The sequence below is a fragment of the Bufo bufo genome, chromosome 6 (genome assembly GCF_905171765.1).
Source record: "Bufo bufo chromosome 6, aBufBuf1.1, whole genome shotgun sequence".
NCBI classification, from domain to species: Eukaryota; Metazoa; Chordata; class Amphibia; order Anura; family Bufonidae; genus Bufo; species Bufo bufo.
In genome coordinates, this window is record NC_053394.1 from 337,365,654 (window position 1) to 337,509,832 (window position 144,179).

At 45.0% G+C, this 144,179-nt stretch overlaps 1 protein-coding gene across 2 annotated transcripts; it reads right to left on the reverse strand.

Moving 5' to 3' along the window:
• Positions 1–19,762: 19,762 nt before the first annotated feature.
• PLCG1 (phospholipase C gamma 1) lies at positions 19,763–110,783 on the reverse strand. Of its 2 annotated transcripts, none has more exons than XM_040434824.1 (32): positions 110,406–110,783; positions 51,458–51,610; positions 51,153–51,246; positions 47,517–47,564; positions 43,564–43,648; positions 41,216–41,299; positions 40,711–40,733; positions 37,276–37,345; positions 36,764–36,865; positions 36,566–36,684; positions 36,312–36,397; positions 35,886–36,006; positions 35,261–35,429; positions 34,615–34,737; positions 34,427–34,528; positions 32,154–32,341; positions 31,734–31,934; positions 29,815–29,934; positions 29,541–29,721; positions 29,377–29,454; positions 29,149–29,252; positions 27,987–28,083; positions 27,718–27,787; positions 27,464–27,621; positions 26,532–26,628; positions 26,190–26,414; positions 25,700–25,848; positions 25,451–25,565; positions 25,065–25,226; positions 24,890–24,978; positions 21,876–22,039; positions 19,763–19,875 (listed from the first exon to the last, which is right to left on the reverse strand). In XM_040434824.1, exons 1-32 carry the CDS (start codon positions 110,617–110,619, stop codon positions 19,833–19,835), a joined length of 3,834 nt encoding a protein of 1,277 aa, XP_040290758.1. In that variant the 5' UTR covers positions 110,620–110,783; the 3' UTR covers positions 19,763–19,832. The 2 variants fall into 2 exon arrangements, with proteins under 2 accessions (XP_040290758.1, XP_040290757.1); XM_040434823.1 differs by having other exon boundaries at positions 37,276–37,348.
• Positions 110,784–144,179: the final 33,396 nt, after the last annotated feature.

The window sequence follows — 144,179 nt, forward strand, 5'->3', positions numbered from 1 at the left end:
GAGCAAGGGTGGAGCATATGACCCATATAAATAGAGCACTAACCCTGATTGAGGATCAGGAAAACAGAAACCAGGAGGTGCAATATTTGCATCAAAGGGCTAGCGGAATCATTGTCAGCGTACTCACTGGAGAAAATCGCCCTTGAAGTTTTCGAGGGTCTAATTGGAGAAACTGCGGCCCAAGGAGTAACCATTGAAAGAATCCACAGATCCCTGAAACCCAAGCCACTTTTGACCGAACCCCCCAGGGATGTGATCTGCGGCCTCCTCTCATATGTAGACAGAGCCAGGATCCTAGCAGCAGCAAGAGAAAAGGCCCCTGTAATGTATGCTGGCACAGAACTCGCATTCTACCAAGATGTAGCTCCCTCCATATTAGCCAAACAGAGAATCCTCAGACCTCTCCTTGAGAAGTTACGCCAGAAAAACATTGTTTATTCCTGGCTATATCCTTTTGGTCTCTCCATTGCGCATAATGGTCGAAGGATACGAATTCACGCACCAGAAGACCTTACAAAGTTGTGGCCACTGCTGGGTATAGAGCAGATTGAGATCCCATCCTGGATGCCAGCGGAGATGAACATCACCATGCCTGCGCTACCGATATAGGAACCATGGCAGCAGGCCTCCAAGAACAAGCGCCAACACCCAGCACAGCGCGCATCTCAGAACACTCTCGAACCAGCTTGAATGGGTCTGTTTGTCATACCAAAGGTATCATATGGCAACCATGATGTGATTGCAGTTTGGAGGGGTTACACCAACCCTTGAGATTACTATGTTATAGCTAACTGTTTTATATAAATGGACGAACAGACTGAGATCATTCATATAGATCACAGGTTATACTACGGTTACACTCGTCAGCCTGGTTGAGAAACAAGGTGACTTATCTCATGTACCTGCATTTCCACGTATGACTAGTTAGATCTCTCTGTTTGATCACTATGTCCCTCCCTTTTTTTTCGTTCTGTTTAACGAAAAAACAGGCCCCACTTCAGAGGGATGTTGAGATGTATGCTGGTGGGTCTCTGCCATCCAAGTTAAGGGTGGGAAGGGTTTTTCAGGAGGGCTTATGTAATTCTGTGGGACCTTCAGCACACCTTTTGCACCATACCATATATCCCAAAATAGCCCAGAGCCTAGTGACTGGCCAGGTAGAGTGGCTCTTTAGATTGGTCACTTTGTGATATATTATTTTTCTTCTGTACTTGGAGATGTGAGGCGTATGGGCGACATTTTTAAATATACCCTCCATAGCTCTCATGTTATACTGTGTTTATCTGGTCTTTTTCCCTTATCTTTAAATGTTATATGTTAAGATATGTTGTTTGCTTCTTAGAAGGCAATGCTTGTACACTGTTGGTCAGGACAGTTATTGTCTTTGCTTGCTCTTCAACCCCCACCCCATTGTGAAGTTAATCCAATTTCACACACACCCGCATCAAAGCAGGGTCCGTCCAGTTGTTCTTATCAACTTATCACTCCGTTACTACCTGCATCTTTTCTTACATTAACCCCATAACAGTACATTACTTTTTCCTATTACTTACTCCCTACCTCCCGGCCTAGATGGACTGCAAAATAACCACTCTTAATGTGAAAGGTCTCAATTCTCCCAATAAATGAAGCCACATTTTATTACTACTTAGAAAAATGAAAGCCCATGTTATCTTCCTACAAGAAACTTATTTTAAGATAAACCGCGTACCCAAACTCCTTAGATCATCCTTTACACTGTGGTTTTACAGTAATAGTACCGCCCCTGCCTCCAGAAGGGTGGCAGTTGCTATTCACCACTCCATCCCCTTTATACTAAAACAACAATACAATGATGCGGAGGGGAGACTGTTATTGGTAAAAGGGGAAATAAGATCACAAATATACACGCTAGCAAATTTTTATATTCCCAACTCAGGACAGGTTGCATGGCTAATCAAAGCTCTAGACGCTCTACAGCTGTTTGCTGAGGGCAAGGTAATCCTAGGAACAGACTTGAATATTACTCTAGACCCACATATGGACTCCTCCACGTCCAAATCTCATATTCCCGCCAGAGTACGTAGCAAACTACAAGACAAACTTCATGAGCTGCGCCTGACAGATATATTGAGGTCCTGCAACCCATCCACGAGAGATTATACGTTCCACTCCATTCCTCATAACTCCTTCCAACGTCTGGACTATATATTTGTTTCAGCACATGCGCTCTCTTTTCTCCTCAGCTCACATAGGTACAATCACGATTTCAGACCACGCACCATGTAGCACCACATGTCACCTATCCCAAATCCCTGTGGAGAGTGGATTTTGCGACTCAACGAATCATTACTTAGTTCAGAAACCAACCAGACACATATTAGACAACATCTCAGCTCATTTTTTGAGAACAATTCATCTCCACAAATCTCACCCTCATTGTTGTGGGAATCTCATAAGGCCTATATAAGGGGGGTATTGGTTGAAGTAGGGCTCTCGGGTCAAAAAAAGAGAGACAAAAGAACAGACTCATTATTAGATCAAATAGCTAAAAAGAACAGCTTAATAAATCCTCCTATTCACAAATGAGGCAAGAAGAACTTATGGCCCTTAGACAGCAACTTAAACTCGTACTAGATTTTCGTCATGCGAAGCAGCACCTCTACTTTAAACACAAACTATATACACATGGAGACAAAGGAGGGAAATTTATGTCCTCCTTAATCAAGAAAACGAGACAAAAAAACCTATATCCAATAAAGGACAGTCAGGCATCACTACACACTCAGACAGCTGACATAGCCAAAGCCTTCCACTCTTATTCAGGGCTCTACAACCTCCAAACTAATCTAGGGCCCTCACTTACAACACGCATCCAACATTTTTTAGATACCCTAAAACTCCACACTGTCTCGCCGGATGAAGCCTCCAAACTTCAGAGGAACTGAGAGCTATATTGCGTAGTTTCCCCCCCAAGAAAAAGTCCTGGCCCAGATGGCCTTCCCCTTCTCTACTACAAGAAATTAGAAGATGTGTTAATTCCCCACCTAACATCCCTCTGCAACCATCTGCTCAGAGGTGGCACATTATATCCACAATCACAAGAGGCACACATTACACTGATCCACAAGACCGAAAAAAAAGTTCCTCAGTCATGTGGGAATTACCGCCCCATCTCGGTGCTAAATCTGGATCTAAAAATATGGGCTAAGTTAATATCTATACATATCAGCCCCTACTTACACGACTAATCGGGAAGGAACAGGCAGCTTTTGTCAAAGGCAGAGAAGGGAGAGACAACTCCTGCAAAATACTGCACATCATACACTTAGCACACAAGCGTAAACTATCTCTAGCACTAATGGGAGTAGACGCCGAAAAGGCCTTTGGTAGGATTAACTGGGCCTTTATGGAAGCTACTCTACGTAAATTCAACTTTCCCTCTGAGCTAATAACAGCGTATATTACACTTTATGCACAACCTTCCACCCGCATAAAAATAAATGGCACCCTATCACCTTCTTTTAAAATCACCAATGGAACGAGGCTGGGTTGCCCTCGCTCACCTTCCCTATTTATTCTAGTGGTTGAGACCCTTCTTCAGAGTATTAGACAAAATCCCTCTATTGTAGGCTTCAAACCGAGCCACATGCAACTTAAATGTGTTGTCTTTGCAGATTACCTGCTTTTTCTACTCTTAGACCCAGTATCTGACTTGCCACTTCTCAGCAACCTACTGAATGACTTTGGCCTTCTGTCAAACTTTAAAGTAAACGTGTCAAAATCGGAAGTACTTAACATTTCTCTCCCCACTTGGGAGGTCTCTCTAGCAAAGAAACACTCCCCTTACCCATGGGTAGCTACCTTATTAAAATACCTGGGTATCCAACTACCAAATCAGCTCTCCAAATTGTATGGTCTAAATTTCCTTCCCCTCTTAACTGAGATTAAAAATCTCCTGCAGGACTATGACTTTCCCTTCATCTCGTGGATGGGGCGCAGCCGCGCAGGAACCTTCTTAAGACATACATTGTGCCGAAAATATTATATACCCTCTTGATGATACCAGCTCATTTATCAGCCAAGTTCTTTAGCTCTATTCGATCCATGTTCTCCAAATTTATTTGGAAAGGACGTAGACCCAGACTGCCCTACACTTTGCTTCTGAAAAAGCGAGATTATGGAGGATTAGGCTTACCTGACATAGCATCATACTATAAAGCTATCCATCTCAATAGGTGGTTGGAGTTACTTAAGCCCAGCAAACAGCTAGACCTAGAGGTTTTAGCGCAGCACTCTTTGGGCTCCTCGTTACAGAAAGCCCTATGGTGGTCGACAGCAGGGGCTCTTAGGAGACCTGACCTCGATCCGTTACTGAAAGGCACCTGCCAGGTCTGGCTATCCATGAAAGATGCCCTAGCACCCTCTCCGTCCCCATTGCTCCCCTTGAGTTTACTTCCCCTAGCTATCACTAACATTGATTCACCCTATGCTGACTTCTGGGAGCGGTTTAGAGATATCCCTGTTGCTGATCTCTTCCTTTCTAGCAAGATACCATCACAAGAAACATTACAAAATATACTACAATATACACCTATCAACCCACTCCATTTAGCACATTTTAAGAGATTAGCAGAGAGATTCTTACAGGCCTTCTCCTTCAAAAGGCAACTTACCTAATTTGAAACCATTTTGTCTATGGGTCTTCCAGCACAGAGGAAGGTGGGAAAACTCTATTCCTTACTCATCACCCCACAAGTTTTTTCCAAACCCACATTAATTTCCTCTTGGGAAAAGGGCGCTGAACATAACTCTAAAGGAAGAAGAGGTACAGGCTATTTCTCGCTCGTATCATTGGGGGACACAGGACCGTGGGTATAGCAGCTGCTGCTGCCACTAGGAGGCGACACTAGGCTGAAAAGTGTAAGCTCCTCCTCTATCTGCTATACCCCCTCCAGCCTGGAGAGAGCATATGAGTTTTTAATCTTAGTGTCGTAGGAGGCAGACCTCCCTGCTTGCAGGGCGGCTTCCTTTTGTTATTTTTATTTTTTCCCTTTTAGGTAGGGGAAACAGAGGCGCCTAGCCCCTCGGTCTACCCCAGGAGCAAAGCCGGTGTCTGATTCCCTCACCGCCCGACCTCCCCCAAGAAGAAAAGGTGGACCAGGGCAGTACTCAGGATTAGGAGAGTATTATCTGCACCCTCCACCCCCCCCCCCCCTAATTCCATTCCCTCCTCCCCCTCCCCTTCCCTCTCCTTTTCGGCCACCGAGTTAGGATGGAAGCCTTCCATCCTTTTATTTTCACAGGGGGCACTGGGAAACATTCCTGGGGGGGCTCACTCTCTTCCTGGGCCCTATCTTACCTTCCGGCCGGCAGTGCCCCGCCCCCCCCCCCGGGCCCCCGCATTCGGGTGGCGTACCTCTCGGGCCTTTCCGGATTTTGGGTTCCAGCCCGGTCTGGATTCTGGGCACCAGCGGCCGGTATGTGCAAGCAAGTGCCTCCCGCACACCACTCTGGGTCCCTCCATTCCTCTCGGTCGGCCGCGCGCCACAACTTTAGGCCCCGGCTTCATTTCGGCCTACCCGCGATTCGGGTGGCGCCTGCTCCAGGCTTGTTCCTCGGGCCGCCGGGGCTCTCTGTGGCCGTTCCCAACAAGCAGGCAGACGCCCGCACCGCTCCAGGTCCTTTCGTTCCCCAGCCGACCGGAAGTGCATCGCGGTCGGCCGCGGATGGCAAATTTAGGCCGCGGCTTCACAAGAAATGTAGGCAAGTCGCCACCTACCTCTAGGATGCAGGGGGAGGGGCTAGGCTTCCCGCCACGGCTCGGGGGAGGACCCTTTACATTCCCCACGCTGATTCAGGCTGCCTCACTCAGCTCAAGCTTCTACTTGGAATGCAGGACCTGCAATCTCCTGCAAGCTGGTAGGACGGTTACTAGCGACCCTCGCCACTAGCGACCCTCGCCACCAGGACCTGGGATCTCCTGGAAGCTGGTTGGACGGTTACTATCCCTCTCCAGCCCGGCGACCAGTATTAGGTTCGGTTAAGCAGCCATGTCCGAACCAACGAGCAACCCCTGCATACACCATCTGCCACTTATTATGCATGTACTAAATGCAAGATTAAGTTCCCTCGTGGCCAGCCGGACTCTGTATGCTCCGCATGCTGTGCGCCCAGACGGGTTCTGCCTCCCCAGCTACGCAGCCGCATGGTCGCCTTGACACTGTGGAACCGGACTGGGCCTGGGCCCTATCCAGGGCAGTGGAGGACCTATCCAAAGTATCCCAATCCACCCTCATGGGTCGTTTGGTTGAAAAATTCCCCACCTACACAGTTCGCACCTTCCCAGGGCGAGCAACTTAGGGGGCAGACCTTTGCAAAGGCGGCCCAGAGCAGGACATCATTCCTCCTCTGACGCCTCAGCATCTCCACCCCCCTCCCCTCCCCGGGCCACACTCAGACGCATACTCCCTTCCAGGAGAAGTTCTGTCCGACGGGAGGATTAGGGACGCTCCAGGCAAACTCATAGGCCTTTCCCTTACATGACGTCTTTTCGGTTGTCATTGCAAAGGCGTGGAACCATCCAGATCGTCGCTTTACCAAGCAACTTGATCTACTCTATCTCCTTTCGGTGGACTGGGGTAGATAAATGGTCCTCTCCTCCTAAGGTGGATCCTCCGGTCGCACGCCTCACCAAACATTCCGCCATTCCTGTGGCCGATGGCTCATCCCTCCAGGACCCTGTGGATCGGGAGAGCACGCTGAGCATGTGCAGTGGGGCCTCGTTCTGGAGATAGGAGCATCTCCCAGGGGTGGGACCTGTACATGTCTGACATTGTTGTTGTTGCTTCCTAGCAATCGTCAATGTCCTAGGTGGGCCAACCCTTTAGCTGTATGGAGTCCTTTTCCAAGTCCGTTTTTGCGGCAAGTGGCTCAGCACTTCTTCATTTTTGCCTCCGCCTGGGTGGCTAAGGCGGTCTCGGAATAGGCGCTCCGATTAAATCAGGACTTGGCGGTGGAACTCCCTCTAGCGGAGCTCAAGTCTTTGGCCTTGCAAATCTCACAGGCAGGGAAGTATCTCTGTGATGCTTCCTTGGATGAAGGTGCACTGATTGCCCGCTCATCGGCTCTCGCTGTAACCTTACGGCGCAAACTGTGGCTTAAGGTTTGGGCAGCGGATTCATCTCCAAAGCGCCCTTACAGGCCTTCCTTTTTTATGGCTCCCGATTATGCGGGGCCCGGTTAGATGAAATCATCTCTGAGGCGACGGGTGGTAAAAGTACGCTCCTCCCACAGGGCAGATCCAAGCACACTTTTACGCTAAGCCTTCAAATGTCTAGGCCCATTCCTTTCGCCGCCTCCCTGGTACACGACCGGCAGCAGGAGCCCCTCCCAGGGCGTCCACGCAAGACCAGAGGAAGAAGCCATTCTTTAGGCCTCAACCAGCCTGGCGCCCGCGAGCACAGCCCGCTAGTCCCTCAGCCAACAAGCAGTCCTCTGCATGAAGAAGCGCCCCCACCCTCTTGGGTGGGGGGGTCGTCTCCTCCTTTTTCAGGAAAGTTTGGCGGGCCCACATCAGACGTGTTGGCGCTCGAAATCGTAACCTCTGGTTGCAAGATCGAGTTTGCTTCTCCTCCTCCGGATCGATTCTTTCTGTCCCAGCCCCCGAGGGGTTCAGGTCGGGCCGTCGCCTTTTGCCACTCGATTCGGTTTCTCCTCGCTTGAAGTGTGATCTCCCCGGTTCCCCTGGCGGAACAATTCGCAGGTTTTTATTCAAACCTATTTGTGGTTCCCAAGAACGAAGGATCTGTTCGCCTGGTTCTGGACCTCAAGTTGCTGAACTGGTTCCTCCGGATTCAACACTTCAGAATGGAGTCCCTTCGCTCCGTCGTTGCTTCACTGGAGCGAGGCAAATTCCTTTCTTAGATCGACATTCAGGGAGCGTGCCTTCACGTCCCCATTGCCCCGGCGCATCAGCGCTTCCTGCGCTTTGCAGTGGGGCCCCCATCACTACCAGTTCGTCACCCTTCCCTTTGGATTGGCAATGGCACCGTCAGTCTTCACAAAAGTGCTCGCTCCTCTCCTTGCCATTCTTTGTACCAGGGGCATCACCCGGGTTCCCTATCTGGACGACACCCTAGTCAAAGCAGCAACTTTCAGTCAGAACGAGGACAGCCTACATATCACTCTGGATAGCCTGACACGCTTTGGCTTCTTCCAGAAGTCTTCCCTACGTCCCACCAGGCGGATCACTTCCTTGGCATCTCCTCCCGCGCAGGTACCCGTCAACTCCGGGCCATTCGTCTAACCCTTCTCTATTGGGCCCCTCTCCTGAGGGGCCGGCCGATCCGGATCCAGTCAGACAATGCCACGGCGGTGGCTTATATCAATCACCAAGGGGGAACCCGCAGTCAAGCGGTGATGGAGGAGTTGGCCAAAATGGTGGGCGGAGACACATGTACCAGCTCTATCGGTGGTCTACGTTCCGGGAGTGGAGAGTTGGACGGCACATTCCCTCAGTTGGACGACCATGGACCCGGGAGAGTGGGCTCTGCACCCGGAGGTGTTTGACTATCTGTCTCCGTTGGGGACAACCGGAGGTGGACTTGTTGGCATCCAGACTCATCCACAAACTCCCCGCCTTCTTCTCTCGAGCAAGAGATCCCAGGGCGTGCGTCGTAGACGCACTGGTGGCTCCATGGGACGTGTTCTCTCTATTGTACGTTTTCCCTCCTCTTCCTCTCCTGCCCAGAGTCCTGCGCAGGATCAGGATGGAGGGCATCCAGACAATTTTCATTGCCTCGGATTGGCCCTGTTGCGCGTGGTACACCGACATCATGCTCCTTCTAGGAAACACGCCGTGGCCTCTTCTGCTCAGAGTCAATCTTCTCTCTCAGGGTCCTCTCTTCCACCAGCGTTTAGAGTTGCTAAGTTTGACGGCGTGGCTGTTGAAACTGCCATTCTGAAGCAGCGAGGTTTCCCTGACAAGGTCATCCAAACTATGATTAAGGCCAGGAAACCAGTGTCTTCCAAAATTTATTATAGGCCTTGGAGGTCTTTTCTGCGCTTCTGTGGGGAACGTAGCCTCCCTCCACTGCGCTTCTCACCATCCTTTCCTTTCTGCTATCGGGTCTGGATTTGGGTCTGGCTCTTAGTTCTTTAGGGACAAGTGTCGGCGCTGTAAAAAAAAATTCCCAGCGCCTGTTAGCAGGACAGGCCCCGGTTAAGACCTTCTACAAGGGGTGGCTTGCACTGTCCCTCCGTATAGCCCCCCTTTGCCCTCTTGGAACTTGAACCTTGTCCTCAGTTCCCTCAAATCTGCTCCTTTGGAGCCTCTAGACACTGTTTCCCTCCGTATTCTCCTGGAAGGTTGCATTCCTGGGGGCAATCAAATCCATCTAGCACGTTTTGGAATTGGCAGCGCTTTCTTGTAAGGAGCCTTTTCTTGTTTTCCTCCAAGATAAGGCAGTGCTCTGTCCGGTACCTTCTTTTCAGCCGAAGGTAGTCTCTGCCTTTCATGTCAACGAAGACATTGTTGTCTCTTTGTTCGGCTCCTCTCCCTCACATCCTAGGGAGCGAGCTCTCCATCAGCTGGATTTGGTTCGGGCTCTGAGGATGTACCTGTCCATTCTAGTATCGTTCCGCCGTACGGACTCCCTATTCGTTGTTCCTGAAGTTGCTCGGCAATCGCTGAGGCATACTGCTCCCGGGGCAAGGCACCGCCCCTCGGTATAACGGCCCACTCAAGCAGGTCGGTGGGCGCTTCTTGGGCTCATTTCCACCAGGCTTCCACTTCACAGCTGTGTAAGGCAGCGACTTGGTCTTCCTTGCACATGTTCACCAAGTTTTACCAGGTGCATACTTTTGCATCAGTGGACGCTGCTCTAGGCCGCAAGGTCTTGCAGGCAGCAGTGTCTTAAGCTTCCGCGAGGACGTTTTCCACGGGCGTGTGGTTCTTCCCTCCCTGTGGACTGCTTTGGAACGTCCCACGGTCCTGTGTCCCCCAATGATACGAGCGAGAAAACGAGATTTTTGTGAACTCGCCTGTAAAATCTCTTTCTCGCTTAGTTCATTGGGGGACACAGCTCCCACCCATTGTTTTCTATATTGCTGCAGACGATGGCGGTTGGTTTACCGGTAGGATCCTCAGTTCTGGTTCGGTCCTACTGGCATTAGTTGTGTTTTGTGTGCTTTTATGTATGTTTTTTTCTCCTTCTCCTACTGCTTGGGCACAAACTGATATGCTCTCTCCAGGCTGGAGGGGGTATAGCCGGCAGAGGAGGAGCTAACACTTTTCAGCCTAGTATCGCCCCCTAGTGGTAGCAGCAGCTATATCCATGGTCCTGTGTCCCCCAGCGAGAAAGAGATTTTACAGGGGAGTTCACAAAAATCTTGTTTTTGCGCACATCACATGGTTTCTCCTCATGCGTCATTACAAATTACTAACTCGGTGGTACAAAACCCCGGAATTTCTCGATACGCATAACCTATCCCAATCTAGAACCTGCTGGAGATGCGAGACACATGTTTGCTCCCTTTCCCATATTTGGTATGAATGTCCACTCATCTCCACATATTGGAAACAGATTGAAGGGACGATTCAAATAGTCTGCTTAGTCTATTTTACCCTTAAGTTTGATCAAATTGCCTTGGCGAGAGCAAGCCCGTCGTACTCACCGTCCAAGAAAAATCGAATCACCCACATGTTAGCAGCAGCTAAAATCCTCATCCCTATTCATTGGCTCAGCAAAGAGCCACCATCCTTTCAGGATTGGGTCTCAAAAATGAACCAAATATGCCTTTTTGAGGAACTTACCAGTTAGGCTAACAGAACCAAAGATGGGTATCTTAAACTTTGGACACCATGGAGACAGTTCCAGACTCAGAGTTTACAAGAAAGCTCATACAGTGTGTTGCAAAAGTATTCACCCCCCTTGACTTTTTTTTGTATTTTGTTACATTACAGCCTTAAATTCAATGTTTTGTTAATCTGAATTTTATGTGATGGATCAGAACACAATAGTCTAAGTTGGTAAAGTGAAATGAGAAAAATATATAAATAAAACTATCGTTTAGAAATAGAAAACAGAAAATTGGCATGTGTGTATGTATTCACCCTCTTTGTTAGGAAGCCCATAAAAATCTCTGGTTCAACCAATTACCTTCAGAAGCCACATAATTAGTGAAATGATGTCCACCTATGTGAAATCTAAGTGTCACATGATCTGTCATTACATATACACACCTTTTTTGAAAGGCCCCAGAGGCTGCAACACCTAAGGAAGAGGCATCACTAACCAAACACTGCCATGAAGACCAAGGAACTCTCAAAACAAGTAAGGGACAATGTTGTTGAGAAATACAAGTCAGGGTTAGGTTATAAAAAATATCCAAATCTTTGATGATCCCCAGGAGCACCATCAAATCGATCATAACCAAATGGAAAGAACATGGCACAACAGCAAACCTGCCAAGAGACGGCCGCCAACCAAAACTCACAGACCGGGCAAGGAGGGCAATAATCAGAGAGGCAGCACAGAGACCTAAGGTAACCCTGGAGGAGCTACAGAATTCTACAGCAGAGACCAGAGTATCTGTACATGGGACGACAATAAGCTGTACGCTCCATAGAGTTGGGATTTATGTGAAGAGAGAGAAGAAAGCCATTTCTTTTAGCTAAAAACAAAAAAGCACGTTGTGAGTTTGCGTAAAGGCTTGTGGGAGACTCCCAAAATGTATGGAGGAAGGTGCCCTGGTCTGATGAGACAAAAATTGAACTTTTCGGCCAAAGAAAACGCTACGTCTGGCACAAACCCAACACATCACATCACCCAAAGAGCACCATCCCCACAGTGAGACATGGTGGTGGCTGCATCATACTGTGGGGATGTTTTTCAGCAGCCGGGACTGGCAAACTGGTCAGAGTTGAGGGAAAGATGGATGGTGCTGAAGACAGGGATACTCTTGAGCAAAACCTGTACAACTCTGTGCGTGATTTGAGGCTAAAGCAACATTTGAGTGGTTTAAGGGGAAACATGTAAATGTGTTGGAATGGCCTAGTCAAAGCCCAGATCTCTCCAATAGAAAATCTGTGGTCAGACTTAAAGATTGCTGTTCACAAGCGCAAACCATCCAACTTGAAGAAGCTGGAGCAGTTTTGCAAGGAGGAATGGGCAAATATCCCAGTGGTAAGATGTGGCAAGCTCCGAGATTTATCCAAAGCAACTTGGAACTGTGATTGCTGCAAAAGGTAGCTCTACAAAGTATTGACTTTAGGGGGGTGAATAGTTGCGCTACAAACATACACTCACCTAAAGAATTATTAGGAACACCATACTAATACGGTTTTGGACCCCCTTTTGCCTTCAGAACTGCCTTAATTCTATGTGTCATTGATTCAACAAGGTGCTGATAGCATTCTTTAGAAATGTTGGCCCATATTGATAGGATAGCATCTTGCAGTTGATGGAGATTTGAGGGATGCACATCCAGGGCACGAAGCTCCCGTTCCACCACATCCCAAAGATGCTCTATTGGGTTGAGATCTGGTGACTGTGGGGGCCATTTTAGTACAGTGAACTCATTGTCATGTTCAAGAAACCAATTTGAAATGATTCGAGCTTTGTGACATGGTGCATTATCCTGCTGGAAGTAGCCCTCAGATGATGGATAAATGCTCTCATTCTGTTTACGCCAAATTCGGACTCTACCATTTGAATGTCTCAACAGAAATCGAGACTCATCAGACCAGGCAACATTTTTCCAGTCTTCAACAGTCCAATTTTGGTGAGCTCGTGCAAATTGTAGCCTCTTTTTCCTATTTGTAGTGGAGATGAGTGGTACCCGGTGGGGTCTTCTGCTGTTGTAACCCATCCGCCTCAAGGTTGTGCGTGTTGTGGCTTCACAAATGCATACCTCGGTTGTAACGAGTGGTTATTTCAGTCAACGTTGCTCTTCTATCAGCTTGAATCAGTTGGCCCATTCTCCTCTGACCTCTAGCATCCACAAGGCATTTTCACCCACAGGACTGCCGCATACTGGATGTTTTTCCCTTTTCACACCATTCTTTGTAAACCCTAGAAATGGTTGTGCGTGAAAATCCCAGTAACTGAGCAGATTGTGAAATACTCAGACCGGCCCGTCTTGCACCAACAACCATGCCACGGTCAAAATTGCTTAAATCACCTTTCTTTCCCATTCTGACATTCAGTTTGGAGTTCAGGAGATTGTCTTGACCAGGACCACACCCCTAAGTGCATTGAAGCAACTGCCATGTGATTGGTTGACTAGATAATTGCATTAATGAGAAATAGAACAGGTGTTCCTAATAATTCTTTAGGTGAGTGTATATTGCTGCTGTCACACACAATAGTCCTTACAAGGACTTTTGGGTGTATGAAACATTTTTTGTAGAAAAATGTAATTCAATTACACTCTCTGTCCCTATGCTCAACTCCCCCTGACTTAGAATGAGCCGAACACGCGTCATCGGGTGCTATATAGCACCCGATGACGCGTTACGGCCAGCCAATCACTGTAATGCCAGTAGCCAACACTGGCATTACAGTGAGGGCGGTACTTACCTGAATGTTTATTGGCTACATAGCAGCCGCGAAACGTGCGGGGAGGATACTCGAGCATTGCGCTCGAGCACATGCGGTACTCGGCCGAGTACCGCCATGTGCCGAGTATAGCGATGCTCGAGCTGAACTGGTATTCGGCCGAGCATGCCCGCTCAACACTAATGGAGAGGATCCAAGATTTCAGAGTATTGCAGGCATTGAATATGTTTCCCACCCCCCCACAAGGGGGCGATAGACATCGTTTATTGTTGCAAAAGGAAGCAAGATGGATTATCCGTTCAAAAGCGATGGGCCGATTAGGCCTAAATGACAAAAACGATTTGTGTATTCTTTTAGATGTTTCATATTTATATTCATCCATGTATGTGGGGTTTGTTTTTTGTTTGTATGTATATTTGAAAATATGTGGGGATGGGGTATTGCGATTAGTTACTATGGCAACCCCGCAGCACGATGTATAAAATAAAGCACGCCACAGTGTGGTGACATTGGTAGCCTGAAGAAGTGCGAGAGCGCGGAACGGCCGTCGCCTCTTGTTTGGCTGTATGAAGGTTGTTCCGCCCCTGCCTTTTATTGCGGATGTCGCTATGGACAATAAAGAAGTTTAGTCTCCACATTGGTGAGTGCCGACTACCATCTTCTACCTATTTATGGGTTAAAAATATCCCAACCTGGATACACATTGTGCTTCCCCAGGATATCCCATGCATTCATATATAAACGGCATTGCCAGGTGCATGGACCCAGTACAGTAGCACATGTGAGGCACAGCATTCTCCCCTAGAAAAAAAAAAGCCTAGCCCCCTCCCCAAATAGAAATCTGTTGCTTCCGTCCCATACAAAGTGGTGGAGCATTGGACGGCTGCTGCGGACAGAAGACAATGGGATATAGATTAGCTTTGTTTTTATATGTACAGTCATGGCCAAAAGTTTGCTGCTTCAGTGTTTTTCTTTCCTTTTGCCTCATTCACACGACCGTTGTTTGGGTTCGCATTTTTTGCGGCTCGGATGCCATGGTTAACAGAAGAAGACTATTATTTCAATCACACCCCTTACCCTTTTAAAGCAACCAGTCTGCTCTCTTAATTCAATCACCATGGCAGAGTGATATCAGCTACCTTGTCCTCATTAACACATTCTCCGGGGATTGTCATTTTGTGACAATTAATTGCAATTTATCTGATCAATCTTCATAACAATCTAGAGTTAATGCAAATTGCCCCCACAAAAACTGAAGCAGCAAACTGTGGAAAACCAAAACCAGTTTTGGTCACGACTGTACTTTCACTTTCTCACTTCTCAAGATCTCTACTTGCCATCATTCCATGATTTCTTCCAGTAGATAAAATGTGCCCTGGACACATTTATGGCTTATTACAAGCCTGCACAACCATCATAGGACCATGTGGATATTTTATATCAGTGAACGGTTCTATGAAATGCATGCAGAGATTGTGAAAATCGGAAGGTATTGATACAGAAATTACATTAAGTTGTATAACTTTTCATTGTACAAATAATAAGTAAGATCACTAATTTAATATGCTGAAAACAGAACACCCCTTTAAGAATAATTGAGAATTTCCAACATATTTTTTTCGCATTTAATCTCACAGAAAGGACAATGGCGAGTGTTATAAATATGTGCTTTATTACTAACATAGTGAAGTTTCATCCGGTGTTCGCCAGATTTCAAATGATAAATAATCTGCTGTACATTAGCCGTTTCTTTACAAGTACAAGGACGTAAATGGTCAAGAATGGAGACTATATGTCAGAACGTGCCCTATGTATGTAAACCTGGGTTTATTATCAGATGTCTGGTCCCTGCAAAATAATAGCCCTAAATAGCCAATACGCAGTGTATCACATTTAGAGGATTTCCGTGTGAAAAATATGTGATATAACAGGTGGATTTAGAGTAGGTCACGTATAATGGACTCCATTATAAGTCAGTGGAGTCTGGCTGACAAATTTGTCACTGGCTACTCGCTTCTATTATGAACGTTATCTAGACTGCACTTGTGAACAGAACCAAAGCATATGTTCACACATGGCAGATGATGAACAACCCTAATTGATATCGGCTTCCAATGAAATGAGGCCCTATAGATTTTGTTTAGCCACTCAGCAGCCCCAGGAAGAATATGGGGGTCGACAAAGGTCGTTCTCAACTTATAATCCGGCATTAGATCCCATTACATTTCTAAAGGTATTTCTGGATGTGTAATACTGATGACCTGTCCGAGGATAGGTTATCAATATCAGATCAGTGGGGGTCTGACGCCATGCAGATTAGCCGTTTGAGGAGACCACGGCGCACCCGTGAGCGCCACGGCCTTCTCCATGCTCACGAAACACAGCGATGCCCATTGTACAGTGCCTGTGCTTGGTATTGCAGCTCAGCCCCATTCACTTGAATAGGACAAAGCTGCACCTAGGCCACATGACCGATATACGGTGATGTCACTGGCCAAGGAAGAGACTGCAGCCTCTTCAAACAGCTCATCAGCAGGAGCCCGTCCCCCACTAATCTGATATAGATGGCCTATGCCAAGGCTAGGACACCCTTTTCTTAAAGAGGACCTTTCACCGATTATTACACTATGAACTAACTATACAGACATGTAGAGCGGCGCCCAGGGATCTCCCTGCACTTACTATTATCCCCGGGCGCCGCTCCGTTCTCCTGCTATGCCCTCCGGTATCTCCGTTCACTAAGTTATGGTAGGCGGAGTCTGCCCTTGTTCTGCTGTAGCGCTGGCCAATCGCATTGCAGAGCTCACAGCCTGGGAGAAAATAACCTCCCAGGCTGTGAGCTCTGCGCTGCGATTGGCCAGCGCTAGAGCAGAACAAAGGCAGACTCCGCCTACCATAACTTAGTGACTGGAATCTCCGCCTACTATAACTACCGGAGATACCGGAGGGCATGACTGGGGGAACGGAGTGGCGCCCGGGGATAATAGTAAGTGCAGTGAGGTCCCCGGGCGCCGCTCTACATGTCTGTATAGTTTGTTCATAGTGTAATAATCGGTGAAAGGTCCTCTTTAAAGGTGGAAACTCAAAATTTAAAATTCAAGTCGAGATTAGGATTAATCACCTCCATCCCCACATCAAAATGTACCTGGGGGGAGGGGGTGCTAGTGACAAAAAGAAATGTTGTGGTCTTGTTCGTCCAAAGCATGACTACTGAATGATGCCATAGTTTGCCCCGAACCCAAAATAAAAAAATGCAACCTCTATTAGACCAAGAGAACCTTATAATTCGATACAGCCAATGTTGGCCAAAGGGGAATACATAGCAGTATCATTGTAGCAGATGTTCCTATTTTCACAGCGGCCACTTGGGACCCCCTAGTTTCTCAGCTGGGACTGCCACTTGCAGTCCATTCATTCTAGGGCTCAATAGCAGTCCCACCAACCTGAAAGTTATTGGAAATTGTAACAGTAGGATATACATTATTATCAACCTCGCTGATCACAAAAATGGGGCCCGTGTTCCCCCGTTTGAATGGAGCGGCAGACATAATGTCTGTCACTCTATTCAGCTCTAGGAGACTACCGGAGATAGTTGTGTACAAGCACTTGGCTATCTGCTCGTTGTCAGGCCCCAACCGATCAGACACTTATCCCTTTTCTTGTGTATAAGGGATACTTGGTCTTATTCAAACTACACCTTTAAGAAAAAGAAATCAGACCCAAAGTCCATTAAGAGTAGGGCACTACTTTGCACTTGTGTTTAATACGGGCACATCACCAGTCCATGGGTTGTGTTTGGCATTAAAGTGAATGGGGCTGAGCTGCAATACTATCCACTGGTTCCATGTGGTGCCGTCTTTGGAAGAAAGCAGACATGTTTGTCTAATACTGGACAATCCCTTTAAATTAAGATCTAATTATTGAATTATGAGCTAGTTTACAGACATATACATAGAGGTAGGCCAAGACTGTGGTCCAACCAGAACACCTTGCCAGCAACCTACTTCGGGGGCAGCATAGTTACTCTTCTAAATAAGCTCTATGTTTACATGGGTTGCATTGTACTGGAAAAAATAAAAAGAAAAAAAAGAGAGAATCAGAGCCACTTTTGTCATGGTCTTTGTCTGGTATTGCACTTCAGACTTGCTTTTAATGCCATGTAAACTGTTTAAGATCTGGTGGAACAGGATCTTGGTGGCGTGAATACACAACGGATTGTGACTTCTCAATGCAAGTGTTAGTGATACTACTGAAATGTGGCTCAAGACTGAGCGGAAACTCCTCTATGTGACCCCACCAAAGAGTAACAATTAGGCATGGCTTTACAGCAGAGTGTGAAGGGGGACTGAAATAAGGCACATGCTCTTTGAAATTGGCGTAATGTCAGTCTATTTGTCTCTTTTATAGTTTTGCACAAGTGTCTATTGGATCTCACAGAACAAAAAAAATATGTGGTGGCCTCCTACAGACACGAAGGCAGGAATGCAAACCCATAAGGTCTCTCTCAGACAAGACATTTTAAACTTGTCCGTGTTCCAGTTGGTCAATCAAACTAAACTTGGATAACTATAGAACACAACAGCGACCGAAGTTAGAACTGTGGGTCTGGTAGCTGTAAATACCGCCGTCTGAGTGGAACCAACCCCCTACATTCACATTGGGAGAATGGCAACTTCACAACAAAAATACTGGCGATTAATATGGCCTCATGAATAAAGGAATGGCAAAGCTTCGGGTAACATTTCTGGAGAAATGATTGGCTGGACACTGGCATATATGAATTTGGCCACATTGACATACAATTCCAGAACAAATCCACCTTAATACTTCTGAGGTCTAATTAACCACTGGGCAATAATGAAGCTCTATATTGGCAAGGTGAGTGCATGTTAAAGGGTTTTTTGGAGATTATTTAACTGATGATCTATTCTCTGGATTGGTAGAGGTCCAACACCCAGGACACCTGCCGGTCAGATGTTTGAGAAGGTACTGGCACGCACGGTAGTGCCGCAGCCTTCTCTCAGATCGCCAAGCACAGCTTGCACATTGTATAGCGGTTGTGCTTGGTATCGCAGCTCTGCCCCATTCACTTCAATGGGACTGAGCTGCTCCTAGGCCCTGTGACCGATGAATGTGACATCACATGGAGTAGGAAAAGCTGTGAGAAAGCTGTGGCGCTACTGCGAGCACTGGTGCCCTCTCAAACAGCTGATCGGCAGGGATTCAGGATGTCAGACCCCCACCGATCAGATACTGATGACCTATCCAGACGAAATATTTTGGAAAACCCCATTAAGTCATATTTCCTTAAAAGCCAGTTACTAGTAAGGTATAACACAAACAGTTGACCTGACTACTTTGTAGGAGCTTAAAGGGTCATCTGAAATTAGAAAAACTGTTGTCCCCTAGCCACCCACCCTCCAGGAGCACCACAATTGTCCATATGAATGGAGCTGGAGAGACAAAACGATTCAACTGGCTGGCGTGGTGCCGTTTCTGGAAAAAAACAAAACAAAAAAAACCTGCCATTTTTTTTCTAATCACGGACAACAACCCATCATCAGTTCTCTGTCAAATTAACAAAAACAGTATCAGTGACTTTCTTGTAATTAAATTGTTCAAGCTGCCATGTTTGATTGTCCAGATCTGCTGAAATGGCTGGTTTTATGATGATGAGTCCAAAACTATAAAACATGGTGTACTGGAAGATGAAACATAAAACTAGGTGCAACTGCAGCAAGATACCAAACTTTGCTTCCATGGCCCCAAGAGAACTATTGCAGTGAGAGGTCAATGGCCACGCACATGAAAACCGAAGAAGAAAAATATAATCTGTAGCTTTTCTGTACTTCGCGAGACCCTGGAATGTGGTGCAGCACGGAAAGATGAGCTATACCTGGGGTATTCATACAAACTATTCTTCAGATCCTTCTTTCACAGTTTGACAGACGACGACCAAAGATCAAGCATGGGCGGTGGTATGCTACTCTGGAAACCCAGTCTATGAGAGCAGCCATACTAATATACAAGGCATGATATATAGAGGGAAAGAGTTCCTACAGTTTGTGCTGCAGGTAGATGGTTCCCTTGACGGAAACACTAAGCAAAATGACCCTTGCAGAGGTTATCTTGAGACACAGAATGTGCAAAGATCAAGCTGCCTGGAGGCAGAGTCCACGTCGAGGCACTGTTTTCCAAAAGGACAGGACTGAAGCTTGTTTTTTTTCTTTTCTTGGTTGTTGCCAGAAGCCGTATCGCCCTCCTTCTACAAACATCCTTGTCGCTTGGAGTTCAAAGTTTGTTATCTCCACTCAGGCGTGTCTTTCGTGGGACCCTGTAAAGAAAGGAATAGTGAAGGTGCAAATATCAATGATCACATTTACTAAAATAATCTCACTTGCCTTCAAGGGGTTGTCTGGCCGGGAAAAATGTTTAAAACAGGGGCATAATGTCTAAAAAATACCTTACTGATCCTCTGCTGCTTCAGTGAACGGCTGAGCGGGCGCAGAAGGGTGTAAAGAACAGCAGGCGACCCAGGAAGCATTGGGACGAGAGCAGCAGGGGGATCAGTAAGATGCATTTTTCACTACAAAAGGACTTGTTCACCAATGGAGACCTTTTCTACAAACCCCACACTGTCTGACCCATGTTTCATGACACTGGGTCACAGGATGCATGGGTGACATGTCACCTCCACAGCGATCACGTCAAACCGGATGTTGGCATGGAGAGACCAGAGACCTGTGGGGCAGCGATGGAGCCCGAACCAAGCAGCAAGGATGAGGTAAATATGATTACTATTGTGGATCCAGCTGTGCTCTGGGGTCTATAGAACATTTCACCATTAATGAACCACCCCTTTAGGCCATTCAGTCCTTTTTTTTTTTTTTTTTAAGTTTCTGGCCAGGCAACCCTTTTGATGAAATCTGTACTTTTCATTAGGATTCCTAGTAGAGAAAACGGTAAAAATTCCCATTCAGTGTGACTGAAAAAAGAAGGGAGTGGTATAATACTGATGACCTAACTTTCCAAGACCCTTCCCACCCCGAACAGTTGTTCGAAAGGGTCACAGCGCTTATGTGAGTGCAGTATCCTCTTCAAAATTTAACTGCATGTCGTTTCCCTTCTAGTGGCAGCGCAGTATAACGACAACTGCTCGCCATATTCAAGTGAACCCCTTTAAAGGGGTTTTCTAGTCTCTTGAACTTGACGACCTATCCTCAGATCGGTAAGGGTTCTGGCTGTCAGACTTTCACCTCAGCAGCTGCTGGCACTGAAAACAAACCAGTGGGCGGAGCTGGAAGCAGAAGGCTGTGTATTGGCCGTGTCACCGTATTTCATCTCAGCTCCCATTCAAGTGATGAGACACAAGTGCCATGAGGAAAACTCCTTTTGCAAATGAAGCTAACACTCCAGTTAATCCAGCCATTCAAATGATTCGCGTCAAGGTCTACCAGAGCGAGAACTGCGGTTAGGACGGTTTCACACTTGCAATGTGCCATTCCGGTTTTGGGATCCAGGAGAGGATCTCAAAACCAGACCAAAACAGCTGCAAGCTGTGGTTTTGTGTCCAGTCTTCAAAAAGGAACAAATTCCAGCAGAAAAATGGGATCAAAAAAAAAAAAAAAAAAAAGGATCACTCACACATTTACATACAGTGATTTTAGTGCCGCATCCTAATAGTACGGATGCATCCGGATTTTGGTCCGGTTTTGAGATCCTCTGCCAGATCTCAGAACCGGAAACCAAAACGCAATTGTGAAACCGCCCTAAGCACATTTCTCGCTCTGGTAGACCTTGACGGCTAATTATTTGATGAGCAACTCTCCACTCGGACTCATGGAGCGAGGAGCCCCATCAATGATGACTTTATGCCCCTATTATGGAGTTTGAAAATAGATTCTCTTAACTGTACAACCCATTAAAGGGCGCTTGGCAGCTGAAGGCACCTGTGTTGGTCCCATGTACATATGTGTCCACATTGCTGAGAAAATTATATATGCAAATGAGATTCTAGGAGCAACGGGGGCGTTGCCGTTACACCTAGAAGCTCCGCGCCCTCTGTAGTTTGATTGATTGCCCTGTCAATCAAAAAGTGCAGAGGAAATGGCAGTTGCAGAGTGAGCTGAGCCTCTAGGTGTAATGGCAACGCCCCCGTTGCTCCTAGAGGTTCCTTTCCATATATCACAACTTCATTTTTTTCACCAATGCGGACACATATGAACATGGGACCAACACAGATGTCTTCAGCTGCCAAGTGCACATGTAACAGGTCAGCCGGTTCCATAGGTACAAATCTGCTTGCACATTAATCACACAGAGATTTAGCTTTACCTCTTCTCTCTGTCAAACCCATCTGTAAATTCTTGAGGGATTCGGAAATCATCCAGCTGTTGTGCAGCATATCGAGAATCCCCAAAGCCATCACGGAGCCTTGCAGTGGAATCATTAACACGCTCTCGGGGAGCTGAAGCCCCATTCAGTTCACCATTCTCCTGCTGAAATATAATCGGAAAATTAGCTGTTGGAAGTTGATGAGAGCACAACAAATAGAAGACCTTTAGTGCCTTTTGCAAAAGCATTTTCACATATACCATATTTTTGGACTACAAGACGCACCCAGGTTATAGAGAACAAAAAATTTGAAAAAATAAATATGTCATACTAGTTCAACATAAATAACGTGTGACTGTTACTCTATGGGTTAGTGCAATTATGAGAATACCAATTACCTGAAGAGTTTTTATGTTCTACTTTTGCACAAAAACCTTTTGCTTTTACATTGCCTCATTGTATTGCCAGACAGAGCTGTGTTAGGGTATGATTTTGCAGAATGAGTTGACATTTTCATTGGCATCATTTTGGGGTTTATGTATTTTTGATCGCTTTGTATTCTGTGTTATGTGTGGGATTGTTTTTTTTTTTTTACAGCATTTATGATGCAGGTTAAACGAATGGTCTTTTTATACTTCAGGTCACTATGGATGCAGCAATATCAATTATGTCAAGAATGTATATTAGGGATCTACAGTAGGTGGACCTCCTATTTGTATTCTCAGTGGTCTCAATAATAGAAATACGGAACTGAGGATGCCTTGTTGTATTTAGATTAATATATAACTTTTATTTAGGTCATATAAAATAAATGAGACAGTATGGTGTATAAATCTACACTATTAGAAGATAGGGGGCGCTATGGGTCTATATCAGCAAATGAGGCCAGTCTGCCTGTTATAGTAGAGGAGGGTGGTACCCTGGGGAGGAGCCTATTAGTCCGGACCCTAACTCACCCTGTATACTCACCCTACTTGGCCTGGTCTAATAGGTGTCAAAACCTCAGTGGCTGTAGTCGGGGCACTCGTCCTGACAAGGACGACCCCCAGCCTCAGGAACCTCGGGCCTGTGCTGTAAACCCTATTCTCTTACCTCCCTAGAAGTTGTTGATGGTACCTTTATCCTACTGCCAGAAGAAGACTACAGACGCACAGCCACTGCATCCGGTGCTCTGTTCACCAATATCCCTGACGAGCCGAGTCTACACCCGGTGAAACGCGTAGGATAAAAGGTACCATCAACAACTTCTAGGGAGGTAAGAGAATAGGGTTTACAGCACAGGCCCGAGGTTCCTGAGGCTGGGGGTCGTCCTTGTCAGGACGAGTGCCCCGACTACAGCCACTGAGGTTTTGACACCTATTAGACCAGGCCAAGTAGGGTGAGTATACAGGGTGAGTTAGGGTCCGGACTAATAGGCTCCTCCCCAGGGTACCACCCTCCTCTACTATAACAGGCAGACTGGCCTCATTTGCTGATATAGACCCATAGCGCCCCCTATCTTCTAATAGTGTAGATTTATACACCATACTGTCTCATTTATTTTATATGACCTAAATAAAAGTTATATATTAATCTAAATACAACAAGGCATCCTCAGTTCCGTATTTCTAATATCAATTATGTGCATTTAAAAAAAAAAACACTAAATAAAGCAATTTTCAACCCCTTAACAACCGTCTGAAATATAATATATTTATTATATATAATAAATATATATATATATATATATATATATATATATATATATATATATACCGCTATCTGTCTCTCTCTATATTATATATATATATATATATATATAATTTATATTATTTATGGGTAGTTTTAGCTATATATTGCGCTGTGATAAAACAGTGAAGATGGGCACCTCACTGCCAAAAGACAACTTCAAGGCAGTTTTTCATGGAAAAAAATGATCAGAATAATTTGCCCTACACATTTAACAAAAAATGGAAGTTACACTTTAAATAAAAAAAATATATGCACACTAAGTATCCACACAAATGTAATAACCCGAAGAATGTAATTATCAGGTTATTTCATGTGAAACATAAATTAAATAAAAATAAATAAAGTACATCAAAAATCTAATTTTTCTATATTTTTGCAAAATAAATAAGAGAAATTACGTGGACTCCTGAACAATGAATCATTCATCTAAAAAGCAAATCCTCATTTGTGTGGCTTTGCTAGATAGTTAGGCTATGTTCACACTTGCACTGTGACATTGGTTCATTACTGCCAGATTCCAACAGATTTCATCAATGTGTCGTTTTGATGGGAGCAACAGCGATGCATCAAATTTGCTAGGGAGGCTTCAACACAAATGTGAACATTTAATCAGTTCTGTATCACATATTTAGGTGGAAATGATGGCAGTACGTCTTAAGAAGTATTCCCATCTCAGACACTGATGGCATATCACTAGGATATGCCATCAATGTCAGATAGGTGTGGGTCCCACCTCTGGAACCCACTCCAGAATGGGCTCCTTGAAGTGAAAGGAGAGCAGCTTTGCATGTGTGGCCACCCTCGGTTCACCACTATAGATAGGAGTTTCATAAATAGCCAAGTGCTGGCTTAGCTATTTACGGCAGTCCTATTGCGGTGAAAGAAGGGGTGGCCATGCATGTGCGGTACGCTCTCCATTCACTGCTATGGGACTTCCCATTGCATTGAATGAAAAGTACATGCACTCACTTTCCTTGACTTTGGGGACCCCATTCTGGAGAAAGGAGCAGGTCCGTCAGACCGGCACCTACCTGACACTTAGGGCATATCCTAGCGAAGTGCCATCCATGTCTGAGGTGGGAATACCACTTTAAGTTACTACTGGACCTGAAGATCTAGGAGAGGCCATACCGTCTAGTACTTGTTAGATAGAGATTATAAAGGTGATGGCAGATTCTTGGTCTCAATTTGACCTTAAGTTTTTCCGTTCAATTGTAAAATAACGGCAAGGCTGAATGGTTTCTATCAATAGCTCAGTCAATAGCCCCTCCGCAACTTCTTACTTTACTGGGGTAGATGTCCAACCGGATGAGGAGTGAAGCCAGCTCCAAGTCTTCAGTGTAATTGTTCTTCAAGGGGACTGCTCTAAAACCTACAAAGATATAGAAAACATGATTTTTTTTCCAGGAACTCAACCACATAAGTGTCCTAAGACTACAATCACGTGTTATACTGCACCTGTTTTGAGGCCGCGCACAACAAGAGATGCTTGGGCCAGAAAATTCTGGTCACTGAACATGTCTTCTTCATAGACGACAAATCGAAGGAAGGCAAAGTCTGGATTTGCAATATGAAACTGGAAAGACTTTTGAGGCCAAACTGGGTTCAGACCATTATCAACTGCAGAGAAAGCCAAAAAGAGATGTACTGGAGGAGGAAAGGTCACAAGAACAAGAGCTTCTGGCAATATCACTTTTTCAAACTGGTAAATCTGATTGCAAAAGGTCCTCGGGTAGAGAGAGGCTTTGCTGACCTGAAGATTCTAGCCACAGCATCCCATCCCAAGTGAGCCATCCCTTTTATTATTTATACCTTATATGTCACAAAAGCCCAACATATCTTACCTACAATTTCTGTTTTTAGTTTGGCATTGTCATATTCTGCTCCACAAACTTCCAATTCTACAAATGGACACACGATACCCCTGCCATTTTTGGGCAAATGCCTGGCCCCTAGAATCTGTGAATAAAAAAAAAAAAAAGTCACCACAGTCCACCGCAACTTGCTCTTGACCTATACATGTGTATGCAGCCAATTTTTTGTTTGTCCATGTAGGACATTTGCAGAGTCTAGACTGGTTTCCAGAGCCTTACCTCAATATGGACAATGATCGGCTCCACTAAATGAAGGGAACATTTGTCAAACGGATCAAACATTTCTTCTCTCATACTGTTTGGCTGCAGGACATAACCACAGCGCCCTCCTGACTGGAACAGAGCTTGGTTCATCTGCATGGGCTTGTCTGAAGAAAATAAGCACCACAAGAAGATGTAGAACTTAGTACGATAGGAGTAAGACTTGGCAGAGGGACCATAAAGCGTCACATGGAGTTCCCTGCTGCAGGGGCTCAATATGTTGAGAGATATTGTTATAGGAGAGAATGCCTTTATAATATGGGATGCCATCCAATGGAGCATGCCATTAAAAACACAGTACTGTATATACTGCACAGTGAGGTACATTGGGGCCCAATGGGTATCCTACTGCGATTCCTTCCAATTCAAGCATTGTAAGGAGCCATAATACAGCTATAAACATGATGCCTTATCATGAAATAAAAAAATATATAAAATCGAAAGTTACCTGGTGTCTGGAAATTGAGAGCCACCAGCTGACTGCCACATATCCACATGTTCAATGGGTCGTAGTTGGAAGAATCCAGGCGCTGGCCTTTTGGGTAAATGCGAGATAGCTGACGCCGATTATACTGAAGGAACTTTTTGCCTTTTTGCTTGTTGACATACTTTTCAGCTTTAGTTTCAGGGAAAGAGGACATGTCCCGATAGCATGCCCTCTCTGTGCCAATCTCTGTAGGAGAACCGAAGGTAGTGACATTGATAATCTTCGCCTTTTCAAATATGCTCCCATATCTGAGCCCAGTGAACAGTAGGAACTTTGAAGTGTTAAAAAAACACATTCACTTACTCTCTTCATCAAAGGGCACAGGCCGACAATAAATGACTAGTTCAGACAACTCCAGGGCAATTTTCTTTCTTCGTTCCATGATTTTGCCCTCAGTGAGCTAAGTGGCAAAAACACAATGAACGAAAAAGGTTAAAATAAGATTATCTGTCTTAGAAAACCTATTTTTTTAAATTACTCTATCAGAGCGTTCATAAAGAGGATTCAGGGTTCCATTAGTGAAAATAGAGGACTCGGCGTATAAGAGCTTTACATAGATAACCCACTGCTTACTTGTAATGCTTCATTTTTCCTGTGGTGGTGCTGTAGGCAAATTGAATACTTGCTGCCAGGTACAGCAGAAATCGGTGATCAGCTCATGGGAATTAGATCAAAAAGAGACTGTCCAAACAGACAACCCATTCAAGTACGTTTTTTACTATTTGGTTATAAAATACCTCAGCGTCATTAGCTACTGGTGAGCTGCAAGATCATGAATATTATAAAAGAAAAATGGCACCAAGAGATACACCACTAAACATAAGAAGAAAAGATGGTTCCAGCACTTGTAATAACTCAGTTGCCTTTATTTCTTTCTTGTAGCATGTAACTCACATGGACACAAACCTTCACTCCAGCATGGTTGACACGTTTCAAACACAGGAGTGTTCTTAGTGGTAACCTGGAATAAGAACACACCTGTGTTCGAAACGCGTCAACCATGCTGGAGTGAAGGTTTGTGTCCATGTGAGTTACATGCTACAAGAAATAAATAAAGGCAACTGAGTTATTACAAGTGCTGGAACCATCTTTTCTTCTTGTATTCTACCGTGCACAGGGCTGTGGATTGTAAGGTGAGCTAGTTTACATTTATGGACCACTAAACATAAGTCTGCTATTGATGGCTTCATTTAATCACTGTAATAAAAACACAAGACAGATATGGATCCTCATACCCGAGCGTCTGCTGTCTGAGCTGCCTCCCGGATCTTTCTCACCCAGTCCTGCATGTCTTCCGCTGAGTCAGCGGCCACATCAAGTGGACATCTTGTCACAGATGGGACATTTATAGAGAAAACATATGGGCGGTTGTTCAGCCCTTCATGCCGGATAGCTAAAATAAAGGACATATGGCAGGTAGAAACCACCTACATCATGTATGGTAACTCCATAACTAGCAGAAAAGTCATCACTTGTAGGGTTCTCTTACCAATCTGACAAGATGGCACATCCAATATTCCTCCAAGCAGGTCTCCAAGAGGGCTGTTCTCATCCAGGTGCTGGGGAAAAAAAATCTATTAGTTTATGCAATCTACAAAAATACATAGGCTGGTATCATTGCCCAACCTATCTGTGCCATGTCTAAGTAGGCCCATAAAGAACAGCATAATCCAGGAAAACTAGAAGGTATTATATTTTTTAAGTGACCTAAGATGCCCAAACTTCCTTACCCCACCTCATGTGGTAAGTATTACTTACCGGTCGCTCTGGTTCAGGCTCAGGGGGGTTGAAGATCTCTTCCACATAGTTGGAAGGGAACCACATCTGCTTTTTACCCCCATAATCTCCTCTCCACCTACAGAAAATGTAAGGCCAATATCAATAATAGTATCTAATTGTGGTAATTGTAATTTGTAGTTAATATTTCAACAGTAAGGGTACAACCCGATATAGACAGATTTTTATTTCTCAGCATATGGATGAGATTTCTTAATGTGTACCTATACCTACACACACTTTATTAAAAACCAGTTCTAAATGTGAAGGAAATTATTTTTGTAATGTACTTTATTTTTTATTCTTTTCCAAGTGATATTGACGCCTAAAATTCAGGTGCCAGTCGTGCTTTAGAATCCATACTCAGCGCTGTATGGGAGTATGGATTCCCCTGGGGCCGTATTGAGCTCTGTACAGGCCAGAGCATTGCTGTTTCTGCCTGTACAAGCGTTGATTTTCTAAAGTCTGCCTGGCATATCTGGGTTTTTAGGCCAAACAGCCAACATGTATTTTAGTCTGTGACCGAACCCTCTGGAGATGTTCGACCAGTCACCTCCGCCGGCTCCCTGGTAAAATCCCTAGGATTTGAGTCTTTAGCAGAGCAGCAATGTGATATGGGAGCTCCTGGCCGATGCTCTCTCAGCTCTGCTAATAGCCTGTACCAATGTGGTCTGCAGGCTACTTGCAGAGCATCGGGCATCGATTTGATGTATGAAATCTGCAGCATATCCGCTAATGTCAACATACTCTTACAAAAGTTGTCTTACCAAGACTGTCCATTGCAAAAATGGATATGGCCAGGTGATCAGCTGATCTTGGTGGGTCTTCTGAAACCCCAAGGAAGCAGCTCTTATCTCCAGGAGAAATAACCAAGCCACACATTTCACTGCAGTGGCTGCAGCAGAGGAGAGGTAGTACATGGATAGGCTACGTCTGCCACAGTTGGAGATCCTGATACTTAGCAGCACAGCACTCTGGCACACAGAGAGAGTTCCCAATCATGAGACCCCCCCTCCTTTATGAAATCCATATGTCCTAAGAGGCCATATGGATAGGGGCTGTCCATATAAGACAACTTTTGAAATTAGAGTAGGCCTGCAAACAGGCTTCTATACAGAACATGGTTGGGAGGCAAAGTGCTTACCATCCACCCTCCTGCTTATCCACATTCTGGATGATGGCATTCTTTGTGAAAGTAAGTTCATCCTCTCGCTGAGCTTTATAATCAAACAGGGCCCTAACAGAGCACTGGGGACACAGGAGGAGATCCAGGGAGAAAAAAAGGATTATTAGGAAAGGAAAAAACAAAGGTAAAAAGGAGAAACAAAGACATCTACACACGAGTTACAACACAATTAGTAGGAGGGAATACCTTGAAAGCAGGCATGGGGTTCGGCTCCACATAGAAACCTGGATTCCTCCCTTCATAAAGTGCCCCATAATCTGGTTCCTGCAAGACAGAGGTGGGATAGTGATGGGTCCATGCTTTCCAGAGGTCAACCTGGCCCAGGACAAAATCCCAGGTTTAGTACTTACATTTGTGCCAATCTTTTCCAGAGTCTCTTCATTGATGGGATACCTTAGCTTCATCTTCCGGTATAAGGGATGCTTCTCATAATAACTAATGAGATCCACCAAGCTGTCAAACTCGGAGTTGCCCAGTACTACACTCTGACCTTCCTGCTGCACCCGGCAGTGTTTGATCTTTCCCTCCGCTCTGTACCAGGTCAATGCAAAAAGGCAATGTGAGAAAAACCATCATGGACCATTAGAAAGCTGGCACATCCTAAATAAAGGCACAGAGTCTCACCTGAATGATATGGCATAAGAGTTGGGCTCACTCCGTTTACGTACTAGGAAAGCACCGTCCCGCGGTACTCTCATCAACATGTGTTCAGCTTGTGCTCGGTTAAGGCTTGCATGGTACCACCTGCAAACAGAACATCAAAAGTTCAATTCAAAGAGTAAGTCTGGTGCATAACCACATATACCAGCAGTTGACTTTCATTCTATATCTCATTTATGGGAGAACCCTAATAATATATTTTTAGGAATGTGCAATTAAACCTGAAATTAAATGCATGACAAACCATTTCCGACAAATATGCACCTCGAATATAGGTCCATCATAGTCAAGGAAGCCCAAACAAGATGTCCAAGGAAGTAACTTGGAATAGAGAGTTAAAGGGGTTGGCCACTTTCTGGTTACTGTTGACCAATGTGTTTATAAGAGGATTATATGGCACTTACTAATATAGTCTTTGGTGATATTCTGTACGGTTTTCTATATTTCAGAAGGTATCGCCCCTTGTTTAACAAGTCTTTCCACTCAGAGATTATGTCCATAAAATGGCTCCTGAAGGAGGGTCATGTGACCAGGCAAATCACCTCCAAGTAATGTCTCCTCCATTCACATACATTGCGCCTGCCATCTGCACTAGCACTGTTAGCAGTTTCATGCAGGTGCGGTGTCTTTGAATAGAGGCTAAGTAATGTATCTGATTACATGACCCTCCATCAGCGGCCATTTTATGGACAGGATCTCTACTTGGACAGCACAGAACATTTGCCTAACATGGGGACATAGCTTATGAAATATAACAAACAGCAAAGAATATCAACAATGGCTATATTAGTAAGTGTTATATACAGTGCATTCAGGAGGTCTTCAGACCCTTTCACTTTTTGTTCACATTTTGTTAAGTTGCAGTGAAAAAAGAATTCTAGAAATGTTTGTAAGACAACATAGGAGTGGCTTAGGGGCAACTCTGTAAATGTCCTGAGCCAAAACTCTGACTTGAAGCCAATCGAACATCTCTAGAGAGACCAGAAAATGGCTGTCCACCGACGGTCCCCATCCAACCTGACCAAGCTTGAGAGGATCTGCAGTAAAGAATGGCAGAAAATCCACAAATCCATGTGTGCAAACCTTGTGGCATCATACCCAAGATGTCTGGAGGATGTAATCACTGCCAAAGGTGCTTCAACTAAGTCCTGAGTAAAGGATCTGAATACTTATGTCAATGCAGGATTTAGTTTTTCCATTTCAATAAATTAGAAAAGATTTCTAACATTCTGTTTTTACTTTCCCATTTTGGGGTAATAAATGCAGAATAATGGGGTACAAGGCGAGGAACATACCAAAAAGTGAAAGGGTCTGAAGACTTTCCAAATGCACATTAGTCGTGTTACCTACACATTGGTCACAAGTAGCCAGTAAGTGGCCATTCCGTTTAATTGTGTAGCAACCTGGACAGGTTTAGGCTCCATTCACACGTGTGTGGTGTGTTGCGGACCCGCAACACACCCGCCCGGCACCCCTATAGAAATGCCTATTCTTGTCCGCAGCTGCTTAGCATTGGACGCCGTAACACATAGGTGACACCACAAAATACCCATGGACTGGCGCAGTGTCATCAGTATAAGTGCTGCTGGTGTGTGATGCCACTAGTGAACAAGCTACGGGCAACAGATGGTCAGGACAATCCTGGTGGGGTTTATGTAAATCTGTCCTAAAAATGGGTGATTCCATTTAGTTTGGGGGTGTTCCCAGGAAGTGAGTCTTAAATGTCGAAATTTTTGCTATTCAGATTTTGGCAAGAATTATCAAGTGTTTGTCCCCATAACTGGAACATGGACTTCTCTCTGTAATACACGTATTAAAAAAAACATATAATGCTGCTCTTTATTCAACTTCATCCACTGATGGGTATAATTCCCGTCACTCACTCTTTACTCTCATGTGCATTGGTTTGTGGAACGGGCTCGGTCAGCCTCATCTCAAACTCATTACATCTTAATGGCATCTGTTGGTAGTGGTTGATCAGGGCGTACAGACTTTCGAACACCAGGTTATCTGTTAGGAAAAACTTGGGGCTACCCGCTTCCTGCCTGGAGTGTATCCGACAATGCTGGACTTTTCCATTTCTCCTACATAACAACCAACCAAAAAGAAGCCAATGTCAATCAACATGCCAGAAAATCTCAACACATTTTAATATATCTGAACAAGACACCAATCACTGCCAATGTAGTGCATTATTTTGGGTATCACTGCTATCCGGAATAGTGCCTCATTACATGGCATCGGTCCACTATTCCGGATAGCAGTAGTACCCAATGTAATGCACTACAACATGGCATGCTTACCAGAATGAGAGTGTGTAATCCCCTACAAAGGTCTCACTTTCCCGCACTAGGAAAGAGCCATCTGGGGCTCCGGTCTCGATGCAGTAATCAGTCAGGAGGCGTTCGGCAATGTGTCGTCCATCCCGGCCTGCACCAAGCTTCCCATGGAACCATTTTTCAGTTGAGTGCAGTTCAGAGCTGTTGCTGACCTGGCAAATCGTATATACTCATATTATAAGATCCAAATATATATAGAAGACGGCTCTCACCTTTGTTGCTTTCACGGAAGCACGGGCCCAGTCCCGTACACAAACGTAATCCAAAGAAAAAACTTGTGGTTCAGCTTCCCATAAAAACTTGCAGCTTTATTAATAATAAAAAACTGTTATCCAAACAGTTTTTTTATTATTATTAATAAAGCTGCAAGTTTTTTATGGGAAGCTGAACCACAAGTTTTTCCTTTGGATACGCATATTATATATACCGGTACATTTATTGTAAGGCCCCTTTCACACGGTCGAGATTTCCGCGCGGGTGCAATGCGTGAGGTGAACGCATTGCACCCGCACTGAATCCGGACCTATTCATTTATATGGGGCTGTGCAGATGAGCGGTGATTTTCACGCATCACTTGTGCGTTGCGTGAAAATCGCAGCATGCTCCTCTTTGTGCATTTTCCACGCAACGCAGGCCCCATAGAAGTGATTGGGGCTGTGTGAAAATCGCAAGCATCTGCAAGCAAGTGCGGATGCGGTGCGATTTTCACGCACGGTTGCTAGGAGACGATCGGGATCTTATAACATGGGTATAAGGGAAAATAATAGCATTCTTAATACAGAATGCTAAGTAAATTAGGGCTGGAGCGGTTAAAAAAAATAAAAAAAATCATTTAACTTACCTTAATCCACTTGTTCGCGCAGCCCGGCATCTCTTCTGTCTTCATCTTTGCTGTGCACAGGAAAAGGACCTGTGGTGACGCCACTGCGCTCATCACATGGTCCGTCACATGACCCATCACCACGGTAAAAGATCATGTGATGGACCATGTGATGAGCGTAGTGACGTCAACACAGGTCCTTTTCCTGTGCACAGCAAAGATGAAGAGAGAAGAGAAGCCGGGCTGCGCGAACAAGTGGATTAAGTTAAATATTTTTTTTAACCCCTCCAGCCCTATTGTACTATGCATTCTGGATTAAGAATGAAATTATTTTCCCTTATAACCATGTTTTAAGGGAAAATAATACAATCTACACAACACCTAACCAAAACCTAAACTTCTGTGAAGAAGTTCGGGTTTGGGTACCAAACATGCCGATTTTTCTCACTCGCGTGCAAAACGCATTACAATGTTTTGCACTCGCGCGAAAAAATTGCGCATTTTCCCACGACGCAACGCATCTTATCGGGGCCAAAAACATGACGCCGTGTGAAAGAGACCTAAGCCTTTACCATAGTATTAGTTTTCTGCCAAAAATGGGGTGGGATCCATTGAGGGGAACACAGGGAATCCATACCTGTAGGTTTCCCTGCTTTATCCCCAGGGGGTCTTATTTTGCTCTTGACACTAAATATACCATATGTATGTAATGTGCCGCCATCAGAATTTATTTTACTCACTTACATAGTGCTGACATAAAAAACCCGATCTTATTCTGCAATACAATTAATGTGATTTAAATTATTATTTTTTTTCCATGTTTTATGCATATCTTGTTTGACCATTTTCCCTCGGCAGGTGCCATCAATTGATGGATGGGGGTCGGCTATATAAGACTTTTTGTATTACATAGCTTATGTCATGAATAAGGATTGTATTTTGGTATCTAAAAGGCGTAGACTATAATGCCATCTTGCCTGTATGATGTCACACTTCGAATATTCTTATTCATGATTTTTGAAGAATAAAGTTGCAACGCTTTTTATTGGACTTTTTTTCCACTTTTTTTTTTTACTTTAATCTTGCCTGATCCGGGTTTATGGTCCGTGTCTCCATTAAGCGGGACACAGGTGAGCGCAGCTATTTTTCCTCATTAGCGCTGACATATTCTACACAGCTTTACAGACATTATCATCACTCGCTGTCCCCAGTGGAGCTCACAATTCATAAGTGCCCTATCAGTATGTCTTTGCAGTACGGGAGGAAACCGGAGAACCCGGAGGAAACCCATACAAACAAGGGGAGAACATACAAACTCCATGCAGATGTTGTCCTACGCAGCAAGGCACCAGAGCTAACCACTGAGCTGGCACAGCTTATAATGGACTTTTATTGGTTGTGATTCTGTGCTACCAACCTCTTTCTGCTCCTCTTCATCATCGTTGGTTTGTCCGCCAGTCGTCTCCTCTGAATAGTAGATCTTGCTGCTTGTAAGTACAAAGAAGTGAGGATACCACTCCTGTACAGAGAAAAAAAAAAAAAAAAAAACATTCAGTATTAGATACCGCCCCACGTATCTCTTACTATCCCAATTCGAAAACTTACGTGATTTATGGGATCCTGAAGGTACAAGATTCCATTCTTGATGGAATTGCTGATATCGTTCTCTGAATACACAGTAGAAGTTGGGATCTCCTCATAGGTGCTCCCTTCTGCAAGCTTCTTGTGCTGTAAAGATTAGATGAAGTGGTTAAAGCTGGTCACCGTCTGAACCCGCCAATTTCGGAGAAACTGACCAACCATTTAATGTGTCTGGGGGCATTCCAACTTTCTCCTGATGGCAAATGCTGGGAAAAAGAAGGATCGGGAGTTGGGTTTAAACATGCCTGATCCTATTGTTCTCAAGGTGATAGTCAGGGGGGTCTGGCAGGAGAGGAGGAGGAACTTCATTCTGTGAATCTCCTGCCTCTTGTTCTATTTTTATGATGACCAGCAGTGATCTATGGACAGAGGCAGGAGAGGCTCCATGTCCTTCTCCACAACCCAAACAGAGGCAGTACTAAAGGTTGGATTTCGAGTTTCACAGTGTAGGCGGGAGAGGACATGTAGGACTTGTTTGGTGTACATACCTACAATATACCGCAGAGGAAATCCGCCAGGCACTAATAATATCAATGTGTAATGCTGCTAGAAAATATGACTGCTTGGAAGATATGATTTTCAATCTTCTGATGTAGGAAAACATGCTAACCTTGATGAGGACTTTTCGTTTAAGCTGGTTTGGAGATGGGAGCCCATCAGCACTGACGTCCACTGGTTTGGTCAGAAGCATGTCCCCAAACACTTTCTTAAAGTACTGGGCCATATTCCTCTGCTGGGCAATGCTACAGTGGTCTTCAATCGACAAGATAACTGGGTACCTAATTAAAAGAAGAGTTAAAGAAAAGAAATACTGCCTTTGGCCACCAGAGGGAGTTTACTGCACGGTTTATTATTGAGCTCAAAGTAAACAGCAGGCAGCAAGCGCCCTCTAGTGATGGCCTGAATTTCATCATGTAACTGTCCATCCACTAGACTTGAGGGATCTGAATTAGAAAAATAAGAGCAGTGACCATTACAAAGATATATTCTGTCTGCTCCAAAAGCGCCTCCCAAACAAGGGAACAGGATTGACAAAATGCTGTCAATTTTCAATCCACTGAGTGATTATGTGTGACTATTTTGTGAATTTCACCCATATGAACTAAATGTGAAAATTCACATCTTGTAGTATATGAACATACCAAACCGGCTGCAGGTTCTGATGAAGCCCCTTGAAAAACTAGTGATAAATGTCATATCGCCACCATCCTTCCCAGAAACTCTGTAATACTTACTCTGACGTTACAAAGGCATGTTCTTTGATGGTCAAGAGGACTTCAGAAAACTTTATTTTGGTGGTCAGGGTATGTCCATGATAGATTACTGGCATCCCATCTGGCCCATCCCAGCAATCCACTGAAAAGAATGACATTAATAGTCACTATGAAGGCACATGATGCACAAAAGATCAAGGTTACTTGTACACAGCGCCCCCGAGGAAAACCTCCAGCCACAGCGGCCCCACGGCAGTGCCAGCCAAAGTGCCCCCACAGCAGTGCCAGCCACAGTGCCCCCACCGCAGTGCCAGCCACAGTGCCCCCACCGCAGTGCCAGCCACAGTCACAATAAGAAAAGCAATTATGCAAAAAAAATATATATATACACACCGGTATATTAAAAACAAAATCTAATGGTGGTGGTGCTTTCCATTGAAAACTTACACTCTATACAGCGGCACCCCATTCGCAAGCAACGGGCATAAGCTTCTAGGGAGGACTCGCTGGAGAACTGATCCCCGGTTAGGTACCTGAAGACAGAAATCATTAGTGAAAAGGGGTAGCGGGTTTTGGTAGATCTAAAAAAAAGTGAATGTGCACATGAAGTTTGGACATAGAAGAACAAGGAAATTCAATGAACAATATAATAAAGAAGGAGGATGGAAGAACAGAGGGAAATGAACCCCAAGATTTCTTACGTGTTGTGGGAAGAGGAGATCCAGTAATGAGACAGAGGGTTGTCCATATTTTGGGGACACACAGTGTCCAGCCCTAAATCCCACACGGTATTCTCTTTGGAGAACAGGAACGTAACAAACTGCAGAGACAGCACAAAAGGAAATGTCAGAGGAGGTCAGGCGGAAAAAGGGTCAGAAGGGCAGATGAATGGCGCTCACCTCCTCTAAGGTGAAATACGGCTCTTCAATCTCCCTCAGGGGGTCACGCAGGAAGTGGACCATGAACTCTTGGACCTGGAGCAGGTCAGTCGCCCACATTTCCTTTAATAAAGTATGAAACGGTGTAAAGAAAAGTGAGAGAGACCATACATCTACATATCTGTAGAAGGACCAAAAAGATCTGAAACTGAAATCTGAAGCTGTGCTACTGATCTAGAACTACAACTACCAGCATTCTTTCAGGAACGGCATGCATAATGGAGGATTTGTAGTAATGACTGCATGTTCAGGTTACATGGATCCCCTCATCATCAATGAATCTCCGTTACTTACAATAGACACCTGCATCGGCCAGGTGGGACACTTTTCTTCCGCTGTGGTCACTAGTGACCCCATACCTGTGCCACTTACTGAGAGAGTGAGGACCTCAGCAATAGGACATTACTTGCAGTGTTAAAAACCCCCTTTATGATAGGTTTCTGGACTCCCCTATACATTCTACAGAAGCTTACCTTCTGATACTCCAACAGAAAGCTCTGGAAAGCCAGTAATGATACTCGGTACAGCTCTGGACGCTCTCCACTTCTGGGGGAAGGGCAGGGAAACAATGTAAAAGAATTGTGTGGTAAAACAAGGAAAAACAAAAGAAATACATAATACCTCCATTTGTTTTAACTGCAGTAAAAATGACATGACAGACGTACTCTTTCAGTACGATTATGACAATACCAAATGGTCATGCATTTTCGTTTTGCTACTTAAAAAAAAAAAAAAAAAGAAAAGATATTTTTTTTTTTAAATAGCTTTGTGTCGCCCTATTCTGACACCCATTTTTATTTTTCCTTTGTGTGAGGGCTTGTGGGAGTGAGCTGTAGTTTATTCGTACCATTTTGGGGTGCATACAACTTAGTGCTAAAAATTTTTTACATTTTTTGAAAGGCAATGTGATAAAAAAAAAAAAAAGGCAATTCTGGCAATTCCTTTCCTGCATTCACCATGAAGGCTAAATAAAATTATACTTTAATAGCTGGGAAATTTACAGATGTGACAATACCAATTATGTTTATTTTTAATATGATACATGAGAAAATATTTTAATTTGTAATTTAAAAAAAAATATTTTTAAAGACTTCATCAAATTAAGTTTTCCTTCTTTTTTTAATAATGATTTTACCAATCTCCTATTATACGATCAGACGGACAGTGGGGGCCCTCTCCCTCTAACTGCTCAGATGTTAAATGGCCAGGATTGCAGGCAGGTGTTGCCTGCATAACCCAGCTAGCACCTGCCACGTATGGAGCAGGCTCAGCACCTGAGCCTGCTCCATACACTCTTTCCATGTTCGTCAAGTGTCAGGGAGGGGATAAAGAGATAGCCTGTAATTAGAAAAACGATTATTTTCCCAAAAGCTTACGTGTGGTATTACAACTCTCTCAATCAATAGGGCGAAGCTGCAGTACCAAAGACAACCTATGGACAGGTGCGGCACTGTTTCTGCACGAAAGCAGAAAACACTAGATTGGGGTTTAGCAAACTATGGCAGCTGTTGTGAAACTACAACTTCCAGCATGCACTTTTGCTCTGCTGTTCCCAAAACAGATGTATACTGAGTGTACTCAGGATCTGAGGTCAGCATTCATATTATGTGCTGTGCTTAGCATTATATTTTATAACTCTTGACTATGCTCCAAACATGGATTTCTGATCACACAATGCAGGAGAAGCCTCAAATGATGGAGGCAGTCAAGTCTCTGAACTAGGACAGCTTTGAACGGCAGTGACATGGATGCAATCTATTGCAACCTTGCGAACTTGGTGTTGTGCGTCCAAAGTAGCCTTAAAATGGCTGTGCACCTTGGAGGGGCAGACCTGCCAAGAAAAGCACACTTACGGTACCCGCTTCCCGGCATTGGCTCCTTCTCTCCCCGGCCTCGCCTTCTCCGCTAGGCTTCAAGGATGTAAACTTCCGTTTTGACACTGCTGCAGCCAATTGTTTGCCGCAGTGGTGACCTGATCCCCTGACCTGTGTCTTGTCATATGGTCACATGACCCAAGGGGAGGAGGTCACCGCTGAGGACAGAAGTTACATCCTGGAAGCTGAGGCCCGGAGAGAGAAGAAACGGGAAGCCAGCACTGGGAAACAGGTAAATATGCTTCACTTCGGAGGTTTGCCAAAGAGGGAGGTATTTTCCCTCCCCCATACCAAGGGTGCACAACTCTTTTAAAGGATAACTGTCATTTATTTATTTTTTTGAGTATTGGATTGTGGTGATTAATATCTCCTTGGTGGCCCTATTTAAACTTTTCACTGTGTATTCAATTACCCCGAAGGGCTCTTTCACACTTGCGTTGTCCGGATCCGTCGTGCACTCCATTTGCCGGAGGTGCCCGCCGGATCCGGAAAAACGCAAGTGAACTGAAAGCATTTGAAGACGGATCTGTCTTCAAAATGCGTTCAGTGTTACTATGGCACCCAGGACGCTATTAAAGTCCTAGTTGCCATAGTAGTAGTGGGGAGCGGTATACTTACAGTCCGTGCGGCTCCCGGGGCGCTCCAGAATGACGTCAGAGCGCCCCATGCACATTGATGACGTGATCCATGCGACACGTCATCCATGAGCGTGGGGCGCCCTGACGTCACTCTGGAGCGCCCCGGGAGCCGCACGGACGGTAAGTATACTGCTCCCCCGCTCCCCACTACACTTTACCATGGCTGCCAGGACTTTAGTGTCCTGGCAGCCATGGTAACCATTCAGAAAAAGCTAAACGTCGGATCCGTCAATGCGCCGAAACGACGTTTAGCTTAAGGCCGGATCCGGATTAATGCCTTTCAAATGGGCATTAATTCCGGATCCGGCCTTGCGGCAAGTGTTCAGGATTTTTGGCCGGAGCAAAAAGCGCAGCATGCTGCGGTATTTTCTCCGGCCAAAAAACGTTCCGGTCCGGAACTGAAGACATCCTGATGCATCCTGAACGGATTTCTCTCCATTCAGAATGCATTAGGATAAAACTGATCAGGATTCTTCCGGCATAGAGCCCCGACGACGGAACTCTATGCCGGAAGAAAAGAACGCAAGTGTGAAAGAGCCCTTAATTCAACAGTTTAGTTCCCTCTACTGCCTACTTTTACCTCTGCTTAAAATCAGGTTGCTAATTATGCAGGTCCCTCTATGTGTTGTAGGACGGAGGACGCAGAAGCACGCAGCCTGCAAGGTCAGATTACAGACAGCCAGGGACTGTATGTAAATGATTAAAGCCAGGTCCTCCCCAGCTGCTGATAACAGTGCCTGGGCTGTGTGCATTTCTCCCTGTCCCTGCGCTTGGCAGACGCTCCCTCACTCAGCAGAGCTGGAGAATGCAGAGTTGGAGCAGCGCACAACAGGGAAGGGAAATCTGCCATCTGCTCAGTGTATAAATGAAAGCAACATGTGGTAAGAGGACCCCTTTGTGCTGCAGGAGATTAACCCTTTAGGGGGGAGGGCTCTGGTTACTGACACTTTTGGGGGGCTATTGTTACTGGCTAGTGAGGGAAGGCGGGATTAGCCTCAGGGTGAGGGCAGTGGCGGCCATCTTAACTGAATAGTGAAATTGCAGTTTTATGCAGACTGGTTGCTAAGGGCTGAATCTTATTAAATATGGGGTAAGTCAGTCTAATAGTAACTGATTCTGGAATATCATGTTATTAGTAACTACATATATAAAAATTGAAATTAGGGTCTAAATGTGACAGTTATCCTTTAAGTATTCAGCCAATCTTGCTGAAATAGTTGGTTACAGCCAACAATAAAGCTATTGCGTTTGGCCAGTTTCAGCCACCATAGATGCACCAATTATCATTTTGATTACTTGTCTCGGTCAGGTAGGTTGAATTACTTGTCCTTCTATGATCAAATTTGATTCACTTAGGTTTAGGAATAAACAGATATACTTGATTGTGGACACTCACCTTTCCACGAACGGAAGCGGCATCTGAAAGCAGAAGACACGTGATGAGGGTGAAGAATTTGAGTGTTTTCGACACATTTCTACAACTAATAGAGAGTGGTCAGAGGACTAAAAGGTCTCCAGTAACCCTGGCCTACAGAGAAGCTAAAAGAGATGATGACTCAAATGACATCCTGCATCCTTACAAACCACCACCGCCTCGATATAGGTCAGCAACAGCTTTAGTTTAATTTGCTTTCTGTAGGTTTTTCAATTGTTTGGTTACTTTTTGTTTAACGAAAATAAAAATTTACTATTAGCAAGTTAAAATGATCAGAACACAGTCACAGAAAGACGTCTCCACCACAATAAATGGGCAACATCCGGGTAATAACCAATATAATTTACTATTACCATCCTACAAATCACTCTGACTGGAGACAGGCTGGCTCAATATGTGGGAACATCCCACTAATGGTTCAGGGAGGAAGAAGAACGTGGGAGAGATGCTGATCGACGTTACATACCGTCTTCTGTACGTTGTACATGAGGGATCGATAGAGCTGAGCAAACTGGGCATAGTTAATTTCCTGGTTCCTCTGTTCCACTTCCTGCAAATTAAGGAAAAAAGAGAGAAAAGTCAGACAGGGCGACTGAGACCTTTACAACATCCCAACAACCAGAAGCCACTTCCAAGAATACCTTTCACATGGTAGCCCTTTAATATGCTATATGTGGCTTTCCCATAGTATAAATAATATTCATTTGATATACTGATAAGCAAGACGCATTCAAACTCTTCCTCACTGCGGTTGTACAATGAAGAAAAAAGTCCCCTAGTGATCGGTTGGGGTCTCAGCAGTGGGCCCCCAGCGATTATTACCTATGCTGTGGAATAATGAGAAAACCCATTTAAACAGGTTGTCCCACATAAACATTTATCCCTTATCCATGGGATTGGTGGGAGTCCAACCTTTGGGGCTCCCACCAATCACAAAAAATGGGGGCTCCATGTTTTCTTCCACTGGAATGGAGAGTTGGTCGTGCATACACTCTTCCACTCCAGTTGTCTCCAAGCCACAGATAGCCGAGTACAACTGCTGTGGATAGTGGATAAGTGTTTGTAAAGGGAGAACCCCTTTAAAAGGGATTATCCAACCCCTATAATGACCCCTTTATGCCCAGGCACCTCATATAGGTTATACTTACCATGCTCCCCAACACCTGCGTCGCTCCTGCTGGGGGGGCCGCCCCTTTTGGTGCGGGAAGGGGCAAATAGAAGGCCAATAGCAGCAGATAGCAGGCCACGATGGGGGCGAGCCTCCCTAGCATCACAGGTGACACTAGGGAGGCTCATCCTCGTCACGGCCTGCTATTGGCTGCTCCCCCGTCACCGGGTGTTTTGATCCGTGCAACGAGGAGATGCAGCAGAGGCCGTGTGGGCATCAGGGTAACTATAAGTTATATGAGGTGCCTGGGCATTAGGGGGGGGCATTATAGGGGATGGATAACTCCTTTAAGGAAGCACCAAAGGAAGGCAACAGGACAAAAAGCAGAAAACAGCATATATTGGCAGGTCATATAATTCTGTGATGAGCTTTGTTTACTTGGAAAACCCCTTTAAGTTCTACTACTTAAAGGGGGTTTCAAGTCAAAATATACTTAAACTAATAAGAATACTGTGAAAAAACAAACAAAAAAAAAACTCAAGGATCTTCCGCCACTCCTGTTTTAATGCTGTACAGTCCCCTGCAATCTCTACTTAGGTCCAGCGACAGAGGGACATGTGAGTACCGTAGGAGATAACCCCTGTCACATCAACCTGTGTCCACACATCAGCACTGGTAGGACAGCAGAAAGCAGAGGGGAAACCATGAGGAGAGCATTGCCTTAACTTTTTTCACAGTATTTTTTATACTTTAAGATATATTTTGTTTTCAGCTGAAAACCCCCTTTAAGGTTACATCATCAGCAAAACCTGACATTTACTGTAACTTTCAGTTCCATCCACAAGGTCAATAATAAAAAGACTGAAATGAGAACTTTGTGGTACACCACTGCCATTTGATTTGTGGTCTATGAGACAAGACTACATAAGAAATGTAGACACCATGTAAAGTATGCACTGACGGTACTCGGCAGTCGACTCATTATGGAAACTGGTGGTAGAACGCTAGAATACAACACCGATGCCCAATTGGTGGAGGTTTGATGGGCGGTCCTCAAATTAGCATCAGTTCAAGAAAAGTACCACTTACATCTTGTAGGTACTCATCTGCTTTTTCAGTTGGCAATTATAGTCTATGATTTTCCATGCAACCCTGGAAAAATCAAGCGGACCCGCCAAAAATGAAGTGTCATTGTGGAAAACAGCTGCTAATCAGACACTGGTGCCATATTCTAGCAATTTGCCACTGTCTATGATGAGGGAAGACCTTGTGTTCTGCCAACAGCTACTCTTGTGACTCCCCTATATGCAGGCACTTGTTTGGGCCTTAAAAGGGAATCTGTCAGCTCCGAAACATCCCCCAACCCAAAGCAAGCGGTGTATAGTGTAAGTGACGCAGAGTCTGGTTATGTCATTTTTATCTTCATACTCACTTACATTCTCAAAGAGGAGTCCTCCCAGTGCATTGAGAGGACTCATAAGCTCACAAAAATAATGGAGAGGACTTAAAGTGGAGTCCTCTCAGTGCATTTTACTGCTGGCTTGCCAGAGAACAGCTTCAGAATACAAGTGGTTAAGAAGATAAAAATGACAGGACCAGAATTGGTGTCACTTACACTATACACCCTTTACTCTAGTTTGGGGACGGTTTCCGTACTAGTTGTGTATGTACCAAACGGAATGGGAGACAGAAAGTCTCAAACTCACCGTAAGTCGATCACGTAGAAACCGCATGTTGGGAACTCTGTAGTTAACCTGGGACAACATACTCTTCAAATCCTTCACAGAGATCCTAATGTGAGAAAGCAACGTTTTAATGTAAATATTCCAGGTTAGTCATTGTGAGACTCAAAAGTAATGTCATCAGACCTATCGTATAAATCATGTTTTTATGGATAACACTTAAAAAAAAATATATATATATATGATTTTTTTTTTTTTCATGTCACTATATTTAAAACAAAAAATTAAATTAGAAATCTTGCAGTTTTCACACTTGCCAATAATATGTTAAGACTTCCTGTCTTTTGAGAGCAGCCATATGGGCCATAGACACAATGGTCAGGAGGGGACCTCATTGACTTCTATGGGAGAGTTTTCTAGGCATGCGCTGTGACCTGTGCAGAGGTCAGGAGGGAGCTGATAAGTTACAATATCCCCTATTGTGAATGGTGGATCCTGTGTTAGGCCTCTTTCACACTTGCGTTGTCCGGATCCGGCGTGTACTCCACTTGCCGGAATTACACGCCGGATCCGGAAAAACGCAAGTGTACTGAAAGCATCTGAAGACGGAGCCGTCTTCAAAATGCGTTCAGTGTTACTATGGCAGCCAGGACGCTATTAAAGTCCTGGTTGCCATAGTAGGAGCAGGGAGCGGTATACTTACAGTCCGTGTGGCTCCCGGGGCGCTCCAGATTGACGTCAGAGCGCCCCATGCGCATGGATGACGTGATCCATGCGATCACGTGATCCATGCGCTTGGGGCGCCCCGACGTTACTCTGGAGCGCCCCGGGAGCCGGTAAGTATGCTGCTCCCCCGCTCCCCGCTACACTTTACCATGGCTGCCAGGACTTTAGCGTCCCGGCAGCCATGGTAACCATTCAGAAAAAGCTAAACGTCGGATCCGGCAATGCGCCGAAACGACGTTTTAGCTTAAGGCCGGATCCGGATCAATGCCTTTCAATGGGCATTAATTCTGGATCCGGCCTTGCGGCAAGTCTTCAGGATTTTTGGCCGGAGCAAAAAGCGCAGCATGTTGCAGTATTTTCTCCGGCCAAAAAACGCTCCGTTCCGGAACTGAAGACATCCTGATGCATCCTGAACAGATTTCTCTCCATTCAGAATGCATTAGGATAAAACTGATCAGGATTCTTCCGGCATAGAGCCCCGACGACGGAACTCTATGCCGGAAGAAAAGAACGCAGGTGTGAAAGAGCCCTTGTCTATACACAGGTGTTACTTGTTATTGTAATCCTGCCTGTGATGATAACAAGATAGCTACTGTTAATTGTACAGATATGGAAATCATGACCTAGGATTAGACCTAGTGGCCAGTGTGAAAATTGCAGGATTATATATTTTTTTTTATAAATAAATACAGATAGTGACATGAGAAATAAAAAATTAAATAAAATAAAAATAACCAAAAACGCAAAAAAACATAAAAAAGTGATTTAAACAAAAGGTCATTTTCTGATGACATATTCCCTTTAAGTTGTCTTTATCTGATATGTCTGTAGGTTAATGTAAGGAAGTGAGGACAATAGGATATGGAACAAACATACTGAACAGCCAGCCTGACATTAACAATAACTATTCTACTACTCTTTCGAAACCAGCAAATGTAAAGAGAAGTTTGCCAGCAGAGACCACTATAAATATGTTACAGAAATAGTCTGCATGGCAATTGGAGCTGCCAGCTTGTAAGGGAAGGACGCAGTTTTTTCTCGGCTTGTAACCAACGCTGGTCCCACCCTTCATATGATATTGAAAACATATTCAAAAATATTTTTCTATGCCTACCTTAAACTTAATATTTCTAATACATCTAAAATGAAAGCAACATTGCAATACATTTGATAAAAAATACCCAACCGTTTTGTGTTGACAACTACTATGCAGACCTATGTGTCTCCATGGTAACAGACTACAACCAAACCTTTTCTTGTCCGATCCTGCAGTCACATTTTATTCACTTCCATTTGTCATGTCATTAAGCCAACATACATTTGGTAGGTTAAGTGAGAAGTAGAAGACAGAGGAAAGGGAATATCTCTAGGATCAAACTACTCATAGGGTTTGTTTGTAGTCTGTTACTATGGAGACAGATAGGTCTGGGTAGAAGCTGTCAAAACAGTCTGACCACAAATCTGGATGTTAGTCTCAACTGTATATGCTTAGAAAATTTCCACGGGGCCACCAAGCTTAATTCCAACCTATTAGTCAACCATGTTTCAGGGCATTTCAAAATCAGTAGTTAGAGCAGTAACCAAATTTGGTCTTTATTAGTGTTGAGCGAACTTGTGTTTTAAGTTCGGCATGTAAAGTTAGTCTTCGGGTTATCGAAGAATCCCGTTATGGATTCTAAATTCCGTTATGGTCCGTGGTAGCGGAATCCATAACGGGGTTCTTCGATAACACGAACGTTAGACGCCGAACTTAAAACACAAGTTCGCTCAACACTAGTCTTTATGCTTTGTATTAATGATATTTTCTGTTTTAGTGTGGTGGTCATTTTTCCAAAATTGACAGAAGGAAGTGCAGCCATATTGACAATTTACCTCTGTCGCTGAAAGACCAATTCAAACAGACAACCAATGTCAATTTAGTAATAAAAGCTTCTGCAATAAAGCAGAACAAGAATATGTATTTTACAAATATAATTCCAAAACTAACTTCAGATTTTCTAGTATATGGGCAAGTTAAAGTGGTATTCCCATCAAGGACATTAAAGGAGTTGGGCGCTTTCTGGCTATTTGTTACCAATGTGTAGGTAAGATGATTATATGACACAAATATAGCTTCTGGAGAAATTCTGTGCCATTTTCTATATTTCATAAGCCACGTATCCTTGTTAGGCAAATCTTCTGTGCTGTCTGCATAGAAATCCTGTCCATAAGATGGCCGCTGATGGAGGGTCATGTGACCAGACACCGCTCAGCCGTCTCCATTTAAAACACACTGCACCTGCACTAAACTCCCAACAGTAAATGGAAGATATATCACATGGAGATGATTTGCCTGGTCACATGATCCTCCCTCAGTAGCCATTTTATGGACAAGACCTCTGCATGGACAGCATAAAAGATGTGGCAAACAAGTGGGCACACCTTATGAAATATAGAATTTTTTACAAAAGCTATATTAGTAAATGCCATTAAATCATCTTACAACACTAACCAGATAGTGGCCAACCCCCTTAATGGCATATGGCTAGGATATGCCATCAATGTCAGATAGGTAAGGGTCCTGCCTCTGAGACCCCCTCCTATCTCCAAAAAGAAGCCCTCAAAGTGAAGGAGAGCACATTGTGCTCTTGTGGGGTTTGCTCTCCATTCACTATTATGGTACTTCCAAAAATAACTAAGCGAGCGACCTGGGCTATTTTCGCGAATGGAGAACAAGCACAACCACTTCTACTTTCACCATTATGGGGCTGCTGGAAACAACCGAGCCAGCACGGCAGCTCTCCCTTCACTTCGTAGGCCTCGTTCTGGAGATAGGACGGATCCCAGAGGTGGGAACCGCACTTATCTGACACTATAACTGAGCGATATGCCATCAATGTATCAAATCGGAATACCCCTTTAAAGTTATAGATGGATCAAACCAGGCCCCCCACACAGGACAGAAGGGTTTCCCCCTAAACCCCTTTCAATGACCCTTGGGGCCATTTCTTCCACTGCCTCATTTGCTTAAAGTTGTTCCTTTAGAGGGCAGAGTCCTGACCAAGTTTTCACCCCCAGTTGAAGAGGAGATTATCCCAACTTGGCCCCCTCTTGCCCTGGGCCCCATAGCAGTCGCATGGTCTGCCGCTATAGTCGTTACGCCCCTGAGATGGAAGTCCTCTTAAAAGAGGACAGCCCAAAACACCCCTAATACTGGCTCAGCTGGCCCAAAATGTTTCCACTGTGGCAAACAGGTAAGTCAAGATTCTTACTTGTCCTCACGGTTTCTATCTAGAGAGTAGAATTGTTTCCGTAGCCACCTATTGAAAAAAGTAGAATCATTATTAGAAGAAAATCACAATCAGTCCAATGCTGCAATAGTATAAAAATTAAAAAAAGCAGTGACCCTCATACTTCTCCAGCCCACGTTGGACAACGAAATAAAACTTCTAAGGCTACTTTCACACCAGCGTTTTGGTTTTCCATTTCTGGGATCCGTTCAGGGCTCTCACAAGCGGTCCAAAACAGATCAGCTTTTCCCTAATGCACTCTGAATGGATAAGGATCCGCTCAGAATGCCTCAGTTTGCCTCTGTTCCGTCTCCATTCCGCTTTGGAGGCGGACACCAAAACGCTGCTTGCAGCGTTTTGGTGTCTGTCTGGTGAAACTGAGCCAAACGGATCCGTTCTGACACACAATGTAAGTCAATGGGGACGGATCCGTTTTCTATGACACAATCTGGCACAATACAAAACGGATCCATGACAGATCCGCACCAAACCCGAGTGTGAAAGTAGCCTTACATGTCCTGATCAAGCCCTACCTTCATTGAGGTATGGCATCCATATTTTGCACTGATGAAGACTAGTAAGCTCGGAGAAGTTGTGTAAAAGAAGGAATAAAAGATTCTGTACTTAGGCTCTATCTGTGCTATGACGCCAACAGTTCTGGATGCCTAGCTAGGGGCACAAAGAGACTATTTGCATGTCTACCCCAACTATCCCAGAATGAGGAATTATGTCCTTGTTGTGTGAATATACATGGAGGGAAATGGTATATAAAGATCCTTCAGATCCACCGCTACAGAAACTTCTCTCCCGACAAAAGGTCTTTTTCTAGAAGTTACAATAAAAAAAAAAAGTTACGCCTACATCCACTCTGGTCGTGTTTTTGCGCTAAAGAGATGTCCCTGCACAAGGTATCTGAAGGATCTTCATCCACCATTTCCATGTGTTTCTTCTTCCTTAGGGCTGGATACCCATAAAGTGAGAACCCCAACAGCACCGACCATTATTACCCTAAGGTTTTCCATTACTGTTGTGGCTAATGTAGCACTACACTAAACGGTGAGCATCACATCTGACTTTGAGACATCCAGCCAGTACATACCCTATGAGCGCCTTTTTCCTCTCTTTTTGGCTTTTTCAGCTGTTGTGTGGATATGTGCTGGGAAAAAGCATGCTCATGCCATCTGTTTTATTGAGGCCTTGCTGTGTCCCAAATTGGTGAGGGATTTTGGTACCTTTTAGATGCCTTGCCTTAACCTTGTTTAGCATCTGTCCTGACCCCCAAAAAAATAAATCACTCACGTACTTTTGAATGAATTTTATGCATTTTTTGGTTCAATAACCAAACTGCTTCCTTGGGGCACAATAAAAAAATAAAAAAATAAAAAATTTAAGAGCAGGTGGGACATTTCTGGCATATAACATTATGCATGGGGAATCCATTTTTGGGGCTCCCATCTATTGTAAGAACACAGAAATAGCCGAGTGCTTTGCAACTCCCATAAACTAAAATGGAGCAACACTCATACACGACCACCTGTCCACTTCATCTCCTCTTCGAGATAACCAAACAAGGGATCGGAAACCTGCTATAAAAGTCTCAGAAGTGAATAACACTTTAGAAGGATCTGGCGAAAATTGACGAGAGAGGTATTATGCCTTGTACAGGGCTTCAAAGAGCACCAAATAGAGAATACTAGTTATAAGTACTAATAAGTACTAATAAGTACATGAGATCCAGTGATTTGCTGCTTGGGAGATGAGGTAAGTCACTGGTGGAAGCGGTGGACCAAAAGAGCAGGCAAGTATGCTTTTTTTCCTGCAGGTCCGGTGAGGTGGGGGAGGCTGCCAAAACTATACAACCTCTTTTTTTAAGAGGTTATCTATCGATTACACCTGTTCTGGATCACACAAAACCATCTTTTGATTGGAATACGTTTTTCAAAAATGCTGGCGATTCCCTCTCAACATCCAACTAATCTTTTCAGGGGACGCTATTAGAAGTACTGTATGTAACAGCAATATTTAGACAAAGGAACATTTTACTCTAAATGAAAATGGGATCTAACGGGGTAAATGAGAATTTGATCATGGGACAAACAACCCCTTTGAGAGAAGATAGCCAGAAGAGACATTTATTTTATTACAATAGGAAACAATTGTAACAAAAGTTGAGCAGTTTTATATCTACATTGTATTTCTTATCTCTCTTGTTTCTATTATACTACGTTCCATGGTTGCTACTGGAAACAGTCAAGCTTTTTGTTGAATACCTTACAGCATGTAGGTGCTGACTAGCAGCCACCTTACTAAAGACATTGTTTATGCCAATAACGCCAGTAGATTGTTACATGGCCTACTCCCCATACTGGTTGAGGACTGCTGCCATATTTGAGTTAGTGTGCTGTGCCATATTGCATTTTTTGCCTTTTGCGGAGGAGTCATGGGAGTTTATGTGAATCGTGTATTTATTAAGAAAATTTGCTGAGGAATACTGATGCCGATGGCAGTCTTTCATTAGCAAACAAAGTTTGGTGGCTTCTGGGAGGTGGGAAATCGTCAGTATATAGTAACGCCCTAGGAGTGGCGCTGGGTTCAGGGCCATTGATAAAGGGGTTGTTTCCCCCTAAAGTAAGAGAAGTAGTGGAATGATGCGAGATAGATAAGATGGCTGAGCTGTCCTGGTCATGCTCGGTTGCGGCCTTAAAGTAAGGTCATGTCAGTGTAGTGAGTGGGGATCGGTAGAGTGCGTGACAATGAGCCTTAGTGCAAGGGGCCAGTAAACTATCACTTTAGAGTAGTGTGAAGGACAGAGGGAACTCATCGGAGAGAGGACAGTAAAGCTGAACCAGATGACCCCATTGAACTATGGAGGTACAGAGTTGCCCAGCAGAATATTAGACTAAGGAGCTAAACTGTAAAAGGCGACCCTCAGCAGCTGTAGGATTGCAATGTTCAGTTAAAGAACCCTCCTATTGGATGAGACTGCAACCAACATGCGTTGACACCTCTACGGAGAAAAGTTTACATGACACTGCATGTTCCAGTCTACTGCCTGTCATTTTATTCACAGCGCCTAACCTGTAACCTACAAGGGCGGTGCTGGCGGCAGCAGCTGTCATCACCCGTGGCCTTGAGACCAGGCTTCTATAATGCAGCGGGGTGGATAACTTTACAGTGCCTGGTGTAAAGGCGACAGGAACGAAAATCACCAGAGAAAATGCAGATGTTCACTCTCCATTCACAGTGCTAGTTTCCGTGCTGGAGGCTGCAGGGAACAGCTCATTGGTGGGGTGCAGGACCCTCACCAATCGGATATTGATGACCTATCCTGAAGATAAGTCACCACAGTCAGGAGCCTGGAAAACCTCTCTAACACATCTTGGTCATATACATTATATCAGCCTACCACTCGGGTGTCTTCTCCAACTTTTCCATAAGCATGGAAACTTGACAAGACTGAATACGGATACTTATTTTGTATCTGGCAACAGCTCTTCTCCCACCCGAATGATGGATTGTACATGCAGAAATCCTCTTTAACCTATGCCCCTGATGACTGCTGTTTGGGTTCAGTCGGAGGAGGACACAGTAGATTACTGCTGGAGCCCACTTTATTACCTCTCTATCTGCAGCGGTGTAGGGGCCTGAAGAGTATCTTGGAGCAACCAGCTTAATCCTTTCATCCACATACTCACTTCTTCCTCTGATGTTGCTGCAAGATGAAAAAAATGGAAAATGCAGATGGTTTGATAGATCACCAAGAGAAAGGACAAAATTATTACAGTCGGTCGGTCACACGTTTTTCCAGGAAATAATTTAAGTCAAAGAAATCAATATTAATGAAGACCAATTAGGTGCGGCACATCTATACACACAGTGGTTTGGTTCTAATGTTAGATACATATTAAATGGAGGTCACTTACCCTGCAGGCTCAAGGTCTTAAGTCTAAATTCCATGCCATAGATGATAACAAAGCAGTGATCCGGTTCCAGGCGTACCGTAGCATCTTCCTGGTAACGATCAAAATCCCGAGAATTCTTCCCCGGCCGAATCTCCTTTATTTCCCTGATGTCCACTGAGAAGAGAGTGGTATAGAAGATGGATAAGCCATCAATTCCACTATGAACATTCCCACCAGCAGTACATGCTTTCATCTAATAAATAATTGTAGGTTTGATCTGTGTAAAGCATTCTGGATCCATATCAGCAATAATGTTTATTCCATCTTAGTTTCTAGAACATGTCCCGTACCTGTCTGAATGACATATTTCCATGCTTTATAAATGGACACTACTATCAAACCATTTTCTTCTCACATATTAAAAAGGGGTTGGACTCAACAACCCCTGGGGTCCTAACTAGTGCCCCTGAACATGAACCCCACTCGTCTGCTGCTTCTGCAGAATCATAAGGCAGCTTAGTCCTGTGACCGCTGTAGCCAATCAAAGGCTTCAGCAGTCACAGAGGCTTGAGCAGCACATCACTGCTTAAGAACTCCGACCAGAGAGTGAAGGGGGATGAGTGACTCAATTAGAGCGTGACACATTACACTGATAAATGTAATACTCTTCTGAGGGAATCTTTATCTAGGTCTATCATGAGAACAACAGAGCTGTTATGCAAGTATCCTAATTCTACAAGTCTACTATTATTCCTAAAGATAACATCTTTCCCTCCCAGCAGCAATAAAATACTAGATGGGTTCCCCATCTTCGTTTTACCTCTTTGCCGACAGCCACAGAAGGACAATATTTTTGCATGGAATTTTCAATGGTATAGTACTGCCGAATTTAAAAACAGCCAAAAATTGTCTTTAAAAAAATAAATAAATAAAAATTCTATGGACATAGTAAAAGTACCCCATGCTGGTGGAACTGTCCCTTTAATGTCATTGTTCCAGAACAGTATGGGAGATTAGTAGATGTAGATCAAAATTCAAGAAATAGTTTTAGTTGGACTGTACATATGTTGTGACCAGTGAGCGGCCATAGCAAATCCCAACTTTGACAGTGCCTATTGTCTGCTCATGGAGGGTGAAAGAGAGTGAGCAGAGTAATGGCGGGGAGCCACTATAAGCTGCAGGCCCCAAATACTCAACACTAGAACCTACAGGTAACTGGAATGTTTTATGTTTCCCAACAACAAGACCTTTCATAGAAGTCTACAGAAAATATACTGCAAGGATACTAGACTTTTTGGATTTGTCCAGCCATGGTGTTGGGCATAGAGATGACCGAATATATTACCTTTAATATGTAGTCCTAGAATAGATGGAAACCAGCATGACGGTATCATAAAAGAGTGTTTAGTCTTATGATGGATCGTACACGTTGCACAAGGGACAGTCAATAAGACCGTTACACCCTATAACTTTTCATAGCCCCGCTCTTGTCCATGGACTGTGTCTGGTGTTGTAACTCTGCCCTATTCAAAATGTATAGGGATGAGCTGCAGTCCCAGACACGGCCAACAGACAACATCAATCCCTGTACATTCACAGTATACGGTACTCACCCATACACTAGGTGAATTCAATTATTGTAATACAATTAGAAGTTACCAGTAAACCATTAATCTCATTCTAATTAAGTTATCATTCATCTAAATGGCACAAGCATTTTAACTTCCTGACAGTCTGTTCAACTTTCCTTCGTACATGATACAGGAGATGATGTGATCTCTGTTGTACTTTACAAGAACATCAGAAGGCGCCAAGACGTTCCTCGACCACATAAAAGTAAGAGGCCTCAGACGGAGCGCTTATTAACAGACTTCTGAGGTGACTTCTGATAATCTTATTACAGCAGGCAGTACCTGATCCCGATTACTGATAGCAATGTGATCCTAAAAACAAGGTCTGAAACAGCTGAGGTGTGCATTACAATGCTGGCACCATAAGCCCCAGTACAAAGGCCATCACAGCGCCTCATCCAAACGGTTCACATCAGTATTACAATGCTGGCCCAAAATGCCCTGTAGAAAGGCGCAAGGGGCCGTCATTGACGGAAGGTATGCGTCACCTAGATTCCTGGTCTCAGTGAGGTAAGAGCCGGTAATTTTAAGTGTCAGTGGCAGTTAGTGCTGACTGACACCATTTGTTATTTAGTATGGCTGTAGAGCTGATCCGGGCCGGCTCTTACTGGGAGCAGCCAAAGTGCAGGGTGGGTGGCTGTTCCCCACGTTCCAGGCCGAGTTTTGGTTAGGGATATAAAAACCCAGCCAGCAGTCTCAGCTGTGTGGATTACCTCCATTTCACAGTGAAGATGTGGAGACTGTGGTTTTGGGATCTGCATGAGGTGTGCCGTACTAAAGGGCTGAGAGCTGCATTGCTGGAAAAACAGGCCCCCCAAAGCCCGCAGTGGATGGCTGATGAAAAACTGCTAACAAAGTGAACGTTTGTGTTCTGTGGACTTTCCATGGTGTGAACATACACCAAGACTGCGAACTGTTATTTTGTTTTGCCTTCTGTGTGAATAAACACTGAACTATTTAAGTTAAAGATTTTGTGATTGCCTCTATACTGCGTCCGCTAGCCTGTCTACCAGAGCGAATCCCCACAATCCTCATACAGTGTCTTCCACAGTGCCTCCCCCATATGGTGCCCGCCACAGTGCCTCCCCCATATGGTGCCCACCAGTATTACAATGCTGGCACAATATACCCCCATACAGTGGCCACCACAGTGCCTCCCCCATACGGTGCACACCAGTATTACAATGCTGGCACAATATGCCCCCATACAGTGGCCACCACAGTGCCTCACCCATACAGTGCACACCAGTATTACAATGCTGGCCCAAAATGCCCTCATATAGTGTGCCACAGTGCCTCCCCCCATATGGTGCCCACCAGTATTACAATGCTGGCCCAAAATGCCCCCATACAGTGGCTGTCACAGTGCCTCGCCCCATATGATGCCCACTAGTATTACAATGCTGGAACAAAATCCCCCCATACAGTGTCAGGCTTCACTTCAGTTACAGCTGTGTACCCCCCTGCTTTTAAGAACTAAAAATTGTGGACCAATAGCTATGACAAAAGGAACTAAAGGGCATCGTTTTGCTCTGCGATCAGAGAAACATCTACCAAGTACTAGACAGAAGAGAAAGACTTCAGCTGCTGTTTATTGAAGCTTGGCTGGTTAGTAATGTAGTAAAGTATAATGTAGGAAGGCTCATGTTCAGTGGCTACAGGTACAACAGGGCATAAGACACTGACGAGAAACTGCATTTGCCCAGTGACTTGCCTTTCTATAATAAATGCATGTATATACAAAGTTGAGTCACATTATTATGACCACCAGCTACTATACAGAGTAACCACCATGTGCAGCGCGGACAACAGCTAGAGGGGTTTGGAGTGAGTCAGGGAGGTCCTGGTAGGTTGTCACAGGTATCTGGAGCCAAAGCTGGATCACCTGTATCAGCCCATCAGCTCTGAGTAGTGCAGGGACAGGAAGCCGGCAGCTGAACGGAGGGAGAGTGTTAGGAATCTGGCTATTTGTTTTGTGGGTGACCTACAGTATAAAGATTTTTTGTGGGTGCAATACACCAGCTTTGCACCCCTGACACAGAAATATAATAATTAATCTGGCTGATAATTCTGTGGGTGACCTATAGCCAATTTTTTTGTGGGTGCAATCCACCATCTTTGTACCCCTGACACAAAAATATAATAGTTAATCCGTCTGTTAGTTAGGTGGGTGACCTTAATGAGGAGAGCATCAAATAAGGGACGTGGCCCTGGTCATGGTGCTGCTGTTGGTGGAGCTCTTGTTGCAGGGAGAGTGGTCGATCTGTGCCAGCTACAAGCCCAAATGATACACCTTCCTCAGGTGCACGTAGACGACAAAAACGTCAGCGTTATTTTGTAGGCCCGAATACCGGTGTACGAATGGTGAGGCCAGAACAAGTAGAGGCGGTAGTAGATTGGGTGGCTGACAGTGCCTCCCTTAGCCAGTATGCCTTCTACTGCCCACCACACCAAGGGACCGAGCACACCAAAGCCAGCTCCAAGGAGTTCCCTGGCGTGTCAGTTCTTCAGACAATGTGCTGATGACAAGACACGAGTGGTTTGCACGCTGTGCAATCAGAGCCTGAGGCGAGGCATAATTGTTTTAAACCTGAGCACCACCTGCATGACCAGGCATCTAAATGCAAAGCACGAGCTGCAGTGAAGTACACACCTCAAAAACCACAAAAGACCTCAGTCTCCTCTTGCTCCCTCTTCTGCTGCAGTCTCGGCCTCTTCCTCCCCCTCTGGAGTGACAGTGGCACCTGCCACCCAGCAAACAGAGGATGTGGCAGCAACGCCACCACCTCCATCACCAAGCATCTCCACACTGTCCCATGGAAGCGTTCAGCTGTCCATCTCTCAAACACTGGAGTGAAAGAGGAAGTACCCCCCCTACCCACCTGCGAACCCTGGCCCTGAATGCCAGCATTTGAAAATTTCTGGCCTTTGAAATGCTGTCATTCCGTCTGGTGGAGATGGAGACTTTTAAAAACCTTATGGCGGTGGCTGTCCCACAGTACGTGGTTCCAAGCCGCCACTACATTTCCAGGCGAGCCATCCCTGCACAACCAAGTGGCAGACAAAATTAGGTGTGCACTGCGCAACGCCATCTGTGGCAAGGTCCACATAACCACCGATACGTGGACCAGTAAGGACGGGCAGGGACGTTATATCTCCCTAACTGCACACTGGGTACATGCAGTGGCGGTTGGGCCTGAGGCGGATAGCAGTTTGGCGCATGTCCTTCCGCCACCGAGGATTGCAGGACGTTTCTCTTTGCCTCCTCCTTCTACTCCACTTCCTCCTCTATCCCCTCCTCATTCGGTCAGCGTAACACCTTCACCACAACCAGGGGGAAAAAACCCACAGCGCGCAGGAGCTGTGGATAGGCATGGAACAACACAGACCGATGAGTGGTTGGTGCCACTGAACCTCAAGCCCGGCCTGGTGGTGTGCGATAACGGGCGAAATCTCGTAGCAGCTCTGGGCCTAGCCGGTTTGACGCACATCCCTTGCCTAGCGTGTGCTGAAATTGGTGGTGCAGAGGTTCCTGATAAATTACCCCGATATGTCAAAGCTGCTGCAGAAAGTGCGGGCCGTCTCTGCGTGCTTTCACCTTTCTCACCCTGCTGCTGCTCACCTGTCAGCGCTGCAGCGTAACCTCGGCCTTCTAGCTCACTACCTCATATGCGACGTATCCACAAGGTGGAACTCCACCTTGCACATGGAGTTTCAGCTGCAGCACGCACGGGTTAGTCGCTCTGCGGAACAGCACCACTTCACCACCGAGTGGGCCTCCATGCGGGACGTGTGTGCCGTGATGCGCTGTTTCGAGTACTCCAACATGGCCAGTGCCGATGACGCCATGCTCAGCGCTACTATCTTACTTCTATTTCTCCTTGAAAAAACACTTCGGGCGATGATGGAAGAGGATGTGGCAGAGGAGGAAGAGGGATCATTTCCACGGTTATCAGGCCAGTCATTCACAAGTGGCTCGGAGGCCAGGTACACAACTGTCCAGCCAGGGCACAGTTCTGGAGGATGTGGAGGAGGAGGATGAGGAGGAACCGTGTTCACAGCAGGGTGGCACCCAAAGCAGCTTATGGGCATCACTGGAGCGTGACTGGGAGGATACAGAGGACACAGATGATACACCTCCCACAGAGGACAGCTTGTCGTTGCCTCTGGGCAGCCTGGCACACATGAGCGACTACATGCTGCAGTGCCTGCGCAACGACCGCCGAGTTACCCACATTCTAACCAGTGCTGATTACTAGGTGGCCACCCTGCTGGATCCTCACTACAAGGACAACGTGTCATCCTTAATTCTGTCACTGGAGCATTATAGGAAGATGCACGAGTACAAGAGCATACTGGTAGCACCTCAGAAGAGAGGGTTAGTATGACCGAAATGTAGAAAATCTTTGTCAGCACGCCACAACAAGGACTTGTCCGTACCTTGTGCTGAGTAGACAAGTATACCAGCCGCACCCAGCCATTGTTATACTACAGCGGACTTTCTCTTTGCATTCTCTTTTCTATTTACCAATGTTTTGGGGTCTTCCCAAATTTTATAAAAAAATAAAATAAAATTTAAAAACACAACAAAAACAGTGTTGGCTACCTCCTCCTCCACCTATGCCGCAACATCCACTGCCTCCTCAACCTCCGCTTTGACTTCCGCCTCCTAGTATCAGATTATAATTTTTTATTTTTTTCTATTCTATGTTATTTTAAGTAATTTCCCTATCCACATTTGTTTGCAGGGCAATTGTCCTGTTCTTACCCCCATTTTGCAGCCCTCTAGTCCTTACTATGTCTATTTTATAGGCATTTTAGTACCCCAAAGTTCGGGTCCCCATTGACTTCAATGGGGTTCGGGTCACGAACCCAAACTTTGAGCCGAAGTTCGGCCAAACCCGGCAAACCCGAACTTCCAGGTGTTCGCTCATCTCTATTGAGAGTGAATTCCACACAGATATAGAGATGAGTGTCCCAGAGAACGTCACAAAAACATTCCCCAGACCATAACACTGCCACTACAAGCTTGTGTTCTTCCAGTAATGGTTGCAAGGTGTTTGTTCTCTGATGTTTCTCGCCTGACACGCTAACGTCCATACATTCAATGAAGCAGAAAACATTACTAATTGGAGAAGGTAACCCTCTGCCAATCAGTAGAGGTCCAATTCAGATATTGACGCAAATTATTGCCCCCATTAATGCCCCCTAGTATTATTTTTCCTCCATTAGTGGCTCCCAGTATTAATAATTCCCTCATTAGAGGTCACAGTATTATTAATGCCCCCTTCCCCACTCTTCTTGTGCAAAAAAATAAATTAAATAAATCACCTCCTCCATTTGATCGCGCCGCAGTTAACACTCTCGCTGTTCACTGGATGTGCAGGACAGGACCCGCGCTCTAGCGTGATGACGTTTCGCAGGTCCTGCTGCTTCCAGTCAATGCTGTGAAACGTCATCACACTGGAGCGCAGGTCTTGTCCTGTGCATCCTGTCAGCAGCGAGTGTGTATTTTTTGACACAAGCAAAAGACGGGGGGATTCCGTACTAATGAGCGCTCCACAATGGAAGCGCCCATTAGTTATAGTGCACAGGTGGCAACCCTACGCACGGCCCACACAGAGCAGGCTCTGAGTGCCGCCTCTGGCACGCTTGCCATAGGTTCGCCACTACTGCAGTAGGGTTATATAGGAGAGGCGATAAAACTTTAACCTTATTTCAGGAGGTAAGACTAAGCATTAGATCAAAATTGTAAGTTGTGTTAATGGGTTCTCTCATCAAGACCAGGAGCCAGAGCAGAGTATTTTTTTATATAAAAGTGACTTTTGATGCCTCAGATCCGTCCAAGACAAGGATAAGAATACATACCGTAAATTCTCTTCTTGTTTTGTTTTTTTGTAGGATGGAGTCAACAAAGGGGCTTCCTACTCAGAACTATAATGACATGAAGGTCGTATATCCAGGTCACGGTCTCCGCTAACTGTACTACTGGGAGGAGAAATATCAATACTCCTTACACTTCCTACTGCTAGGGCCAAAAGTCCCATGACGCCCTTCATTATCCTTTTTGTTCAAAGACTGGTACACACACCAGACCTAGTCTGGGGGATCAGATGGATGAAGATTACTCACATATGAGGTACGTTTTGTTTGGGACATCTACAGTTTAGGTTTTCTAGAAGGCATTTGACATGAACTCATCTTTCCCTGTAGTTGATCTAGTTCCCCAGGTAGTGGGACAGGATGCTCAGCTGCAACCTAACCACATATAGCATCTGTGCTCTGCAAAGTAGCTTCCTGCCTGCCCGCATCCTGTGTTACAGGAGCACTGCGTCGCTCATCCTCTAGCTGTGCCCACTACTTCCCGAGATCACCACCCATGCAGCAATGTATGCCTTAAGCACGCACCTCTTTCTAACCAAATATACTTTGTATCATACAGCGCTTAAAGGGGTATTCCCATCTCAGACTTTTATGGCACAGCCTGTCTCAACTGTGCTTGGCTGTTCTCAGAACTTTCATAGAAGTGAATGGACAGAGTTGGGCATGCGCAGACACCTTGCTGCACGCTGCAGCCGAAAAATGGTATCCTGTACTCGAGATACAGTAGATGTTGGTCCCAGAGGTGGCAGATGTTCTATTTGCGTCCTTACACCTTAGGCTAAATTCACATCAGCGTTCAGCCTATAACGGAGCAGGAAAATGGAAAGGACGGATTCGGGGTCCGTTAGGTTTATGCTCAGAGTAAGACTTTTGAAGCGGAGACTAAAGTTGTGCGCACAGAACTTTTGTCTCCGCTTAAAAAAATCTTCCTCTGAGCGGAAACCATAACGCAGCGGTCCCCAACCGCCGGGCCGCGGCCCCCAACCGCCGGGCCGCGGCCCAGGACCGGGCCGTGGAGGATTGTTAGCCGGGCCGCGGCGATCAGGGCAGTCTTTAACTCTGTACTAATGAAGCGCTTCCATTATGGAAGCGCTTCATTAGTACAGAAGGACCAGGGAGCGGTGAAGGATCTGTACTCACCGCTTCCTGGTCCTCGGCTCGGCTATCGGCTGTGCATGGCTGCGCACAGCGTGAGGTCTCTCTGTGACCTCACGCTGTGCGCCGCTATACACAGCCAGCCGACAGCAGAATGAAGAGGATCGCGATGGTGACCAGGAGCAGGAGAGGTAAGGTTTTTATTTTATTTGCACTGGGGGCTGATGGCTGACCTGGGGGACATGGGGCCGACATGAGGGACATGGGGCTGACATAAAGGGGCTAATGGGGGGCTAACGGCTGACATGAGGGGCTAATCATGGCTGACATGAGGGGCTAATGGGGAGGCTTATGGCTGACATGAGGGGCTAATGGCTGACATGAGGGGCTAATGGGGGTGACATGAGGGGCTAATGGGGGCTTATGGCTGACATGAGGGGCTTATGGCTGACATGAGGGGCTAATGGCTGACATGAGGGGCTAATGGCTGACATGAGGGGCTAATGGGGGCTTATGGCTGACATGAGGGGCTAATCATGGCTGACATGAGGGGCTAATGGGGGGCTTATGGCTGACATGAGGGGCTAATGGGGGCTTATGGCTGACATGAGGGGCTAATGGGGGCTTATGGCTGACATGAGGGGCTAATGGGGGGCTTATGGCTGACATGAGGGGCTAATGGGCGGCTTAAGGCTGACATGAGGGGCTAATGGGGGGCTTATGGCTGACATGAGGGGCTAATGGGGGGCTTATGGCTGACATGAGGGGCTAATGGGGGGCTTATGGCTGACATGAGGGGCTAATGGGGGGCTTATGGCTGACATGAGGGGCTAATGGGGGGCTTATGGCTGACATGAGGGGCTAATGGGGGGCTTATGGCTGACATGAGGGGCTAATGGGGGGCTTATGGCTGACATGAGGGGCTAATGGGGGGCTTATGGCTGACATGAGGGGCTAATGGGGGGCTTATGGCTGACATGAGGGGCTAATGGGGGGCTTATGGCTGACATGAGGGGCTAATGGGGGGCTTATGGCTGACATGAGGGGCTAATGGGGGGCTTATGGCTGACATGAGGGGCTAATGGGGGCTTATGGCTGACATGAGGGGCTAATGGGGGGCTTATGGCTGACATGAGGGGCTAATGGGGGGCTTATGGCTGACATGAGGGGCTAATGGGGGGCTTATGGCTGACATGAGGGGCTAATGGGGGGCTTTGGCTGACATGAGGGGCTAATGGGGGGCTTATGGCTGACATGAGGGGCTAATGGGGGGCTTATGGCTGACATGAGGGGCTAATGGGGGGCTTATGGCTGACATGAGGGGCTAATGGGGGCCTTTGGCTGACATGAGGGGCTAATGGGGGGGTTATGGCTGACATGAGGGGCTAACGGCTGACATGAGGGGCTAATCATGGCTGACATGAGGGGCTAATGGGGGGCTTATGGCTGACATAAGGGGCTAATGGGGGCTTATGGCTGACATGAGGGGCTAATGGGGGGCTTATGGCTGACATGAGGGGCTAATGGGGGGCTTATGGCTGACATGAGGGGCTAATGGGGGCTTATGGCTGACATGAGGGGCTAATGGGAGGCTTATGGCTGACATGAGGGGCTAATGGGGGGCTTATGGCTGACATGAGGGGCTAATGGGGGCTTATGGCTGACATGAGGGGCTAATGGGGGCTTATGGCTGACATGAGGGGCTAATGGGGGCTTATGGCTGACATGAGGGGCTAATGGGGGGCTTATGGCTGACATGAGGGGCTAATGGGGGGCTTATGGCTGACATGTGGGGGTTTATGGCTGATATTGGGGGGGGGGGGGTTATGGCAGACATTGAAGGGGGTTTATGGCTGACATTGGGGTAGGTTTATGGCTGACATTGGAGGCTGATAGATGGCTAAAGGTTTGGGGGTTGATCTGAGGTCTGATTGCTGGTCTGACCTGAGGTGTAATGAAATTTTTTTTTTTCTTATTGTTCTCCTCTAAAACTAGGTGCATCTTATAGGGCGAAAAATATGGTACAGTGCAGAAGAGACCAGTGCAGCAGAGACCAGTGTCAGTTTATATATAGTGTTATATATTTTAATATGCACCTTGTGTTTTGTTATGCGCGTGAATCAGTCAGCCCCGCCCACCCCCTAAGCCCTGCCCCAAGAACCCCCGCCCCCTTCCCCCCCCCGGTCCCTGGGAAAATTGTCTTGCATTAAACTGGTCCTTGGTGCAAAAAAGGTTGGGGACCACTGCCATAACGGACCCCATTATAGTCTATGGGGTCCGAAGGCTCAGTCCGGCTCAGTTATGTGCCGAATCAGTCCTTTCCTTTCTCCTGCTCTTATAAAGAAGCAGGAGAACGGAAAGCCTGAACGCTGATGTGAACTCAGCCTTTTAGTAGTTCTACATCAACTTTATTTATTCATTTCAATTTCATAGGAAGCCAGTTAATCAGAATGTTTTTGGACTGTGGGATGAAACCAGGGTACTGCCAAAAAAGTTCTGAAATTGAGCCGATATGTGTGCATTATTGGCCTCTGTTAGGGTTGTAGGCATCAGCCTACTCAGATGCCTTCTGAACAGAACCTGATCTACACTGGGAAAAAATGCAAACCATCCTTTAATAGATTTGACCCCAGTGATAAAAGACAACACTGCTAAATAACTACTGAGCCACCACACTCCACTTCTGCTCCTACAGGGTGCACCTGGGTGGCCCTGTGGAGGGGATCTAGGAGGAAATTTGAAATGTATTAGGACTAGAGAGAACGGCATTCTGTTAACCTTCTAGGGTAAATTGCCATTTGTCGGGAATTTATGTACAGACTGTCACTGGCCAAAAACAAAGTAGATGTATGATCGTTTACAAGTAGATTTTTCAGGAGAACATGCACAGAGACAACTTTTACCACTTTTTAATTCGACCAATACTCTGCTTCTGGCTGGTAAGTGCTCCCGTGTGTTTGACTTGGACTACTTTATTGGACTAAGACATCTTAAAGAGAGGACTGTCAATAATTATTCACAGTATTTTTATGTTTGTCCACCGATTCAGTATAAATTGGCTACGAAAATGGTTTCAACCGGGCTGTGTGGTCAAGCAATGAAGGTGTGACCCACATCGATACACCAAGAGATTGCGCAAGGGAGGGTTTATGTTCAAAGAATCTCTTGACTGCAGCCGGTCAATCAGGGATCTCGTGGAACTGGATTTTCATACGTTTGGTAAAGATACAGATACTTTCGAATTCCTCCAAAGTTGCTTCTTTAAAGGGGTTTTCTAGTTTGCATCAGCATCCTTTAAAATAATCATTTATGAAGGTAGCTGTAATTCACTTCTTTACCTTTACTGCTCCCATCTCCCATTCTGGGTTTTGGTCACATGATCATGTCCATACGGTTTTTATTATTTCCTGTGATGTTATGTCAATGGGCAGGGCAGTGATAAGGGTATGTCTATGTAACTAGCTGGATGGGAGGAGGTGATATCACAGCTTATCTACTCCCTCCTGACCTCTGCACAGAACTAGAAAACTCTCCCACAGAAGTCAATGAGGTCCCCTCCTGTCCATTGTGTCTGTGGCCACACCTGAGGCAAGATGGTCGTCCCCATAATCATGTTCAGGAAATAGCAACACATATCCTGTTTTTTTAATCTGTTTTTATTTTCTGATTACAGATATTGTTTATGCTATCTAGTTTTGACGGACAAAAAATAAAATAAAAAATAATAATAATAAAAATAAAAAAAATCGGTCACACATTTTCTTTAAGGCCTTGTTAGCACAAGGTGATTTTTAGAAAAGTCAAAATTAGACATAGATCCCAGTGTAGGACTGGGGTGCCTAGGGCCCACCAGTAACATTTATTTTGAGGGCCCATCGTACCGATACATTCAAATATCTGCCCACACAGCAACAAGATGCTACCAGATGATCGAATACGGGGGTCCCTGCAGCAACTTTAAGAAAGTAGGTCTTGGGGAAAAGAGGACACTGGCTAGCTTTCCTCTATACCTAGAAGTCATCTCAGCTCTGATCAGGTCTATAATAATAAACTGGGGAGTTTCTTTATCTATCAACTACTTTATATGATATTTATGATATGATATTTTGATATTTAAGGACTCTATACTGACAGGGAGTGTTCCACAAAATTGGCGCATAGCAAATGTGGTGCCAATATTTATAAAGGGTCAAAAAACAGAGCCCGGAAACTATAGGCCGGTAAGTTTAACATCTGTCGTGAGCAAACTGTTTGAAGGTTTTCTAAGAGATGCTATCTTGGAGTACCTCAATTAAAATGAGCAAATAACGCCATATCAGCATGGCTTCATGAGGGATCGGTCAGGTCAAACTAATTTAATCAGTTTCTATGAGGAGGTAAGTTCTAGACTTGACAGCGGCGAATCAATGGATGTCGTATATCTGGACTTCTCCAAAGCATTTGACACTGTACCACATAAAAGGTTAGTATATAAAATGAGAATGCTCGGACTGGGAGAAAACGTCTGTATGTGGGTAAGTAACTGGCTCAGTAATAGAAGGGGTATAAAGAAAGAGAGTTTGAAGGTCAGAAGGATCTGTTGGAAGGGATTCCACTAGATCTGAAAAACTTGAGGCGCCTCGGGTTTGTAGGAGTGGAGTGGAAAAGAATAAAGTGATAGATGCTAGAGGCTGCTCGGGGTTTGTCAGGTCGACCAGAGTGTCTGCCTGTAGAAGATATGGGAGTATGCCGAACTAGGGGGACTGATGGGTATTGGTACCACCTCAATCTCGCCTGTTCTTGGAAAACCCCTTTTCAGCGCCAATAGTGGTAGGTCAGTGTCAAGATATTTAAGGGTACAGTGGATTTTACACAAACTTCAAAATTGTAAAAAAGTGTAACAAAATGTGTGTTGATATATAAAAAAAAAAATAATATATAAGATATATAAAAATGTACAGCCAAGGTAGGAAATTTCTAAATGGATGAGCATAAGTGCACTACATTGTCTCTCAAGTGCCTAAGAGACCGTTTTCCGTAGTGTCATACACGACATAGTGTGGTGTAGTAAGGCGAGTGAGTTGTAACAAATAAGTAAAATCTGTTTAAAAGGATACAAGTAAATATAATAAAAAATACTGTAGTATCGTATGCTTATTTACTCACTTTACGAGGGGGGTGGTTTACCAGGATAAGCATAATACACCTGTAAACCAAACACCCCCCCAGCCTGGATCGCTTCTAGAATCTTAACAGATGAAGGCAGCCAATCACACGGGTGCTTCTGTTCACTTGTCTTTATTGCAATACATGTAAAAATCTGTCTCAACGCGTTTCGGGACAGGCACGTCCCTTCATCAGGAGAATATTTGATCTGTCTGGGGTAGCAGGTATTTATACCCTTATTCGATTATTAAAGTGTTGTTAAAATGGCGCCTAATTGGTAAAAGGGGCGTCAAAAGAACCAGGGGACCGCCCACAGGGGGAGAAAAACCTCCAAAATCCGATCTATTCGATCGGCCGGAAGCGGAAGTATCCGGCCACGCCTTGCGCATGATACATCCCCCGCAAGTGACCGATAGATAAACCTACATTACTCGAAAGATCCGTCCAAGTGCTACAACTTCATATACATGCACCAAGATAATTCATCCAGCCCCATATCGTTAAACTAACATACATATCCTGTTTAAACCCCTGGACGCATTTACACCTACATGAAAAAGCTAGTGTAATAAACTTCCTAAAAAAGTAGATAGATAGGAACAACACAAAGAGGTTGAGCAATATAATATAACTAAACAAATAAAGAAGTAGCGACACAAATAAGGAGATCTAACCCCACATTATTTATTAATTATTATTTTTAAGTTATACACTGCTCAAAAAAATAAAGGGAACACAAAAATAACACATACTAGATCTGAATTAATTAAATATTCTTCTGAAATACTTTGTTCTTTACATAGTTGAAGGTGCTGACAACAAAATCACACAAAAATAAAAAAATGGAAATCAAATTTTTCAACCCATGGAGGTCTGGATTTGGAGTCACACTCAAAATTAAAGTGGAAAAACACACTACAGGCTGATCCAACTTTGATGTAATGTCCTTAAAACAAGTCAAAATGAGGCTCAGTAGTGTGTGTGGCCTCCACGTGCCTGTATGACCTCCCTACAACGCCTGTGCATGCTCCTGATGAGGTGGCGGACGGTCTCCCGAGGGATCTCCTCCCAGACCTGGACTAAAGCATCTGCCAACTCCTGGACAATCTGTGGTGCAACGTGACGTTGGTGGATAGAGCGAGACATGATGTCCCAGATGTGCTCAATTGGATTCAGGTCTGGGGAACGGGCGGGCCAGTCCATAGCATCAATGCCTTCGTCTTGCAGGAACTGCTGACACACTCCAGCCACATGAGGTCTAGCATTGTCTTGCATTAGGAGGAACCCAGGGCCAACCGCACCAGCATATGGTCTCACAAGGGGTCTGAGGATCTCATCTCGGTACCTAATGGCAGTCAGGCTACCTCTGGCGAGCACATGGAGGGCTGTGCGGCCCTCCAAAGAAATGCCACCCCACACCATTACTGACCCAATGTCAAACCGGTCATGCTGGAGGATGTTGCAGGCAGCAGAACGTTCTCCACGGCGTCTCAAAACTCTGTCACATCTGTCACATGTGCTCACTGTGAACCTGCTTTCATCTGTGAAGAGCACAGGGCGCCAGTGGCGAATTTGCCAATCTTGGTGTTCTCTGGCAAATGCCAAACGTCCTGCACGGTGTTGGGCTGTAAGCACAACCCCCACCTGTGGACGTCGGGCCCTCATATCTCCCTCATGGAGTCTGTTTCTGACCGTTTGAGCAGACACATGCACATTTGTGGCCTGCTGGAGGTCATTTTGCAGGGCTCTGGCAGTGCTCCTCCTGTTCCTCCTTGCACAAAGGCGGAGGTAGTGGTCCTGCTGCTGGGTTGTTGCCCTCCTACGGCCTCCTCCACGTCTCCTGATGTACTGGCCTGTCTCCTGGTAGCGCCTCCATGCTCTGGACACTACGCTGACAGACACAGCAAACCTTCTTGCCACAGCTCGCATTGATGTGCCATCCTGGATAAGCTGCACTACCTGAGCCACTTGTGTGTGTTGTAGACTCTGTCTCATGCTACCACTAGAGTGAAAGCACTGGCAGCATTCAAAAGTGACCAAAACATCAGCCAGGAAGCATAGGAACTGAGAAGTGGTCTGTGGTGACCACCTGCAGAACCACTCCTTTATTGGGGGTGTCTTGCTAATTGCCTATAATTTCCACCTGTTTTCTATCCCATTTGCACAACAGCATGAGAAATTGATTGTCACTCAGTGTTGCTTCCTAAGTGGACAGTTTGATTTCACAGAAGTGTGATTGACTTGGAGTTACATTGTGTTGTTTAAGTGTTCCCTTTATTTTTTTGAGCAGTGTATATATATATATATATATATATCTTTTCTCCCTAGATATATTTTTCTTCATATATATATTTCTTTATGGATTTTATCCCTCAGAATGTATCTCCAGTAGACAACCCCACCATCACCTCCTATTTCAGACTTCTCATCATTTTTATCCCTTTTTTTTCCCCTCTATAACTTATACTTTATACAAATACATGAACTACATATACCTCTATCAGAACATACAACACCCCATCAAAATACCCAATTCAAGCAGATCGTGATGTGGATGCACATATAACCCCCCTATTGATATCTTTTAGTCAATAGTCATGCACACCAATGTTCAGACACCCCCATGAGGTTATGTAGAGTACATCCCAATATCGATTTTTTTATGCCCCACACAAAATAATAAACTGACCCAATGGTGATTATTTTTATTATAAAGACCACTGCAAAGATGCGCCTATCTGGTCCGTTTATGCCTCCATAATGAAATGACCGCAAGTAGCATATAAAGATCGGAGGAAAAAGAATTAAAGATCGCACTAGCCGGAAGATCAACATGCGTTCCAGCTTTGAACGCTATACCCCACTTCCGGACATGCGCACAAGCCGCACAACAACTCCGGGAAGAGAAAAACAGGGCCGGACGCCACGATGCATTCCAGCCTGGAACGCATCGACTTCGGGTCATGCGCAAAGGCGCGGCCGGATACTTCCGCTTCTGGCCGGCCTGATCGGATTTTGGCGGTTTTTCTCCCCCTGTGGGCGGTCCCCTGGTACTTTTGGCGCCCTTTTAACAACACTTTAATAATAGAATAAGGGTATAAATACCTGCTACCCCAGACAGATCAAATATTGCTCCTGATGAAGGGACGTGCCTGTCCCGAAACGCGTTGAGCCGGATTTTTACATGTATTGCAATAAAGACAAGTGAACAGAAGCACCCGTGTGATTGGCTGCCTTCATCTGTTAAGATTCTAGAAGCGATCCAGGCTGGGGGCGTACTCGGTTTACAGGTGTATTATGCTTATCCTGGTAAACCGCCCCCCTCGTGAAGTGAGTAAATAAGCATACGATACTACAGTATTTTTTATTATATTTACTTGTATCCTTTTAAACAGATTTTACTTATTTGTTACAACTCATTCGCCTTACTACACCACACTATGTCGTGTATGACACTACAGAAAACGGTCTCTTAGGCACTTGAGAGACAATGTAGTGCACTTATGCTCATCCATTTTGAAATTTCCTACCTTGCCTGTACATTTTTATATATCTTATATATTATATTTTTTTTTTATATATCTACACACATTTTATTACACTTTTTTACAATTTTGAAGTTTGTGTAAAATCCACTGTACCCTTAAATATCTTGACCCTGACCTACCACTATTGGCGCTGAAAAGAGGTTTTCCAAGAACAGGCGAGATTGAGGTGGTACCAATACCCATCAGTCCCCCTAGTTCGGCATACTCCCATATCCGTCATAGAAGAGGGTGGTTATTAGTGGTACACACTCAGATTGGGTCATTGTCACTAGTGGGGTACCTCAGGGGTCAGTATTGGGCCCTATTGTCTTCAATATATTTATTAATGATCTTGTAGAAGGCTTGCACAGTAAAATATAAATTTTCGCAGATGACACTAAACTGTGTAAAGTAATTAACATTGAAGAGGACAGTATACTGTTACAGAGGGATCTGGATAGATTGGAGGCTTGGGCAGATAAGTGGCAGACGAGGTTTAACACTGACAAATGTAAGGTTATGCACACGGGAAGGAATAATGCAAGTCACCTGTACATACTAAATGGTAAAACACTGGGTAACACTGACATGGAAAAGGACCTAGGAATTTTAGGGAACAGCAAACTAAGCTGCAAAAAACAGTGTCAGGCAGCTGCTGCCAAGGTCAATAAGATAATGGGTTGCATCAAAAGGGGCATAGATGCCCGTGATGTAAACATAGTCCTACCACTTTACAAATCCTTAGTCAGACCACACATGGAGTACTGTGTACAGTTCTGGGCTCCTGTGAACAAGGCAGACATAGCAGAGCTGGAGAGGGTACAAAGGAGGGCAACTAAAGTAATAACTAGAATGGATGGACTACAGTACTGTGAAAGATTATCAAAATTGGGATTATTCACTTTAGAAAAAAGACGACTGAGGGGAGATCTAATAACTATGTATAAATATATCAGGGGTCAGTACAGAGATCCATCCCATCATCTATTTATCCCCAGGACTGTGACTGTGACGAGGGGACATCCTCTGCATCTGGAGGAAAGAAGGTTTGTACACAAACATAGAAGAGGATTCTTTACGGTAAGAGCAGTGAGACTATGGAACTGTCTGCCTGAGGAGGTGGTGATGGTGAGTTCACTAGAAGAGTTCAAGAGGGGCCTGGATGTATTTCTGGAGCGTAATAATATTACAGGCTATAGCTACTAGAGAGGGGTCGTTGATCCAGGGAGTTATTCTGATTGGAGTCGGGAAGGAATTTTTTCCCCTAAAGTAAGGAAAATTGGCTTCTACCTCACAGGAGTTTTTTGTCTTCCCCTGGATCAACTTGCAGGATAACAGGCCGAACTGGATGGACAAATGTCTTTTTTCAGCCTTATAAACTATGAACATGGGCTGGTGGAGGTGCTGTACACTGAATATATGTATGTAGTGCAGTAAGTCTACTGTGTTATGTGCCACTTGTGCAGTGGGTGGGAGACTAGGGGCCCATCAGGCTTACGTCTTTTAAGGTCACAATGGCACATTCAGACATTATGCCATACAGTTCCATAGCTGACAGTGTGTAATCCGCTGACTATAGACCCTCATTCACTCCTAACAGGGGTGCTGCAGTGATTCGGTAGCTCGCAATGAGAAGCTGGATATGGACAGGAAATTCTTTTCTCACACACGGCTCCAAATAGAACATTTTTATTCGGGAAAGACATTTTCTGACCTCAGAATGAATGTGAACGCTTAGGGTTGGGTGTGGCTGCAACAAAACATTGCATAAACGTTACTTTAAAAAAACACCCAAAAACAAAAGATGTGACCTATCGTTTACCAGGCTCATTTTCTGTTTTTGAAAGTTAATTTTTTTTTACTCTCTTTCGCTGTATGGGGAAAATTCAACTGTAAGACAGTAAGTATGAAAAAAATAGTTGTAAAAAAATGTCATGTGCAGAATTTACTTAAAGGGATTATCAAATGACTAACATTAAAAATGCAAATTAGACATCACATAGTACATGACAACCTCTTTCTAACAAAGCTAGAACCAGCCCTGTACCTCACCTGGATCCAGAGATCTCCCTATTCATTGCTCTTAAGGGGAGTGTCTTTTCTGCTGCAGCTCAGGAGGCGTGTCCATGCTCTCCCTATCACAGCTCAGGGGGCGTGTCCATGCTCTCCCTATCACAGCTCAGGAGGGAGTTGAAGGATGAAACTGAGCATGTGCGGCCATCTCAGTGAGCAGGACAGAGAAATAAGAAAAAGAACCAAGAGCAGGTGGTGCTATACAGATACATTGTATTGAATAACTCAGTGGCTATACTAAATTGTTAATTGCATGCAATTACAAAAGTATTCAGATCCAGGTGCTGGTTTGAAAACTGTAGAATATTTTTTGTGGGTCAACCCCTTTAAATTTACAGCGAGAGCTACCTGTACCCCCACTCTCTTTGTGGTATGAGAACAACTTCTAATAACTCCCCCCCCCCAAACACACTCTGTGCACATGTTCCCTGTACACCAATACACCCAGATGCCCTGATAGTGGAGTCTCTTCTGTCTCCAAATACATCTGCTGAACCTTCCTAAAGGTGCATTTACAAGCGCCAAGGAGAAGCAGACAGTCGGCTGCTCATTAAGAGGAGGTAAATTGCCATCCCCCTTCCTCATCCAGCTGCATTGTTTCTGGGCAGCAGACGCTGGTTGGACATCACAATCTTCTGCCCAGAAAAATAATTTAGATGCCTGCACAGACAGAATCACCCCATGAACGAGAGTTTTGCTTGTTCCCGACAATCTGCCCATGTAAATCCACTTTAAGACTGTCTTGAGATTAAATACACATCCAGATTTTTAGTTGGTCACACGAGGATCCAGCAGCGGCTCAGCCCCATTCAGTGTGTGGGCTGCACGGAAACCGCAATGCGGTTTTATAAACTGCATGCTGAAAAATCCATGGCAAACAAACTACTGCGCAGAGTTAAAAACAATGAGAGGTGGATTGTGCGCCAAAATTTACATGGAAAAAAAGGCCATGTGAACATATCCTTACAGCCACCATGTTAGGCCTCATGCATATGACCATATTTTCGGTCTGCATCCGATCCACATGGTTTGTGGATAGGATGCGGACAGCACACTTATGTCCGTACCGCTGCTCCGCAAAAAAGATAGAACATGTCCTATTTATGCCCGTTTTACGGACAAGGACAAGACATATCTACAGGAGTTTGAAAAAAAAAAAAACTAAAAAACGTAGGCATGCACATGGCGGGTATCCGTGTTTTGTGGACGGCAAAACGGATGAGGCCTTAGTGCCCTGTATGTCTGTCCTGTTTAAGCAGGAGCAGTTTGGCTCAGTGTGGCTACCCTACAGCAACAGAAGACCTGTCACCTCTACTGACATCTCTATTTTGTTAACTACTTGCATGCTCCTATTCAGGGAAAATGCATAAAAAAAATAAAAAAAATCAAACAAAACAAAACTGCACGAGGAAAGCCACTAATGAACAGGATCAAAGGGTCAATCCTATTATACCAGGCATAATGCATGGTCAGATTGATCTTGTTGAGTAAAATTATATCTTTATGTTTTGCTGAAACACTGTTCCTGAGCAATACTCGTTTTTATTTTTATGCAAATATTTCTTGGCGCACCGAGGGGCCAGTCAAGACCCTTGGAGCACCAAATCTTCAACGCTCTGCTCTTTCTGCCACTCCCCCTTTCTCACCGATTAACAGGGCTAGGCATCTCACCTGGGTTGTTTCACTTCAGCACATGGCATTTATCAAGTAGAGAAAGTTAATACAAGGCACTTACTAATGTATTGTGATTGTCCATACTGCCTCCTTTTCTGTCTTGATTCATTTTTCCATCACATTATGCATAGCTTGTTTCCATGGTCATGACCACCCTGCAATCCAGTAGCGTTAGTCGTGCTTACCCACTTTAGGAAAAAGTGATCTGTGTTGGCCGTGACCGGAGGGGAAGCTCATATACACTTTCTCTATATAATAAATGCAATTGGCTGAAGTGACACAACCCCTTTAATCTAGTGCCTGCGCCTAAATCATCATGCCTGGTTTAATAGGGTTGATTCTGCTTTAAAGCTACCTGCACATGGGTGTGGGTAAATATGTAGAAGATCTGAACAAATTTTCGTACGGATATCTGAAACAATTTGATGTAGTTTTCTGGCAGATCTCACCCTTCCACTGCAAAAAGTTTACAATCTGTACCAAAATTTTTTTTTTTTATCGCAAACATAATTGACATGCTACAGATTTCAAAATCCGCACTACAGGAACAAAAATACAGTGCATGGAACAAAAAGGCAGTGTACATGAGATTTGCCTAATCTCATACACTTGGCTAGTACTGTACTACGCTGCGGTTTTTCTGCAGTCCGCAAAGTGTGCAGGTGTCCTAAAAGGGTTCTCCGAACTGGCCAAAAATTGGTCAGGGGGCTAGTCATGTGATAAAATAAAATCATTAGGCCTCTTTCGCACGAGCGTTACGGATTCTCTCAGAACACGTTAAGTGAAACTCGCACCATTTCGCAAGTAAGGTCAGTTTTGTCTGCAATTGCATCCAGCATTTCAGTTTTGATGGCTTTTTTTTGCAATCAGTTTTGATGTGTTTTTCATGTGCGTGAAAAAAAAATTTAAGAAGATTTACAAACAACATCTCCTAGCAACCATCAGGGAAAACGCATTGCAAAACGCATTCACTTCTATGGGGCCAGGGCTCCGTGAAAAAACGCTGAATATAGAACATGCTGCGATTCTCACGCAATGCAGAACCGATGTGTTCACTTCACGCATTGCACCCGCGCGGGAAAACTCGCTCATGTGAAAGGGGCCTTACTCACTTGTTTATTCCTCTGCCACTCCAGTCTTGCGCTACTTTCACACTTGCACTTTCCCCTATTGAGATCCGTCATAATGATCTCAATAGCGGGGAAAACGCTTCAGTTTTGTCCCCGTTCATTGCCAATGGGGACAAAACTGAACTGAACGAAACGGAATGCACTAGAACGCATTCCGTTCCGTTTGGTTGCGCTCCCATCGTGGACAGAATAACGCTGTGAGCAACGTTTTTCTGTCCGCGATGTGGTGCGGAGCAAGATGGATCCGTCCTGGCACACAATGTAAGTCAATGGGGATGGATCCATTTTCTCTGACACAATAGAAAACGGATCAGTCCCCCATTGACTTTTAATGGAGTTCATGACGGATCCGTCTTGGCCATGTTAAAGATAATACAACCGGATCTGTTCTTAACGGATGCAGGCGTTTGTATTATCAGAACAGAAGCGTTTTTGATGATCTATGATGGATCCAGCAAAAACGCTGGTGAGAAAGTAGCCTTACCAGAGGCTCTCGGTATACTTGGCTGCAGTGGTGACATGGCCGTGAACCAACTTGACTGCTGCAACCAATAGAATAAGGCACTAGACTGCAGTGGCCAATGATTGGCTGCAGCAGTCATCTGGGTATACAGGCACATCGCCGCTACAGCCAAGTAAACAGAGACCAACAGGATCGGGATGACGGCGCTGGAACAACAGGAGGATAAATGTGTAATGCTACCTTTATCACATTTTCCTCCTTTGAGCAATTTTCCCCAACTCAAGGAAATCGTTTAAGGGGTTATCTCATCACCTCTTTAAACAAGAGACCCAAGACTAAGGCTACTTTCACACTGGCGTGTTTTGCCCTTAATGCATTATGAATGGATAAGGATCCACTCAGAATGCATCATTTTGCCTCCGTTCAGTCTCCATTCCGCTTTGGAGGGAGACACCAGAATGCTGCTTGCTTGGTGTCCGTCTGACGTAACTGAGCCAAACGGATCTGTTCTGACACACAATGTAAGTCAATGGGGACGGAACCGTTTTCTATGACACAATCTGACACAATAGAAAACGGATCCGTCCTCTATTGACTTTCAATGGTGTTCAAGACGGATCCGTCTTGGCTATGTTACAGATAATACAAACGGATCCGTTCTGAATGGATGCAGACATTTGTATTATCTGAACGGATCCGTCTGTGCAGATCCATGACGGATCCGCACCAAACGCAAGTGTGAAAGTAGCCTACCTCTATGCCATATCATTCCTTTATTATTTAAGTTTATTAATTTATACTTGCTTCTATAGTGTTAACATATTCTGCAGCGCCTTACAGACATCGCTACTTGTGGTAAATAGCCAACTGGGTGTTACCAGTTGACGGCGTGTCCCTGCACAGTGTCACACTGTCCAACCAGTGGCGCACTGTACATGAACACAACACCCCTTTGACAATCCATTCAAAATTTATAGTAGGAATAATAAGAGGGACAGCATAACATACAGTGGTAAGAAAAGATGCTCCAGAATTGTTATCGATTGGGGAATGCAAGTAGTCATTAAACAGACTAAATAAGAAGAAATACGTCCTGCACTATATACCGGTATTAACCACCACAGATATTACAGTAATTTGTGGTTTCAAATGAATCTGCAGTCACCATTTACTGCTGTAACCCACAAGACTTGCTTGCTTTCTGTTTATGAAAATCTCTACTTGTTTAGGCCTCATTCACACGGCCGTATTTTTTGGTCTGCATCTGATCCACATTATAAGGCGCATCCGATTCAGACCCATTCATTTCAACGGGGCCGCTAAACATTCAGATAGCCCACTACTGTGAATTGTATGCATTCTGCAAAAAAGATAGACCATGTCCTATACTTTCTTTTTTGCGGACAAGAATAGGCATTTTTAACCTGGAGCGGGACATGCGGGATGGGAAAATGCAGGACGCACGTGGCCGGTATGTGTTATGTGGATATGCGATTTGCCGAAAAACGGATACGGTCGTGTGAATGGTGTCTTACACAAGGGATTTTTTTCATAGAGCTGGCCAGGGAAATGTCAAGAGGCCCCATCATACACCTGCATCCGAACCCACTGATTTTGGCGTAGATATATGGTCAGCTTAAAGGGGTAAAGCCATGACTGATGTCAAAAATCTATATCCTATAGTCCATGGCGATCTCTTTCTAACAAAGCCCCGTGCCTCACATGGATCTAGAGCAGGCATAGCCAACCTGCGGCTCGCCAGCTGTTGTAAAACTACAAATCCCACCATGCCCTGCCGTAGGCTTATAGCTATAGGCAGTCTGGGCATGCTGGGAGTTGTAGTTTTGCAGCAGCTTTAGAGACTCAGGTTGGCCATCCCTGATCTAGAGCTTCTCAGATTCATTGCTCTGCTAGATTCTCTTCAAGGAGGCAGCTCAGGGGCTGGGACCTTTCTCAAGGGGCATGTTCTTTCTGCTGCAGCTTTCAGCAGATCTGGCTAGCAGCAGTTGAAGGATGAAAATGAGCATGTGCGACCAACTGTAATGGTGGGCGTGCACATTACTATACAGATTAAACACTAAGGTTGCCATAATAATGAAGTAGAGAAGCTCTCTCGCAGTTTTGTAACAGAAATTAAATAAAGTAAATAGTTTTTAATGCTGAATTATATTAAAATAACATGGCATCACAACCTCTTTAAATGGGTTGTGTCACTTCAGCAAATGGCATTTATCATGTAGAGGCACTTACTAATGTATTGTGATTATCCATATTGCTTCCTTTACTGGCAGGATACATTTTTCCATCACATTATACACTGCTCGTTTCCATGGTTACGACCACCCTGCAATCCAGCAGTGGTGCCCGTGCTTGCACACTATAGAAAAAAAGCACGAGCCTATGTGCGCTCCCACGGACCCGACCACCAGAGAGGCCGGAGCTTTTTCCTATAGTGGGCAAGCACAACCACCACTGATGGATTGCATGGTGGTCGTAACCATGGAAACAAGCAGTGTATCATGCGATGGAAAAATGAATCCAGCGAGCAAAGGAGGAAATATGGGGATGAATGGTCAGGTCAAGAAGTCTGAGGGCGGGTTTACACCCTGCAACGTATGGCAGATTGTCAGGAAGGAAGCATTCCTCCCTGACAGTCAGCTGCTCGTTCAGCGAAGGAGACGGCTGCATTTAAATGCAGCGATCTCCTCCACAGTATGAGGAAGAGGGATCGCTGTTGCGATCATCCGCATATAGCTGCATTGTTTCTGGGCAGCAGATCGCTGTTTAGACAGTATAATGTTCCATGGATCGGCCTCTCTCGAACCCGGTGACTCCTCCACAGACTGTGGATGGGGCCAGAACTATTTCTCTTCTTGGTGCAAGTGGAAACTCCTGGAGCCACCTAGTCTGCGCATGCCCCGGGAGAAGAACAGATCTGGCCTCTTCTACAGTGGAAGTGACGTCCTGGCCGGAAATCTGGTAAAGGATGTGACGTTGGCAGACACAAGATTTTCTGAAGGGGAGCGGCACATGACAGGGTTCCCAAAAGGCCGATCCAGAAGACTTTGGAACGGCAAATACATTGTAAACCTTCTCCTCAGGCATGTTACGTGTAATAAAGGCAGATCTGTGGGAGTTGCTGGGTCCCAGAAAACACCCTGTATTTAGCAGATGCCAAGAGACCCCTTCCTGTCGGAGGTGTAGTGCCATTTTATGGAGAAGGAACCATGGACCGAGATGATTTTTTCATGGCAAGGACTGGGCAGCTTGATTCCAGTATAATAAACCAATTTTGCCGCAACTATGGGATACACTGTCCCTAACTGGTCACTCTCATCACATCATCTGGGAGTACGCCGAAACGCGCGTCGGGGCTGGCACCATCCTAGAGGGAGCACGGCATGGGTAACTGTTCTTTGTCTAATTGACTTTTGTATGTTCTTATGCACTTGCACTTTATTGGTTTTTACTTGAGTACACGGACATGTGTATGAATGGTTTATCCGCTGTGGCTTCCCTCCAGGTGATGCCGCTTTTTCCTGCACTTGTATCCTCTTCCTTTTTTCAATTTTTAATATGTATGTCATTTATGTCTTTTGAAATCATGCAATAAATTGGTATTTAATTACAAGCGGTCTGGCAGTGATTTAGAGGTGTAATAATTGATTCCAGTATATCCAAGGGATATCACGGTGTTGCAGTATAAAATGACATTATGCACTTCTAATATGGTGGCAACTGTCTGGGGCGGTCCTGTTGCATCATGGCAAATGTCCCTATGCACAAAGTGAGGTCCACAAATTTAGTCTGATCTGTTGATCGGCCTTCAAGAACCTCAAAGATCTTTGTGGTGCACTGCAGCAAAGGCCTATCTAACTATACAGAATTTCTGTACTGACCCACAGGTAGCTTAGAAGAACCTCCATGCATCTTAGAAGACAAATGAGTTATGCTCCCCGAGCAAGCTTCTAGTCACATTGGCTACTGGGTTTCTGAGATTTCTGTAAGGGCTTATTCATACGACCATTACTCTCTTCCATGTGCAAAAAGAAGCTCAGTACACAGACCCTTACAATTCAACTTTGATATCTACACATCTGTTTCTTTCACGGATCCCTGTACTAGATCCGAGTAAGAAACTGCATGTCCCATTCTGGTCCGTTTTTTGCAGATCACAATGACATATTAAAGTATATAATAATTCGGCAGGTGGTACAACGCGTTTCGGGGCAGAAGACACCCCTTCATCAGGTACAAACTGCTCATACCTATGAGAAGTTTGTACCTGATAAAGGGGTGTCTTCTGCCCCGAAACGCGTTGTACCACCTGCCGAATTATTAAATCAAATTTATATCGTCAAAGACTGTTTTTTGCGCCATGGGAATTTCTTCTCTTCACTTGGATATATCCGCCTTCTTGGGGATTCCAGGCATCCCTACGTGGAAGTGCGTACACCCCTGGCTGCATGACCATCTACTTTGGGGGCCTTCTACAACCCCCTTCAAGCCTTCAGTAGTGTTGTGCCTATTGATTGCACAACACATAAAGGTGAGCCTCCAATTTGGAGTATCTTTTGTGTATTTACTTAACTGGTCTGTACTGGCTTTTTCGTGGATGAAAAAAATCGGTCATGTGAGTAAAAGGTGGCCATGCACATTAGTCTAAAGTTGATCAAAGTGGACGATTTCAACCAAATTGATGGTTCATCAATTGAAATTTAACAAGGAACTATCATTTTAGCCGACCGATGACAGACCACTATCATTTGAGAAGTCGGCCACGTTTAATATTTATGTCTGATGAAAGATCTTTCCTTCAAAAATCATCTGGGAATGAAAGACCTTTCCTTTGAAAGAACGTTCCCAGAAAGATCTTTCAACCATTGCCTGGTTTCATTGACCATGTAGGGGCAGTCTGAACAACTGTGACGGCCAACACGGACTAAAATGTTTGTGAAAGGAACGTTCAACCATCTTCCTTCTAATGTGTATGGACCGCTCGAGCCTTAACCGTGGTCTTGGCAGTCAATTCTGGAATGAGTGGCTAAAATGGGTGGGTCGTCCCAGAAACACTTAAAGCTCCACTTTCCACTTCTATTAATAGATTTAAATGAATTATATTAACACTCCAGAAAATCAATCCTCATCGGATTACATAATCATATTCAATATATGGAAGCTGTACAGTAAAAAGGGACACACAAGCATCTGTGGGACGGACATGAGGCAGCCCCCGATATCCTCTAAACGTCATGTGGGCCCCAAGGGTCAGCTCTACTATCTCCTCATATCCTGCCTAGAACTTGCCCGAGGAGCCCGGTAGATCAGTCTGATGAATTTCCAGCCAGACAGACCCAAGGGAAAGCGAGATCAGGGCTGCAGCGCCGTAAGGGTAGCCCCCCCCTTGTGAGCTTTTATGGTGGGCTAGAGCACACAAAGCTGAATTAGAGTAGTGATAAATTATTACTGTGGGGAAGGCATTTATTAAAAGTTACTACTGGAATGCTTCTGAAAGGAACAAGGGGCAGATTTTCTACAGTATAGAAGTAAGACAATGTAAACTTAACGGGAGCCAGATTTAGGCCTGTTTCACACTGCCGGCAGTAGTTTCAGCAGAGAAGAGCCTGACGGAGCTCTGTGGATCCGGCATTGTAGGATGTTACCGGAATGGCCGCCAGCCCAATTGACTATAATGGGGTCTGGCGGAGATGTGGCCGCTACCCGGCAAATATGCCAGGATTTGGTCGGACAAAAACCACTGTGTGCGCTGTGCATTATTATAAGGCAACCTGTTTTAGTCTACATTCACGTGAACGTTTTTTGTGCATGCATCTGACCTGCATTTTTTGGGGGATTGCAAACAGACCCATTCATTTCTACGTGGCCGCAAAAAATGCCATCCGTGTGCTGTTCGCATATATGCGGCCGTGCTGCAAATTATAGAGCAATGGGGCCTGCGAAAAGTGCAGGATGCACACAAACCGCATCCGTATTTTGTGGATCCACAATTTGCGGATTGCAAAAAACAGATACGGTTTTGTGAACGCAGCCTTAATAAGACCTATTAATTAAGCCTAACTGCTGACTCCTCCACAAATGGCCCACGGGTGCCTGTACACAACGCGGCCCGGCAGCACGACCTGCCTGCGGCTCACTGCTAGTTACCAGGCCGCACCTGTACTTGCCTGCCCGCGCCTGTACACACTATTTGAAATATATGCAACCCAGGAAGTAGAGGTACAGCCCGTCGATTAGTGGCGAGCCGCATAAGGAAACCCGACGCGCGTTTCGGCAAACCTTCGTCTGGGTTCGCCAAAACGCAAGTCGGGGTTGGCGCCATCCTGGAGGAGACACAGTATGGGTAACTGGATATTTTGCTGATGATTATTTGTTGCACTCGCACTTTATTTCCTCTTGGTTTTCCTTAGTGGACATATATGAACTGTTCCCCCCGTGTTTTCCTCCAGTAGATGCCGCCTTTTCCCTGTACCTATACTTGTTTTTATGTACGGATTGCTCTAATTGGTAGTAGAATCACAGTAACATCAGGCTTTTCATCACCATCACGTAATACTTTGAGGTATGAGTTGGAGTAAGTCCATTTTTACAAAACTACACCCAAAACGGATTCCGACTCCACAGCCCTGGTTAGGCTACTTTCACACTTGATTTGTTGTTTTCCGGTATTGAGATCCGGCAGAGGATCTCAATAGCGGTAAAAAAAAAACGTTTCTGTTTAGTCCTCATGCATTCTGAATGGAAAGAGATCCGTTCAGGATGTCTTCCGTTCCGCTAGCATTCTGTTTTGTGACTGGACACAAAACCGCTGCAAGCTGCGGTTTTGTGTCCGGTCATAGAAAGCGGAAAAAATTAACTGATCCGTCACTGAAAACAATGTAAGCCAATGGTAAAGTTTTTTTTTTCCCATTTTGACTTCACACAATCATATCCTGAACGTTTCCGGTATTAAAAGGTCCTCTGCCGGATCTCAATACCGCAATTAACAACGCAAGTGTGAAAGTAGTCGAAAAATTTCAGTTCTGAATTTACCAATGATCCGAAAGCCATTATATCTGACCTCAGACCAACTACCAATGGATTGAATTTTTTAACATCTTTACAAGAGAGGATTGTGGGTAATAAGTCACGAAACCTCATGGCCCCTGGAAAATGCAAATGTCACAAAATGGTAGACAGGCCTGCGATGGGGAGGGTGGGACTTGTGAACAGGCAATTACTGGCTTCACAGATGGTCGGATAAGAATCAGCCCCATCACCAGTTTCTAGCTAGAGCGGGGTTCTATCAATTACCGGCTCATCTGCAGGTAAGGGAATCTGCAGAGATAAATCAATATGCATCAGAGAGGCCTCCCACAGGGACCCGGCCAAGGGCACAAGATACAAGCCACATAGCACTAGGAAAGAAACTACTGACCACTGAAACTGCATCTGCCTATGCCCGGAAAACAACCCTATACTTTGCAATCCGACTCATTACGTTCCATGAAGCCCCGCAAGCGTAGCATACGCCTTATAAATGATGGCATTCACTCAGCAATAGGTTCCAGGATCACGGCACTGAAGGGGTGGATGACGTTTGGTGGAAACAGACATAAGGGACATGGGAGGGGTAACGGAGAACACAAAGACTGCCTGTTACTAAAAAGGACACAGAAGTCTGTGTACAACTTATTGCCAGGGTGGCAAGCGGTGCGGAGGTATGCACATCATTACAGGTTATAATCCGGCGCTGGAAAAATCCCGGCCAGCACAGACCTGCTTATTTATCAGATAAACACCGCTTAAGAACAGGACCAACGGGCGTCCTGAGACGGGTCAGCGATCAGCGGACAAGGATTTTCAAGAACGAACTAAGAAAAAATAATAATAATGATAAAAAGTAAAAAATAACTACCTGCAAATATTTTTGGAGTGATCTTGTGAGAGACTGTAAATCATTAAGGCCTCCTGCACACAACCGTAAGACTTTTTCAGTATTTTGCGGTCCGTTTTTTCCATTCTTTGTTTCAGTAGTGTTTCCGCTTCCGTTCCGTTTTGCCGTTCCGTTTGTGATCCGTGTTTTGCGGATCACAAACGGAAACGGAAGCATACAATGATGTTTAAACAGTTAGTACATTAAAAAAATTGGGCTGGGCATAAAATTTTCAATAGATGGTTCCGCAAAAACGGAACGGATACGGAAGACATACGGATGCATTCCAAATGCATTCTGTTTTTTTTGCAGACCCATTGACTTGAATGGAGCCACGGATTGTTATTTGCAGGCAATAATAGGACATGTTCTATGTTTGAACCGAACGGAAATATGGAGACGGAAGGCATACAGAGTGCCTTCCGTTATTTTTGCGGATCCATTGAAATGAATGGTTCCGTATACGAAACGCAAAAAATGGAACGAAAAAAAAAAAACACGTTCGTGTGCAGGAGGCCTTAGGCCTTTAGACAAGTCATAAATGTCAGATTGGTGGGAGACTGGTAGATGGGAATACAAGTGAATTAAAAAGTCCAAGTTCTCGAGAGCTAGAAAGTTCTTACTTTGTAATGTGATCCTCGGTGAAATTCTGTTCCAGAGCTCAGGGACTGTCTTGATAGATTGGATGCACAGTGAAGGAATTTTTTTTATTTAGTCCCATCCTTGTCCACAAAAACAAACAAGAATAGGACATCTTTTTTTTGCAGGGCCGCAGAACAGACATTTGGATGCAGAGAGCGTGCTGGCCACATTTTTTGTGGCCCCATTAGAATGAATAGGTCCCAGCCCATCGTGTGCATGAACCTAAGGCCCCTTTCACACAGGCGAGTTTTATGCGCGGGTGCAATGCGTGAGGTGAACGCATTGCACCCGCACTGAATCCGGACCCATTCACTCCAATGGGGCTGTGCACATGAGCGGTGATTTTCACGCATCACTTGTGCGTTGCGTGAAAATTGCAGAATGCTCTATATTGTGCATTTTTCACGCAACGCAGGCCCCATAGAAGTGAATGGGGTTGCGTGAAAATCGCAAGCATCCGCAAGCAAGTGCACATGCGGTGCGATTTTCCACGCATGGTTTCTAGGTGACGATCGGGACCCGATCATTATTATTTTCCCTTCTAACATTGTTATAAGGGAAAATAATAGCATTCTTAATACAGAATGCTAAGTAAATTAGGGATGGAGGGGTTAAAAAAAAAATAAAAAAATAATAATAAAAATTAACCACCTCCGGACCGCTGTACGCACAGACGCGTCCTGGAGGTGGTTGATTCATTCCTCCTGGACGCGCCGGCGCGTCCTCTCGCGAGACGCGAGATTTCCTGTGAACGCGCGCACACAGGCGCGCGCGCTCACAGGAACGGAAGGTAAGAGAGTTGATCTCCAGCCTGCCAGCGGCGATCGTTCGCTGGCAGGCTGGAGATGTGTTTTTTTTAACCCCTAACAGGTATATTAGACGCTGTTTTGATAACAGCGTCTAATATACCTGCTACCTGGTCCTCTGGTGGTCCCATTTGTTTGGATCGACCACCAGAGGACACAGGTAGCTCAGTAAAGTCCCACCAAGCACCACTACACTACACTACACCCCCCCCCCGTCACTTATTAACCCCTTATTAGCCCCTGATCACCCCATATAGACTCCCTGATCACCCCCCTGTCATTGATTACCCCCCTGTCATTGATCAACCCCCTGTAAAGCTCCATTCAGATGTCCGCATGATTTTTACGGATCCACTGATAGATGGATCGGATCCGCAAAACGCATCCGGACGTCTGAATGAAGCCTTACAGGGGCATGATCAATGACTGTGGTTATCACCCCATATAGACTCCCTGATCACCCCCCTGTCATTGATCACCCCCCTGTCATTGATTACCCCCCTGTAAAGCTCCATTCAGACGTCCGCATGATTTTTACGGATCCACTGATAGATGGATCGGATCCGCAAAACGCATCCGGACGTCTGAATGAAGCCTTACAGGGGCATGATCAATGACTGTGGTGATCACCCCATATAGACTCCCTGATCACCCCCCTGTAAAGCTCCATTCAGATGTCCGCATGATTTTTACGGATCCACTGATAGATGGATCGGATCCGCAAAACGCATCCGGACGTCTGAATGAAGCCTTACAGGGGCGTGATCAATGACTGTGGTGATCACCCCATATAGACTCCCTGATCACCCCCCTGTCATTGATCACCCCCCTGTCATTGATTACCCCCCTGTAAAGCTCCATTCAGACGTCCGCATGATTTTTACGGATCCACTGATAGATGGATCGGATCCGCAAAACGCATCCGGACGTCTGAATGAAGCCTTACAGGGGCATGATCAATGACTGTGGTTATCACCCCATATAGACTCCCTGATCACCCCCCTGTCATTGATTACCCCCCTGTAAAGCTCCATTCAGACGTCCGCATGATTTTTACGGATCCACTGATAGATGGATCGGATCCGCAAAACGCATCCGGACGTCTGAATGAAGCCTTACACGGGCGTGATCAATGACTGTGGTTATCACCCCATATAGACTCCCTGATCACCCCCCTGTCATTGATCACCCCCCCTGTCATTGATCACCCCCCCTGTCATTGATCACCCCCCCTGTCATTGATCACCCCCCCTGTCATTGATCACCCCCCCTGTCATTGATCAACCCCCCTGTCATTGATCACCCCCCTGTCATTGATCACCCCCCTGTCATTGATCACCCCCCTGTAAGGCTCCATTCAGACATTTTTTTGGCCCAAGTTAGCGGAATTATTTTTTTTTTTTCTTACAAAGTCTCATATTCCACTAACTTGTGACAAAAAATTAAATCTCACATGAACTCACCATACCCCTCACGGAATCCAAATGCGTAAAATTTTTTAGACATTTATATTCCAGACTTCTTCTCACGCTTTAGGGCCCCTAGAATGCCAGGGCAGTATAAATACCCCACATGTGACCCCATTTCGGAAAGAAGACACCCCCAGGTATTCCGTGAGGGGCATATTGAGTCCATGAAAGATTGAAATTTTTGTCCCAAGTTAGCGGAACGGGAGACTTTGTGAGAAAAAAATAAAAAATATCAATTTCCGCTAACTTGTGCCAAAAAAAAAAAATTTCTATGAACTCGCCATGCCCCTCATTGAATACCTTGGGGTGTCTTCTTTCCAAAATGGGGTCACATGTGGGGTATTTATACTGCCCTGGCATTCTAGGGGCCCCAAAGCGTGAGAAGAAGTCTGGTATCCAAATGTCTAAAAATGCCCTCCTAAAAGGAATTTGGGCCCCTTTGCGCATCTAGGCTGCAAAAAAGTGTCACACATCTGGTATCGCCGTACTCAGGAGAAGTTGGGGAATGTGTTTTGGGGTGTCATTTTACATATACCCATGCTGGGTGAGATAAATATCTTGGTCAAATGCCAACTTTGTATAAAAAAATGGGAAAAGTTGTCTTTTGCCAAGATATTTCTCTCACCCAGCATGGGTATATGTAAAAAGACACCCCAAAACACATTCCCCAACTTCTCCCGAGTACGGAGATACCAGATGTGTGACACTTTTTTGCAGCCTAGGTGGGCAAAGGGGCCCACATTCCAAAGAGCACCTTTCGGATTTCACTGGTCAGTTTTTACAGAATTTGATTTCAAACTCCTTACCACACATTTGGGCCCCTAGAATGCCAGGGCAGTATAACTACCCCACAAGTGACCCCATTTTGGAAAGAAGAGACCCCAAGGTATTTCGTGATGGGCATAGTGAGTTCATGGAAGTTTTTATTTTTTGTCACAAGTTAGTGGAATATGAGACTTTGTAAGAAAAAAAAAAAAAAAAAAAAAATCATCATTTTCCGCTAACTTGTGACAAAAAAATAAAAAGTTCTATGAACTCACTATGCCCATCAGCGAATACCTTAGGGTGTGTACTTTCCGAAATGGGGTCATTTGTGGGGTGTTTGTACTGTCTGGGCATTGTAGAACCTCAGGAAACATGACAGGTGCTCAGAAAGTCAGAGCTGCTTCAAAAAGCGGAAATTCACATTTTTGTACCATAGTTTGTAAACGCTATAACTTTTAGGGCTCTTTCACACCTGCGTTATTGTCTTCCGGCATAGAGTTCCGTCGTCGGGGCTCTATGCCGGAAGAATCCTGATCAGGATTATCCTAATGCATTCTGAATGGAGAGTAATCCGTTCAGGATGCATCAGGATGTCTTCAGTTCCGGTACGGAACGTTTGTTGGCCGGAGAAAATACCGCAGCATGCTGCGCTTTTTGCTCCGGCCAAAAATCCGGAACACTTGCCGCAAGGCCGGATCCGGAATTAATGCCCATTGGAAGGCATTGATCCGGATCCGGCCTTAAGCTAAACGTCGTTTCGGCGCATTGCCGGAGCCGACATTTAGCTTTTTCAGAGTGGTTACCATGGCTGCCGGGACGCTAAAGTCCTGACAGCCATGGTAAGTGTAGCGGGGAGCGGGGGAGCAGTGTACTTACCGTCCGTGCGGCTCCCCGGGCGCTCCAGAGTGACGTCAGGGCGCCCCAAGCGCATGGATCACGTGATCGCATGGATCACGTCATCCATGCGCATGGGGCGCTCTGACGTCATTCTGGAGCGCCCGGGGAGCCGCACGGACTGTAAGTATACCGCTCCCCCGCTCCCCGCTCCTACTATGGCAACCAGGACTTTAATAGCGTCCTGAGTGCCATAGTAACACTGAAAGCATTTGGAAGACGGTTCCGTCTTCAAATGCTTTCAGTACACTTGCGTTTTTCCGGATCCGGAGTGTAATTCCGGCAAGTGGAGTACACGCCGGATCCGGACAACGCAAGTGTGAAAGAGGCCTTACCCAAACCATTTTTTTTTTACCCAAACATTTTTTTTTTATCAAAGACATGTAGAACTATAAATTTAGAGCAAAATTTCTATATGGATCTCGTTTTTTTTGCAAAATTTTACAACTGAAAGTGAAAAATGTCATTTTTTTGCAAAAAAATCGTTAAATTTCGATTAATAACAAAAAAAGTAAAAATGTCAGCAGCAATGAAATACCACCAAATGAAAGCTCTATTAGTGAGAAGAAAAGGAGGTAAAATTCATTTGGGTGGTAAGTTGCATGACCGAGCAATAAATGGTGAAAGTAGTGTAGGTCAGAAGTGTAAAAAGTGGCCTGGTCTTTCAGGGTGTTTAAGCACTGGGGGCTGAGGTGGTTAAACTCACCTCATCCACTTGTTCGCGCTGCCCGGCTCGTCTTCTTTCTTCTTCGATGACCTGGGAGGAAAAGGACCTTTAGTGATGTCACTGCGCTCATTACATGGTCCATCACCATGGTGATGGACCATGTGATGAGCGCAGTGACGTCACCAAAGGTCCTTTCCCTCCCAGGTCATCAAAGAAGAAAGAAAAGAAGCCGGGCTGCGCGAACAAGTGGATGAGGCAAGTTTAAATATTTTTTAAATTTTTTTAACCCCTCCATCCCTATTTTACTAAGCACTCTGTATTAGGAATGCTATTATTTTCCCTTATAACAATGTTATAAGGGAAAATAATACAATCTACACAACACCTAACCCAAACCTGAACTTCTGTGAAGAAGTCCGGGTTCGGGTCTGGGTACCAAACATGCCGATTTTTCTCATGCGCGTGCAAAACGCGTTAAAAAGCTTTGCACTCGCGTGAAAAAATCGCGCATTTTCCTGCGATGCACCCGCATCCTATCCGACCCTCACACGCGACGCCCGTGTGAAAGAGGCCTAAGGGTACATTCACACGACCATATGAATGGGTCCGCATACGTTCCGCAAAATTGCGGAATGTATGCGGCCCCATTCATTTCAGTTGGGCCGCATCCGTTCTTTGTTCCACGGCCCTGCGATAACGATAGGACATGCTCTATTTTTGTCCAAAATTGTGGACAAGTATAGGCATTTCTATGAAAGGGCTGGCCATGTGCAGTCCACAAAATGCAGAATGCACACGGTCGTATCCGTGTTGGGCGGATCTGCAATTTGCGGACCACAAAACACTTACCGTTATGTAAATGCACCCTTAGTCTGAGGCCACGTGTGTCTGGTTTACAGCAGCCTGTATTCTGCGAGCTGGAGCTGTTGCAAAGACTATCAGCATATTACAAGTAGCTATAAGAGGTGCAGATGTAGGAGGAACACCAAAAGCCTCTCCTCCACCTGAGAAGAGACCAGTATACGGCCTTATTCAGACTTCCATGATGACATCTGTGAAGAATCTGTATTTAGTCCGTTTTGTCCTCTCAGTGTAGCATCCGTATTTCACGGGCACTGCTCAACTGAAAATTTATTTCCATAACATCTCCTACCATACCAGTTGCTATTGCCAGCTATGTGCCCCCTTCACAGTTGCTATGGCCAGCTATGTGTCCCCTTCACAGTTGCTATGGCCAGCTATGTGTCCCCTTCACAGTTGCTATGGCCAGCTATGTGTCCCCTCACAGTAGTTATGGCCAGATATGTGCCCCCTTCAGAGGAAGTAAAAAAACAAAAACAAACAAACAGTAAATACTCACCAAGTTCCTTCGATGAGGACAGCTCACCATGTACTCCCCACAGCAGCAGGATACTGTCACACCATACATCGTGCTGCTGTGTAGGAGGTGCAGATGCTGATTCCCGGCCTACCCCGCTCCTCCTACACAGACCAGCAGAGCGATGTGTGAGGGCATCGTGCTCCTGCTGTGGAGCGCCGGCAACTAAATGATGGCTCCCTGCTTCACCATAACAATCAGCTGAGAACGGGACATACCTCAGCCGTTCCGGGATCGCGAAACAGCCACTGAAATCCAAGAATGTCCCACTGGATCCGGAATGGTTGGAGGTATGTGATTATGGGGGCGGCCATCTTGCCCGAGCTGTTCTTAACAGCATTTAGAGATATGCCTTACAGCAGCCACTATGGGCCATAGACACAAAAGGTCAGGAGGGGACTCATCGATTTCTTTGGGAAAGTTTTCTAGGCATGCTCTGTGATCAGTACAGAGGTCAGAAGGGAGTAGATAAGCTGTGATATCACCTATAGTGAATGGTGGATCCTGTGTTATCTTTAGACAGGTAATATCTGTCATTGTAATACTGCCTGTGATGATTATGTAAGGAGAAAATTGATCGGTACAGACCAAGAAGTGGGTCCTATAATTAGGTTTAGTGGCCAGTGCGCAAACTGCGGGATTTTAGGAATGTCTTATAATATAGATAGTGATATGGAAAATTGGATATGGAAAGATTCGCAAACCTGAGCCTTACCTTAAAGGGTCGCTCTACTAGTACATAAATCGCCAACTCTACAGCTTTTTTTTATATACAGAAATATTGGCGACTGCAAGGGGGAGTGGGGGAGTTATGCCCACTGAGTGCAGACAAGTTTAACACCTATTCATGCCTCTTAAAATATATTTATTATGATCCCCGCACAAACAGGAAACCACGATTTATAGACTACACCACAGTGAATAGGGCCTTTTACTCCAGTACTACAGCCATTGCCACAAACACATAAACAGATGAATTACGGCACGACTCCAGAGTCCGCCCAGAAGTGGCCAAGTCCTTCTGAACGTATGAAGGTGCTCATACCTCCATGGACCATACCGCTGCTCAGCTTGGGATGACGACATGCATTATGAAGCAAAATTGATTTCAATACAAAAATGATATGACTGCACGTCAAATAAATCACTAGGCCTGACGGGGGGGGGGGGGGGGGGGGTGAAGATACTTCTGGAATGTGTAACCATGCATTGGGTGAGAGGTGTGTCACCTCCATGAGTCATGACAAAAGTGTTCCTAAATGAATGTGCAGATGTCCATGGAGGTAAAGACACAAGTGAGAGATCATCTCAGACATGATGCTCGCTTTTCTTTAGAAACCAACGTGCACATAAGAATCTGAAGTCCTGTTTAGACAAAAATGAACATTGAAAAAGTTACTTATGCCATCGCAGAAGCTATTAGATATTATCCACAAAAGGCACTGACTGCAAAGGTAACTAAGGCTAGGTTTGCATCTGCAGCAAAATTCTGCTTCTCCCAATGGATCCCACTGACTTTAGGGGTTTCCCGGCATAGATTCCGGTACTATGCAGTGTTCTTTTTCTTTTTTTTTGCTGGAATCTGCGATGGAGGCTCTTGTCAGAACATCGGCCACAAATATGAACCTAGCCTAAGCCAATAAATTTCGTAGATGAGTAAGGCCTCTTTCACACGGGCGTTGCGGGAACACCCGCGATTTTTCCGCGCGAGTGCAAAACATTGTAATGCGTTTTGCACTCGCGTGAGAAAAATCACGCATGTTTGGTACCCAAACCCGAACTTCTTCACAGAAGTTCGGGCTTGGGATCGGTGTTCTGTAGATTGTATTATTTTCCCTTATAACATGGTTATAAGGGAAAATAATAGCATTCTGAATACAGCAGAATGCTTAGTAGGTGATCAATTGAGGGTTAAAAAAAATAAAAAAATTAACTCACCTTCTCCTCTTGTTCGCGTAGCTCCCGGTCTCTTCTTTACTTCTCAAAAGATGAACTATCGGCTAGGACCTGTGGTGACGTCAGATCACATGCTCCAATCACATGGTCCATCACCACGGTGATGTACCATGTGATTGGAGCATGTGATCTGATGTCACCAAAGGTCCTTTAGCCGATAGTTCATCTTTTGAGAAGTAAAGAAGAGACGGGAGCTACGCGAACAAGAGGAGAAGGCGAGTTAATTTTATTTATTTTTTTAACTCTCAATTGATCACCTACTATGCATTCTGTATTCAGAATGCTATTATTTTCCCTTATAACCATGTTATAATGGAAAATAATACAGTGAATAGACTGTCACCTAGCAACCATGCGTGAAAATCGCACCGCATCCGCACTTGCTTGTGGATGCTTGCGATTTTCACACAACCCCATTCACTTCTATGGGGCCTGCGTTGCGTGAAAAACGCAGAATATAGAGCATGCTGCGATTTTCACGCAACGCATAAGTGATGCGTGAAAATCACCGCTCATGTGAACAGCCCCATAGAAATGAATGGGTCGGTATTCAGTGCGGGTGCAATGCGTTCACCTCACGCATCGCATCCGCGCGGAATACTCGCCCGTGTGAAAGAGGCCTAAAACAGGATTCTCAGGAAAGATAATGATCGCTGGGAACCCCACTGATCACTACAATTGGGGAACTGAGTCTCACATTCTTCCTCACCTGCGGCAAGGAGTTTGACTGGAATGGTGGTTGAACACTTGAAGTGCTACTCCCTTCAAACCCTTAGGCTGGTTTCACACGGGCGTTGCAGGAAAAGGTGCGGGTGCGTTGCGGGAACATGCACGATTTTTCCGCGCGAGTGCAAAACATTGTAATGCGTTTTGCACGCGCGTGAGAAAAATCGCGCATGTTTGGTACCCAAACCCGAACTTCTTCACAGAAGTTCGGGCTTGGGATCGGTGTTCTGTAGATTGTATTATTTTCCCTTATAACATGGCTATAAGGGAATATAATAGCATTCTGAATACAGAATGCATAGTAAAATAAGGCTGGAGGGGTTAAAAAAAAATATATATATTTAAACTCACCTTAATCCACTTGTTCGTGCAGCCGGCATCTCTTCTGTCTTCATCTGTGAGCAATAGGACCTTTGATGGCGTCACTGCGTTCATCACATGGTCCATCACATGATCCATCACCATGGTGATGGATCATGTGATGAGCGTAGTGACGTCATCAAAGGTCCTATTGCTCACAGATGAAGACAGAAGAGATGCCGGCTGCGCGAACAAGTGGATTAAGGTGAGTTAAATTATTATTATTTTTTGTTTAACCCCTCCAGCCCTATTGTACTATGCATTCTGTATTCAGAATGCTATTATTTTACCTTATAACCATGTTATAAGGGAAAATAATAATGATCAGGTCCCCATCCCGATCGTCACCTAGCAACCGTGCGTGAAAATCGCACCGCATTCGCACTTGCTTGCGGATGCTTGCTATTTTTACGCAACCCCATTCATTTCTATGGGCCCTGCGTTATGTGAAAAACGCACAAAGAGGAGCATGCTGCAATTTTCACGTAACGCACAAGTAATGCGTGAAAATCACCGCTCGTGTGCACAGCCCCATAGAAATGAATGGGTCATGATTCAGTGCGGGTGCAATGCGTTCAACTCACGCATCGCATCCGCGCGGAATACTCGCCCGTGTGACAGGGGCCTTAGGGTACATTCACACATCAGTGCAAAATGGCTGTGTAACGGCCATTTTCAGAACCATTGCAGTCCAAGGGTCACCGTTTTTAAAGGGGTTGTCTCACCTCAAACAATTTCAGGTGCAGGTCCCACACCTAACTTTACAACGGAGAGCACACCGCCCTGCATTAATTTCTACAGGAGTGCCAAAAACGGCCGAGCGGTACGCTAGTTTATTTTAAGAAGTCCTATAGAAATTAATGGGGAGAGCACCGCACAAGCACTGTCACCACTCCATTTACTTCTATGGAACAGCCGAAAATAGGTAAGCCAGTGCTCGGCACTCTCATAGCATTGAATGGAGGGTGGTCGTGCACATGCGGTGCCCTCTTGTTTATTTTCAAAGCTCTGTTCTAGAGATTAGTGCAGTTTCCAACAGTGGGACCTGCATCCATCTGACATTAGTGGCATATCCTAGCGATATGCCGCCATTGTTTGAGGCAAGGTTTTTGTTTTTATTTTGCTGTTGTGTGAATGTAGCCTTACACTTCATACAGCCACTGGTTAGAGGGAGACACTGGAACAAAATCCTAATGTATGTGACTAGGACTAGGTGTGTACAGCCTCTGAATTTTAAGGCTATGCACACCTTGGGATGCTTTTTTTATTTTATTTTTTATTGCATTTTACCAACTTTGGGCTAAAAATAATTTTTTATTGATCTTTATCTAAAATGTTCAGCCGTTTCTAACATACAAGGGTTAAAAGGGTTATTCAACTTTTTGTAACTGATGATCTATCCTCTGGATAGGTCAACATCTGTTTGGTGGGAGTAGGACTCCTCAAGACCCCTGCCGATCAGCTGTTTGAGAGCAGAGGGCCTTCTCAGAGGAAAGGTCATCTGTTACCAAGAGTCGAACAACCCCTTTAATCCTTGTATCTCAGAAACAACTGAACACTTTTAACCCCTTAAAGACTGGGCCTATTATAATTTATTATTCCACCCCCCCCCCCCCTTCCTTTGTGGGGTAAATAATAATAATATTATTATTATTATTATTAATATATATATAATAATATATAATAATTCTGCCAAGGTTTTTGGGGTCTTTTCACAAAAGGTGGTCGGTCGCGCTGCCAGGTATACATCTCAATTCACAATCTCAAGAGAGTTTATTTTTATTTAAATACTTTTTGAAAGGTTTTTGGGGTATTGACATCAAGGTAGAGATCTATTAGGGTGAATAGGATTTTGACATGCTCCCTGCTGAGCTGTGGCTTGTGCACAGATTACCAGGGAGGTTACTATGACGGCCCAGGGAAGCCTCAGCAGGCCCCAGGCTGTCATAGTAACTGATCCGAATCCTGCAATTTCACTGCGGGGGCTCCGATCGCCTTACCTCACTGATGCTGTAATCAACGTTGATCACGGAATCAGAGGGGTTAAATAATGGGGTTCGGTGCGATTGCTGTTCCCAGTCATTGCGCCGGGTGCCTGCTATTTTACACAGCCAGCACCAGCCTTGTATGGCGCGAGCTCACCGCAGCAGCCCGCTCCATACAACTGCAGGCGCATACATGTACGGCATTATGCGTTAAAGGGTTAATAAAGACCAATTAAAAATATGATTTTCAACCCAAATTGTGTAAGATGGAATCATTAAAAAAATGTCCCGAATGCGTCCATAGCTTTTAAAGATAGAGTATTACTTCTATTCACTGACTGCAAACTGACATCCTGCTTACAATGGTGACTTGAAACACAAGACATTAGGTACAAAGGAACTCATCTATCAAAACTGAAAACCCGACCTTGTCCAAAGCAACTAATCTCAAGAAATAAAATAAAAAAATAATAGCTGCACTGTGATTGGCTGGAATGGGCAACAAGGCCACATTGCTTTCACCCCAGAGTTTCACTTTAAAAAGAATTCTTGCATTTGTAAGCGGTCATCGAAGAAGAATGTGAAAATGTCATGTTCTTAAAAGATAAAGAATGCAAAGCGCCCCTCACAAGATCATAATGTACTGGCAGGAGCAACTCGTTGATCCTATCAACAAACTCCGTACCCCCGCCGAAATGGCCTTTAAACAGGAAACAGCAGTCAGCGCGTTTTCATCGAAGCTGCCAATGTAGCCCTCTAGGCACACAAAGCAAGAGTAATGCACACAGAAACACGTCTATTGCCTAAACACCCAGGACCCAAAACCTTGTTTCCTAAACAGTACAATGTGTAGCAGACAGAATAATACCGTATTCATCCCACCGGTCAATGTAGCAGAAGTGCCTTGTGTCTTCAGATGACGCGGACACCTAGGGACTATCAGAAGACTGAATGCTGACATATGCTGTATTAGGCCTCCTGCACACAACGGTATCAGTTTTGTGGTCTGCAAATCCGCAAAATACGGATACGGCCTGCGTGCATCCCGCAAAACAGTCAGGAATAGCACAGGTTCTATAATTTGCAACCCGGGGACATCCGTGTGCTGTTAATTTTTTTTTCTGCAGACCCATGGAAATTGAGTCCGTGTGTGATCCACAAAAATAAAATGTGGGTTGGACACAGACCAAAAATACGGTTGTGTGCATGAGGCCTTAGGGTGACCCACAGGAATACGGGGAGACAATGCAACCGCCGTACGTAGATGTTGCCCAAGTCAGACCCAAATCCAGGAACCCAGTGCTGCAAGGATGTCCCCAGTCACCTTTAATTTACTAGGCTGCACACATGATGATTTAGACCCCGATTTATCAAACCAATCTTGTCTTTATTTTGCGACTTTTCTGTCATTTTACTTAAAAGACAAATTTCTCAATATTCTGCGACAGCTCAGTGGTATCTTCTGCGCCTGTTAAATATCTGAAATACAGGTGTTTTGTGAGTGTTCCTATGAAGTACGGTGGTTTTTGGCCTCATTTATCGTTGTATTCTGTGAGCCACTTTTATATATTTGGAACATGGACCGTTACCTTTACGAAATGTGAAGACAGACTTCAATCGGGGCCTTAAAAGTGTTCTGTACCTTTGGGGGGAGGTGAAGAGGATTGTCAAACCTATGAAGACAAGGTTCCCCACTCCTTCTCTTCCCACCCATGGCTACTCCACTGAGCTCCCAGGATGTAAGTGACTTGCTCTTCTAGTATTATGTCAAATGGTTTGTGACGCAAGGGGAGCAGGTGACCGATGTGGGAAGTGATTGGCTGCAGTCCATATCTCCTCTCACCATCAGGCAATTATTGGGAACGTTTAGTTTTGCCTGATATATCGGCCCAATGTAAAAGGACCTTTAGTCCCTAGTTTAAAATTCCAGTAATCGGTGGTGGGCACAGTGGTCAAACCTCATTAATTGGAAATTGGTTGGATAACCCAGAGATATACCACTAATTTCAGGGTTAAAGGGAACCTGTCACCAGGATTTTGTGTATAGAGCTGAGGACATGGGTTGCTAGATGGAAATTTAAAATGACGAACTCGGGACATAAGTGACGCACCCAGCCAAACAGACCACACTAACTATAATCGGGTTCCAGAGTTGCCATTCAGTCTGCTCTTTTAAAGGGAACTTGTCACCTGGATTTTGGGTATAGAGCTGAGGACATGGGTTGCTAGATGGCCACTAGCACATCCGCAATATCCAGTCCCTATAGCTCTGTGTGCTTTTATTGTGTAAAAAAACCTATTTGATACATATGCAAATTAACATAAAAGAGTCATATCTTACTTGTGTGACCAGAGTAGGCATCGTAGGCCCCAAACTAAGCCTCCGATGCAGATGTGAACAAGCTTTTAAAAGGTTACTTCTATTCTCTTCTTAAATATTCATAGGACCCTCTGGGACTCCCATAGGTCCTCCACAGAGACCGCAACTATCCAAAGCAAGGAAGTCCCGTGCACCCTATTCACAGCCTCAATCTTCAAAAGATAAAACAGAGAGATTGTTTAGGCCCCCCAGAGCGTTTAGCTTGGGGGACACATGGGGGCAATGGCACCATTAGTTTTAGTTAGGCAGGGTTTTTTCTCTTTGCGTTTCTCTCTCTCTATCCCCCTCCCCACCCCCTGTTCATTTTCCCGCTTTTATTTTTCAGATTTACCTGAGGTAATTTTCCTGGGACCGGTTTCAGCAAGATGTTTTGAAGCAGCCGAAGACCCGGCGCTGATTGGTGGAAGCGGTTGCTGGGGGAGAATACCGCTCCCTGATTCGCCTTCTGGCCCGCGTCGGGAAAGATGTTGCTTTTAAATTGTGGGTCTGGCAGCGCTTCTGGGCCAGTTTAAGAAGACCGGATTCGTCGCCCCGCCCCCACCCTCCCCTTATTTTGCAATGTCGCTTTGCTTTATTAGAGGGGCTGTATCACTCAGTGTTTCTGAGTGGATCTCGGTATTTATTTAATGGTTATGATGGTTTTTTAATTTATTGATGCAGATTTTATTTATTCAATTATTTATTATATCCCTTAATAAAGCATTGCGGCCATTTTATTCCAACTAAGAAGTGGTAGTGTATTTATTTTAGTGTTAAGTTATGCAATTTGTAGGGTGCCATTTGCCTCCATGTGGCAATTATGTGGCTTTATAGCCTGGGATTGAGGAACAAATAGCAGTAATCACCTATCCCCAACTGATCACAGGGGTCCGAAAGTTATCACCTGTGCTGTGGATAGGTGATGATTGTTGTTGGCGAGCCGACCCCTTTAAAGTTTATGGGCGTTACAGAGAAGCAGCGCCACATATTTAGCTACTGTGTGCAGGCCTGAAGGTACCTACCTGTCCCAGTAATGCATAGAAACACACACGGGCATCTCTCCGAGGTATGAAAGTAACATACAACAAAGACTTGTAAAATGCCCCATAAGTTTGGAGTGAAATATATATGACATATTATTAGTATTATTCTGGTGAGGTACAGTGAACTGTCTCTATGGCTGCGTTCACACGGGCGGGATTTCCGCGCAGGTGCAATGCGGTAGGTGAACGCATTGCACCCGCACTGAATCCGGACCCATTCATTTCAATGGGGCTGTTCAGATGAGCGATGATTTTCACGCATCACTTGTGCGTTGCGTGAAAATCGCAGCATGCTCTATATTCTGCGTTTTTCACGCAACGCAGGCCCCATAGAAGTGAATGGGGTTGCGTGAAAATCGCAAGCATCCGCAAGCAAGTGTGGATGCGGTGCGATTTTCACGCATGGTTGCTAGGTGACAGTCTATTCACTGTATTATTTTCCCTTATAACATGGTTATAAGGGAAAATAATAGCATTCTGAATACAGAATGCTTAGTAAAATAGCGCTGGAGGGGTTAAAAAAAGTAAACAAATTAACTCACCTTCTCCTCTTGATCGCGTAGTTCCCAGTCTCTTCTGATGAGCTGTCGGCTAAAGGACCTTTGGTGACGTCAGATCACATGCTCCAATCACATGGTCCATCACCGTGGTGATGGACCATGTGATTGGAGCATGTGATCTGACGTCACCACAGGTCCTAGCCTGTAGATCATCATTAAAGAAGTAAAGAAGAGACCGGGAACTACGCGGAGGAGGGGAGTTAAATTTTTTTATTTTTTTTTAACCCTCAATTGATCACCTACTATGCATTTTGTATTCAGAATACTATTATTTTCCCTTATAACCATGTTATAAGGGAAAATAATACAATCTACACTACAACTAACCCAAACCTGAACTTCTGTGAAGAAGTTCGGGTCTGGGTACCACAGTCTGTTTTTTATCACGCGCGTGCAAAAAACATTGCACCCGCGCGATAAAAACTTAACATCGGAACGCAATCGCAGTCAAAACTGACTGCAATTGCATTCCTACTCGCGCAGGTTTGCCGCAACACACCGAACGCATCCGGACACGCCCGTGTGAACCCAGCCTATATCTTTATGTGTCAAAGCATAATTGTTTGTAAATGAGGGGGGGTGATCTATGATGCAATTAGTTTGAGTCATTAACCCTATAATCGGGGCAAGAAACCACTCGAAACCAGACTGAAATTAAAGGGTACAGCCACCTGGTTCACAATTTTAATGTCATGATTGGTCCGGGTTCCAATGGTTGGCACTCCCTGACCAAACCTGTGCTGGGCATGTTGTGTATAGGTAATAATGGTGGAAAAAAATCCTTTAACCCCCTAAGGACCGGGCTCATTTTCACCTTAAGGACCAGGCCATTTTTTGCAAATCTGACCAGTGTCACTTTATGTGTGAATAACTTTAAAATTGTTTTACTTATCAAGGCCATTCTGAGATTGTTTTTTCGTCACATATTGTACTTCATGACACTGGTAAAATGGAGTAAAAAAAATAATATTTTTATTTATTAAAAAAATACCAAATTTAACAAAAATTGGGAAAAATTAGCAAATTTCCAAGTTTCAATTTCTCTACTTTTATAATACATAGTAATACCTCCAAAAATAGTTATTAATTTACATTCCCCATATGTCTACTTCATGTTTGGCTCATTTTGGGAATGGCATTTTAGTTTTTGGGGACGTTACAAGGCTTAGAAGTTTAGAAGCAAATCTTGTAATTTTCCCGAAAATTTCCAAAACCCACTTTTTAAGGACCAGTTCAGGTCTGAAGTTACTTTGTGTGGCTTACATAATAGAAACCACCCAAAAATTACCCCATTTTAGAAACTACACCGTTACAAACGTTGTTAACCCTCTAGGTGTTCCACAAGAATTAATGGAAAATGGAGATTAAATTTCTGAATTTCACTTCGGCAGATTTTCCATTTTAATAATTTTTTTTCCAATAACAAGTCAAGGATTAACAGCCAAACTAAACTCAATATTTATTGCCCTGATTCTGTAGTCAACAGAAACACCCCATATGTGGTCGTAAACAGCTGTATGGGCACACGGCAGGGCGCAAAAGGATAGGAACACCATATGGTTTTTGGAAGGCAGATTTCACTAGGATAATTTTAACTTGCCATGTCACATTTGAAGACCCCCTGATGCACCCCTAGAGTAGAAATAAAATAAAAAAAGGTTACCCCATTTTGGAAACTATGGAATAAGGTTGCAGTTCTGTTGGTACTATTTTAAGGTACAGATGATTTTTGGTTGCTCTATATAACTTTTTTTGTGAGGCAAGGTAACAAAAAAATAGCTGTGTTGGCACAGTTTTTATTTTTTCTTATTTACAACGTTCATCTGACAGGTTAGATCATGAGCTATTTTTATAGAGCAGGTTGTTACGGACGTGACAATACCAAATATGACTACTTTTTGTTGTTGTTGCAGTTTTATATAATAAAGCATTTTAGAAAAAAAATATTTTTTAGTGTCTCCATATTCTGAACGCCATAGTTTTTTTTTTTTTTTTTGGGCAACTGTCTTATGTAGGGGCTAATTTTTTTCGGTATGAGATGACGGTTTGATTGGTACTATTTTAGGGTGCATATGGCCCCCTGCACACGAACGTGTGCACCCCGTGGTCGTGCTGCGGGCTGCAATGCATGAACACAGTTTGTGGGGCAGCCGCAGCGGATCGCGGACCCATTCACTTTAATGGGTCCGCGATCCAGCCGTTCCGCAAAAAGATAAGACATGTTCTATCTTTTTGCGGAACGGACGTACGAGACACCACGAACTCCGTAGTGCTTCCGTAGGGTTCCGTATCTCCGGATTTGCGGACTCATTCAAGTGTTCGGGTTTGCATCCGTGATGCAGAATGCCCACGGAACGGCACCGGTATATTGCGGATCCCCAAATGCAACGGGAAGCACACTTTCGTGTGCAGGGGGCCTATGACTTTTTGATCGTTTGGTATTACACTTTTTGTGATGTAAGGAGACAAAAAAATTGCTTTTTTGACACCGTTAAATTATTATATATTTTTTTTTAAACGGTGTTCACCTGAGGGGTTAGGTCATGTGATATTTTTATAGAGAAGGTTTTTACGGACGCTGCGATACCGAATATGTCTACTTTTTTTTTTAATTTACACTAATATAATTTTTTAAACAAAAATAATAAATCATGTTTTAGTGTCTCAATAGTCTGAGAGCCATAGTTTTTTTTATTTTTTGGGCGATTAAATTGTCCTATGTAGGGGCTCATTTTTTGCAGGATGAGGTGACGGTTAGAATGGTACTATTTTGGGGGGGCATGCGCCTTTTTGATCGCTTAGTGTTGCACTTTTAGTGATGTAAGGTGACAAAAATGGCTTTTTTTGACACTATTTAAATTTTTTTATGGTGTCAATCGGAGGGGGTGGATCATGTGATATATTTATAGAGCCGGCCGTTACGGACGCGGCAATATCTAATGTGTGTGTTTTTTATTTTTATATTATTAAATTAGGGGAAAGGGGCGTTTTTTCTTTTAACTTGAAACTAATTTTTTTTTATTGAAAACCCATTTTTTTTTACTTTATTTCTGTCCCACTCTGGGACTTCAGCTTTTGGGGGTCTGATCCCCTCTGCAATGCATTACAATATATCTGTATTGTAATGCATTGCCTGTTAGTGTATGACACCGAGTCATACACTAACAGGTTGCCTAGGAGACCCAGCCTGAGGCTGGATCTCCTCGGCTCCCGTAGAAGGCAGGTCCCGATGGACCGCGGCATAGAAGGGGTTAATCTGCAGCGATCGCCGAAACGGGGGGGGGGGGGGGGGGGCATTGTCACAGGGTGTATACTTAACCGACGTCAGGGCGTGTCCGTAAGAGGTTAAATACAAGATATTAGCCAACAATCAGCTGGGTAAAAATGACCAGAGGGGTCATATTTTTGCATGTTGTCAAAATTTTAATCATCCATTTCTTAGAAGGCTGGGTGACAACTAATGCCGCCATCCCTGACACATAGACACGGCCAAGTCTACCTCGTCATGCACTAGGGGAAATACCTAGGCAGATCTGATCGTCAGGGGAAGCTGGGTGGGGACTCCTGCAGGGGTACATAGTGGGCCACACTTCAAATACATAACTTTCAACACCTTGGCAGAAGGGAGGACCCAACGAGTTATATTTACTGGGATTAACTCTTTATATTCATCGTAAGAACACTTGTAACATAGTTTGTAAGGCTACTTTCACATCTGCGCTTTCAATTCCGCTATTAAGATCCGTCGTAGGATCTCCAGAGCGGAAGAAAACGCTTCAGTTTTGTCCCCATTCATTGTCAAAACTGAACTGAATGAAACAGAATGCACCTAAAAATGCATTCCGTTCCGTTTGGTTGCGTTGCCATCGCGGACAGAAAAACGCTGCAAGCAGCGTTTTTCTGTCCGCCATGTGGTGCGGAGCAAGACGGATCCGTTCTGACTCACAATGTAAGTTAATGGGGACGGATCAGTTTTCTCTGACAATAGAAAATGGATCCGTCCCCCATTGACTTTCAATGGTGTTCATAACGGATCCGTCATGGCTATAGAATACATAATACAACCGGATCAGTTCATGATGGATGCATGCGGTTGTATTATTGTAACGGAAGCGTTTTTGCTGATCCATGACGGATCCGCCAAAAAAATTTAAAAACGCTAATGTGAAAGTAGCTTAAGGCTACATTCACACGTCAGTATTTTTCTATAATCCGATTTTCGGTCCGTTTTTTGTGGATCCGTTGTTCCTGAAAATGTTTCCGTATGTCATCCGTTTTTTGCGGATCCGCAAAAAACGGAAACATGTATAAATTTCAATAAGCAAATAAAGTTGTTTGGATTTCTTTAAAAAAAAATTAAAATGTAATTTCCAGGAACGGATTCCGTATAAAACGGATGACATACGGAATGACATCCGTATGTCATCCGTTTTTTGCGGATCCATTGACTTTGTATTGTACCAGGATCCGATTTTTCAGGAAAAGAATAGGACATGTTTTATATTTAAACGGACATGCGGAACGGAACAACGGAAACGGACAGCACACATTGTGCTGTCCGTTTTTTTCCAGGACCCATTGAAAATGAATGGGTCCAGATCTGGTCCTGATCTGTTCCGCAAAAAACGGAACAGATCAGGAAAGAAAAAACGGACGTGTGAATGGACCCTAAAGGGAACCTGTCATCTGGATTTTGAGTATAGAGCTGAGGACATGGTTTGCTATATGGCCACTAGCACATCCGCAATATCCAGTCCCCATAGCTCTGTGTGCTTTTATTTAGTAAAAAAAAAAAGATTTGATACATATGGAAATTACCCTGAGATGAGTCAGAGCCTAAAAATATGACTCTTCTCTGGTCACACAAGTAAGATATGACTCTTATGTTAATTTGCATAAAAGGCGGGAAGTATAAGACCCCTTTCACACGGGCGAGTATTCCGCGCAGATGCGATGAGGTGAACGCATTGGACCCGCACTGAATCCGGACCCATTTATTTCTATGGGGCTGTGCACACGAGCAGTGATTTTCACGCATCACTTGTGCGTTGCCTGAAAAATCGCAGCATGCTCCTCTTTGTGCATTTTTCACGTAACGCAGGCCCCATAGAAATGAATGGGGTTGCGTGAAAATCGCAAGCAAGTGTGGATGCGGTGCAATTTTCACGCACGGTTGCTAGGAGACGATCGGGATGGGGACCCGATCATCATTATTTCCCCTTATAACATGGTTATAAGGGAAAATAATAGCATTCTGTATTCAGAATGGGCTAGAGGGGTTAAAAAAAAAATATATAAATAAATTTAACTCACCTTAATCCACTTGTTCGCGCAGCCGGCATCTCTTCTGTCTTTAACTGTGAGCAATAGGACCTTTGATGACGTCACTACGCTCATCACATGATCCATCACCATGGTGATGGACCATGTGATGGACGCAGTGACGTCATCAAAAGGTCCTATTGCTCACAGTTAAAGACAGAAGAGATGCCGGCTGCGCGAACAAGTGGATTAAGGCGAGTTAATTTATTTTTTTAACCCCTCCAGCCCTATTGTACTATGCATTCTGTATTCAGAATGCTATTATTTTCCCTTATAACCATGTTATAAGGGGAAATAATACAATCTACACTACAACTAACCAAACCTGAACTTCTGTGAAGAAGTTCGGGTCTGGGTACCACAGTCGGTTTTTTATCACGCGCGTGCAAAACACATTGCACCCGCCCAATAAAAACTGAACATCGGAACGCAATCGCAGTCAAAACTGACTGCAATTGCGTTCCTACTCGCACGGGTTTGCCGCAATGCACCGGGACGCATCCGGACACGCCCGTGTGAAAGAGGCCTAAAAATGCATAATACTTATTGAATTAGTCTGCAAATAAAATTAAAAGTGTAATTTATATGTTTAGAGTAACACAATGAACATTTCGAAACGCTCAGTGAGGGTAGCATAGTAGAGGTGACAGGTTCCCTTTAAGGCTGAAGAAAGACATACGTCTGTCCATCCAGTTCGGCCTGTTATCCTGTAAGTTGATCCAGAGGAGGGAACAAGACCCCTCTGAGGTAGAAGCCAATTTTCCTCACTTTGGGGAATAAAAAATTCCTTCCCGACTCCAATCAGGCATTCAGAATAACTCCCTGGATCAACGACCCCTCTCTAGTAGCTATAGCCTGTAATATTATTACACTCCAGAAATACATCCAGGCCCCTCTTGAATTCCTTTATTGTAGTCACCATCACCACCTCCTCAGGCAGAGAGTTCCATAGTCTCACTGCTCTTACCGTAAAGAATCCTCTTCTACATTTGTGTCGAAACTTTTTTCCCCTAGAACAGGGATGCCCAACCTGCAGCCCTCCAGCAAACTACAACTCCCAACATGCACACACAGCCTACAGTTATCAGAGTATGTTGGGAGTTGTAGTTTTGCAAACAGCTGGAAGGCCGCTGGTTGGGCATCCCTGCTCTAGAAGCATCTAATGGTAGATTAGATTCAAGGCATTAGGGACGCAAGGAAAAAGCCACCATGGATCACAAGTCTGCGTTTGATTTCCCATTTTACATTCTGACATTGCTGCATGTCGTCTTGTCTAATAAAAACCAAAAGAGGACAGGTCATTGCTTCCTACGACACTGATTCATCCTGTCATATGCTGGAACAGAGTCCATGTTCTGCTTATATCCTCTGTAAGAGAATGCTCAGCCTCACCTACTGCACAATGGTATCTGAAGCCGATATCCCCATCAAAAGGCAGCTATTTCCCGCAGTCCCATACAGAATGAGTGGAGCGGCAGGGCACATGCTTGGCCTGCAGCTCCATCAGGAAGGACACATGGCACCCCTGTTCTCAGGATCAGTGGGGGTCCCAGCAGTCAGCCCCCCAGCCACCAGTTTCTGATCTCCTATCCTGTGGATAAGGGATAACTTTAATACTTGGTTACTTTTGTTATGGACTGGCAAATGAACAATTTCAGCAATCACTCAGCCTTCTAGAGGGAACCCAAATAAGTTTGGGCAGTTGCCTAGCAACAGGTGCTGATGCTGGTGGCATGCCCAAGCCGAGCTAGGCCGCAATGTTTATCTATGGTCATGACCAAACACAAAATGGAGCCTGACGACCAAACGACCCAGCCTATGTCATAAAAAAAAAAAAAAAAAGAGTCTGATGTACCCATTTTGGACAAAACTAAATAAATACATTTGTTTTTTTAGTGGTTTGCCTGCAAAAACCTTCACAAGCTCTGAGGTGAGTGACTCCTGGTCTGACACGCTGCTAAGGCCTAAATTATTTTGTGCATCTCTTCCAAAGCATATTCATCAAAAAAAGAGAGTGAGGCCTCATGCAACGGATACGGTCGTAACAGAGGCCTTATCAAAACTGGGGCAAGTGATCAAGTGGAGCAGTTACTTATGGCAACCAATCAGACTCCACCTCTCACTTTTCAAGAGGCCTTTTGAAATTGAAAGGTGAAATGTAATTGGTTGCGTCCAGGCACCTTTAATGTACCTGACTAGACAACTAGCCTTCTAATTTCACACAAATGTGGAAGCTATAGTAATTTTTCTCAAAAGCGTAATAGGCCTATGGTCTCAGAGAAAAACAGCCCCCTCAGACCTCATTCATGTGGCTGTATTACAGATTTGTGATGTCCGAATCTGTGATACAAATCCTGTGGAAAACAAAGGGCCCGACTTTACCTCATAAGGAGGCGTGCGAAAGTCTTCAAGTGGCGAAGACAGCATAAAGACACAACACAATTTTATCGCCCGGGGGTGAAGTCGCAAAATGGGGTCTTGCAACTTTTTTTTATGACAAAAACCGGCGTACCGCTGTTAGTAAATTACCCCCACTGTGTAAGGCAGCACCTTGAGACTACAGCCACACTATGCGGCTGCGCTGCGGTTGGGACGCGGCTGAGTACCGAGTGGCCATACAAGCAGCGGGATCAAATTAAATAAATACAACCACATTTTTTCTTCGACGTTCATTGTTAATGGTCGTACGTCCATTTACAATGAACAATTTGGTTCCAATACGTTAATTTCATGCCACTGTGACTTGTACGGCCCTTGACCTTGTCCCAGCCGCACCGTGTGGCCATACCCCTCATATCCCGTAAGGGTGCAACACGTGAAGCAAGCACATAGCATCCGGATTGAATCCTGACCAAATTGATTTCAATGGGTCTGCGCACATGAGCGTTGTTTTTCACGTATCATTTCTGTGTTCAGAAGAAGAAAAAAAAGTTGCAACATGTTCCATATTCTGCGCCTTTAAAGCAGGTCTGGTTCCATAGAAATGAATGGGGCTTCAGTGAAAAACGGATTGCATCCCGTTAGTAGATGTAGATTGTTCTTCTTCTTTTTTTTTTTTTCACGTGCATGAAAAAACACACCAAAAACTGATTGCAGCTGCGTGGAAAAAGCAAACACTGAACGCAATTGCAGACAAAACTGACAGAACTTGCGTGCAAAACTATCAGCTTTTTCCTGAACAGACCCTGAGAGAATCCGTAACGCTCATGTGAAAGAGGCCTTACAGGGTTCTAATGGTCAAGCCTTCTCCTTATAGGTAAGGCGAAGTTCACAGTAGTGTTGGAAAGGAACAGGCTACTGGATCTCACCGCATCGGGATCCCTATTTACTATAATTGGATCCTGTAGATATCCGGCAGTTTCCTGCATAAAAGCCAGGTTTCGGCAGGACAAATTCCACTGCATGCTGCAGTTTTTGTCCAGCCGACATTCGAACAGCCCGCCGGAGATGTGAAAGAAGCCCAACATGGAACTGTACAGTTTCAAGTAAGGCTGGGTTCACATCACTGTTTAGCTTACTGTTCTTTTGATCCAATAAAACAGAAAAAAAACACAGATCCATAATTTTGCGCATCAGTTATGATCAGTTTATATCACTTCCGTCAGAGATCCATTATTTTTAATGGCAGAAAAAGTCCTGCAAAAAGTACTTTTTCTCCCGTCAAATATAACTGACCTCTGACGAAAGTGACACAAACTGATGCGCAAAATACCTGATCAGTCTTTATCTTAATTAGGGCCCATTTACACGTCCGAAAAATAGGTCCACATCCGTTGTGCGGACCCATTAATTTTCAATGGGGCTGCAAAAGATGCGGACAGAACCCCGTGGGCTGTCCGCATCCGCACTTATGTCCCGCAAAAAAATAGAACATGTCTTATTCTTGTCTGCAGCCCCACACAAGAAAAAGGCATTTCTATCATAATGCCGGCCATTTGCGGTCCGCAAAATGCAGAACGCACATGGCCGGTGTCTGTTTTGCGAACGTGTGAATGGACCCTTAGGCCTCTTTCACACGGGCGTTGCTGAAAAATGCGCGGGTGCGTTGCGGGAACACCCGCGATTTTTCCGCGCGAGTGCAATACATTGTAATGCGTTTTGCACTCGCGTGAGAAAAATCGTGCGTGTTTGGTACCCGAACTTCTTCACAGAAGTTCGGGCTTGGGATCGGTGTTCTGTGGATTGTATTATTTTCCCTTATAACATGGTTATAAGGGAAAATAATAGCATTCTGAATACAGAATGAAAAGTAAAATAGCACTGGAGGGGTTAAAAAAAATAAAAAAAAATTTAACTCACCTTAATCCACTTGATAGCGCAGCCGACATCTGCTTCTGTATTCTTTTCTTTAGGACCTGGCTAAAGGACCTTCGATGACGTCACTCCGGTCATCACATGGTACGTCACATGATCTTTTACCATGGTGAATCACCATGGTAAAAGATCATGTGACGTACCATGTGATGACCGGAGTGACGTCATCCCAGGTCCTTAAACTATAGTTAATGCTCTCCACAGGTCCTATACAGTAAAAGAGTCAGACGGAGATGCCGGGCATCGCGAGCAAGTGGATTAAGGTGAGTTAAATGATTTTTATTTTTTTTTAACCCCTCCAGCCCTGTTTTACTTCGCATTCTGTATTCAGAATGCTATTGTTTTCCCTTATAACCATGTTATAAAGGGAAAATAATAAGGTTCGGGTCTCCATCCCGATCGTCTCCTAGCAACCGTGCGTGAAAATCGCACCGCATCCGCACTTGCTTGCGGATGCTTGCGATTTTCACGCAACCCCATTCATTTCTATGGGGCCTGCGTTACGTGAAAAACGCACAAAGAGGAGCATGCTGCGATTTTCACGCAACGCAAAAGTGATGCGTGAAAATCACCGCTCGTGTGCACAGCCCCATAGAAATGAATGGGTCGATATTCAGTGCGGGTGCAATGCGTTCACCTCCCGCATCGCATCCGCGCGGAATACTCGCTCGTGTGAAAGGGGCCTTATTCTGTGATGGATCAAAAGCTAAATGGTGATGTGAACCCGGTCTAAGGTAAAACTTTTTTAATCCACCAACAATGATACCTGATAGGTGCCAGATTATCAGATATTCTGGATGACAAGAATAGCAAAGTATATGTATACTACGGCTGCTGTATGGCGATATGAAATGCACTGGAACATGCTACAATTTCTAACAGATTACTTATGAAACAACCCTCTGTATAAAATCTGATATGTGGTTTTCTATACAAACTACTACCAAAAAAAAAAAAATGTTATTTATATATATATATATATATATATATATATATATATATATATATATATATATATATATATACACACACACTGTGCTCAAAGTAATAAAGTACAGTATGTGCTGTAGCTATATAGTGATGCAGTTCTCAGCTAAACCACTGCTGCCATTGAGGGCCTAGGAGTAAACAAGGCCTAAAGCTTGCCAATAGGATCTGACCAAGATTGCAGGATTATCTTCTTATATTCAATAAAATATACACCAAGTGGAGCAAAAATGGACCCCCATGAACCTGCATAGGACTACTGGTGCGATCCAATAAGTTAATAAACTACTCTGTCAACTAGCTGCCCGGCCGCAGAACAAGAGGTCTGCTGGTCAATATCCGCTCCGCCAGTGTAGTAAGAGTTAAGTGAGGAGTGGAAGCAGGACAATAACATCCAGGATACACCTGGAAGCCACAAATAGACAGGGGAAATATCCAGCTATTCCCAGAACTTGTGCAGACTCAGTGTACACTTCCACCAGGAGCAGAAACGTGCCCCAGGCCGTGTGCGATACATAGATCATCCAAAGTTAAGCGGAAAAATAATCATATAATAATAGTACAAATTGATCAATAGACAAATAAAAAAATAATTTAAAAAAAGTGGGACATGGTCTATAAATGTATACCGTACAGGAGTAGCTTACAGTGGTGTTATATATATATATATATATATTATATTATATTATATTATATTATAGCTTGAGGAAGGCTCGCATTGCCTTATGGGTGAATACATTTATTTTTAATTTTACTTCATGGAGTGCTATATATATATATATATACACACACACACACTGTTAAGGCTCATGCACACAAACGTGGCTTGGTTCCGCATCCCAGCCGTGTGCTGTCCGCATTTGTTGCTCCGTGGGGCCACAAAAAGAATAAAACATGTCCTATTCTTGTCCGTTTTGCAGACGTTTTGCCCGTTCCGTTCAGCAAATTGCGGAACGCACACGGGCGGGATCCGCAATTTGCGGACCGCAAAACACTGCGCGGTCATGTGCATGAGCCCTTAAACTGTGCCCCTTACATATGAGACACAAGCCGGGGACAAATTTGGGTAACATTCTAAGTCCTCATGATCAGATGGGGACCCATCCATTTCTATGGGGCCGCAAAAGATGCGAACAGCTCACCATGTGCTGTCTGCATCCGTATGTTCGTTCCACGGCTCCGCAAAAAGATAGAACATGTCCTATTCTTGTCTGACAAGAATAGGCATTGCCACAGCACTGCAGGACGCGCAAAACAGAAAAGTGTGGGGCACATAGAGAAGTAAGGGCCCCATATCAAGGATTAAACCCGGCCCCCCACACAGGACAGAAGGGTTTCTGCCTAGACCCTTTTCAATGACCCATTTTTCCACTGCCTCATTTGCTAAAAGTTGTTCCTTTCGAGGGCAGAGTCCTGACCAAGTTTTCACCTCCAGTAGAAGAGGAGATAATCCCAACTAACACTGGGCCCCCTCTTGCCCTGGGCCCCCATAGCAGTCGCATGGTCTGCCGCTATGGTAGTTACACCCCTGTTTGCGGACCGCAAAATACACAGTCGTGTGGATGAGGCCTAAATGTGACGCCAACAGTATAGAAAAGATGATTAGAAGGATGACACTTTTACAATAAAAAAAAATAATAATAATTTAGTTAAGTTGGTCATTCTGCACCAGATTGTGAAGGTCACACGCACATGTGCAGTCCGCGAAACACACTCCATGTGATGATTATATTTCCCGGACCGACCGCGGCTCATGCACGCAAACGTATTTTCTTTCTGTGTCCGTTCTTTTATTTTTGCGGAACCATTCATTTCAATGGGTCCGCAAAAAAACGGAAGTTGACTCCGTGTGCATTCCGTTTGTCTGCATGTCCGTTCCACAAACAAATTGAACAGGTCCTATTATTGTCCACATTACGGACAAGGATCGTACTGTTCTATTAGGGGTCAGCTGTTCCGTTCCGCAAAAGTCATTTTTAAGACTACAAAAAAAAAAAAAAAAATTAAAAAATTCGATATATTATTATTATTTTAACATTACCCTCTAAGGGGGCTTATACAATGGAATAACTTGTACTGCATCTAGGCCAGCCTTCATTCGCTATGTTGTAAGGTGTCGTATACAGTGTATACAGTAACACAGGCAGATGTGAGCAGTACACCAGCAGGCTTCATCTCTTACCTGCTCCTTCCACTTTGTCAGCCCCCCTGCTCCATGTAACTTGTCGCGTCTCCAGCTTCACTTGGAACGTCCTTCTCTCTGGTTTCTGAGACTTCTTGGAGTAAAAGAGGGTCATCACTGTGCCAACCTCCAGGCTTCTGGATAGATGGGTCAGCTCAGCTTCACTCTGCCCAGAAGGGGCAAAGCCATTTAAAAGAGACCCTGCATCCATCATCCTTCCACTCCAGGGGGGCTACTCAGAGGGCACAATCCAAATCAGAGGCCATGAGAGGACAATCCAATCCTGCAAGTGCTGCTGCCTGCAATATCAGACCAGGGAAGAAGGGTTTCCAGCCCTCTCTATTGTTGCCAACTGTGTCTGAGCTGAGATCTCCCTCCTCCTCCTCCTCTCCCTCCTCCTCCTCTTCCACCTCCTCCTTCTCTTCTTCTCCTCCTCTGCATGCACTGATCACAGGAACATGATCTGAGGAAGTGTCCCTCCTGCAGACCCTCACATCTCTCTTGCCCCTAAAGCAAACATCTGCAGTGCATACATGGACAAGCAGGGATCCTGCAGATATGGCCAGTGTCTCACAGGGGGATTCACAAACTGGAATCAGCAGATACCCACCCAGTGCCTCCTTGCAGTGTCCTGCTACATGAAATCCATAGAGATTCCAGGGGGATTAAAAGCAGAAAGGAGCTGGAGCCAGGACTCCACACCCCCTCAATACTGGGACTGCCTCTTAAAGGGATAGACTTCCCTTCCATTTCGCCTATGGAGCAGAGAGGCTGCTGGGTTACATGTGCTTCCACCTGAGGGAGCTCGGCTGTGAAGGCCTAAGGGCTCTTTCACACTTGCGTTGTCCGGATCCATCGTGTACTCCATTTGCCAGAATTACACGCCGGATCTGGAAAAACGCGTAAGAACGCATAATTTTTTCTTTCCGGATGCGTCTTTCCGGCTTTTTTGGTAAGAGACTGATCCGGAAATCCTGAAGCCAACATCAACGTTTTTTTTCCGGATCCGTCGTACGCATCAGTCTCTTTTCGCGCCAGCCAAGTCCTTCCTACTTCCTGGCGCAGATGCAACTTCCGGATCCGTCGTTGCGTCGTAACAACTGAAGATGTTAGGACGGATCTGGAATAATACATTTCAATGGGCTATTATTCCGGATCCGTCGATGCGGCAAGTGTTCAGGATTTTTGACCGGAGCAAAAAGCGCAGCATGCTGCGGTATTTTCTCCGGCCAAAAAACGTTCCGGTCCTGAACTGAAGACATCCTGATGCATCCTGAAGCATCCTGAACGGATTACTCTCCATTCAGAATGCATTGGGATAATCCTGATCAGGATTCTTCCGGCATAGAGCCCCGACGACGGAACTCTATGCCGGAAGAAAAGAACGCAGGTGTGAAAGAGCCCTTATGCATGTAGGATTTTCATGTAGTGTGACATATGGCAATGGTCGCCTTGTATAAGAACTCGTGCACCAGACTGGATTTTGCCCTCCGCATACAGCACACTGACCTTTGCATTTCTACGGGGCCATGGACACATCCGTATTTTTCACGGATCTGTGTGGCCAATGCAAATTATGGATTTGGTCTGTATTGCGGATGAGAATAGTCATTTTTATGGATGGGAATTAGAAAAATGGGGAATGCACACGGAAGGTATCCGTGATTTGCGGATCTGCAATTTGCAAAACACGTACGGTCGTCTGAACGAGCCCTAATACAAAAAATATACTGGAGGACATTTATCAAACTGGTGTAAAGGAAACTGGTTTAGTTGCCCATAGCAACCAATCAGATTCCACTTTTCATTTTCCAAAGCAGCTCTGAAAAATGAGAGGTAGAATCTGATTGGTTGCTATTGGCAACTAAGTCAGTCCTACTTTACAACAGTTTTGATAACTCTAGTTTCACATATACAGCCAGGGTTTCTGGCAGAGAATGCTGGGAATCACCTGGACAAAAAACAATGCGTGCCGCGGTCTTCGTCCAGCCGATTCTTGTCTTTCCCGTGTATTAGCCAGATCTCTGGCGGACCCCATTATAGTCAGTGGGGTCCAATCGACAGGCGACAGTATCCACCAATGCCGGCATAGATAAAACTATCCTAAATCTACCTAGTCAGTAGATCAATCTATCTAATTTATGGCGGCAGGCTGTAGGACGATATCCGTGTTTTGCGGGCCGCAAAAACGGATACTGTCATATGCAGCAGCCCTTATATAGATTCCGGGAGCCAGGATTTTATCGCTTACATGGGATGCGTCCTGAGTCATTACAGTCAATGGGGATCCGGAGGTGAAGCAGAGAATCTGGCAATGCCGGATCCTGCGAGATCTGGAGGCTGCTCTGTGCTGAAACAGCCTGCCGGATCTCCTAAAGGCTACATTCAGACGTCCGTAGAATGTGTCCGCACCCGTTCCGCAATTATCCGGAACGGGTGCGGACACATTCATTCTCTATGGTTCAGGAATAAATGCGGACAGCACACAGTGTGCTCTCCGCATCTGCATTTCCAAAGCGCGGCCCCGAACTTCCGGTCCGCGACTCCGGAAAAAAATAAAACATGTCCTATTCTTGTCCGCAATTGCGGACAAGAATAGGCAGTTCTATGGGGGTGCCGGCCGGGTGTATTGCGAATCCGCAATACCCTACGGACGTGGGAATGGACCCTAACAGAGATATGAAAACTCTCTGACTCATCTGTTCAAGTATTATATTTCTAATGGCCAACATTTCCATTGCAGCCACTGTTTGGATGGCTGCAGCTTCCCCCAAGTTTAATCGCTCCAAAATTCCTGTGTTAATGGGATTTTCAGCAACTTTTATATTGATTATTGCTAGGCCATTGTTATTAGATCTGTGTGGGTCCAACTACCAGAACTCCAATGATCAGCTGACTGCGATAGCCATTAATTATGTAACAGGCAGAGCGCCGTACATTTAGTAGTGGTCATGCCTGGTACTGCAGATGTCTGCTGCTCAGTGCCCTTCAGGTGAGGGACTGAGCTGCAATCCCAATCACGACCACAACAAAATATAGGGCGCTGTGAGAGGTAAATCTGATATTAATGGCCTGTCCTAAGAATAAACCATGAGTATAAGGCTAGGGCTACACAAGGACATTTGTCACGTGACTATTTGTCGTAGTAATGTTGCGCAGCATATTTTGTGATGTTAGTCTATGGTGTCAACACTGTGACATGCTGCGACATGACAGTCACAAAAAAACCTATCCAAGATGGATTTTTGTGCAACTGTCGTGTCGCAGTCACAGCATGTTGCATGTCGCGGTGCGACACCATAGACTACCATTACAAAATATGTTGCACGACAATGTTACAGTGTAGCTGTACCCTATATGTTGCGCAAATTATGTCGCGTGACACATGTCACCGTGTAGCCCTAGCCTAAGGCCTCTTTCACACGAGCGTGACGGATTAGGTCCGGATGCGTTCAGGACCCGTTCAGTGAAACTCGCTACATTTTGCAAGCGAGTTCAGTCAGTTTTGTCTGCGATTGTGTTCAGTTGCTCAGTTTTTCCCACACACGTGCAGTGCGTTTTCATGCATTTTTCACACGCGTGATAAAAAACGGAAGGTTTACAAACAACATCTCTTAGCAACCATCAGTGAAAAACACATTGCATACGCACCTGCTTGCGGATGCAATGCATTTTTTACTGAAGCCCCATTCACTTCTATGGGGCCAGGGCTGCGTGAAAAACGCAGAATATAAAACATGCTGCATTTTTCACAAAACGCAGAACTGATGCGTTAAAAAAAAACGCTCATATACACAGACGCATTGAAATGAATGAGTGAGGGTGCTATGCGTTCACGTCACGCATTGCACCCGCGCGGAAAACTCGCTCGTGTGAAAGTCTTGAAACTTTTACTTTATTGACTCAACACGTCACCTGCTGCCAATTCTGATGCTGCATACTTAAAGGGGTTGCCCTGCCTAAGAGCCAACAAACCAATGCTCCTAACCTGTGTCCCTTTAAAAAAAAAAAAAAAAAAACACCTGTCCACAGTCCCGCCATGCCTGCATTGCTGACCCGCTTCCCATTTCTGGACCAGAAGTGGCTTGGTCGTGTGGCCGCTGTGACAAGTCACTGGCGACCACAATAATCTGCTACAATGCAAGAGCTGAAGGACTTGTGGTGGTGACATCACTGCCATGTGCTCAGTGCAGGAGGGGCCAGCAGTGGAGAGGAGAAGAGGTAAGGACCTGTGATGATGTCACCTTCATGTGATCAGTGCAGGAGGGGCCAGCAGTGGAGAGGAGAAGAGGTAAGGACCTGTGATGATGTCACCTTCATGTGATCAGTGCAGGAGGGGCCAGCAGTGGAGAGGAGAAGAGGTAAGGACCTGTGATGATGTCACCTTCATGTGATCAGTGCAGGAGGGGCCAGCAGTGGAGAGGAGAAGAGGTAAGGACCTGTGATGATGTCACCTTCATGTGATCAGTGCAGGAGGGGCCAGCAGTGGAGAGGAGAAGAGGTAAGGACCTGTGATGATGTCACCTTCATGTGATCAGTGCAGGCAGGACAGAGTTCAGCAGTGGAGAAGTGGCGAGCCTGAGAAACCTTGGAAGTTGTAGTCCTCTCCTCTTATACTCCCTCTCTGAATTGTCCTTTGATATTCCATAATATCGGCTTGGACATACTGGGAGTTGTAGTCCTCTCCTCTTATACTCCATCTGTGAATTGTCCTTTGATATCCCATAATAACAGTCTGGACATGCTGGTAGTTGTAGTCCTCTCCTCTTATACTTCCTTTCTCAGTGTCCTCTGATATCCCATAATACAGGCCTGGACATGATGGGAGTTGCAGTCCTCTCCTCTTATACCCCCTCCCTGCATTGTCTTCTAATATCCCATAATACAGGCCTGGACATGATGGGAGTTGTAGTCCTCTCCTCTTATACCCCCTCCTTGCATTGTCTTCTGATATCCCATAATACTGGCTTGGACATGCTGGGAGTTGTAGTCCTCTCCTCTTATACCTCCTCCCTTAAATATCCTCTATCTTTTAATAACTGCATGTGCAGCCAGCCAGTCGCAGGGGGAACACGTGAGGTGCACAATGGACCGATGAGGGGCCAAATAGTATAACACACAGTTCATCAGTTTACTCACGGTTAGCAGATAACCTCCCTGGGCTGGCAGCCCAGTGTTGAGATGGACAGCACGAAATCCTCCGGGGCACGCTCTATGGTAGGAAGCATCAGCCAAGATGGTGGTTGAGGTGCCCTTGATGTTAAGGGTGCTTGTTGCGGCCGAGTCCCTTGATGTTTTTTTGTCGTGACGGCAGTACCTTTAATGGTGGTACAACCATAGGTAGTAATAATGAGGTAGACAGTGGTAAGATGCAACTGACAACTTTTACTCTGGATGTCTTTTGGTTGCAGCAGTACAATTATGCAGTCTCTAGATGGTACAGAGTTAATTCTGCAAATCCACTGTTTTAGGCTGTTTAGGTTTCTTGGTTTTGGAGCAGTGGGTTAGGTGTACCTGGTTCCTTTAGATGTGTTGGATCCTATTCCTTGACTTTCCCTACAAGCTGAATATTTTTAGACAGGAAAACTCAACTGTCTCTTCAGGGCCGTCTTTGCCGCAGGGCAAAAGGGGCAGCTGCCCCGGGCCCAGTTGCTCATGGGGGCCCTGGCGGCTGGCCCAACTCGCGACTCTGACTCAGTCTCTATCTATAATCTAATATGCAGAAGCGCTTCAGCGCAGCACAGACAGTCTACTCATCACCACAGATGTCTAGACAACTTGAACTTACAGCGCCGAAGGCGAAGCACTTCGGCCCCCCGCCCCCGTCACTCACGTGGTAAAAGGGGGTGTGAGTGTCTTGTGTGAGTTATCACCGCAGCCTGGTGAAGCGCCACGGCGGAGCAGGCACCAGCAGGGACTAAGTCCCCGCCTCCGGTCCAGAGGCTAAAGGGATTGGCTGGCGGTGGTGAGTGAGTCACACACAGCCTCACGTGATGTGAGTTGTGACCACTTACCAGACAAGAAGTCCAGACCAGTCTCACTGACCTGCTGACCTGACCTACCTAATAGTACAGACAGTCAGGCAGCCAGCCAGAGTCGACCTGCCACTGCCGCGCCAGGAGGGGAGGACAAGACTGAGGAGGAGGTAAGCAAAAAGCAGTGGCACGCTGCGCATAGGCATTATATATATATATTGACTTTATTTTATATTTGAAGAAACCGGTCAGGACTCAGGTCACCAGATCCGACCATTCATAAATTTGTGGGGGGTTATTATAGAGAGCCCCAGGCGACAAGGGCAGGGTTTGGGTTCTTCTCTCTGTCTGACTCTGCTGCTGAACTGTGGCCTGGGGCCATCACTTGCCACATTTACTAATCTTTGCTCAGGGGGGCCCTCATGGTGTGGACTGGACTGGTCATTTTCACTAAGGAATAGTTTAACCATTTATGTGCAAAAGAGAAGATAAGAAGTCATATGCAGATATCTGATTGGAGCTGACTTAGTGACCTCTTTTTTTCTCTTTTGCACATAAACGGTTAAACTATATTCCTTAGAAAAAATGACCAGTCCAGACCATGAGGGCCCCCCTGAGAAAAGATTAGTAAATGTGGCAGGTGGTGGCCCCAGGCCACAGTTCAGCAGACAGAGAGAACTCTTTTGTCTCTCTTCTCTCTAATAATCCACCAGTAATTTAAAGCAAACCTTTCACCTTATTTTCACTTTATAAACTAGCAACAGTACCTTATAGATTATCTTGAGTGTGTTGTTATCCATGTTAGTGCCGCTTTCCTGCGCTTTTTATTCATAAAAAAATCGTCTTATAAAGTTCTCATTTCTGCTCCAACAGTCACGCAACAAGTCAAGGGGGTATCCCTTCCCTCTCCTCTGGCCGTACCGCCCCTGCCCTAACCCCGCCTCTATGCTCTGTAATTGACAGCCGGCTCAGTCGCCGGGACGGCGCTTCTGAATCCTGCGCATGCGCCGTTTTCCTCATTCGCCGCGCGATCCCGTCTTTCTGGCGGACACAAGCGCGACCATGTAACAGAATCGCGCATGCGCCGTACGCGATGCCTGCCTGTCTGCTCTCCCTCCCGTGCGCGCGCTCCACTATCTTCATAAAATACCTTCGGATTATTAGAACAATGCTCCGCTCATGATGATCACTGGCTTGCAATCTGCGGCAAGTCTACAGTGATCACGTGGGGCACTTGGAGCCTGAAGATAGTGGAGCGCGCGCACGGGAGGGAGAGCAGACAGGCAGGCATCGCGTACGGCGCATGCGCGATTCTGTTACATGGTCTCGCTTGTGTCCGCCAGAAAGACGGGATCGCGCGGCGAATGAGGAGGACGGCGCATGCGCAGGATTCAGAAGCGCCGTCCCGGCGACTGAGCCGGCTGTCAATTACAGAGCATAGAGGCGGGGTTAGGGCAGGGGCGGTACGGCCAGAGGAGAGGGAAGGGATACCCCCTTGACTTGTTGCGTGACTGTTGGAGCAGAAATGAGAACTTTATAAGACGATTTTTTTATGAATAAAAAGCGCAGGAAAGCGGCACTAACATGGATAACAACACACTCAAGATAATCTATAAGGTACTGTTGCTAGTTTATAAAGTGAAAATGAGGTGAAAGGTTCGCTTTAAATAACCCCATTAGTGGGGGATTATTATAGAGACGGGAGACAAAGGGTTTGGGTTCTCTCTGTCTGCTGAACTGTGGCCTGGGGCCACCACTTGCCACATTTACTAATCTTTGCTCAGGGGGGCCCTCATAAATATAGACCCACATGGTGTGGACTGGTCATTTTCACTAAGGAATAGTTTAACCATTTATGTGCAAAAGAGAAAATAAGAAGTCAGCTCCAATCAGATATCTGCACATAGACCAAGACTCTGGGTCTATGCAGATATCTGATTGGAGCTGACTTAGTGACCTCTTTTTTTCTCTTTTGCACATAAACGGTTAAACTATATTCCTTAGAAAAAATGACCAGTCCACACCATGAGGGCCCCCCCTGAGCAAAGGGTGACACCAGCCATAGCAACGCCACTGCCTCTATCTGTAAGTCGCTGGAGTGCACGGCAGGCTCACTTTTCTGAAGGAAGTGGAACTCTGAACTGTCTGAACTCTGAACGGCTGTACAGTCGGTAGTGGCATGTGACACATGTGGCAATAATAATGTGTCACCCGTGTCATGTCATGTGTGATGTGCATCCCAATTATGCCATACATACGTGTACAGATACTGGTCCTGTACTCCTGTGAGGCTGCAAGGCAGGGGTGTGGACCAATCATGAGACTGCATGTGGAGGGCGTGATTGCATGCTAGGGTGTGGGAAGGCGGGATCCAGGGGGCCCAAGGAAATCCTTGCCCAGGGTCCAATCAATATTAAAGACGGCCCTGTGTCTCTTAGAAGGTTGGTGTGGCTGCCTGAAGCTATAAAACCTCCACCATGCAAAGGTGTCTGTGGCCCTAAATAATGGCTCTTATCACCGATGAATTCCTAGGAATGCTTGTTTTTTTTTCCAGGGAGGCAAACTCTTCTCTTACTGGTCAGGGATGCAAGTCTACAGTCCAGCTACAGAAGGAAAACGCTCTTCTGCGCCTCACATCTGAGTATACCCCCTAGCGAAGTTGGCTCCATTGACTAATCTGTGTTGCGAAGTCTTCACTCTTACTTTCCTCCCACTAACTTGATCTGACTACCTCAGATCTGCTAACTTCTGAACTACATTTTCAACTGCCTAATCTCAACTCCCTCCTGGTCTCAACTGAACTTTTTCCCCATCTAGTTGTGGGATGTATAAATTGCACCTAATAGGCCTGTCAACAGGGATTTTGCAGATACAAAAATGCAAAGTTATACATGACAACCTAGGACTCTTAATAATATAAAAAGTGCTTTTAAGCAGTGCACACATACACGTAGTGGGACGCTGCATACCCCCATGGTAAAATGTTAGTCGCCCTCGATGTTGATATTGTCTGAAGCTGTGGATCTCTAAGCCGTGTCCTGAAATACACCAAGTACACTCCACCAAATATGCACATGTGAATACAGACATTGCAATGTATTATCATGATTTTTCAATAACCTCCTGTAAATAAAGGGTTATGCACAAAAATACATTCTAGGCAAACATATAAAATTTATCACATACATTTTTCTCTTTATATGGTAGATGTGTTACGGCCAAAATGGTTATTAGAGAATGATCTCACATAAGGGCAGTAAAGTCCATGATATGGGTTTAGAAGATAAAGTCCATACCTAAAATGGGGTATAAAACATGTATAAAAACATTTTAAAGTGCAAAGATTTTGTTGTAAAACAATTGAGCACAGAAAAGACCTTCTGGGTACTTAACTTTAAACGTTGCATTAATAAAGTCCCTTGATAACCTGAAAATGGGGTAAAAAGGGGTTAAACATGGTAAAACACACAATTATAGTGCAACATTCTTGAGGTAGGTGGAGTCCTTGATGGAGTCCTTGCAAAAGAACTTAGAGAGGGGCTCAGTACAAAACAAGAAGAGAAGTCCTCTCAAACAATTAGCAGCTCCTGCTCCAAAATAGTGATAAGACCTACTTAATTGTAGAGATCCGAGCAGGAAGACACATCTGTCGGAATAGGGCTCCCAGAATCCCATGAGTCAGGGGATGATCCTTCAGGACGTCCCTCCATCACCTTCTGTTGAGGGGTAGCTAGCAAGTTGAGGTCTTGCTTGACTTTTTTAAAGAGATGGGAGTGGTTCCTTTTTCTCTTTGCAAACCAGCCCAGCAGTAGGGTCACTCCTGGTCACAGGATTTGGACTCTCAGACGATTTCTTTGGTATTGAGGGACCAGCCGGTTCCTCTCCATAAAGTGGGACTACGATTCTTTGTGGTGGCTGTACAGCTAGCTGCTGAAACAACATTTCACAGTCCTCTGCAGTAGTACTGAGGTTTTGAGGCTCTGGCCTTTTTCTTCTAACCCTCTCCCTTTGGGGTTTGGGTTTGGTGTCAGGATCTTTGGTGACAATGGCGGGTTGCCAAAGGATGTTAGTTCCTGCAAACCCAGTAGCATATTGATTCTGGATTGTACTGGGTGGTATGTACTTTGCATCAGGCGGCTGGCAGGGGCAGTAGGAAGTTTGTTTTCTGACTCTTCCTCGGATTCAGAGTCTTGAGTAGGCTCCTGGGGCTCTGTAGGTTGTCCTGGCCTACGGACTGCAGTGGCATAGGGCCCACGTGTACCCTCTGTAGGGGTGAACTCAACCACCTCGCCAATATACAGGCTATGGAGCCAAGGGAGAAGTTCCTTTCTCTTTACAGACTGGCGGTTTATGTAGTACTCACGATCTGTTGATAAGTCACGGATGAACCCGAATCCTCTCTGTTTACAGAAAACCAATACTCGGCCCAGTTTGTGTACTGGTACCGGGAAATCCTTTACCGGTGCCTCCAACATTCTGCGAGTAAGTCCTTCATTGTAATGCTTACAAGCATGATTGCGCGGCCGCCGGGCAGACTTTATCTCTGCTGACAACTTTGCCCAGAGCGCGGTATGCTCCATGGTGGGCCACGCTATGGTGGGTACCTTCTCAGAGTGACTGGACTTTTCGGTTGATTTATGAGACTGGGGTCGCGGCGTCGCGGCTGCATGCTGACCTGCACTATCTTTTGCAGACTCAGGGCCACGGTCTTCACTGCGCTCCCTCCAGTGACGATCCCACAACTCCTGCACTCGAACCTGCAGCTTCGGAGTCATCTCTGTGGGGGTCCAAGGAAGAGCGGTGACCGGTTTCCGTCCGGAATCATTTTGAGCTACAGAGCGCTCTGATTTTTCAGCCATGCTGCTCCTGCACTTTCTCTCTCTCTCTCTGCAGCGATCAGCACTTCTGCTTCTTACGTGCGCACGCACGTCACGCTCTTCCAAAGTTCCAGGCCCGCCTCCCAGGTCTGTTTGAATGACGGGAGCGGCGCAACCACCATCCACCACACGGGGGGCGGTCTCAGCAAGTCGGACCTTCGGCACAATATCGGTCAGTACCCCTATTGGATTTGGTTGTTTGGTGACACACAATACTGGGGCAGTCTTTTGTGCATAGAGATGTTCATAGGGGACTGTATCTACGTCTGCGCTTTCGTCCCGACTGTTAATAGGTAGGCACATTGTTAAGCCACACATAGTTCCACCCATTTTGTCGTGATGGTAGGGCTCTTCCTAGGGCAAAGAGGGCTGTGATGTTCTGCATACAGGGTCCGCCTCTCAGAACCCACACAGTACAGGTAGGATGGGCTTGAACCGGATAACTTTGCATAAAGGGGCGGCACACTGATTTCCCGCTCTGCAGGGGGTGTCGCCAACTTGCACACAGTGATGGCGCAGTATTATTTTTCAAATCGGAGCTCCGGCGGCCATATTAATTGAACAGTAACAGTCTATTCACTGACAGCAAGCAGTTATAGTGACACACAAATGTTGAATTTTCTCACTTTTGACACTGCGATTTTGATGCTGGGGACTATTGTAGCACCTCCGTATACTTTGCAATCAGTTTGAACAGTTCTGGACCCCAAAACAGCGCACAATAAGCAAAAGTCTCTCAAGCAAATGAAGGGGCTTATTCACATGCGACAGTCTCTTAAATATGGCGCAAGGGTTAATATCCTGTTCGTGACGCCAATAAAAAGTTATGCAGCCAGCCAGTCGCAGGGGCAACACGTGAGGTGCACGGTGGACCGATGAGGGGCCAAATAGTATAACACACAGTTCATCAGTTTACTCACGGTTAGCAGATAACCTCCCTGGGCTGGCAGCAGTGTTGAGGTGGACAGCACGAAATCCTCCGGGGAACACTCTGTGGTAGGAAGCATCAGCCAAGATGGTGGTTGAGGTGCCCTTGATATTAGGGGTGCTTAGGGTGCTTGTTACGGCTGAGTCCCTTGATGGTTTTTTGTCGTGACGCCAGTACCGTTAATGGTGGTACAACCATAGGTAGTAATAATGAGGTAGACAGTGGTAAGATGCAACTCACAGCTTTTACTCTGGATGTCTTTTGGTTGCAGCAGTACAATTATGCAGTCCCTAGATGGTACAGAGTTAATTCTGCAAATCCACTGTTTTAGGCTGTTTAGGTTTCTTGGTTTTGGAGCAGTGGGTTAGGTGTACCTGGTTCCTTTAGATGTGTTGGATCCTATTCCTTGACTTTCCCTACAAGCTGAATATTTTTAGACAGGAAAACTCAACTGTCTCTTAGAAGGTTGGTGTGGTTGCCTGAAGCTATAAAACCTCCACCATGCAAAGGTGTCTGTGGCCCTAAATAATGGCTCTTATCACCGATGAATTCCTAGGAATGCTTGTTTCTTTTCCAGGGAGGCAAACTCTTCTCCTACTGGTCAGGGATGCAAGTCTACAGTCCAGCTACAGAAGGAAAACGCTCTTCTGCGCCTCACATCTGAGTATACCCCCTAGCGAAGTTGGCTCCATTGACTAATCTGTGTTGCGAAGTCTTCACTCTATCTTTCCTCCCACTAAATTGATCTGACTACCTCAGATCTGCTAACTTCTGAACTACATTTTCAACTGCCTAATCTCAACTCCCTCCTGGTCTCAGCTGATTGCAGAGTGCTATTGCAGTTGTGTTTTTGCGTTTGTATGTGTATTTCTATTATGGGTAGCCCGCTCCGTTCCGCAAATGCACACGGGCAGCATCCGTGTTTTTCGGATCCGCAATTTGTGGACCGCAAAACACGGCATGGTCGTGTGCATGAGCCCTAAGGGAAATATTAAAGAGGTTGTAGATGTGCACCAGGTTCATCACAATATCTGATAAATGTGGTACAAGGACAGACACTTGTCTAATGTTATACTGACTATTGGTAGGCTTTGTCTGTGACAGAATATTACTCCAGAACTGTGGTGAAATTTTGGCATAAAATGCAGCATCTTAGAACAGCCCTCTAAGCCAGGGGTGGGGAATCTTTTTGCTGCCAAGGGCCATTTAGATATTTGTAACATTGTTCGAGGACCATACAAAATTCTCAACTTAAAAATTTTACGACTATATTTGGTCAAACATATACGTGGCTTAGAGGTAAGTTACAGAAATTGCACTTCAATAAAAAAAAAAAATCTAGAGCGCTGTAGTTTTGCAGCACAAAATGGCACCTGCACTATATATTACAAATAGTACAGGCGATATTTTGACCACATATAGCAGTCTAATTTTTAAGTTGAGAATGTTATATATTTATTTCTTTATTTGGCATTAATGGCAGCCAAGTTAAACCCAGAGGGGTTCAGAGAGGGGTTCACCCAGCTTTCACTCTCCCTGCCTCTTTCTTCACAACTGTCCCTGCCTTTGTCCCTTTTTCAGCCTCAGATGTGCCCCCACCTCCATCAGCCTCCTATCAGACCCCCCAGCCTACATCAGCCTCAGATCAGACCCTCCCCAGCCTCAGACCAGACCCTCCCAAGCCTCAGATCAGACCCTCCCAAGCCTCAGATCAGCCCCCATCAGACCCCCCCAGCCTCAGATCAGACCCTCATCAGACTCCCCAGCCTCAGATCAGACCCCCCCAGCCACAGATCAGACCATCAGGCCCCCCCCAGCCTCAGATCAGCCCCCCAGCCTCAGATCAGCCCCCATCAGACCCCCCAGCCTCAGATCAGCCCCATCAGACCCCCCCCAGCCTCGGATCAGACCCTCCCTACCCTAAGATCAGACCCCCATCAGACCCTTCTCACCCTCAGATCACCCCTAATCAGACCTCAGATCAGACATTTAAAATAAATTATAAAATAAACTTACCTCTCCGGCTCTGGACAGTGCTGCCACTTGGCAGATTCACTTACCCTCCCTGGTCTTCTTCCTGCTGCGCTGTACTGTGACCTGACAGCGCACAGCGTCAGGTCATAGTGCGCATCTACGTGCACTACGTCCTGACACTGTACGTGTCAGGACACAGCGTGGGGCCGGAAAAAGACCAGGGAAGGTGAGTACAGCTAGCAATGCGCTGTTCTCACCTTCCTGTGCCTCCCGCATGCTAATGAGCATTATCACAATATGTTCTTGCAGGGGGCCACATGAAATGGTCCCACAGGCTGCATACGGCCCCCGGGCCGGAGGTTCCCCACCACTGCTCTAACCCATGCCTCTTTGGCGAGCTAGGTGCAGAGGATTTCTCTAGATGCCCCATATTTTGGCACAGTTTACGTCTAGGGACCCTCACACTGGTAAATGTGGGCCATTGTACTGAAGTAACAGTATCATTTCCTTCCAACAAGAAAAACCTAAGAGCTGCTTTCACATGACTTCAGGTAAGCAGCTACAATAGTTTTCTTCTGTTTGTAGGTGGAAACTAGAGCATCAAGAAACCCACACAAACTGTATGCAGAGTCAGACGCAAAGCCTATGTTACCCTTCAAAAAGTCTTAGCCATGGGCTGCTTAACCCCTTCCTGACTGGAGCATTTTCCTTTTTTTTGTGTTTTTGTTTTTCACTTTCTGCCTTCCCAAAGCCATAACTTTTTATTTTTCTGTTCACAAAGCTGTATGAGGACTTGTTTTTTTAAAGGACAAGTTGTAGTTTCTAATGTTATCATTTAATATTGCATATGATGTAGTGGGAGGCTGGAAAATAATTCCAAATGTGGTGGAGTTGGGGAAAATACACAATTCTGCCACAGTTTTGAGTTTCGTTTTTATGGTGTTCCTTATGCAGTAAAACTGACCTGTTCTCTTCATTCTCTGGTTAAAGGGGTTCTGAACTTTGTTTAAACTTATGATCTATCCTCTGGATAGATCATAAGCATCTGATCGGTGGGGGTCCGACACCCCCGTCGATCAGCTGTTGGAGAAGGCAGCAGCGCTCCAGCAGCGCCGCGGCCTTCTCACTGTTTGTCGCTGGCCCAGTGACATCACGACTAGTATCAACTTGCCTGGGCGGGGCTAAGCTCCATTCAAGTGAACAGAGCTTAGCCCCGCCCAGGCAATTTGATACTAGTCGTGACGTCACTGGGCCGAAAGGGAAACAGTTAAAAGGCCGCGGCGCTGCTGGAGCGCCGCTGCCTCCTCAAACATCTGAACGGCGGGGGTCCCGGGTGTCGGACCCCTGCCGATCAGATGCTGATGATCTATCCAGAGGATAGATCATCAGTTTAAACAAAGTGCAGAACCCCTTTAAGTATAATTACAGTAGTACCACATTTATATAGTTTTCCTTGTGTTTTAATACCAAAAAATTTTTTTTAACCTTGGAAAATTCTTTTTTTTCTTTGCATTGCCATATTCTGACCCTAATAACTTCTTTATGGTTACATCTACAAAGCTGTGTGTGGACTTATTTTTTGCAGGGTGATAATTTTGGGGTACGTATGAATTTTTTTATCATGTTTTTTGGGAGGTTAAAGAGGACCTTTCACCGATTATGACAATGTGAACTAAGTATACAGACATGGAGAGCCGTGCCCGGGGATCTCACTGCACTTACTATTATCCCTGGGCGCCGCTCCGTTCTCCCGTTATGCCCTCCGGTATCTTCGCTCAGTAAGTTATAGTAGGCGGAGATTTCAGTCACTAAGTTATGGTAGGCGGAGTCTGCCCTTGTTCTGCTGTAGCGCTGGCCAATCGCATTGCAGAGCTCACAGCCTGGGAGAAAAGAAAAAGTATGTGAACCCCTAGACTAATGACATCTCCAAGAGCTAATTGGAGTGAGGTGTCAGCCAACTGGAGTCCAATCAATGAGATGAGATTGGAGGTGTTGGTTACAGCTGCCCTGCCCTATAAAAAACCCACACCAGTTCTGGGTTTGCTTTTCACAAAAGCATTGCCTGATGTGAATGATGCCTCGCACAAAAGAGCTCTCAGAAGACCTACGATTGAGAATTGTTGACTTGCATAAAGCTGGAAAGGGTTATAAAAGTATCTCCAAAAGCCTTTCTGTTCATCAGTCCACGGTAAGACAAATTGTCTATAAATGGAGAAAGTTCAGCACTGCTGCTACTCTCCCTAGGAGTGGCCGTCCTGTAAAGATGACTGCAAGAGCACAGCGCTGTCACGGTCATATTGGTGTTTGACCGTGACGCGGTTGCCGTGCAGACTGGTTGCCAAACGTGTAGTTTGTGGTTTGCATGTGCACTTCCCCTTTTAGGTGTGCTTCCCTGCTGTTTGGTCAGCAAGGGGTTAATCTTCTGGCTAGTGAGGATTTAGTTGTTTCCTGGGTGTGGCCACAAGCTTGATATAAACCTGTGGCTTGCTGGCTGGGGGCAGTGGTTCTACTGCCTTTGCTGGACTAGGACCTTGCTCCTAGCTCTTTGTCATCTGAGGGCCATCCTAGTTGTCATCAATGTCATCCCGGTGTCTCCTACCCTTCCTTTCCTTATTTGTTTGGAGTGGGTTATGTTCTGGGAGTTTGCATGTCTAGTTTGGTGTTACATGTCTGGTGGTGTTTGGTTTCCAGCATGTTTGCTAGACATTCCCCTGTCTTACGTTGGTTGTATCCTCCGGAAGGGGGTCTCTGGTTCCCCAGAGGGGGGACCAATTGTCCATACGCAGCTATGTATGTCCTGGATACCTGTGTGGTTGTTGTGTGTGCTGTGTCTTTAATGTGTGTGGACATCAGCACTTGTGCACAGGTTCCAGTCGGTGTGCCTGTGGCAGGTAAGTGTGTTGCATTTGTCGCTTACCTGCCAATTCCATATGCTGTATACGGTCTCCTTTCTTTGCAGCTTGGCCGGTGGAGACTCCTGTTCTTCCGTGTTGTGGAGGAACAGGTTGTCTTTACCCTGCTCCTAGTCCAGGGATTTCCTGAGGGTTAGTAGGGCCCCGACGTTCCGGAGTATGAGCCCTCCTACCATCTGGGTTGGCTCATACGGTTAGGAGTCAGGGCCAGAATTAGGGACGCTGTAGGAGGTGACCTGCTCCCTTATTACTCCCCCTGGCCTTGTTGCTTCCTAGTTGCCTCCAGATTGTACGGTGGGGAGTTTCCCCCACTCCCCACCGTGACAAGCGCAGACTGCTCAATGAGGTGAAGAAAAATCCAGCTAAAGACTTACAAAAGTCTCTGGCATATGCTAACATCCCTGTTAGCGAATCTACGATACGTAAAACACTAAACAAGAATGGATTCCATGGGAGGATACCACAGAGGAAGCCACTGCTGTCCAAAAAAAATATTGCTGCACGTTTACAGTTTGCACAAGAGCGCCTGGATGTTCCACAGCAGTAATGGCAAAATATTCTGTGGAAAGATGAAACCAATGTTGAGTTGTTTGGAAGAAACACTATGTGTGCAGAAAAAGAGGCACACCAACATCAAAACCTCATCCAAACTCTGAAGTATGGTGGTGGGGGCATCATGGTTTGGGGCTGCTTTGCTGCGTCAGGGCCTGGACGGATTGCTATCATCGAAGGAAAAATGAATTCCCAAGTTTATCAAGACATTTTGCAGGAGAACTTAAGGCCATCGGTCCACCAGCTGAAGCTCAAAAGAAGATGGGTGTTGCAACAGGACAACGACCCAAAGCATAGAAGTAAATCAACAACAGAATGGCTTAAACAGAAGAAAATACGACTTCTGGAGTGGCCCAGTCAGAGTCCTGACCTCAACCCGATTGAGATGCTATGGCATGACCTCAAGAAAGCGATTCACACCAGACATCCCAAGAATATTGCTGAACTGAAACAGTTCTGTAAAGAGGAATGGTCAAGAATTACTCCTGACCGTTGTGCACGTCTGATCTGCAACTACAGGAAACGTTTGGTGGAAGTTATTGCTGCCAAAGGAGGTTCAACCAGTTATTAAATCCAAGGGTTCACATACTTTTTCCACCTGCACTGTGAATGTTTACATGGTGTGTTCAATAAAAACATGGTAACATTTAATTCTTTGTGTGTTATTAGTTTAAACAGACTGTGATTGTCTATTGTTGTGACTTAGATGAAGATCAGATCACATTTTATGACCAATTTGTGCAGAAATCCATATCATTCCAAAGGGTTCAAATACTTTTTCTTGCAACTGTATGTCCAAAAAGTGTCCCTGGAACAGTGCAATGTGATGTGACGCGGCAAAACTGCACTTACAGTTCTTGTCAGTCTCTTGATGCTTTTCCTTGATCCCCTGGTTCACTCCAGCACGAACCAGACCGTCAGCCACGTGTTTCCTGTGGCCGACGCTACAAGAGTCTTACTTGGGGTTGGTGTCCGTCTCCCCTGGGAGCCGCAAATCCCTTTCTGGCTCCACAGGGGTTCTCTCCTGACTTCTTCAGCATTCACCAGGCAGCCTATGTCTGGTCTCTTCCTGCTGTGCCAGGAAACCCCTCCCCTTCACAGGGAGACTGTGATTGAGCAAGTCATTTTCAAAGTGCAGCCTCAAACCTGCATTTACAGTTCGCCATAACCCTTCTGAGAGTCTTAGCCTGCCCCTAAATTATCTGTATTTTGACTTTGTAGGGTAAATGAATATAAGATTTTTTCTCTATAGTAAACTTAAATGTACATTAGTCCTTTGCTGCCATCTACTGACCAAACGAATTATAGCAGGCAATTTACACTCTACATTCAATAACATTGGTAAACAATCTTGCTTACACCCTTACACAAGCTTCAGCAGAGATAGCGGGGGTGGAATGTGTATAATCCACACCTAGCGGCGACGGCCTTCTCGCGCAGAATCGCGCTTTCTCAGGCTGCTGACATCAGCACATTTTAAAAATAGGAAATAGCATCCAATACAATGATTAAAGTACAAATGGTAAGTGCAATTACAGAGACACACTCAGATCATTGCGGTCATTAAGCCCCAGCTGACCGAGGGCCTCGGTACGTATGATCCACCTGGCTTCTCTTTGAAGTAGTGCTCGGTGTCTGTCTCTGATAGTGTGACTCCTCCTAAATGTGATCAAGGGTCTATCGACATATTCTGTGAATGCGGTATCTCTCTTAAGTGTTCCTCTGTTCTTATAAATAGCTTTACGTATCTGATCAGCCATCGGGCTAAACTTAAAGGAGAAGACAAATCTGTTCCTTTAATCCCCCTCAGCAACCCCAGAATGCCTCTTACCCTTACCTCTCCTATTGGTGAGTAGATCATGTTGTGAAAACTCTCTCGCTCTTTTCATGGCAACGTCTAATGTATTTTCAGGGTAACCTCTTTTTTTCAATTGCTCTTTTAATTCAAGGGCCTGTTCATCAAATCCTCCTTCTGTACTATTTATGCGCCTTAGCCTAATAAACTGCCCATAAGGGACTCATCTTTTTACATTATCTGGTGGAAACTGTCATGGTGAAGTAAGGAGTTGGTCGCCGTGGGTTTTCGATACCCACTGGTAAACAACCTGTCACCAACCACCCTGACAGTCACATCCAGAAAGTCAAGACTAGAACCTCCAAAATTAAGAGTAATGAACATGCCCATATTGTTACTTTCATTCAGAAACTTAACAAATTTAATACATTGATCTTCAGTACCAGACCAAGCAATGAAAATGTCATCAACATAATTAAAAAAAAGTTTGATATGGCACAGATGTGGGTTGCTGATGGAGAAAACTAACCTGTTCTCTAACCTAGATAGGTAAATATTGCCAAATGTACATGATACGGGAGTACCCATTGCCGTACCGAGTTTTGCCTATACCACTGGTTTCCAAACATAAATACATTGTTGGTCAAAATAAACATCAAAGCTTCCCCTATAAAATCACAAGATAACGTGCTTTTACCTACATTACGAAGGACGTCTAAAACCGCCATCAATCCCATATCATGAGGGATACGGGTATAGAGGCTTTCGACGTCTAAAGACACCAAATGATAACCTACTTGCCAATGAAAATCAAAGGAAATCGTTGGTGTCTTGCAAATATGCAGGAGCACATGTGAGTAAGGGTCTAAGGGTCTAATCAATATATTTGGAAATAAATTCAGTCCCCGAGCTGATCCCCCGCCACAATGTGGCGGCCGGGGGGGCGGCTAGGCGACTTGTGAATTTTAGGCGAAAAGTACCAACAAGGTCAGAAGGAGGATTTGATGAACAGGCCCTTGAATTAAAAGAGCAATTTAAAAAAAGAGGTTACCCTGAAAATACATTAGTTTTCACAACATGATCTACTCACCAATAGGAGAGGTAAGGGTAAGAGGCATTCTGGGGTTGCTGAGGGGGATAAAAGGAAGAGATTTGTCTTCTCCTTTAAGTTTAGCCCGATGGCTGATCAGATACGTAACGCTATTTATAAGAACTGGGAAACACTTAAGAGAGATACTGCATTCACAGAATATGTCGATAGACCCTTGATCACATTTAGGAGGAGTCACACTATCAGAGACAGACTAGTGAGGAGTCGATTTATGAATGAACCAAACACTAGTTGGTTGCGTGATAAGAGACCAAAAGGCTATTTCAAGTGCGGCAATTGTTCATTTTGCAGTTTTAACTCCCAAAAGAAAGTGCTTAGTATTGGAGGTGTACACCACAGGGTCAACGATTTCATCACGTGTAGGAGCACATTTGTAATATATGTACTTGCATGCAGTTGTGGCCACTTCTACGTAGGGAAGACCATTAGATGTCTCTTTGAGAGGGTAAGGGAACATATAAATTCAGTACAGTCAGGGAAGGGCTGTCCCAGGTCCATCAAACATATGAGGGAAACACATAACAGTAGTTGTACAACCCTCAGAATTGCGGATATTGAATTTGTCCCTAACCCTGTTATGGGTGGAGATAGACACCGAGCACTACTTCAAAGAGAAGCCAGGTGGATCATTCGTACCGAGGCCCTCGGTCAGCTGGGGCTTAATGACCGCAATGATCTGAGTGTGTTTCTGTAATTACACTTACCATTTGTACTTTAATCATTGTATTGGATGCTATTTCCTATTTTTAAAATGCACGTCTTATAGGGGCTGAGAGTTGCATGTTGTCATGACAACTCCGCTCTGGACGTTTAAAAGACAGCGCGGCATTACACGCTGATGTCAGCGGCCTGAGGAAGCGCGATTCTGCGCAAAACGGCCGTGGCCGCTAGGCGTGGATTATACACATTCCGCCCCAGCTATCTCTGCTGAAGCTTGTACTCACATCCCGGATAAATAAAGCATTTGTTTTATGAAACTGCATGGGTGAGTGCCGCCTTTTTATCTTTGTACCTACATCATTTTTTTATTGCTTATTTATTTTTAATGTGGGAAAAGGGATTTTCAAAAACATTTTTTCTTTACTTTTTTATGTCCCCCTAGGGGACTTTAACATGCGATCATCTGAAGTCTTTTCCCATAGATTGCAATGAATTACCATTGCAGCCAATGGGAGTTCCATTTTGTTCCAATGTAGCCTTGTCACAGGGCTTTATATGAACTATCGCCATAGTAGCCTGGAAGCCATCAGAGGGACTGAGGCTACCACAGTGAACCAACGGCTCCCCTGATTGCCACAGGGGGAGCTGTTTGGACTAGGGGAAAGCCTCCTTAGATGTCGTGGTCATAATTGACCAGAGCATCTGAGGGATTAAATGTCTGTGGTCGGCATTATCGATGATCACAGGCATTAGGTCCGGGTGTCTGCTGTTTAAAACAGCAGACACCCAGTGGCTACAATGCCCGCTATATAACACCCAATTAACAGCTTTTTTTTTTTAAAGTGCCCTTTTAACAGAAACCATGTATAAGCAAATGAGCCCTAGTCCATAATGAGTGGAGCCCCAAGATGCTCATGAGCCACACTGACAGCACAATTTAAAAATTAGGGACTCTCTATAAGTGATTAAAAATAAACAGCCATGTCCAGGGTGGTTCTTAAAGGGGTTAGGCCATGATTGATGTAAAAAATGAAAATCAGACATCATTTTGCTGGATTATCTTCATCCTGGGAGCTTAGGGGTTGTGTCCTTTCTGCTGCAGCTCTCTCCCTGTAACTCTAAGAGAACACATGGCTGATGGCAGTTCAACAAGCTCAGTGAGACGGAGAAAAAATAAGGAATAAGGTATTTTCAAAGAACAGGAATAGCCTTTTAAAGGCCCCATATTGATGAATAGATCACTGCAAATGGTGCACCTCACTAATATGCAACTGACAATACAAGGCTATACCCTCACACTGATGTTAAAAAATGAGATTTTAGCCAATCTATTCCTGTCAGGAACATATCGGAGCCCGCACACCTCGCCAAGGTATCTCAGTGTAGCGCAGGACCTACCGCTAACCTACCTATAGTGTGTGAACACTGTCCGATAGGGGCCAAGGTCCGACTCACAGCCAAACTCCCACATACCTCCAAAATAAGTCACATGGCCTGCCATAGGTGGGGCTCGCAACCTCCTCCCTCTTCCCATTGTATCAGTGATCTTACTTTGGAGATATGTGTGAGTTTGTCTGTGATTCGGACATTGGCACCTATCGGACAGTGTTCACACACTATAGGTAGGTTAGCGGTAGGTCCCGCGCTACACTGAGATACCTTGGCGGGGTGCGCGGGCTCTGATATGTTACTGACAGAAATATATTGGTTAAAATCTCATTTTTTAACATCAGTGTGAGGGTATAGCCTTGTATTGTCAGTTGCATATTAGTGTGGTGCACCATTTGCAGTAGGGATCGACCGATTATCGGTTTTACCGATATTATCGGCCGATATTCAGGATTTTGAACGTTATCGGTATCGGCATCTATTTTGCAGATATACCGATAACGTATTGGGAACACAGAACGCGCTGCTCTCAGCGCTCTCTGTGTTCCCTCAGCAGCACAGGGGAGAAGGAAGCAGTGTCTCCCTCCCCCTGTGCTGCTGCTGCCGCTGCCACCAATGAGAGGAGAGAAGACAAGAGGAGGGGAGGGGCTGTGGCCGCTGCGCCACCAATGAAGATAAGTCTTTCATTAATTCATATACAGGAGGCGGGAGCTGGCTGCAGAATCACATAGCCGGCTCCCGACCTCTATGAGCTGTAGCTGCGATCTGCGGTAGTTAACCCCTTAGGTGCCGCGGATCGCAGCTACCGCTCATAGAGGTCGGGAGCCAGCTATGTGATTCTGCAGCCAGCTCCCGCCTCCTGTATATGATAGAATGAGAGACTTATCTTCATTGGTGGCGCAGTGCGCCCCCCCCCCCCAAGCCCCCCAGTATTAATCATTGGTGGCGCAGTGCGCCCCCCACCCCCATCCCAATAGTAAAAACATTGGTGGCGCAGTGCGCCCCCCCACCCAGTATTAATCATTGGTGGCAGTGGCCACAGGATCCCCTCCTCCTCCGATCGCAGCCCCAGCAGTGTAATCCTAGGGCTCCGATCGGTTACCATGGCAGCCAGGACGCTATTGAAGCCCTGGCTGCCATGTTCAGCTCCATGCTGCTGTGTGCACAAAGCACAGAGCAGCAGGGGCAGTGTGAGCTCCTATTCACCCTGATAGAGATCTATCAGGGTGAATAGGACAAGGGTTCTAGTCCCTAAGGGGGCTAAAAGTTAGTAAAAAAAAAACAACAAAAAAACCAACAAAAATATTAAGTATAAATGAAAAAGATTTACTAAAAAAATACATGTTAACAATAAACATATTAATTTTCAGCAGATTTGTGTAGGAAATTTTTTTTTTCTCAAAAATGACAATTCCCAGAATATTGGTATAAATTATCGGCTATCGGCCTGAAAGTTCACAAATTATCGGTATCGGCCCTAAAAAATCAATATCGGTCGATCCCTAATTTGCAGTGATCTATTTACTCTTGTATTTTCATCTACACATTATTTCATCTTGTGTAGGATGTTTTTGTGGTACATGTGGTCCGCTGCCCGCATCCTCCATTGTATGCATTTTTGCTGGGGATTGCCGTTAGCAACGGATCACATGTGGAGGATCTGCTCCCCCGGTTATAAATATGCTACTGCGCTACAGTATTTGGAGTTTGAGCATTTCCTCCCAGTAAGACCACTCTACTCTGTGATTGTTTTCCCCATATTGATGACCTATCCTCAGATCAGTTATTTGAAGAGAACACAGTCCATGCTAGCACTGCGTTCTCGTCACTGTTTACTTGCGTGCATGAACTCTGCATGGGATTATAGATCATAGTCATCAGTGCATAAAGCAATATTCTTTCACCGTCAATAAACATAGATAAAATAAGACACGCGGACACTTGATATGGTGGAAAGATTTGGCCACGACCAGCTTTATTAAAGAACAGCCTAAACCAATTAGAACATTAAAACCATGAACTATATAACTTAATAACCACATATTGGACCAGCCATAAGCTCGGACCATCTAACTTAATAACAACAGATTGGACCAGTCATAAGCTCAGCCTAAATACCAGAATAAAACTCGTTCGCTCACCATTTCAGTGAGCGACTTTACCCCTCCTTCTAATAAAACAGTTGTGACAAAGCGGATAAAAAGGGGGCGGGCGGGTGCAGCTCCACACTTGCAATATTACAGTCAGCTGCCGCAATATATACACAAATCGATCCCTCTCCCAATAACACATCACCCAATGCCCTAGCTGGGCATCAACATTTAATCTGCCCAGCAACGACCCACCATAGGTGCCCTAAGTATCCAATCCCTAAACCGTTACCCTCTACCGAGAGACAATGGCTAATTTTAGCCACCTTGACCAACACTTTGGGCGGGAAAACTTCCGCCAAAACCACCACATAACAACATGGGATGATCAAAATCCCATGAGGATCCCTCCATATAGAAATTTCGGGATCCTAACATTCTCTTCAAACAGCTGATTGGTGGGGTTGCTATGAGTCGACCCCCCATCGATCTGATATTGATGACCCATCCTGAGGATAGGTCATCAGTATGGGGAAACTCTAGGATAAGTGTCTTATACTCAACAAACTAGCTGTTACATAAAAGGGGCCCACATACAATACCCTTTTTGACCAGGAGCCCTTTGCAGTGCTATGAGAGAGGGCCCTCAGGATCACTTCAGCCCGGCACTGGTTTTGTCTGTGTTCTCCACAGACAACACATGTGCCCATTGATTTTAATGTGTTTATTCACGCATTCTTGTGCACTACTTTGATCCGTTATGTGGAACAAACACAGACATTGAAGTCCATGGGTCATTGAAAACCACAGATGGCATTTGTGTTCTGTCAGTGTTTTTTTCTGATCCTTTGGCCTCATGCACACGACCGTTGTTTTGGTCCGCATCCGAGCCGCAGTTTTTGCGGCTCGTATGCGGACCCATTCACTTCAATGGGGCCGCAAAAGATGCGGACAGCACTCTGTGTGCTGTCCGCATCCGTCGCTCTGTTCCGTGGTCCGCAAAAAAAATATAACCTGTCCAATTCTTGTCCGTTTTGCGGACAAGAATAGGCAGTTATATCAATGGCTTTCCGTGCCGTTCCTCAAATTGCGGAAGCACACGGACGCCATCCGTGTTTTGCGGACCGCAAAACACACAACGGTCGTGTGCATGAAGCCTTTACTAGGAGATACACTGGAAATCCCTTTTCAGCCTAGCAGTGCATGTGGGAAACAGATCACACATGGAGGGCAAAAGAACAGACACAAAGACCAAGCATGGATGGAACACTGACCATAGGATCACGGACATCTTCATGGACATGATGTATGAATGAGGCCTTAGACCAGGGATCAGCCACCTCCGGCACTCCAGCTGTTCTAAAAGTACAACTCCCAGAATCCTCCTTTCACTTATATGGGAGTTACAAGAATAGCAGAGTAAGGGCTCATGCACACGACAGTATGGCTTTTTCAGTGTTTTGCGGTCCGTTTTTTACGGATCCGTTGTTCCGTTTTTTGTTTCCGTTGCGTTTCCTTTCCGTTTTTACGTTCCATTTTTCCGTATGCCATATACAGTATATAGTAATTACATAGAAAAAATTGGGCTGGGCATAACATTTTCAATAGATGGTTCAGCAAAAACGGAACGGATACGGAAGACATACTGATGCATTTCCGTATGTGTTCCGTTTTTTTTGCGGACCCATTGCCTTGAATGGAGCCAAGCACTGTGATTTGCGGACAAGAATAGGACATGTTCTATCTTTTCACGGTACGGAAGTACGGAAATACTGAAACGGAATGCACACGGAGACACTTCAGTTTTTTTTGCGTGGGGAATGAAAGTTACTAAAACAGACATGTCAAGAGAGGGGACAGGTCCTCTTTAAGGCCTCATGCACACGACCGTTGTTGTGTTCCGTTACGTAAAATGGGGTTCCGTTGTTCCGTGATCCGTTTTTGTTTCCATGTGTCTTCCTTTATTTTTGGAGGATCACCAGACATGAAGGAAAGTAAAAAAAAGTCTAAGTCAAGTTTGCCATACAAATGATAGGAAAAAAACGGACGCGGATGCGGATGACAATCTTGTGTGCCTCCGCGTTTTTTCACGGTCCCACTGACTTGAAAGGGTCCGCGAACTATTTTTTTGACGGACTGGAACCACGGATCACGGACGCGGATGACAAACGGTGCATTAGCCGAGTTTTCAACGGACCCATTGAAAGCCAATGGGTCCGCAGAAAATCACGAAAAACGGAACAACGGACACGGAATAAAACAATGGTCGTGTGCATGAGGCCTAATACTACTACTACTAGGAATACGACTGTCCATGTGTCTATTCACTGATGCATAATACAACCCTCTACACTGTACAACACCTTCCTGCCTTGCTTATCTCACCATCTAATTCTAATTTCTTTTTATGTTAGTTGTACCAGTTACGCTGATTTAAGTGAATCTGCAGCAAGATATAATGTATATGACCCACAGCCACTTCCTTCCCACAGAATTAGTAGGTAGGATGACATCTTAAATTTGTACTTTAGAAATAGATTTAGATAGAGCATAGAGTGGAGATGGCATCACCAGAGCAGCAGTATTATGTGGGGACTATATACAGTACACCAACCGCTTGAGTCCACCAGAGCGGTGAACCGTTCTGGACAGTAGAAGGGATCCTTGAAGGGGTTGTGACACTTCAACAAATAGAATTTATGTAGAGAAAGTTAATACAAGGCACTAACTAATGTATTGTTATTACCCATATTGCTTCCTTTGCTGGCCGGATTCATTTTTCCATCACATTATACACTGCTTGTTTCCATGGTTAACCGGTTTCCGGTGGCCGTGTTTGCATGCTGTAGAAAAAAGCATTAGCCTATGTGAGCTCCCACGATCCTGGCCACCAGAGAGGCCAGTGCTTTGTCCTATAGTACGCAAGCACGACCATCGCAGATGGATTGAAGGGTGGACGTAACCATGGAAAGGAGCAGTGTATAATGTGATGGAAAAATGAATCCAGCCAGCAAAGGAGGCAATATGGACAATCACAATACATTAGTAAGTGCCTTGTATTAACTTTCTCTATGTGAATTGACACAACCCCTTTAACCACCTCCCGACCGCCTAACGCACGGATGCGTCCGGAAGGTGGTTGATTCATTCCTCCTGGACGCATCCGTGCGTCATCTCGCGAGACGCGAGATTTCCTGTGAACGCGCGCACACAGGCGCGCGCGCTCACAGGAACGGAAGGTAAGAGAGTTGATCTCCAGCCTGCCAGCGGCGATCGTTCGCTGGCAGGCTGGAGATGTGATTTTTTTAACCCCTAACAGGTATATTAGACGCTGTTTTGATAACAGCGTCTAATATACCTGCTACCTGGTCCTCTGGTGGTCCCCTTTGTTTGGATCGACCACCAGAGGACACAGGTAGCTCAGTAAAGTAGCACCAAGCACCACTACACTACACTACACCCCCCCCCGTCACTTATTAACCCCTTATTAGCACCTGATCACCCCATATAGACTCCCTGATCACCCCCCTGTCATTGATTACCCCCCTGTCATTGATCAACCCCCTGTAACGCTCCATTCAGACGTCCGCATGATTTTTACGGATCCACTGATAGATGGATCGGATCCGCAAAACGCATCCGGACGTCTGAATGAAGCCTTACAGGGGCGTGATCAATGACTGTGGTTATCACCCCATATAGACTCCCTGATCACCCCCCTGTCATTGATTACACCCCTGTCATTGATTTCCCCCCTGTAAAGCTCCATTCAGACGTCCGCATGATTTTTACGGATCCACTGATAGATGGATCGGATCCGCAAAACGCATCCGGACGTCTGAATGAAGCCTTACAGGGGCGTGATCAATGACTGTGGTTATCACCCCATATAGACTCCCTGATCACCCCCCTGTCATTGATCACACCCCTGTCATTGATCACCCCCCTGTAAAGCTCCATTCAGACGTCCGCATGATTTTTACGGATGCACTGATAGATGGATCGGATCCGCAAAACGCATCCGGACGTCTGAATGAAGCCTTACAGGGGCATGATCAATGACTGTGGTGATCACCCCATATAGACTCCCTGATCACCCCCCTGTAAAGCTCCATTCAGATGTCCGCATGATTTTTACGGATGCACTGATAGATGGATCCGATCCGCAAAACGCATCCGGACGTCTGAATGAAGCCTTACAGGGGCATGATCAATGACTGTGGTGATCACCCCATATAGACTCCCTGATCACCCCCCTGTAAAGCTCCATTCAGATGTCCGCATGATTTTTACGGATGCACTAATAGATGGATCCGATCCGCAAAACGCATCCGGACGTCTGAATGAAGCCTTACAGGGGCGTGATCAATGACTGTGGTGATCACCCCATATAGACTCCCTGATCACCCCCCTGTCATTGATTACACCCCTGTAAAGCTCCATTCAGACGTCCGCATGATTTTTACGGATCCACTGATAGATGGATCGGATCCGCAAAACGCATCCGGACGTCTGAATGAAGCCTTACAGGGGCATGATCAATGACTGTGGTGATCACCCCATATAGACTCCCTGATCACCCCCCTGTCATTGATCACCCCCCCTGTCATTGATCACCCCCCCTGTCATTGATCACCCCCCCTGTCATTGATCACCCCCCCTGTCATTGATCACCCCCCCTGTCATTGATCACCCCCCTGTCATTGATCACCCCCCCTGTCATTGATCACCCCCCCTGTCATTGATCACCCCCCCTGTCATTGATCACCCCCCCTGTCATTGATCACCCCCCCTGTCATTGATCACCCCCCTGTCATTGATCACCCCTCTGTAAGGCTCCATTCAGACATTTTTTTGGCCCAAGTTAGCGGAATTATTTTTTTTTTTTCTTACAAAGTCTCATATTCCACTAACTTGTGTCAAAAAATAAAATCTCACATGAACTCATCATACCCCTCACGGAATCCAAATGCGTAAAATTTTTTAGACATTTATATTCCAGACTTCTTCTCACGCTTTAGGGCCCCTAGAATGCCAGGGCAGTATAAATACCCCACATGTGACCCCATTTCGGAAAGAAGACACCCCCAGGTATTCCGTGAGGGGCATATTGAGTCCATGAAAGATTGAAATTTTTGTCCCAAGTTAGCGGAACGGGAGACTTTGTGAGAAAAAAATTAAAAATATCAATTTCCGCTAACTTGTGCCAAAAATTTTTTTTTTCTATGAACTCGCCATGCCCCTCATTGAATACCTTGGGGTGTCTTCTTTCCAAAATGGGGTCACATGTGGGGTATTTATACTGCCCTGGCATTCTAGGGGCCCCAAAGCGTGAGAAGAAGTCTGGTATCCAAATGTCTAAAAATGCCCTCCTAAAAGGAATTTGGGCACCTTTGCGCATCTAGGCTGCAAAAAAGTGTCACACATCTGGTATCGCCGTACTCAGGAGAAGTTGGGGAATGTGTTTTGGGGTGTCATTTTACATATACCCATGCTGGGTGAGAGAAATATCTTGGTCAAATGCCAACTTTGTATAAAAAAATGGGAAAAGTTGTCTTTTGCCAAGATATTTCTCTCACCCAGCAAGGGTATATGTAAAATGACACCCCAAAACACATTCCCCAACTTCTCCTGAATACGGCGATACCACATGTGTGACACTTTTTTGCAGCCTAGGTGGGCAAAGGGGCCCATATTCCAAAGAGCACCTTTAGGATTCCACAGGTCATTTACCTACTTACCACACATTAGGGCCCCTGGAAAATGCCAGGGCAGTATAACTACCCCACAAGTGACCCCATTTTGGAAAGAAGACACCCCAAGGTATTCCGTGAGGGGCATGGCGAGTTCCTAGAATTTTTTATTTTTTGTCACAAGTTAGTGGAAAATGCTGATTTTTTTTTTTATACAAAGTCTCATATTCCACTAACTTGTGACAAAAAATAAAAACTTCCATGAACTCACTATGTCCATCAGCGAATACCTTGGGGTGTCTTCTTTCCAAAATGGGGTCACTTGTGGGGTAGTTATACTGCCCTGGCATTCTAGTGGCCCAAATGTGTGGTAAGGAGTTTGAAATCAAATTCTGTAATAAATGACCTGTGAAATCCGAAAGGTGCTCTTTGGAATATGGGCCCCTTTGCCCACCTAGGCTGCAAAAAAGTGTCACACATCTGGTATCTCCGTACTCAGGAGAAGGTGGGGAATGTGTTTTGGGGTGTCATTTTACATATACCCCTGCTGGGTGAGAGAAATATCTTGGCAAAAGACAACTTTTCCCATTTTTTTATACAAAGTTGGCATTTGACCAAGATATTTCTCTCACCCAGCATGGGTATATGTAAAAAGACACCCCAAAACACATTCCCCAACTTCTACTGAATACGGAGATACCAGATGTGTGACACTTTTTTGCAGCCTAGGTGGGCAAAGGGGCCCATATTCCAAAGAGCACCTTTCGGATTTCACAGGTCAATTTTTACAGAATTTGATTTCAAACTCCTTACCACACATTTGGGCCCCTAGAATGCCAGGGCAGTATAACTACCCCACAAGTGACCCCATTTTGGAAAGAAGAGACCCCAAGGTATTCGCTGATGGGCATAGTGAGTTCATGGAAGTTTTTATTTTTTGTCACAAGTTAGTGGAATATGAGACTTTGTATGAAAAAAAAAAAAAAAAAAAAAAATCATCATTTTCCACTAACTTGTGACAAAAAATAAAAAATTCTAGGAACTCGCCATGCCCCTTACGGAATACCTTGGGGTGTCTTCTTTCCAAAATGGGGTCACTTGTGGGGTAGTTATACTGCCCTGGCATTCTAGTGGCCCAAATGTGTGGTAAGGAGTTTGAAATCAAATTCTGTAATAAATGACCTGTGAAATCCGAAAGGTGCTCTTTGGAATATGGGCCCCTTTGCCCACCTAGGCTGCAAAAAAGTGTCACACATCTGGTATCTCCGTACTCAGGAGAAGGTGGGGAATGTGTTTTGGGGTGTCATTTTACATATACCCCTGCTGGGTGAGAGAAATATCTTGGCAAAAGACAACTTTTCCCATTTTTTTATACAAAGTTGGCATTTGACCAAGATATTTCTCTCACCCAGCATGGGTATATGTAAAAAGACACCCCAAAACACATTCCCCAACTTCTACTGAATACGGAGATACCAGATGTGTGACACTTTTTTGCAGCCTAGGTGGGCAAAGGGGCCCATATTCCAAAGAGCACCTTTCGGATTTCACAGGTCAATTTTTACAGAATTTGATTTCAAACTCCTTACCACACATTTGGGCCCCTAGAATGCCAGGGCAGTATAACTACCCCACAAGTGACCCCATTTTGGAAAGAAGAGACCCCAAGGTATTCGCTGATGGGCATAGTGAGTTCATGGAAGTTTTTATTTTTTGTCACAAGTTAGTGGAATATGAGACTTTGTATGAAAAAAAAAAAAAAAAAAAAAAAATCATCATTTTCCACTAACTTGTGACAAAAAATAAAAAATTCTAGGAACTCGCCATGCCCCTTACGGAATACCTTGGGGTGTCTTCTTTCCAAAATGGGGTCACTTGTGGGGTAGTTATACTGCCCTGGCATTCTAGGGGCCCAAATGTGTGGTAAGGAGTTTGAAATCAAATTCAGTAAAAAATGACGAGTGAAATCCGAAAGGTGCTCTTTGGAATATGGGCCCCTTTGCCCACCTAGGCTGCAAAAAAGTGTCACACATCTGGTATCTCCGTACTCAGGAGAAGGTGGGGAATGTGTTTTGGGGTGTCATTTTATATATACCCATGCTGGGTGAGAGAAATATCTTGGCAAAAGACAACTTTTCCCATTTTTTTATACAAAGTTGTCATTTGACCAAGATATTTATCTCACCCAGCATGGGTATATGTAAAAAGACACCCCAAAACACATTCCTCAACTTCTCCTGAGTACGGCAATACCAGATGTGTGACACTTTTTTGCAGCCTAGGTGGGCAAAGGGGCCCATATTCCAAAGAGCACCTTTCGGATTTCACAGGTCATTTTTTACTGAATTTGATTTCAAACTCCTTACCACACATTTGGGCCCCTAGAATGCCAGGGCAGTATAACTACCCCACAAGTGACCCCATTTTGGAAAGAAGAGACCCCAAGGTATTTCGTGATGGGCATAGTGAGTTCATAGAACTTTTTATTTTTTGTCACAAGTTAGTGGAATATGAGACTTTGTAAGAAAAAAAAAAAAAAAAAAAAAAATCATCATTTTCCGCTAACTTGTGACAAAAAATAAAAAGTTCTATGAACTCACTATGCCCATCAGCGAATACCTTAGGGTGTGTACTTTCAGAAATGGGGTCATTTGTGGGGTGTTTGTACTGTCTGGGCATTGTAGAACCTCAGGAAACATGACAGGTGCTCAGAAAGTCAGAGCTGCTTCAAAAAGCGGAAATTCACATTTTTGTACCATAGTTTGTAAACGCTATAACTTTTACCCAAACCATTTTTTTTCTACCCAAACATTTTTTTTTTATCAAAGACATGTAGAACTATAAATTTAGAGCAAAATTTCTATATGGATGTCGTTTTTTTTGCAAAATTTTACAACTGAAAGTGAAAAATGTCATTTTTTTGCAAAAAAATCGTTAAATTTCGATTAATAACAAAAAAAGTAAAAATGTCAGCAGCAATGAAATACCACCAAATGAAAGCTCTATTAGTGAGAAGAAAAGGAGGTAAAATTCATTTGGGTGGTAAGTTGCATGACCGAGCAATAAACGGTGAAAGTAGTGTAGGTCAGAAGTGTAAAAAGTGGCCTGGTCTTTCAGGGTGTTTAAGCACTGGGGGCTGAGGTGGTTAATAGAAGGTCCCCTTTATGATATATAGCTATAAGGGCATACAGACAGCAGTTCTCTTCATAAGACATCCCCTTTAAAGACCCCTGGAGCTATGTGCCACCCCCACTGCATTGTCTTCTCCAGTCACTTAGTTCCAGAGGTCTGCCTCTGGTTTCTCCCCCCATGTTTTTTGCCTTAAAGACTCTTGTGCTGCTGGAAGTGGACAAGGAAGACCCGCTCTGAATATCCTGAACAGACACCTAAGGTAAAATAGCAGACATAGGGTTACTACGTGGGGGGTGGCAACTTGCAATGTACTAAGGTAGCCAGATGGGGGAGAAGATGGTAAAAAGTTGCAAAGTGAAAGACGTCTGAGGGGCAAGTCGTAGCTGGATGAAGCCTTCATGATGGATGTCATGCCTTCTATAGGCATCTATTATGTATGTTGGTATCGATGTTGGTGTGGCTCCATCTAGTGGCTGTTTATGCAAATAGTTTCTAGCTAGTTAGTATTTAATATTAGAATTCTCCTATGCAAGCCACTGTATTTCATTACCTATGACCTTGGTGACATCATGCTTGAATGGCATGTCACTAGAACATCACTAGCAGTGAGGTCAGTGATTGGCCGCATTAATCACGGGACCAAGCAATTTCTAATTCATCCAGGTCCAGGATCGGCTGAGAACAGG

Coding starts and splice junctions, on each gene's coding strand:
- PLCG1 (XM_040434823.1), bottom strand. CDS start 110,619: ATGATGGATGCAGGGTCTCTTTTAAATGGCTTTGCCCCTTCTGGGCAG. Junction 32,342..34,426: donor ATGAAGAGGAGCAGAAAGAG/GTTGGTAGCACA, acceptor ACGATTTGCCAG/GTCAGCAACAGCTCTGAACT. Junction 25,849..26,189: donor TCTCAATTTCCAGACACCAG/GTAACTTTCGAT, acceptor TATTTTCTTCAG/ACAAGCCCATGCAGATGAAC.